Source organism: Rattus rattus, chromosome 11 (genome assembly GCF_011064425.1).
Source record: "Rattus rattus isolate New Zealand chromosome 11, Rrattus_CSIRO_v1, whole genome shotgun sequence".
Taxonomy (NCBI): Eukaryota; Metazoa; Chordata; class Mammalia; order Rodentia; family Muridae; genus Rattus; species Rattus rattus.
In genome coordinates this window covers 17,164,291-17,301,539 of record NC_046164.1, presented here as the reverse complement: position 1 = coordinate 17,301,539, position 137,249 = coordinate 17,164,291, and the positions used below count along the sequence as shown (strand labels likewise).

General features: G+C 44.9%; 3 protein-coding genes across 3 annotated transcripts; all 3 read right to left on the bottom strand.

Annotated features, from left to right (window-relative positions):
* Positions 1-20,425: 20,425 nt before the first annotated feature.
* Btbd8 (BTB domain containing 8) lies at positions 20,426-92,148 on the bottom strand. The gene is made up of 18 exons (XM_032916450.1): positions 91,954-92,148; positions 85,047-85,241; positions 79,041-79,237; positions 72,334-72,451; positions 58,451-58,540; positions 48,667-48,747; positions 47,959-48,055; positions 42,441-42,529; positions 41,009-41,111; positions 36,869-37,051; positions 35,871-36,008; positions 34,900-35,029; positions 32,769-32,830; positions 27,755-28,424; positions 27,148-27,238; positions 26,616-26,755; positions 22,265-24,505; positions 20,426-21,053 (listed from the first exon to the last, which is right to left on the bottom strand). The coding sequence occupies exons 1-18, from the start codon at positions 92,100-92,102 to the stop codon at positions 20,584-20,586; spliced, it is 5,244 nt and encodes a 1,747-aa protein (XP_032772341.1). The 5' UTR covers positions 92,103-92,148; the 3' UTR covers positions 20,426-20,583.
* A 4,362-nt stretch (positions 92,149-96,510) lies between these two features.
* On the bottom strand, positions 96,511-99,925 carry LOC116912434 (lysophosphatidylcholine acyltransferase 2B). The gene is made up of 2 exons (XM_032916502.1): positions 99,542-99,925; positions 96,511-98,273 (listed from the first exon to the last, which is right to left on the bottom strand). Exon 2 carries the CDS (start codon positions 98,163-98,165, stop codon positions 96,612-96,614), a length of 1,554 nt encoding a protein of 517 aa, XP_032772393.1. The 5' UTR covers positions 98,166-98,273; positions 99,542-99,925; the 3' UTR covers positions 96,511-96,611.
* Positions 99,926-101,343: 1,418 nt separating this feature from the next.
* On the bottom strand, positions 101,344-131,059 carry Ephx4 (epoxide hydrolase 4). Its single transcript, XM_032916551.1, has 7 exons — positions 130,579-131,059; positions 128,077-128,162; positions 119,353-119,510; positions 118,359-118,487; positions 111,385-111,488; positions 104,383-104,531; positions 101,344-101,720 (listed from the first exon to the last, which is right to left on the bottom strand). The coding sequence occupies exons 1-7, from the start codon at positions 130,969-130,971 to the stop codon at positions 101,492-101,494; spliced, it is 1,248 nt and encodes a 415-aa protein (XP_032772442.1). The 5' UTR covers positions 130,972-131,059; the 3' UTR covers positions 101,344-101,491.
* Between the last annotated feature and the right edge of the window lie 6,190 nt (positions 131,060-137,249).

The following is a 137,249-nucleotide window of genomic DNA, read 5'->3' as shown; positions in this document are numbered from 1 at the left end:
AAAGTGAGAGGCTGTTCCAGTCACACCTTGATTCCTCACCATGTGGGCAGAGGAAGCTTGGCATTACTAAAAGACCGTAGAAGGCGTCCTATACAACATAAGGCTTATGTCGGGGGAGGGGGCACCCTATATTAAGCAACAGAGCCTTAAGAGTTTGATAGGTTCCCTCTCCCGTAATATAATTCTTAATCTAGAGATTTAACGGGATTGAGAATAGAGTCTCCAATTCTGAGAGTGCAAAGCAGAGTATTCGGTAAGAAGGGTGCTTACCAGAATGAGGGAGAGAAAAAGATAATTTTATCGTGAACTTTGTACTAAACACTATGCCAGAGACTCCATACACACTATTTCATAACTTTTCTCCATAAATTCTGTGAGGTGTATGTTTCTCTGATTTTAAAATAAGAAAATTGAGATTTAGATTCAGTTATCTGGGTAAAGCAGAAGAGCTTGAGAACAAAGAGTTGAAATTCAAACCTAAGTGTGTCAGAGGTCTAGAATATGTCCTAATTCTACAAGCTCCTTCTCCTGCTGACAAAAAGGAGCCAACGTACTCTGCTGGTAAGGATGTAAACTATTCCAGCCATACTGGAAGCCAATGTGGACATTCCTCAGGACACTAAAATGGATCTACCATGTGACCCGGCTATGCCATTCCTGGATAATTACTGAAAGCATTGCAAGTCAACATATCATGGAGATGTTTGTGCATGACTGCTTCCCATTAAGTTACAGAATTAACCTAAGCATATGACCACAGAAGAGCAGATATAGGAAATATGGTGGATATGAATGTCTTAGGGTTTTACTGCTGTGAAGAGACATGACGACCAAGGCAACTCTCATAAAGGAAACCATTTAATTAGGGCTGGCTCACAGTTTCCGAGGTAGTTATGGTGAGAAACATGGTGGATTGCAGGCAGACATGGTGCTTGAGAAGGACTAAGAGTTCTACAGCTCTTAAAGCATTTTCTAATCCAAGACCCAAAATCCACATTTTGAAACAAGAACAGGGTCAGGCCTATCACAGCAATACTCTACTCCTGATAGCATCTTCTGTCTTAGTTAGGGTTTTATTGATGTGAGCAGACACCATGGCAAGGCAACTCTCATAAAGGAAAGCATTTAATTGTAGCTGGCTTACAGTTTCAAAGATTTAGTCCATTATCATCACAGAGAGAAGCATGACATGGAGAGGCAGACATGGTGCTGGAGTTCTACATCTTGATCCACAGCCAGCAGAAGGGGACTGTGCCATTGGACATAGCATAGGAGACCTCACTGCCCGCAGTGACACAGTTCCTCCAATAAGGCCACACCTGCTCCAAGGTCATACCTCCTCCCTATGGGCCAAGCATTCAAACACAGGTCTGTATGGGAGCCACTCCTATTCAAACCACCACATGTGCGTAATGAAAATTATTTTCAGCCATAAGAAGTAAGTTATGTCATTTTCAGGAAGAGGGATGCAGCTGAAGATGGTCATAGATGGTCCTGTCTGAAAGACACATGCTGAGTGCTCTCTCTCTCTCTGTCTCTCTCTCTGTCTCTGTCTCTCTCTCTCTCTCTCTCTCTCTCTCTCTCTCTCTCTCTCTCACTTATGGTTCCCAGACTTCACACAGATACATAAATCCACGTATGCAGACTTGAAAGAAGCAAAACAGCTCATCAGATCAAGAGAACTAACAGAATGGGAAGGGGAGGAAAAGAGAAAAGGAGTATGTATAGAGCATATAGTATATATATGCTCAAACTACATTATATGCTTCTGAAGAAGAGCTGCACATAGCAGTACTATGTACAATGAATGTACACTGATTGTTTTTTTAAGGTATGCTAGGGTGGCACAACAAGTATGTAGACTCTCTTGTGTACCCTATGAAAGCATCTCCTGTCAATAAAAATACCTATGGCCAATGAGCCGAGGCAGGAAACAGGAGGCAGGAGTTCCGGTGGGGCCCGGGGCGGGGCACTGTTCCTGGTAAAGATTCCCCCAGGACCCAGAGAGGAAGAAGGTCGCATGAAACAGAGGACCAGGAAACCAGCCTCGTGGCAGGGCTTAGACTAAAATAAGCAGGGTAATTAAGTTGTGAGCTAGTCGGGGAATAGGCTTATGGCCTAGGCATTTATTCATGAATAAGATGTCTCAGAATTGTTCTCTCAGGGCATAAAATCCAAATTTAGAAAGAACAAGGCTTAGAGGGGGAAGGCAGGAATAAGCATTCTCCAGAAACAGAGCAGGTTCCTAGACAGATGCAGAGACTCAAAGTCGAATGCATTTCATTGGCATGGCTTCTTTAGAGAGTTGTGGGGCATGAGTGCAAGCTGTACTGGGGCCTCACACTGAGGGCACAGTAGCTGCAGCTTCTCCCAAGCACAGCAGTTTCACAGCGAGGTTGAAAAGACCGCTAGAGAGTGCTAGTCAGCCCATGCTTAAACCACAGTCCATTCCAGGAAGGGTGAAAGTGGGGGGTCCACGGAAAAGCCTGCTAGAACTGTCCCTCGGGAGACGGAGTCAGGCACCAACTGTCTGTGCACAGCAGAGACACTGGTGCAGTCAAGTGGAAATGACTTCAGGCAACGGAAACCTGGCCCAGACTGAAAAGCCTGAATGTTTTGAACTGGCGAAGGATTAAAGTTTAAAACAGTTAAAGAGAAAAGAAACTGGGCATAAAGAAAATCATAAGAAGAAATACTTACAAAGAGAGTTAGACGTTAAAAAGAAAATATTCTTGTGTTAAAAATGGAGAGACACACAATGACACACGCTTCTGGGTCCGTTTTGCTTCTCAGCTTACAATTCCTTTTCCAGTAACAATTACAATTTTATATGGCCTCTTTAAAAGTGACCAGAATAAAGCAGACTTAAGAGAAGGAAAGGGCTGAAAAATGGATTACTAGATTGAAAGCCATAGAACAGATGCTATGAGATGCTTTAAATCAGAATAAAAAAACCTTCGGAAGAATTTGGAACCTACCATAGGAGCAAAGAGGTAGTTCCAGATGAGGAAGATCCACAAAGGCCTAAGGGGCTCCTAGAATGACAGCCCATGGAGTCGCTAGATAAACAAGCCTCAGCTATAAGCAACATGGACAGACTGGATATTATTGTTCATACTGTCCAGGATCAATTACTCGATGAAGGTCACCATGCTGAGTTAAAAATACAAATTCTGGGGGTTGGGGCTTTAGCTCAGTGGTAGAGTGCTTGCCTAGCAAGCGCAAGGCCCTGGGTTCGGTCCCCAGCTCCGAAAAAAAGAAGAGAAAAAAAAAAACAAAACAAATTCTGTTTAATGAAGTCAGCTTAGAGTGATGTCATACAATAGATTGCTTGCTTCGGTTTATAGAGTTTGGAGAGTTAAGGTGTGTACCCATGTTGGCTCATACGACTGATGCATATGCAGAAGATGGACTTCTGCCTTGAATCCTGAGAGGAATGCTGCTTCTGAGACTGCACATTTGTTGGGGATGGTGACTGTCTTGGGGGTGCCTTTGCAGATTGGGGCTGATGGATTCATTGGAATGCAACAGTTTTTTAGACATCACCACACAAAGCATGTGACAGATACAACTTACAGTCCAACAGGTCAGTTTCAAATGTTATCCCCTTTCCTGGTTTCCTGTCCATAACTCCAATATCCCATCCACCCTCCCCCTTCTTGTATGAGGATGTTCCCCCACCCCAGATACAACTTACAGTCCAACAGGTCAAGCAGTTATGGAACGATCTAATTGTACTTCAAAGGAAATGGCCATAGAGCAAAAGGGGATGTGGAATCTCCCAGATTTAATTTAAATGATGCTTTATTGACCCTAAAGTTCTTAAATGTCAGTGAGACCAGTAGCACAGCTGCTAAAGTATACTGGATTTTAGACAGGGCTGATGATTTAAAATCAGCCTTACATATATGATGACCTCAGAATGGAAGACCGGCAATATGTTGTGGATTACTTCCAAACCGAAAAACGATCTGACAGGAGGAGACCTCCTGAAGATCTTGGCTACAGACAGAAGGGAAGAGTTGTCGAAGATCAACAAAACAGGTGACTCGTATTGTTGGGCCCTCTACTTGGGAATGGCTCTGACACCGGCTGAGAAACGAAAATGTCTCCAGCCAGAACGTCAGCTCTGTGTAGCCAATAAACCTTGTTGCCTACAGAGTCCTCAGGACTTGCCACGCCATCCTTTCAAATGGCATAGATAGAAATTTATATTACATTTTGGTTATACAATCCAAACCAACTTATAAAGACAGATGACTTACCTGCTCGCACAGAGAGCAGAGAATCAATCCTCTTTAACCGAATCGTGCTCACTGCCCACCCCATACACATGCTACTTCAGAAACGCATGCTACCTGTGAGAGTTAGGTTTACAGACACCGATGAAGTCATTGCAGCCCTGACACGAAGTGACGCCCCATTCCCAAGAGGTGGGGTGGTTGGTTCTTAGTTGTTCAGTGGATATTGTTATCTGTCAATAAAAAAGTCTACGGCCAATGAGCTGAGGCAGGAAACAGGAGGCGGGACTTCCAGCAGGGGCCCAGCGTGGGGTGCTGTTTCTGGTAAAGATTCCCCCAGGACACAGAAAGGAAGAACTTCGCGTGAAATTGAGGACCCGGAAACCAGCCGCGTGTGGAAGGACTTAGAACAGAATAAATGGGACAATTAAGTTATGAGCCAGTCAGGGAACAGGCCAAGCTTGTGGTCTAAGCATTTACTCATGTATAAGAAGTCTCGGAGTCGTTATTTTTGGGAACAGGAGGATGGGTGTTAAAGCCCACAGTTATACAAGTAAGAGCAACTTGCCTCCAAACCTGACAACCTGAGCTGCATTCTGGGACACAGATGGTGGAAGGAAATAACTGACTCTCAGGGTTAGGTCAGGGTTATATGTGCCATGGCAACACACGTGCACACGCGCGCGCGCGCACACACACACGTGCACACACGTTCTAAATGATATTTTTTTTAAAAAAAAGAAACCCTAAAATAGAAATATGATACAAATAAAAATGCAACCAGAGAATTCAATCCACACCCACAATTTAAAGAGACTTGATTCTAGTAGATAAAATCAGTAATGAGGATTTGCACGAGAGACTCCACAGCAGAGAGAGAGAAGAGGCAGTAGAGATAAAGAAGACAGAAAAGATAACTGGTGCTCACAAATCAGAGAACCCAACAAAGGGATAAGAGCAAATACGAAATGTAAAGAACACTCTCTAGGTGAAAAAAAGCATCCGCTGACACACAAGGAAAGGAACAACCCCTAAGGAAACGTTATCCTGGACGTGGCCTGACAATGCTTTGAAATTGCAGGGTTCCGTGAGGTGACCTACAAAACACCTACAAAAGAGATAAATGGTGTTACCCAGAAAGAGCAAAAATATCACACTAGCCCCAAGCTTCTTTTGTTGCCCCACTAAATTACAGGAAAGGATTCTTTAAAGTCATTTTCCTGCCATTGGGATGCAGGGAGAACTGGCCATCCACACGCAGGTTAAATAAAGACACCACCTCCCTGTGCACTAAGGCAACGGCTCTACGACTTTGCTACATCCTCAGCCCAACACTTTAAAAGGACTTTGTTTGCGTGGGTGTATTTTTAATTGTTCACTAGATCTCTAAGCGTGAGCTTACCACTCCTTTAGGTCTCTTATTCGTTGCCAAAGGGTAACCCAGGGTCAGCATAGCTGTTGATATTTGCACTGTCTGAATTTGATGGCAATTTTACTAAACTCCAGCCAACCTCAGATTTTGTAATTTTATCTTTATTAATATCAATTAATATAATAAATATTAATTTATTAATATTCTTTGCTTTGTGTTTTTAGTAACTAGCACTTAAACTATTTTACTGCTCACTGTATTTTTTTTTTTTTACCATTTTTGTTTCTTGTTTTGATAACCTTTTTTTTCTTTGGTATTTTTTTAATTCAGCTGTTAGCATTCTTCTGATTGATATAGGAGGTATTTATAATATAAATACATGTCATGGCTCTTAAAATATCACTCTTCATTTTCTCTCCTAACTTTTCATATTATAAATTTTCATGTAAAATTTTTTCACATAAAATTTTAGTATTGCTGTGTCAAAGAATGTATATATAATTTTGACATTTTTCTTGGATTATTCAATCAAAGTGAATAAAAATGTAATCGTGGTGGCAATTAAAATGTAAAAAAAAGAATTACAACAATGAGATATTTTCAGACCAGTGACACATCACCCTCTTTTAAGCCAACTACATGTTAAGGACTCTAAAACCCCAACCTCTTGGGAATGACAGAGTCTCCTCGCTCCTGCTCAACCCAGGGTAAGGCTCAGAGGATGGTAGAGCCTTCCTAGGAGATCTGAGCATAAATGTTGGCAGTGTGTATAGAGAATGTCACCATAGCTCTCTCCCTGTAGACATTTATGACCTGAAGACAGCCCTCCCTACGTAGAGAGACAGCTCCTACAGAGATTAGCTAACCCTGCCTCCTTGTTTAATCTGTATATAATACCCTAGCTGTACCCTGCCTCTCTGCCAACTGTATATAATAAACACACTCAGCTTCCTGAATATGTTTTCTCCATCGCAAAGCCCAGATCCCCCTGAGCCCAGTGTGTGTGTGTGTGTGTGTGTGTGTGTGTGTGTGTGTGTGTGTTCGTCTTTTCTTCAATCCTTCAATCCTTCAGTGGCCCAATCAGATCCATCGCTGGAGCAGAGTCAAGGGACAATAACCAGTCACACTTTCTAAAATCTGCTTGGGAAATGCAATCGTTTTCCCCTAAAGACGCTTCCACACATAATGTTCCCCTTCAGCAGGAAGTATTACTACGTCTGGAACCCATTCATCTAATTATGTCTAAAAAGATGTCAGGACCACGTGGTCTTCAGATGTAACTTAAAGTAACCAGTGACCTTTTAAAAAGGCCACCTTGAGTGGAGATGGCGTTGAATCCTGGTGGCAGTAAGCCGCACAACCCTGGTGCACCGCAGAGGCCGTGTGGAAATGCATGCTGACTCAGGCATGTGGACCACAGGCAGCCCAATATGTCCTCATTTCCTGCTTAGCAATTTTTAGACTGACTTAGCTCACTGACTACAAAAAGCACAATTCTCCCACACACTGTGCTTGGGTTGGGTTTTAATGTAACATGCTCATAATTTTTAGCTTGATTTTAATGACGAGCGGAATTTCTTTCCAAAGCAAGGGTTATCTGACTCGAATGATAAACTCGTGGAGTACAATAATAACGCCAGAAGTTAGTTTTCCAGTGTAACCTAATTGGTTAAATGTGTGCTTACAGCACGTACACGTGGCCCGGAAGCTTCAGCGTTTTGTCTCTGCTCTGGGGTTACAGATGTAAGTCACCACCTTGCACCTCAGTCTTTGCTAAACAGAAAAATATTTCCCCCAGCTTACCTTCTGTCTTTTTTAGTTCTTTTTGTGATACCTTGAACATGTCTGTTGTCTACATTTAAAATGGCCAAGTTATTAATCTACATTTTATCAGCTTGGTGTCCTTGTAATGGTGAATCTTCGCTGTCCACCGGCCTGGGTCTGTAATCACCTAGAAGACACATCTGGGGGTCTGTCTGTAAGGGTGTTTCCAGGGAGCTTTTCACTGAGGAGGAGAGTCAGCCTCTGTGTGGGCAGAACCATCCACTGGCTGTGGTCCTCAACCGGGTACAAAGGAAAGAGGCAACCCAAGTGGCTTCCCGCTTTAATGGATTCGCCCCTTTATGCTTCTCACTGAGCATCGTGTCATGCGAGTGCTTTCTAACGGTTCTCTTTTGGTGTCACTGTTTCAAGTCAAATAGCGGGCGTCCACAGAGCTGACTGTTCTTACCTGACCCACTGCTGGACTGTATGAAGGCTTCCCAGGATGAGTCAGCTTTGCATTCATTAAACGATCATATATTGTGTTGATACATGACTGGATCATTTTTGGAGCTTCGCCACGACCGTGTAAGTGGCATTGTGGTGACCTTTGACTGCTTAGTCACCAGAGAGTGGCACTATTGGAGGAGTATACGGATTAGGAGGTGTGGCCTTGCTGGATGAAGTGTGTTACTGGGGGTAGGCGGCAAGGTTTCCAAAGGTCTTAGCTCTCCCTCTCCCTCCCCCTCTCCCACTTTCCAGCTACTGCTACTGCTCCTGTCTGCAGGCCACCATGCCCCCTGCCTTGAGGATAATGGACTAAGTCTCTGAAACCACAGACAAGCTCCCAGTTTGATGCTCTTCTTGTAGGAGTTGCCCTGGGCATGGCGTCCCTTCTCTGAGATAGAACTGAGGCAGGCCTTATTCCAAATGTTTTTGCTGTCTTCAGTCAGACTTTTAATGGCCTTATCATGTTAGCTTCTCAGGTTGTGTGTCATAGCATTTCTTCTGTTCCTGATCTGGGACAGGGCCTGTCTACGTTGTCTAGGCTGACAAACTCCATGTAACCTCCTGCCTCAGCACCTGAGTAGTTGGGACTAGGACTGCTGCAGGTCTGAAGGGTGCTCCTAAAACACTCCATCAGCTTCTTGCAAGCTTATCTACGTAGGTCCAAGTCGTCCGTGTAGATTTTCTGAATCCATTTGCTAAATTGTATTTCTTTAGATCATTCATGGCATCGAGGTTTCAGCTGTATTTGTAAGAGATTGTACAAAACCCTACCACAAACATTGTGTATTTATGCTTTGCCCGGCACGGAGACCATGGGGTAGGTAAGCTGTTTGGCTCTTTAGGAATCAGCTTTTAGATAATTTTAAGTTCTGCTTATTTTTTTAAAAACTGGTTGAAAGTTTGTTTGAATCTACATATTCCTAATGTGGGTGTGCTTATGTTTGTGGATGTGCATGCCACAGCCGGCTTTGGAGTTTAGAGGACAACTTGGGGGCGGGGGTGCTTCTCTTTCACCATGTGGGTCCTCGGAATGGAACTCAGAGAGTCAGCTTGGTTGAAAGTGCCTCTCTCTGCCGAGCCACCTTGCCTGTCCTTACAGACCGAGCACCGCTACTGCCTGCATTCATCCCTCCCAATTCACTCTGGTTTAATTTGATGATTTTTCTTGAATATGTGCCTTATGTAACTTACTCGGAATAAGATGCTACAAGAAGATGCTCTATTTCGACTTAAGATTTGTTAAAGGGGACATTTTTTGCTATTTTAAACTTACCAGGGAAGTTTGAGTTAAGAACAAATCTTGAGCTGGAAAGAACGTAGAACCAGAAAAGTTCCGGCTAGCTCAGTTCCGGAACAGTAGGCGTTATTTATAGAGGGGTGGAGGGAAGTACAGAAATAGGCTGATTGGTTCCTGCTCCACCCTTTGCCATGTTGGGACGTGGTCCAATCGGCAGGAAGCCTGAGATTGGCTGGCGCCTGGCTGTTTATGATTGGCCAAGGCTGGGCCGTTGTTACCCTTCCAAGTTAGGTTTGTTAGGCTGCAGCTCCTTACTGGGAACTCAAAGCAGGGCTCCAGCCTCCTGACAGTGGTGTCTGCTGTTTATTTCATGAGGTAGATTTTTTTTGTAGTCTGAGGGTCTTCGCCACTCTAGAAGCCTCTTTAGAAGGAAGCGTGTGATAGTTAAACGAAGGTGTATTTCGATTGCAGTTATTTTCTATGACGCTCTCTTGCCGGGGGTAGAAAAAGAGCTTGAAATAGAAAGACAACAGGCAAACCTCATTACAGTTTATATAAAGGAAAGTTGACTTGTGAGCACTAAAAGTAGTTTGTGCAATGACGGGCGTACAAGCCTCGTGGAGCTGTGTCAGATTCTAAGTGGTCTTGTTATCAGAATCCGCGATACAAAAACCAATACAAACGTCAGTAGGCTACTCGGTGAGAACTCCTTCAGTACACTGTGCCAAACTGTGTCAAAGTCCTCATCTAAGCCCTGCAGTCCAAAACGAGTATAGAATGGGCACACAGGAAGATCACGCTTTGTCAGAATTATTTATTTGTTCTTGAGATAGGGTCCTCCTCTGTGGTCCAAATTGATCTTGAACTCACAGTAATCCTGCCTCAGGCTTTCAAGGGCAGTGAGTCCCTGTGCCTTACCAAGGCATGCTCAACCGCATCTCAAACACGTCGTCGTCAAATTGCTGGTTCAAAAGCCCAGCAATAGCCAGCCTCCCGCTTTCCTGCTAGAAGCCGAAACTTCTTAATAAACCGTGTTACACAGGATGTGCTCGCTGTTTGAGAACCTTTTAAGAGTTTGCCCAGACAGCTGTGCTAGTCCTCCTGTGGGGTTCATCATAGTGTGGCTGCCGGCACTTTCCAGCGTTAGTGCCCCTGCTGGTCCATAGTTTGTTGGCGTTTCACTTAAAAAAATGAGGATTCCTGGGGGCTGAGGAGACTCAGTGTTGGGAGCTGGCCATGCGAACATGAGTGCTGCTAGTCTGGATTCCCAAGCCCAGCAAATGCCTGATGGCCGTATTAGTCCACCTCAGAAGGCAGAGGCTGAGTCCCAAGAAAAAGCCAGCCAGCCAGGAGCTGTATCTAAAGTTCTGGGTTTGACTGAGAGACCCTGCCTCAGCGACTGAGATGGAAAAGGGATTGTAGGTGATTCCCAACCTCGAGCTGGGGGCTCCAGATGGACACATATCACACCACACACCCTTACACAGGAAGTGGAGAAAGAAAACAACCTTTAGGGTCCTGGAAAAGCCTCCTCAGCACTGTTGGCCCTCACCTCCTCCTCCTGCTTATTTTGAGGCAATATTTTACCATGCTGTCCAGGAGGAAGAAGCAGGAGGAACACGAGTCCAAGGCCTGCCTGCGCTGCAGAGCAAACAGGCCACAAGGAGAGTAGTGAGGCCCAGACTCAAAAGGAAAAAAAGGGTGGGGGAATCAAAATTAGAAATCAGTCTTAGTGACGTAGACCTATAGTTCCAGTTACTAAAGATGCTGAGATAGAAGATCGGAAGTTCAGTGCTAACCTGAGCTGTATGGTGAGTTCAAGGTTAGCCTGAGCAACTTAGTGAGGCCCTGCCTCAGAACAGAAGGATGTCCGGATATTGCACAGTGGCAAAGATCTGGCTTGCATGGATAGGGCTCTAAATTCAATCCCAGCAATGAAAAAAATAAAAATTATAACTACCATAGGACCCAGCAATCCCACAGAATCTTCTGTGTATCTGCAGGTAAGGGACTCTGTATCTCTATGTCCCTACGTTTGCTACATTGTAATTCACAACAGCCAAGATACAGAGTCAACCCAAGTGTCTACTCCTCTGGGGAAATACTCTCTCCTGGAAGAAGCTCAGAAAGTTACAGGATCTGTGAGGCCCCTTCCTGCCTTACATGAGCAGGAACGACCGTTGTGGATGAGGCTGTAGGCAGCCAAGGCTGCTCGTACCGAGATGTGGAGGGAGCTCAGGACACAGCTTTTGTGAGTCAGCACTGGTGTGTGTGTGTGTGTGTGTGTGTGTGTGTGTGTGTGTGTGTGTAGAGGGGAATTGTTGGTAATGCAGCTGCACTTGGATGGAATAGTTTCTTTGGTTTGCCGTTGGGGCCTCTCTGGGTGAAGAGGTATTTGTTCAGGTCTCCTCAGGAAAAAACAAGAAATACAACTGGTCCCTGGACAGGGCCTGACGAAACTGAAGATGAGCTGGGGGAGGATTGACTTGGCTCCTATAATTCGTGATGAACAATGAACTTGAGGCTGTCCTGAGGGCGGAGTGTCTGTGGAGTAGTCCTGATACAGTTCTTTCCCCCTGTGGTACAGGATGGTTTGTCTCCTTGCTCTAGAAGTAGCTGTGTGCGTCCTACAATGTGTGATAGGACGTGTCACCAAAGCTGTGCTGTCTGACAGTGAGTCTTCTCTGGGGGTAATTTTGAGGTGGCTGTCTTCCTTAGGTAGTAAGCCTCCTTATGGAATGGGGTCCAGTTTACCACTATCTCCCAGACAGCTGACGGGTATCCCATATGGGACAGTGTTCTACATGGGCTGTGATGGCTGCTGTGTGGCCTTTGCTGTGGCCAGTAAGACACGTAGTAGAAGCAAAGCTGTTTGCTGGAAAGAAGCTGTGCATATAAAGAGAAATCACAAGAGGAGAACCATGCAGATGCTCTCCTCTGTGCTGGCCTCTGATTTGGTGGGGGAAGGGGATAAAGAGAATACGGGAAGCAAGTGCTAGCTTGCTATTTCATACAGCTGGCAGGATGCAGGGAAGACAGTACGAGCCAGATCTAAAGAGCACTTCCTGATCCAGAAACTTGGAACCCAGGGGAAGAATCAGACAGTGAAGAGGAGACAGAAGATATCCTCGAATCCAACCTTTAATAAAGAGGGAGGGAAAATACAGGATTCAAGCATGCAAACTGGGACCCTTAAGAATGGTTCAGGGTAGGAAGCCATGGTCACCAAGAAATGCTCTGCACTTAAACTCCCTTAACTGGGGAAGACTTCCGAATAATGAAAACCTTGCATAAGATTGCATATGGGAACAGACGGGGTCAGTGTGTAATGTAACTAACTACTCAGCCCTCCTTGAAAAAAAAAGACTACACAGCCCGAAGCAATGAGAGAAAGGGCTCAACTGAGCCACCAGGGACCCTGAATTGCCACTGGCCGAGGTCCCCATAACGATCAGGGGATACAAGTCAATATAGAGAGGGTAGACGGCAGTAAGGCGTCGAATCGGCACCAGAGAGAGATGTCTGTGTGCCACAGGTGTTCACAGGAGAGCTAAGAAAGAGGAAGTTGAGTTAGCAGAGACCTAGACTCTGATCCCTGTGGTGGGACACAGTCTTCACGAGGTAGGAGGCCTTGGTGGATCTAAATGATTCAGACTAGCACAGGACCTGTGTTTGCATGGCACATGGCCCTAAGCTCTCAGAACCGAAAGAAGTCTGTCCAGGTCACTGAAAGGCAAATGTGACATGTTTACTGTTGAGCTGGAGTTCCTACGACAAATGAACAGAACACCAGATGTAGGGCTAGTGAGCTTCTCTGAAGGCTTTAAAACCTAAACAATTTACAAATAGTGTGGAAAAAGCTAAGCTTACTGTAGGGGTGCCCCAGAGAATGCTGTAACGGTTCTCCTGTGCAAGAAAGTACAGAGAGGGTGAGGACTGTTTGCCCAGCTTGGGGCCCCTTCAGCAGTGAAAGGCAAAGGTCATGTGGCCGGGTGTAGTTAACGGAAAGGCAAGGTCACATGTGGCCCACAGCCTACAAGAACCAGGGAGCTGGCTCCAGCGACAGTCATGGCAGACTAAGCGACAGTTTTGCTTTCCCTGGGTCCTGAGCTGGGTCAAAGAGCACAAAGGACCAGCTGGGGTGGGAAATGCACATCGGCTCCATGGTGACAGCAGTACCTTAGGTTACAACGGCTAAGTGGTTCACTGTAAGCCACACAGAGGGACTGGATGGTTAAAAGCCCCCATCCACATACCCAACGTCACTCTTTTGACAAGACAACGGATCCAAGTGATGGGATTGTTTTATGTGCTGTTAGACCTGCTCCCACTGACTTGTAAATAATGCCTTGGCCATGTAAGACCAACTTTCACCAGATGACGGTGGCCTTCAGGTGAAGATCCTGGCCGCCTTGTGTAAAGAGGTTTCATTACACATCATTAACCTGGGCCTTTGAAATATTTAAAAAGAATAGCTGTCAGGACAGTGATTAGCAGCTGAGGAGTTGATTGGCAAGGTACCTGAGGGGAAAAGGGCACTCCTCGGAGGGAGCCATAAGGGGGTAAAGGGAAGACCTCAGTGTTAGGGGCAGTCTGATCTCCCTCTGAGTTGCAGGGGAGGCATCACAAACCATGAAGGACATCACTACGGTTTGTGGATTGCATACTGAAGACAGAACAGAACATCTCTGGTTGCCAGCTAGGGAGCTTCCTGTTCAGTCTGATTCCTGCCGAGAATAAATGACTGTTGCTATGGCACCCGTGGTTCACTTAACTGTGACTGGAAAGGAAGAAGTAATCGCACACCTATAGCTGCCTCTCCTAGGCTCAGCAGCTCTGTGCAGCAGGTGAAGAATTTGAGACTAAAGGAACAAACGGACTGTTGTATGCACCTTTTCTCTCCATTGACTTCTCGGTAGCAAGGACAGAAGCACCTGCCACTCTCAAGGCTCCTGAAGCTGTTGTGAGATTCGCAAGGCTCCTCCCACCTAAGTAGTTAGTGAGGACACTCTCTAGCAGGATGATCTGCCTGTAGCCATGTGGGGATCTCTGGGGATGCAGCTTCTCTGAATCCCCACCCAGGCCACGATGGGCTTTTCTGGGATGGAGTTGTGTACCCATCCCTGTAAGTAACCCCAGTAAACTCAGTGATCTACTAAGCTACCAGTTCTTTCCTATGTGCCCTTAGCACGGTGGACAAGCATTCATGCCTACCCAGAAAAGGCCATGCAACACCTGCAGATGGATAAGGAAAATAAAGGATTAAACAGACTTTGAAAAGAAGAAAGCCCTGCGATTTGTGGTATTAATGTATGGTCTCTGTAAGTGAAGTAAATCAGGTACAGTAGTCAGTACTATACCGCATAGTTGAAATCTTATAAGGGACTTGGTCTTAAATATGTTTATACACAAGCACACAAAGATAAAAGGGGCATATGTGGATTTAAACACAGACACATTGTTTTCCCTCCATAATCATCTTTCCCTGTTATTAAAGGGATTTTGTAAGCATTTTTGAGTATTGTGTGAGTTATACAAATACATTATTTAGCGACTTTTCTTAAAAAGTTATTTGTTTTTCTGGGTACGCCGTGTCAAGGTGTTCATGTGAAAACACAGGGCAACCAGCAGGAGTTCTCGCCTTCGGACATGCAGGTCTTAGGGATTGGACTCTAGGTCATCAGGCTTGGCAGCAAGCTCCTTCATTTGCTGAGCCCTCTCATCAGCCCTATTTAGCTATTAAAAAAATTCAGTGTCTAGCTCTATTGTAAACAGTTTTTGGACAAGCCTTTGAGATTATTTTATTTAGAGACAAGTATCTTGCTTCATAGATCAGGTTGGCTCTGAATTACGATCTTCCTGCCTCTTCTAAGTGTTGGAATTACAGGCGCACTACCACAATGGCTTTCAAATTCCTTACTCTTAGATGGATCCCAATGGGGGTGGGGGTAGGTTGGGTATGAAGCTATGAACACTTTGGTGTAGACTTGCTGGTAAGGTGAGCTGTACTCATAAAATGGCAGGAGGACCTCAACACCTGTTCTCTTGCCAATATTGCCTTGACAAGAGAAAAAGGCCACCAATGATCCTCATGGGCTGTGGGCTGGAGCAGTTGAAGTAGGACTGTGTACTCTGACAAACCCCTCAAACATCAGAGTATGTATCTTCACTTTTCTTCAGAGTGGCTTTCGACTTCTATTTTTGAGCATCCTTCTTTTAGGCTTCTCGGAATTTTCCTTTCTTGAATGTTCAACAGTATTTTTGTCCCCAGCTCTTTGAGTATCCCTTAGGAATCTCAGCCTCACTATGTCCCCAGTTGAACTCATCTTTTTCTCCTACAGTCATTTTAAATTTTGGTTGATGACATTATCAACCACCCTGGCCAATCTAGTTGGAAACCTAAATCTTGTAAGTTGATGTCTCATTTCTGTATTTAGTTACTAGTTTGTCCAGGTCTATCTCTTAGCTAATTCAAGTATTTCCTGTTTCTCCTTGTGGGTCTCGTTTTCATCAGAGGTCTTTGGCCATTGGCCTACAAGAGTGAGGGGAGCAGAGGTATGGGATGGTAGGGTTCAGACAGCTGTGAGTACAACAGCGTGACTTCTGGGTTCAGCTTCAGCTTTATTCAAGGTGAACAGGGGCTATAGGCTTTTTTGGGGGATTAGGTAGGGAGTGCCAGTGTGGGTGTACATCATGGCTGGGGCTGAGGTGCTGGGCATGGAATTCCAAGAACAGAATCCGTAATCTGTCCATGAACTATGTGACTTTCCTGAGGTTTTGGGGGTTGCAGGTGGGAAGGGCTGACTGGTTCCAACACAGTACCTACATGTCACATAGCAGAGAAGGCTGAGCAGGACTTAAGTGCTGAATCACACAGGTCTCACAGGAAGCTCTGTGCAGGGCCATCCTCTAGACAAGGTCAGGCAGAGAAGTGAAGTCCTGCTGAGAAAGGGAGTCCTCCATTTTGCACTGAGTTCAGAGAGCTATCCAGACATGGTGGACAGTGGCCTTAATAGCAGGGTCTTCCAACATCTCCTAAGCTACCCTGTTCAAGCTTTTATCATTGCAAACTACTTTCACCAGTGTCTCTGCCACTGTCATTCAACTCATAACCTTATGTACTGCTACCGAAGGTTTTTTTGGCTGTTGTTTTGTCTTGAGATTCTGCGTAGCACAAGCTGGCTGAGGAATTGTAAACACATGCACACACATAAACACAGGTCAAGAATTGAGGAAGGATTGGTTGGTAAGAAGGGGGTACAGTGAATGGGACCACAGTACATTATATATTTGCATGAAGTTGTTAGAATGTTCTAAACTTGAAGGTGATGATGGCTTCAGAATATCCTGCACTGGAAAGCATCGAGTTTAGAAATGGATGAACTGTATGTTATGCGAGTTGTTTACTAATAAAGATTTATTAAAAATGGCTTTGATAGAGTAGACATTGTGAGTTGTAGGTAGTTCATTCCACTAAACACAACCCTTGGCTGTCTGCTGAGAGTTAAGCCTGAATAACTGGACGTACAAGGCAAGCTTAGAAATTATAAGTTTGCAGACTGTATTCACAGATAACTTCGTGATCCAGCCCCGGCTTAGCTCGTCCTTTCTGTCTTCTACTATCTCTCCTAAATACCCATCCTGAACGCCAGTCCTCAGAGTGCTGCTGAGTCTCAACTCCTCCTGGATGCTCTAAGGAAGGGGATCAATGAGCTATACATCTTTCCCAGGCGTGTCCTCATTGATCCAGACAACCCGACTCAACATAAAAGCCTTGGAAGTTTAAAAGTAATAAGGGCATTTTCTTTTTCTTTTTCTTTTTTTTTTTCCGGAGCTGGGGACCGAACCCAGGGCCTTGCGCTTGCTAGGCAAGCGCTCTACCACTGAGCTAAATCCCCAACCCATAAGGGCATTTTCTTGACTAGAACTTTACAATCTCATGTAAACTAGGAATAAAAGCATCTTTAAAAAGTTTATATCCCTTCTGGTTTGCAACAAAGTAAAAACGACATACTTGATATGTGTGGCAGCGAGTCCCGCAGTCTGAGGTACACACTCAGACGTGAGCCTCAGCTCAGCTGGGTGCATCACTGACAAGTTCTGGTGCCCTCTAACCTCTTCCTGATGAGCTGTTTGTGCTTCTAACTCTGAATGTGCACAGCTGTGATTTTACCATATGATGATAATGCTATTTTCCTTTGGTTTCTCCCATTATGTCAGATGATCCGGAATAAAGAAAGAGCATACATACATACATACTTGCAACTATGTATTTGCGTACATGTATGTACAATTAAAGCATGTCTGGGACCAATGAGGTGACTCAACAGATGAAGGTACTTGTCACCAAGTCTGACGACCTAAACTCAGCCCGCAGAACCCACCTGGCGGAAGAGACCGGAGTCCTGCAAGTTCTCCTCTGACTGCCACACAGTGATGGGGACACTCTCACTCACAACAAATGGTTGTAAAATAAAAATAAAAATAAAATTGAAAAGTACGTTACCTTCAAAAAATGTGGTGAAAGACTGTAGGAGCCAGAGGGAGGGAATGACTATAGCTGGGTGTGTTCATGATACAACACGACACTTGCCCATATGAACCAACCATGGCTATGACTGCAGACTGGAAGACCTAACTTCCTCGAGCCAAGAGGAAGTCAGGAGGTTCGACCCCAAGGTGAGTCTCTTGGCAACTGAGTTCTCTTGTCAGAGGGAGTGACTTGGTCTCAGGCACTGGGCCCTTAAGAGGCTACCCATGCTCTGGTGAACAGCCCTGTACCCATGCACACACAGGCATGTAAGTGGACATTGAGTGTGCTCATGGGTAACAAGTACACATTCGCTTTCTCTGGTCTTAACTCTTATTTCAAGCATTTCCTATGGACTTAACGGCCTTCTGTGTTGGTGGAAAGCAGGGTGTGGGCCAATCCTTGTAAGAAACACTATGCACATATAAACTACATTTTTCATAGCTGTATTTGGCTTACAGTTTATACATTTGCACTGAGCAACTATGAGTGTGGGAAAATGCTCTTTCTGGATCGGACACAATGTGCATTCTGTGGGTCTAGGGGACAGGGGACAGACTGATCTCTCCTATGAATCTTCTCTGTGGAGCACCGTCACAGTCATATCCACTGGAAAAGGCAGGAGTCATGAGGCCAGCATGGCTGTTGGACACAGTTCCAGCAAAGAAAACTGGGCCAGACGCCACTATAGCTGTCATTCTGTCTCTCACATTTGGGTTTTTGTCTCTGTGCACTGCATTCTTGGGGACTTTCTGCATTATGATTCATTTTATGATTTTTCCCGAGAGAAGTCCTAAAATAAACATTACCTGACCCTTGAAACGACCTGCGTTTCCCGCGTGAAGATGTATTTCATAGGTCTGCTGCAGTATCTCAGTGTTGACGCACGTTTACCTCGCGTAATGCAGTCTCTAACATACAGTTAGTGGCAGCTAAACGTTAGCATCTCTGTATCTGGGTAGGGTTTCAGTCCATGAGGACGCCCTGCTACAGAGTCCTGCGGTGAACAGTGTACGTGACGCATACAAAGGACCTATGAAAATGCAGGAAGTGCTCCAATTCTCTAAGTGGTTACCACTCCGGTAAGATGCCTCTCCAGTGATCTGTCTGCAGAAGTGATACATAACTGAGTGCGTTTTAAGGCTTAATACTTTAAGGTAAAAGTCTTAAGACCCAAGGATGAGAAAGGAACGTAGTTTCAATTATAAACTTCTAGACCTTGGGGGGAGTTTATTAAGAGGAACATGCAAAACAACTTCACATTCAGAAGACAGACGCACAGATGTCTGGGGAACGAAGGTGCGCTTTAATTGCGATCGCATAAACGGTTTCACACTACAAACTACTTGTCAATGCTTGGTCACAGCTTCATGGGAAAATGAAGTGTTTTGTGTGGAAGAAACAACAGCAAGTTGGAATTAAGTTGTGTATTCTACCCCACAAGTTAACTGTAGAATCTTTTAATTCTTATGGTCACAAAAGCCTTCCTTTACCACTTAAAGATTTACCATTAAATCTTTACATTTCTACCCAGCGTTAACATCTGTGCTCCGATTTCAGTGTTTTCCTTACCTCCTCCTGCACTGCACTAGAAACTGAACTTCTTACTTACTCTACTCACCCTCACACTTGAGTGCAAAGTCCATTCAGTTATCCATTGGGCTCAGTAGGATAATTAGGCCTAAATGAGTGGTCCTGCAAGAGTGCCTAGCCTTTTAAAAAGGCATAGAACCAGGATCAGGGCAGGGCAGGGCAGGGGTGGCTCAGTGGGTAAAGGAACTTGGCACCAAGCCTGATGATCTGAGTTCAATCCCTCGGACTCCTGTGGTGGAAGGAAGGAGAGAACTGACTCTCACAGGTTGTCCACTGACTTCCATGTATGTGCTGTTACACACATGCACGCGCCTACCCACGTAAACACCCACCAAACAAATTAATATAAAAAATGTAAAACCTTTTTTAAAGTCATGAAAAGGTTTTATGGTATAATAGATTCGTACTTGAATGGAAACAGTAGTGCTGTTTTGGGATAAATAACTCTGTATTAACCTGGTTGTTACGTCCCCATCCCCTTAAAGGGATCCTCGTTAGCATCTAAGATCCTATCGCTTACTTTCGGAGCACCGATTATCTGTTTTCCTACAAAGCTACAGACTGAGAGAAGTCTGACAGAGGAAGGAAACAGAGAGGAAGCACATGCCCGCACTAGGACTCAGTCAGCTGCCTCATGCACTCATTTTGGTTAATGCTGTGATAGCTTGGAGCAGTGCAGTTCCAAAATATTCCGTCCATGGCATGCAAGAGGGAGTGACTGCTGGAGCCACACCGACAGGACAGTTTCCACACGCCTTCGAAGGATCAAATGCCTATCCTTACATACCTAGAAAAGCAAACTTCTCTTAGTTCATTAGCGTATGGCTGAAACCTGAAGTACGCTACCTCTCCATGTCCTAGTCCTGAAATGCTGGGAAATCTGGGGTCCCTCTGTCTCCCCAGCCGCATCACTCAGCCTGAGTCCAAATGTGAGCCACAGACTGATTCTGTATAGTGCACACTCACACAGTAAGTTTATTGGTAAATTATTATGGTACCGTATGCAGAGTCAAGAGGAAGGGGTTGATGTATTTGGATACTGACATGGAAATTCTTGAATAAATGAACAAATCATTAGGTAGGGAAGAAAACTGCAGCAAGGGCTTTCTTCAGTCTTCTAATCTAATGGATGTAGAAAACATGCTCATAAATTTAGAAAAACATTTTCAAAATATGAGACATAGTATTAATAAATAAGTTATATTTACCTCAATAAATTAAAAGACTCCATCAATTTTAAGGACAGTCTATATTTGGCTAACTAAATTATAATTTAAATATAAATAGGCATCAAAAAAACAGGGTGGCATAGTCTAAATCTCTCCCGACTGTGAGACTCCTAATGCTGGGTTTCCAGTTCCAGGATTGTCCACTCCCCTTGAGGCGAACAATCTGTGGAAGAAACACTAACCGTGGTGGCACTTGCTGTCGAATCGTCAAGTGGGGACGACAGTTCACTCCACCTGTTCCAAGTGTCAGCGTGTGCTGAACCCTGAGGTTTCGAACTATCTCGGGCTAAAAGGAGTGTCTGGTTGATTAAATACTGGGCTAGGCTCAGGTCTTCAGGCAGAGAGCTGGTCACATTTAAGTTTGCGTCTTGTTCAGAAAGCAGCTGCTTCAGCAGCGTCCAGTCCTGCTTTGCAAAGGGCTGCTCCTCCGCAGAGGCCCTGTCTGCAACATGGGTTCCTGACTCCTCTTTCTGCTCACACGCTGCTGTTAGAGACATCTCATGTATTGGAGAGAGGGTTTTTGAAGGCCGGTGGTCATACATGGTGGTTTGTGCCATTGTATCACAATCATCTATGTCTCCTGAAATAATTCACAACACTACACAATGTAAAAATTGCACATCGATACCCCTCAGAGTTTTGTAGAACAATATTAACACAATATAACAGTATTAGTTCCTCTCAGAAAAATACAAGATGGAAAAAATAACATTTTTACAAAATTGACAAAATTTTGGAGGCATTTATTTTTCTGTGTTAAAAAATTCAAGGGTAATGTTTAGCAGCAAAATCAATGTTGGTAACTAACAATAATTTTCCATATTTTAATTTGAAAACTTAGAATACAGAAAATAACAAATCATTTAAAACATAAACATAAAAGTACACACAAATCTAATTCACTACAATAGAAACTCAGAAAGAAAAAAAGGCAGCTATGTAAGGTCTCTATAAAGTGACTTGGTTTCCTGGGCGGGATGGACCCTGCGCCTAATGTCTTATTTATATAGTGCACATGCAAAGGAGGATGCAGACCAGGACAAACAAACAAAAGGTAGGAAGATCTCCTACCTTTATCATTTTACTGAATAGGGATTTCTGGTCAATATATTTTTAAATTATGATACATAATACTCAACCAGCTACTATTGCATATTTTAATGTCTGAATTATTGAAATAAGAAAGACATAAACACAGTTAGACAAGGGATTATCTTAGCCTATGAAATAAGCCGGGGTTTTGTCACATATTGTCACGGCCTCTAAGTATAACTGTGTAGGAAACTCATCTCTTCGCTTGAAAACCTCAGAATAGAATTATATTGATCCTAAGAAAGTTTTAGTCTCTGTAAAATGCATATAAATTATGATAATTAATCTAGTTAAAATAGTTTAGTGCTTCTTAGTAATATCACTATGGTTATTGCACAGCCCTCTTAGATCTATGCTAGCAAGTCCATAAATCATAGCCAACGTAACGTAAAACTTCCCATGGTCAAGAATGCTTCTATTAAAGCAGACGGGGTAACTGAAACGACACCAAACTAAGTCCTTGTCTTCTCCAGGTAAGATCTACATGTTATCTGTGTGTAATAAACAAGGGTTTCCACTACACATTAATTACTCACTAAGATCGTAAGCAAACAATAGATAATGAATAGCTAGCTCATTTTCATATTACTAATAAATTTAAGTTCTCATTTAAAAGTTGAAACTGTAGCTTAAATATTCTAACTAAAATATAACATCCCAGGCTACAGACAACTTTAAATGTCTATTTCTGTACATTACCTGAAAACACAGCATTATTAGCTCTCTTGGGAGGTGTGGGATGGCTGTCTGTCACTTGACCGTCCTGAGGCAGCACCTGGCTGGGACAGGAGTCGAGAGATCTCGCTGAGCTGATCTTTGGTATGGTGGAGCTGGGTTCTCTCTGGTGGAGTTCCAAATGACATGGCCGTTCTTGAGACCTGGTGTCCCCATCCGTGAGCGTGCCGTGCTGCTGCAAGCCGTGAGCCACCTCACGTTTACTAGTCACGTCTTTACTTTCTGGAAAAGGCTGTTGGCTCGCTTTGGGCGGGACATCTAACCTGGTCTTCTCACCTGTTGAGACGCACTGCTTATCTTGTCTTGGGAAGTCTTTGCTCCTAGGGCTCAGGAGAAAGCCTTCACTTTTATGCCCATCGTTGCCTCTACTGTATTTGTGCTCTGCAGTAGTTGCTTCATTTTCTTTGAAAAACCTGGAGTAGCCTGTCCTTCCATGATGCTCATAGGAAACACCATCAAAAACATCAGAAGGTGAAAGAGAATCTAGGGAGGGCTGGAGGGGGGTGTGGCCTTCGCCTTCGTCAGACCCCACTTCTTCACACTCATCTACCGAGAGCAACACTGACCTTCTAAACTTCTTAGTCGCAGAAAACTCACGACTTTCATGTTCAGTTCCATCTTCAAAAGCTAGGTTAATTATCCCCTGAACGTGCTGAGTACCTGAGTTGGACGGAGAGGAGTGTTCCCCAGCGTTTTCTGCTTCAGATCTTTCATCTTCTGTCTCATCTGCTGAAGAAGAAACCTGGTCTACTTCCTGAGCAGATGGGACACTGGCCCGTGGAGCACTTCCCCTCTCCCTGGGGTGGACTATCGTAGATCGAGACCAGGGATCTGGCCTCTTCCTAGGGGTCTCATCATCACTTGCCGAGTGGAGCGGGAGGTCCCCCCCACCCGGCTTTCTCACTCTGACTTCGGTTCTGAGGTCACCTTCATGCACCTTCAGCTCCTCAGGGGTGCTGGTGTCGCTGCTGCTTCTCCCAAGGAAGTCATGGCACAGCGCCGTGCTGCACTTGGAGACGCCTCTGTCGTGGGAGCCCTCGTCATCCTGAGACCCCCCAGCGTCATAGTCTTCGGAGCGGGGCTTTATGTCGTCTGAGGATGTGGTAGCGCTGCCAGTGTCGGATTCTGGACTCTCTCTCTGATGTGTGGCGCTGGTGTTCAAATCCCAGGGACCCGTGAATGGAGCGTCCGGAGCTTCATGGCTCTCTGGGGTTCCTGATGCTTCCATATTTTTATAACCTTTTTCAGATGGTTGTCCCAAGAGACATCTGGAGGAGACAGCTGAGGTGGGTGTAGCACATTTACTGTCCTCTGTGGCACAGTCGTGAGGTAAGTGGCCTCGAGCTGGCAGTTCTTCTCCATGAAATGGGAGTCTTCTGTCGTCCTGAGCAGACTTTAGGGCACTACTCGTCCCTGCAGGAACACTCGGTAAAGCTTCGTTCCTGGCCGCACAGTTCACACTTGGTTCACGGTCTGTGCCTTTTCTCCCTGTTTGTCTCTCTCTGTCTGATACATAGACTTGGTCTGTATTTGCTGTGTTGGAGTTGATCGCGTTTTCATTTGGATTTGAAGTCACGGGTTTCAGAGAAGCGATGCTCCCACAGTTTGGGTTTGCATTGCACTGACTCGAGACTTTGTAAGTGGGTGTGTGGCTTTGCTCTATGCTGGTCAGTTCTGACCTCAGCTCACATTTTACTGAGTCACCCAGGGTTGGCCTATCTTGGTGTTCTCGCTCCTGTCTCGTTTTCTCCTGATTGCCTAATGGACTTTGTGGTTGAGGTCTGCAGGGTGACTGGGATGCTTCAGGACCATTGGTGTCACTAGCAAGGTTAACCAGGGACTCAGGAGGCCTCTGTTTAAAGACCTGGCTCCTGTTGTCATGCACACCACGAAGCACGCTTCTCTGTGTGGTGGCTGCTTCGGGGTTGGAAGGCCGTTGAGAAGCCTGACTTTGCAGCGTAACTTGTCCAGGAAGCATTTTTTGTTTTGAGTCTTTACTGGTCACGGTTCCACCTTTCGTGGACTGACTTGGGTTTTTAGGAGTTGGCTTTGCATTAACCTTCTGCGAAGTTGCGTGTCCTTGCTTGACAACTTTTCTCTTAGGCATCTGCTTGTCCGTTCCGTGCCTCAACCTTGTTAGGCTTTCATCAGACTGCCTTGAAGATATGGAGGATTTTACTGAGTGTGGCGACTCTCCTTGCGATCCTAAGAAAGTTCAGAAAAGCAAAGTACTCTCAGATTCTGAGGTGAAATTATTTTTTTTAATTTTCAAGTCACTTTAGAGAAAATAAAATCAATAAAAACCAAAGGGAAACATCTAATATTGACAGTCAAGAAATAATAAATAATGATAAAGTGGAAAAGCCCCAATATTTTAAATACAGAGGGACAATTTTATGATCTTACTAAAAACCTTTGAACAGAATCTCTTTTTACCAAGAGCCTTCATTGTTGTGCCAAAATGGATTTACATAAATATGCAGTAGCAGAAAATCTGATTTTCTTCTATCAAAGCAACAAGAAAGGTCTTCTCTTTGAAGTGTTCTTTTGGGGTGGGGGGAGTAAAGAAAACAACACAGCTGAAAAGAAGAACTAACCTAAAAACAAACGGACATTTGTTGACATTGTTAGTTTCTCTTCAAACTGGAATAAACGTATACTGGGTGAATATAGCTACAGCTTATTAGGGCTGGCAACCCAGATCTGCAGTGAGAACCAGATCATTGGCTACAGGAGATTCAGAACTAAAATTCCATTTATGTGTTCTGGTTAAAGTCTTAGAAATGAAATTTGGGTCACTCAAATCTGTCAACCCCAATTACCAACTTTTTGTTCTGTGTGTGGTGTATTTGGGGGTGTGGGGGACTCTAGAGACTGAAACCAGGGACCTGTGAAAGACAAGCACATACTCTGCCACTGAGATACACCAGTCCTAAGACCATTTACACCTCGTTTCTGTTACTAGAATATGAGTAATTTCATCTGCTTTGATTTTTTAATTGACTTTCAGTGTTAATTCATCATGCAAATCAACATTTTTTTTGGTTTTATAAACTGTTCTTACACATGAGTGTTTAATGCATAAAAAAAATGTGTGTGTACTTGTGGTGTGTGACTGTGTACATACATGCACATGTGGGCATGCCAGAAGTCAATCTCAGTGTGTGTGTGTGTGTGTGTGTGTGTGTGTGTGTGTGTGCATGCTTGTGTGTGACTATGTATGCACAGGTATACGTGGCCATGTGAGAGGTCAATCTCAGTGTGTGTGTGTGTGTGTGTGTGTGTGTGTGTGTGTGCGTGCATGCCTGTGTGTGACTATGTATGCACAGGCATATGTGGCCATGTGAGAGGTCAATCTCAGTGTGTGTGTGTGTGTGTGTGTGTGTGTGTGTGTGTGTGTGTGTGTGCGCACACACGCATGCTTATGTGTGATGACGAATGCACATGCACATGTATTCGTGACAGAGGTCAGTCTCACTAGTTTCTCCTCAGGAGTCACACTGCTCTTTAGAAGCTCTTACCAGGACGTGGGTCTCACTGCTGAGGCTAGGCTGCTGTTGCTGACTGAGCCTCAAGGACCCTGCCGTCCGCCTCTGCCTCCCTAGTGCTGAGGTTCTGAGTGTGCTCCACTCACCACCCTCGGCTTTTCTCCCCTAACCCTCATGTACAAAGTCATCCCTCAGCCCCTTCCGTCCCTCCCTTCTCTGCTTTCTTATTTATTGGAGATAGTGTTTCACGCAGCCAGTGTTTCACGGACTCACTCTACAGATCAGAGATGACTTCGCCTTTATCTCCCCAGTGGAAGGACTACAGGCATGTGCCACTAAGCCCAGGAAGAAAGTAATGTTAAAACTGGCCGTTATGTGCAAATTATATAATGTAATCAGTCTCCTTTTTTCCTGGAACCCCGAGGAACAGCAGCATGGGGACTGGTTCTGGAGAACCTCCCTCTCCTCACAGCTGCTGAAGTCCTGCTGTTTTGTAGCAACCCTTCAGTGCTGGTCTCACGCCCATAGCTTCTCCAGTCACCAAGGAGACTTTCAGGAACCTAGGCGTGCTCCACAAGAGGACCAGAAGTGGAGACCAGTCAACCGCTCCCTTAAATGTCACAGAGGACAGGGCAACCCAAATCAACCCCTACCACCAGAATCTCTCTCTACAGACCATGGAGCTTCACCTCAGGAGTCTGAGGCACCTGCACTGGTAATGAGTAATGAGTAAGGTCCTATCTTGCTCATGTGCAGTGGCAGCCTGGCTGGAGCTTGGCTTGTCCAGCTGACACTGGCCTCGAGCCTTCAGGCTATTGCAGCTTTACCTTGGGTCTGAGCCAGGGTGGGAGGGGCGCTCTTTGTCCGAGGCTGAGCTGCTGTATATCCATTGCTGCTCCCTCTTTTCTTGGCCGCTGTCTGTGGTGCTGAATCGTTAAGTCCTTTGCTGCTCCCTTTCTTTATTACACTGAGAAGAATGATTGCACTTAGTAGTATAGTGACATTCCAAAAACGTGAGCTTACACACCTGTCTATGAGCACAACCATCTATGATCACATATTTTGTCAAGAAATAGAAACATATCTCTTCTGAAAATAGAGAAACCTATGTTCACACACCAAGTTTTGAAAGAGAAGACCACATATGATAAGTCATAAGTTCACATGCCATTAAGTATAGCTAAGAAACTCTTACTACATTGCTTCATTTTATATAAATAGGAAATAAAGTTTAAAATATAACTTCATAAATATATTATTTAAACAAAGAAAAATCTTTTAGAACATTTAGCTAAAAATTCTTATATAAATAGCTCGCAGAGACAGACGGGTAAAACGCTGAGCTGAACAGAGTCCCACCTGCTAGTCACAGAAGGGCCTTGCTCATGAATAAAGCTTTTCTTGCTGGATGTTCCATTGGTCACTCTTGAAACTGGTCGAGACTTCACTGCTGTGACAGATTGGGTAAATACACAGGTTAGACAGTGCTGACACGGGAGAGGCCGCTCTCTCTCAGTGCTGACACGGGAGAGGCCACTCTCTCTCAGTGCTGACACGGGAGAGGCCGCTCTCTCTCAGCTTGCACCAATCCATATAAAACACACTTTAGCATTTAAAAGTCATGCCAGGACCATCTAGGAACTTTGAAGTATTAGGAGTTACTAAAGATGAAGGCCTCAGGAGTGGGGGTGCGGCTTATTTAGTAGCGTGCTTGCCTGGCTTCATCTCGAGCGTTACATAAACCCCACATGATGGGGTACAACTGATGTCTTAGCACCTGGGAGGCAGGGATAGAGGATGAGAAGTTCAAGAGTGTCCTTAGGGACGAAGTGGGTCTGAGGCTAGCATGGGCTGGTGGAAAGGTCTCAAACAAGCTTCTGTAGTGCTGAGGGGGTGGTGGAGATTGCCTGTCGAGCATGTGTAGAGCATACCCCCACGTTAACAAAGTAAGAGTGCTAAAACCCACCTACAGTTGACGTTACTCCATTATATACCATCTGTCCCGGGGAAGCACCAACGTATGGCTTCTTGTCACAAGACTTGTCTTCTGCTGATCCGTTTTCTTTTGTCTCATCCACAGAGCCCATGGAAGCCAAAAGTTCTGTGCTGGAACTTGCAGATCTACTGGAGGGCCCCACAGTGGCGGGGCACCCATTATCTTTCCCTTTCGCTGTTTGCAAAGGCTTGGCTCTGGCTTGCGTGTTCAGGTTTGCAGTGAGAACCTTGGGCCTGGCCCCTGTGGTCTCCCCTTCTTGGTTCTGGATCCCTTTTCCATGCGTCAGGTCCTTCCGTCCAGTCGCTGCCACTCTTGCTGGCCTTCCCACAACTGTGGACGACATACTGTCTAACTTCGTGTGAGCATTGTTTTCTGTTTGGGGCTTTATTGTAGTTTTAGGCTTGCCAGGGACATGTGTTCCCCCGGTTTTCACCTCTGTGGTCACCTTGGACACTTTGGTGCCCTCGCCATGCTTGGACACTTTGTTCACACTGTTTCTGTGAGGGCCTGATGCATGCCCTGACGCTCCTAGTCCATCAGATCTCATCTTCTCATTAGTAGAGGGAGACGCCCGACACGGTTTTTTGTTATTTCCCGTCCAAGGTTTTATTTTTATAACATCAGAGCCTTGTCTCCTTTGCTAGGAAAGAAAGAAAGAAAATCTATAAATCAACAAGTCTTTGACACAGAATGTTTTATGTTTTAAGAACATTTTGGTTTGGCCTTTTGTTTGTGATAGGGTTTCACTCTGTAGCTTCGGCTGGCCTGGAGCTCACTGTGCACAGCACAGCAGACTGGAGCTCACTGTGTACAGCAGACTGGAGCTCACTGTGTACAGCAGACTGGAGCTCACTGTGTACAGCAGACTGGAGCTCACTGTGCACAGCAGACTGGAGCTCACTGTGTACAGCAGACTGGAGCTCACTGTGTACAGCACAGCAGACTGGAGCTCACTGTGTACAGCAGACTGGAGCTCACTGTGTACAGCACAGCAGACTGGAGCTCACTGTGTACAGCAGACTGGAGCTCACTGTGTACAGCAGACTGGAGCTCACTGTGTACAGCAGACTGGAGCTCACTGTGTACAGCAGACTGGAGCTCACTGTGTACAGCAGACTGGAGCTCACTGTGCACAGCAGACTGGAGCTCACTAGGTACACCACACGGGACTGAAGGCACGCACCATGATACTGGCTTTGGTGAAGTGTTTAGAAGCAACAGTTCAGCAAAGCTCGCATTATGCTAGGCCGGTGCTCTCCCATGGGCGACATAGCCCAGCTTGTAATTTCTTGTTATGATTTAGGATCACCCAAAACTTGAGTACCTCTTATCATTTTCATAAAAGCTTTGGTTACCGCCATCATTTCTGAAATACAGCATTAAATGCTTATTTAATTTGTGGTATTACAGTAGAAATTAACCCAGGAATATTCAGGCTACCTTGAGTTACAACACTGGAGGGTCTCTGAAGCCCTTCCTTCCTCAGGGCCATCATTCGTCACCCTTACAACACAACCCTTTGAAATGGCTCCTGCAGCTGTCTTCACTTGTTACATAAGAAACTGGGTCTTAAAGCTCACGATGGCTTATCCAAGATCACATGCCTGGAAAGGACAGAACTGAGACTTGAGCTCATGATGTAGTCATCCAAATTGTAATCTGAGGGATATTATAAAAATTCTCACCAAAAAATCTTCAACTCTGTGAATCCTTATTAAAATGAAATGACAAAAGCTTCTAGAAACACAGCGTGTACACTTGAACAACTTAGGTTTAAAAGAATCCTAGGTGTCAGGAGAGCACTGGTCATCCGAGGTTACGAGGCTATGGAGGAGAGACATCCTAACAAGAGCTGAGATGGGGAAAGGGGGAGGTAACACCAGGGCACAGAGCAGGCAGCACCTCCCTGGGAGGGAGAACAGCTTCAAAGCTGCTGGGAATCTTAGAACACACGTAAATCCCCCACTTTGGCAAAGCTGCATGGGGCTGTAAGGCAGAACTTGTTATAACATACTGGGGGTCCAACAAAACGTAGTTACATAGTTCAAGGCTTAGTTTATAAATATGGAAGGCTTCCAATATATTAAAAAATCGACTCAGCTAACACACATGTGTATAAGACAATAAATAAAGGCTAAATTTATGCAATAGCAAGGTATAGTAATAATGGAATTAATAGTGTTGTCCTAGCTTTGGCTTAATGGGGCTGGGATCGTGTGGAATTTTAATCATATTTTGGCTTTAGATTATGTAAGTTTGTAGAGTGGAGAATATTTTTCTTCAGAATGTGTTCAGAATTCTACATGATGTAAATATCAAATGGCCCTTTTCACTGGTTTTTATTTTCTTGACTTGAAACATAACCCCCTACCCTGTCCCCTGTCCCCTTTGGCTTTTGAGACAGGGTTTCTCCGTGTAGCCTTGGCTGTCCTAGAACTCACTGTGTAGATCAGGCTGGCCTCAGTATCACAGAGATCCATCTGCCTCTGCCTCCCAAGTGCTGGGATTGAATGTTACACCACCAATACCTGGAATATTTCTCTATTTTAAACACAACTTAGCAAGCTTCTCTGTAAGGCCTCTTCCTGTGCTTAAAACTGACCTCACTTAGCTTATTGTATCCTTGCATACTTTGAACTATTATGTGGTGGATAAAATTTATGTACTACGTGAGATAAATATATGCTTTCGAATTCCACATTGGTGTCGAGCAGCCTGATAATGGTTTGGTGCACATGCATTTCTAGGCGGCCCTGGACTTTATCTGCAGAGTTTGTACACATTTGTTAAAAAGTCACAGCCGACTGTGTGAGTGTGAGTGTGTGAGTGTATGTGAGTGTGTGAGTGTGTGTGAGTGAGTGTGAGTGTGTGAGTGTATGTGAGTGTATGTGTCTGTGTGTGAGTGTGAGTATGTGAGTGTGTGAGTGTATGTGAGTGTGAGTATGTGAGTGTATGTGTCTGCGTGTGTAAGTGTATGTGTCTGTGTGTGTGTGAGTATGTGTGTCTGTGTGTGTGTGAGTGTGAGTATGTGTGTGTCTGTGTGTGAGTGTGAGTATGTGTGTGAGTGCGAGGGTATGTGAGTGTGAGTATGTATGTGTCTGTGTGTGAGTGCATGTGAGTGTCTGTGTGTGTGATTGTATGTGAGTGTGTGTGTGAGTGTGAGTGAGTGTGAGTGTGTGTGGGGTGGGTGGCACCACAGTCTGTTGATAAAAATGAGAAAAGAGGACCAAGCCTCTAAAAGGAAACTAACTTGTTAGAAACCTTCCCTCTGTTTTAGTGGGTTCTTCATGCTATGTAGTACAGTTGGCCGTGAGCTCACAATCCTCCTGTCTCCCTAGTGTTGGGATTACTGATGTCCCCTACCACGGTGAACTTATATATGCAATCAGAAGCCAGGACAGTATAATGAGTCACAGGGTCGCATTGCTCAGAATTAACAGTTACCAGCTCAGGGCCAGTTTCGTCTTGTTTGCACCCACTCCCCACTTTATTTTGAAACAAGCAACAATGAATCTGTTCTATTTTGCTGTACAGAAAAAAAAGTAGGTCTGGCTTGTGGCTCAGCAGAGGGACAATGCCCAGCCCAGCATGGGGTGGACACACGCATGCACGCACACACACACACACACACACACACACACACACACAAGCAGGTTGTGAGGAATTATAGATCACACTGAGCAGGGCTGGGAGGAGTCTAGTGGTTTCCATATTCATATAGCTGAAAATTTTGGCTTGTGAAGAGTTCACACGTGTTTTTTGCTTGTTTTTATTTTTGTTTTTGTTTTAAGGAGGGTTTCCTTAGCCAAGACTGGCTTGGACCTGCAGGTTACACTAGCAAACCAGGCAGTGAGTCCTTCAGACCAGTGATTCTCAGCCAATGTAAGCTGTACTCTCAGCTTCCAAGGAAGGGGCTGTGTGGTGTGTGACTCTCAGTTTGCTGATGCTAGGTGGTGTAAGGGCTCAGGACATGATGCACAAGAGGACTGTGAAACCTCCAGAAATAGATCCTAAGAGGTTTGCTGACAAAATCCTCCACTGTCCGGGTTTCTAATCAGAGATATGGAGGGCCTGATGCTTCCTGCTTTAAGCCAAGAGAGATATGTCCTGGCTGCAGAAGTAGCAGTTCCTACCTAGGGGGTGATAAGGAGGAACAGAACAGGATTCCCTGCCAAACTATCAAGGGCAATGAGTTCTTTACATTCTAAATCAGAACACTGAATGGTTAGGTCCACAGTATCACTGGAATATGCATAGATTATTGTAATTTTGTACTTACATATCTTACTGATTACATGAATAGCCATATAATAACATTTGGAAGGAAAAAATACATCTCAAGCTATAATAAAGTCATCAAATAATTTTTAAAAAGGAAAAATAGCAGAAAAACATCTTAATGTTTTAGGAGTGGAGTGCAGTCAAATTGCTATACGGCTTTATTACACAGTGGATCTCTAGAACCCTAGAAGCTTGATACTCACCGGAAGGCGGTCTTTTTATGTATCTGACGCCATACCCTCAGGCCCAGGGCACGGCTGCTGTATGTACCAATTACAAGTACTTGACTACTTTTGACACTGTGGATGCCTACCAAATGAATTTAAAGACACAGCACACTGTGCTCTTAATACCACTTGCTTCTTTTCACCCTACACAGAGAAACCTGAACAATGAGCCTTCTCTCGTGACAAGGTTGGCAAACTAAAAGCAGGCCCGAGCTGAGTCCTAGACGTCTTAACAATTCTTCGTGTATTGGAACAGCGCCAATATGCTATCTGCCAAAAAGAGTTTCAAGGAAATGAAAAAGGCATATATTTCCTTTGTCAAATGAATATGGGACATTCACATCATTTAAAATGTATATATTAAACGCCCAGTTGTTACTCCCTCTTAAAATTAGCTTTAATTAATAAAAACTTAACTTGGAAATGTAAAACAACAAGTTTGCATGGCTCTCACTGGAGCTGTCCGCTGGACATACCTGGGAGCTGGAGAGCACGGGCTTCCTGCCAAGCCTGCGGTCATCACCCTTGTCAAGTGCGGCTGTAAACACACAACAAACGCCTGACTGCAGAGCAGCACCAAGTTCTTACATCACACTTTAGAATGAAGATCCTCCAACCTTACTCTCAGGCTAAGAAGAGCTCATGTTCTCAAGGCTTATAATGAAAATGCAAAACCACACACGTCCATTCAAAAATCCAGAATTTTCAATAACAAGTTTAACTTAGTTTCTAAATGTCAAAACAATTAATATTTCATACATAAACTTAATATGAAAAATATCTAATTACTCTAAGCATACTCTGCTGAAATTAAGAATTTTTTCTGGTTTTACAGATTTATTATAGGATTGTGGAATGAGAAGAGAAACAGATATTGTTCTCCCTTAAAATAAGGCAGGAAGCAGTCCTGCAAGTCATCTCACTCTTACTGGAGCTAAATAAACATCCACTGTGTAAGTTACGTTTTTTCGGGAATTATTGAGAGACTCGTGCTTATCCTTTTAATACAAGAACTAGAATGACACCAGAAAAGTATGTGAAATAAAGTCATTCAGGGTAAAGTCCAGTCCAGACTGTCCAAGTTTACAGGATTTAAAGCTTTCAAAGTTTTACTTTGAAGAAGGAATTTAGTTGCAAGTGTAAGTTCTCAAATGTGTGTACACACACACACACACACACACACACACACACACACACACACACTACACAGCTATCAAACACCTACAACCTCCGTCCCATAAGATGCATACTGTACGGCAGAGCAAGAAACCCTGAGATGGCAAGGATCGATTGCAGCAATCGAACGACACAGAGAAATTAATAAAGATTCTCAAGTCAGCACCTCAGTAAGAACCTCAGGATGTTAGAACAAAGGTGACCCAAGGAAATCATTACACACAAGTCAGGATTCCTTACAGTTCAACCCGTTTGCACTCTGAGAACTGCCCTGATGCAGCCTAACCGCACGAGAAGCTCGCACAATGCCCGCAGCACACTGACAGCCTGTCCAGGTGTTTAAGCACGGGTAAATATGCAGATTTCTAATGGCTACTGTGAGAGATCACAGAACATGGGACTCTAACTTTGTTGTGCATTCCTGTAAAAAGGAGAAAAACAAACTTTGCTGCCAATCAGAAGCACGGTCAAAGGACGCCTGCCGAAGGTGCTGACCTTTGCTTCTCCACCGTCACAGACTTTGAAAGAAAAGCCGGAGTCTAAAACCAGTACAGAAAAGTCACAGGGAGGTGTTCAATTTCTAAAGATTCCATGATTTTTATTTCACAAAAAAGGAGTACCTTTGAAAACTGTGCTCTAATCACATCTAGGGGCTTTATTAAGCAGGTCTAACGGCTTAAGAATTTAACAGAGCTGAGGTGTGAGTTACGGCTTCCATGTGTTAGAGCACTAAACGCCGTCTCTTAGTTTATAAGGAAAAGCAGAGCTGCAGCTAACACGGCAGTCATTTCTGAGGCACCTGCTTTAACCTAAAAATAGCCACGAAGCCATTTTAGTTCCACCCTCAGAATTCTATCCCCATGTGTTAAAGCACGCGCACTTTCTGACAAGACATACATCTTTCATTTAATGCTAACGTTTGAAACGGCTCCTAGGAGATGTCAGAGATGGCTGTTAGGCTCCTGAGGGACCCTCCGCAGTAGCACACACCGCAGCCCTGAGCCAATCAACTGTGAAATAAAGCGCAAGGAGAGAGAGGTTCTTGTGAGGAGGACGGGAAGGAAGCTTTAGTAAAATACACCTTCAGGGAGAGCGTGTGCTTGGTGGTCTGCCTGCACTGTCTGTCCTTTCACTTCAGCTCCTACCCAGATGCCTGTATTCGTGTTTTAGGCAACTATGGCTGGAACACTGTAGCTAGTATGCAGGAGGATTAGAAACTGATAATTACATACAAAGGAAATAAGTTTCATTTTCTAAGAACAGCACACGAAACATGGTTTCTCCAAGCTGCCTAAAACCTCGCTAGTTTTGGGTAGCACTCCATTGCTGAGCAGAAGCTCAAATGCTAATCACCAGCCTCCAGCATGCCTTCCAACTACCTGCTCTCACAAAGATCACCGTCGGAGGACACAGACCCGAGGAGCAACGTACCTGCTTGGATTTTCTGCTGATCATCTATGTGCATCAGCTTCCAGCTCTCTGTGTGACGGACAGCATAGAACGACTGAACCAGGAAGGTCCACAGCTTATCACGTACGGCTTGGATCCTGCACGTAAAGCCCTGTGTTCCAGCAACAAATCAGCAGCTGGTGAGCCACATCGCCATAGCAACCAGTCATTATTCCTTCCCGAATCTACTTACTCCTAAGCTACATCAATGATGTCATCAGCTACATTTCTAAGATCATTGAGTACATGCTATTTATGAAGGCTTACTCATTAACAGAATTTTATAGTGAACACGAAGCTGAATGCTACTCTTTAAACTACATCTTATTTTAAAACACCAGTGGGTTTTTTATGAACACCTTCCTCTGCCTTTTCAGATCAGCTATGACATTACAAGGTCAAATACTCTAAGTAATAATAATAAATTTAATGAAACATGCTATCATTCTTATAGAATAAAATGCTAATAATTCATAATTATTGTCACTGGTTAATTGCATTTAAAAATAAATGATATTTACATTTTTATTTTTCCTACTCAATCTAATTTAAAAATAAGATTTATTTTGAAGAAAAAGAAATTACCAATAAAAGTCATTAATGATTAAAGACACTAAAATATATACTTTACACATACATGTTACTGTAATTATCAGAGAAAAATGCCAAAGTTATATTGTGTTAGATAATATTGCTAAGTCCCAAGCTGGCTTAGAATTAAGGAGCCAAACTGCTGAATTCTAAACTTCTATAAAATGCTAATTTGAAGGCAAACATAACTGAAAAAATATATTAGTAAATATACCAAACATACATGAGAAGCTGTATGAAGCCCAAGGTGTCCAGTACCTAACTTCAGTGACCCGTGCAGTATTGAAACTGCATGTGCAACTTAACAGCTTAAACCATTCCCAATACTGCAGTATCCTAATGAGTTTCGCTGCATTCAGTACCATTTCCTCTGCACTGTCAGACTTCAGTAATGTGTCCAGAGCCATGAGGAGAGAGCAGCTATTCTCAGCGGTGATACTGTCTTCAATTGCTTTAAAAATTTTGTCCAACAGATGAGCTGTGCTGCTCATTGCTTGTGACTACAAAACACAGAATTTGACATTTAATGGAATACATGTAAAACACACAAGAAATGTTAGAGTCTAGTGTGACAATAGCACAGTCATCATGGCGGCTACACCACCTGAAACTGTAGCCACTCTTCCTTATCCGCTTGAAAAACTGCATGGGCACAATCACTCCCCGCTCCACACACACACACACACACACACACACACACACACACACACACACCTGTGCACACATGTACACATATACACATGCAAGCACATATGTGTGAACATGTACATGCACACACACACGCACACACACACACGCACACACACATGTACACAGATGCACACACACATATGCATACACACATGCACCCAGAGGGCCACCACACACATATGTGTGCACAGGGTTTTCAAAAGCTAATACAACTGTAATAATAGAGCCAAGAAATAAAGACAGCAGCTTTATTTAGTGACTAATTTTAGAGAAAGTTGGCTCCATATGAAAATGGGGTTTTTCAAGAACCATTATCTTTACAACTTGGGCCTCTAAAGTGTAGCCATGGTGACTGAGGGTTAGAGTTGGCCCAAGTACAGTGTGCCTTGCCAGGACACTCAGCCTGTCCGTCCCTCCTGCCAAAGCATCCTGTCCACCACTGCTCCAAATCTGTTGCCATCTGCTGTGGGGTTTACTCAACCCAGAACAACTACATCAGAGGCAACCTGACTTTAAAAGTGCTTATGCAATTCAAGCCAAAACATAAAGCTGGGACCAGCCACAGCACAGCACAGCACAGCACAGTCCAGCACAGCACAGTCCAGCACAGCACAGTCGAGACACAGCCCAGCCCAGCCCAGCCCAGCCCAGCACAGTCGAGACACAGCACCTGCAAGAGAAGAGTGAAGCTCGCACTCTCAATGATCTGGGAGAAGTTTTGTACAATGAATGTCACACACTCTCCTTGGAGCTGAGATGCCATCGACAGGGCTGCTTCTGTCCACTTCACCCTGGGCAGACCCGTGATTAGCTTGTCACTTTCCATCAGAAGCAAGGCAGCATTCCCATAGTTCTAGAATGTTAGAAATACTTGGAAAAATTAGCTGGAATTACTACTCATAAAGCAACTTTCTAAGCAAACCAAATCCTTTTGATTTCTTGGGATGCTTCCTATGAAAAACAAAAGTGTGGGTAACTATTACCCTTGTCATCTGACAGGCAAGGCCTACGTGGAGTGAGCCCAGCAGCAGCTCAGCCGCCAGCTCCTGATTCTTAGAGGGTATCAGCTCGGCAATGGATGGAAGGCTGAGTACTCAGCATGTCACTCTGGAGTACTGAGAACTTAACCACAGTACTGTCTTGCCTGATTCTTACAGACACCACATTCTCTCTGAACCAATCCCTCTCTTCTATGCTTTTTTTAAAGTATAGAATAGAGTTTATTCAGGGCATGGGGAGGGGAGTTGAGAGAAAGGTGGGGGGGGGGAAGATAGGCCAGCCATGAGCACGTGGGGAGGGGTATTGGGGGGGGATGGAGAGAGAGGGGAGTAGATAGAGCAAGAGGATAGAGCAAGAACAAGAAAGCAAGAGCTCCTTTATGCTCTTAACGCAAACAAAATTATTCAAATATGAACATAACGCATGTGTGCTCAGTGTTTGCTTCTGTTCGCCCTGTTCTGTAGGGCCTACTACAGAACTGGGTCAATACGAAACTCTATGATTACTGGATTTCTACTATGACCAGACACTTAGGTTATATAATAGAGTTTTATGACATTTTATATTTAACCCTTAAATATTAAACCTTAAAATTTTTATTCCTTTTAACAGTAATTTAATTCATTAAAATGCATAATGTTTCAATTGTCTTAGCAGAATAAGCAGACTCTGCTAGGCTGGAAAGAAGATCCAGTGGCTAAGGGCACTTGTTCCTCTTCAAAGGGCCTGGTTCAGCACCCACATGGTGGTTCATGAATATCTACAACTCCAGTTCCAAAGGCTCTGGCACCATCTTCTGGTCATCAAAGGCAACACGCACGCACACACATGTACTCAGACATGCATAGATGCCCACAACACATGTGTGTCTCATACATACTCACACCTACACGCACATGTTTTTTTCGTATTTTTTATTTTATGTGTATGGCTATTTTGCCTACATGTATGACTCTCCATCACAACATGTAGTGTCCTTGAAGACCAGAAGGGGGCATCAGAACCCCTGGAACTGGAGCAACAGATGGCTGTGAACTGTCATGTGCTGGGAACTGAACCTGGGTCCTCTGGAAAAAGAGCTGGTGCCTGGACCATCCTAGCTCTCGTTTTGTTTAAGGTCCACTTAGCATTTCCTCCTGTGCTGACTTGACTTCCTGAGCAGCTGCACTCCCTGAGGCTGAGGTAATAACCTGATGACTCTACTGCAGGCATCACAGTGGAGCCCGCTACACGCAGGTGAGCAGGTAAGCCTAGCAGATAGCGCCCGACTGCTCACTGTAGATACACTGTGGTGCTCCATGGCAATACAACTGAGTATAGCAGATAGCTTAGCTTGGAATCTATTGGGAAACTAAAATATGGACACGCTAAAGTGATAACAGATGGTACAGACTCCTTCCATACTGATCTGAATATATGATGAACACTAATGTTAAATACCCTCACGTACATAGTAAAAATCTAACACTTCTAGACCCAACACAAAATTTCAATTCAGGTTAATACGATTCAAAATCCAAAGTGAATATAAGGTATTATGAGGAGAAGTCGCCCTGGTTAGTCACCCTGGTTAGTCACCCTGGTTAGCTGTCCTTTGTTGTTGTTGTTCTGCTTTTGTTTTTGTCAGCCTGACAGAAGCTAGAGTCACCTGGAAAGAAGAAAACCCAAGTGAGCAAATGTCTCCACGGACTGGCCTGTGGCCATTTTCCTACCTAATGCCTGACTGGGAAGCCCACCTTACTTCAGGCAGCGCCACCGGGCAGATGTTGCTAGATACAAATAAAGCTGACATCACCCTAAACACCAATAGCTTTAGAATGGCAGCAATGTATTTTAAACCTGCTTGACTTTGTCATTTACATCCAGCCTGTTCTTCTCTCGTCTGAAATAGACACAGTACCTGTCTTATACTAAATTTCACAAAAATAACAAGTGATGTCTGAATAGTACATGTCTGATACAAACACCCAAAGACTCATGGGTACCACTAGTATAATAAACAATGCTTCTACTGAACCAAATTACAGCAAGAGTAACTCCTGCCATAAACAGGGTGACTACTCAATAATGAGGAGAGCTAGTACCAAACAGTAGGTGACGAAGCCCTTGGCTGGCTGACACATGGCATTTAGACGACAGGAGTGGCCCTCATGTCGTTTCCCAGCTACACTTATAGTTGCCTTCTGTGTAGCAATCTCATGCTGCTACCCATGGTTTAGTCAGAGAGACAGGGCTGACTAGGAGCACATGAGAGAAAAGAGAAGGGGGAGAGACAGAAAGGTGGGGGAGAAGTGGGGAGGAGAGAGACAGAGAGAGAGAGAGAAAGAAAGAGAGAGAGAGAGAGAGAGAGAGAGAGAGAGAGAGAGAGAGAGAGAGAGAGAGAGAGAAGGTTTGGTCGTTCTTCGTGGTGCTGTAAGAAAGCAGGCTGGGCAAGTCATGGGTAGCAAGGCAGTAAGCAGTTCTCCTCTGTGACCTCTGCATCAGCTCCTGCCTTGGGTTCCTGCCCTGACTTCCCTTGGGGATGGAGAGATGTCTGGAAGGGTCCTCCCTAAGTTGGTTTCGGTCCTACCCTGATTGTGTTGTAATTCTACCTGGAAATAGACACAGAAGGAAATTCAAGAAGTAAACTTTGTCAAAGTCAAGCAGCAAACATGTTAGGATGCTGTACGATCAATACCCTCCCCTGCCAACATGGCCCTGAATGTAACTGCACTGTGCTTTATTCCCGAGTAAAAAGAGTGAGTCATGTTGCTTCCTAAAATGACATGCATCACTATACAACATGCTAACCCTTTCCTTCAAAGAAAAAAACAAATGTCAAGCTCTGTGTTTCTCACACTGTGCTAAGATCACTACATCAGCTGAGTCCAAAGGTGCCCTGAAGGGAGGCAAACTTTTGCTAATCAGTCACCAGGAGCAATTCTATGTGGGGCCATTCCCAGTTACCCATCTTCATTTCTGGATACAGAAATTTCAACTACAAGAAAAACAGCACCTTAAATCCAAGGCTGATCTAGGTAGATACTGATCTTAGAAGACACTGCCTCAGCCTGGGAAGGCTGCCACCTAGCTGGCACTGTACTGCACCTTCTGAAGGTTCTGCTGTGTTCTATCAGACCAGTAGTTTCAGGACAATAGGGAAAGTCATGAATTCAATGAGTTACAGAAACACGAGCCTGCTGCTGTTTTTAATTTCTGTGAGTGAATTTTTTAGTCATTGTTGTACTGTGCAGAATACCAAGATGATAAAGTACACATTCATGGACAACAGTTTTAGCAGAAACAGTTAGGGAGGCAAATCCATGTCCAGAGTGAATTCCTATTCCAATAAATACAAATGTATCTCTTCCATGAAGGAAGTGGCCTAATGTAACCACCTTGGGAATTGGTGCCATGGAGACGGCCCAGTGTGGTGTTCTCAATCACCCGGGTGATTGTTTGCCTGGACTGCTGAACCGATCGATGCACAATCTCCATTTCTGGAGCTCTTATGTCATGAACTCTACCTCATAGGAGGTCGGCCTGTCTGACTGAACCCCAGACTAGTGAGGTAAGCACTGAGAGTGGCTTCAGAAGAACAAGTGCTTAGGGTGGGGATCTCCAATTAGGTCCTGAGTTACTGTGACTGTCATCTTGCTTTACAGAAACATTAACATTCAACTTCTGCATTCAGATCACTGTGAGTACTGCAGACTGAGTAACCTTTCTGATCGCACATAAGCACAGCATTCATAAACGTTCTGATGCACATAAGCATAGCATTCTAATATTTCTGATGAGCACATTAGCACAGCATTCAGACCATACTCACTAAGGACTGAATCTGCATACTGAGACACGTTTTCTGAATCTCAGGAGGAACATTTGCAAAGCTTCTTTCCGACCAAAACCTTGCAAAATGGCTTATAATGCAGCTGTTAAAATAAAATAATCCAAGTTAGAGAAATTAAAAATTTTAAAGTCAGTATCTTTGCTTTCAATCATATAAACAGTACTACATATTGTGGCTGATCCTCAGTTAGTTTTATGGGCTCTAAGACAGACTTAATTATATTCCTTTTCAGAAATGTAGAGGGCATGAGGTCACCATGCTCACAGGTAAACATTGGAGAAACTAGGAATGTTAATCATGCAGGGGTATCTCCTCAATGGAAGAAATAAAATGTTTCCACCCAGAAATCTGGGAGTGAATGTTATTAATGACCTGGTGCCCTTTGCTATATCTAGAGCCAGACCTCACCCAAATCACAGACACTCTCCTTCCTCCTTCCCTAGCTCCCAGGTAATAGAGCCCATCCTTAGGGGGGTATCACATATACTTTATGAAGGAGTTTCTAAGTAGCCACACCTTAAACTTTAGTGTGCACCAAGAACTGGAGTTTCCCCACAGTACTGTGTTTATGACAGCAAACCACCTGCGGCCAGATCCCACAGTTTGATGCAGTCAGGCCTAACTGAGTTTTCATTCTCACCTTCTCAAGATTTGCTTCCTTGCTGGCCATGATGCCTACAAGGATCCCACCGCACCCACACCCGCACCAGCACCCACACCAGCACCCGCACCAGCACCAGGACCCACACCCGCACCCGCACCAGCACCCGCACCAGCACCCGCACCAACACCCGCACCCGCACCCACCCACACCTGCACCCACACCAGCACCCACACCCACACCAGCACCCGCACCAGCACCCGCACCAGCACCCGCACCCACACCAGCACCCACACCCACACCAGCACCCACACCAGCACCCACACCCACACCAGCACCCGCACCAGCACCCGCACCAGCACCTGCACCAGCACCCGCACCCACACCAGCACCCACACCCACACCAGCACCCACACCCACACCAGCACCCGCACCCACACCCACACCAGCACCAGCACCCGCACCCACACCCGCACACACCCGCACCCGCACCAGCACCCGCACCCACACCCACACCAACACCCACACTCACACCTGCACGCACACCTGCACACACACCTGCACGCACTGCTCATCCACAGAAACAGGCACTTAAAGCTGCACTGCTGAGACTGACCCCACATATTTTAAGTGACATCTAGATCCACACACCTTCTCAATTGGTACAACTAGTTAAGAACTAACACCCTGAACTTCACATAGCAAGGTTAAAATTGCCCACAAATGTTGGAGGGTAAGAGTATACATTATATAAATGTGTGCACTATGTATAAAGGACACACACTAATAGCAGTACAGAAGGTGACTTACTTCATGCAGTCAGCAAAAAGGCTTTCCACTCCGACCGAATGAGCAATGACTAAGCATTCTAGAATAGATGCCCACGTTCTGGGAACAGGCTAAAATTGATAGAAAATATCATATTTAATCTTTTTAATTTATAGAGGCTGGAAGTATTTGGTTCATAAAGAAAAGCTGATTTATATACCTAAACTATAAAACAAATCCATACAATTCAAAATTTAATGAACCTGAAATTTTACTTTTTGGAGATCATGACGTAAAATTAAACAAACCAGATTCAGAAAAATAAGTATTAGTGCTTCCTCTCACATGTAGATACAACTTAGATAAGTACTATGCTTCCTCTCACACATAGATACAACTTAGATAAGTACTATGCTTCCTCTCACACGTAGATACAACTTAGATAAGTACTATGCTTCCTCTCACACGTAGATACAACTTAAAGCTCACATACACCTGTGTGTGCACGTGAGCTTCTGTAGGACACCACAGAAAGGGGGCTATAAAGAAAAGATGAAGGGGTCCGGGGGAGGGCAGCAAGGGACAAGAAACAACACAGTGGGATATGCACAGCATAGAAGCTGACAGGGATAGTGTGTGTGGAGAAGAGGACCACGGTGAGGGAAAAGGTGGGAGCAGTGGGCAGAAGGAAGATGGGTTTAATTTGTTAATTAATTACTTTTATTTATTTACATCACAGAGTTGCCCCCTCATGCTCCCCCTCCCCTTGGCCTCTGAGGGTGTTCCGCCCCCACATCCCCCACCCTGGGGCATCAAGTCTCTGCAGGATCAGGCACACCTCTCCAGTGGCGGTCAGCCCAGGCAGCCTTCTGCTGCGTATGTGCCAGGCCTCAGTCCCGCCCTGTGTGCTCTGTGGTGGGCGGCCGCTCCCAGGCTGTTGTTAGGTTGTTTGCCTTTTTAAATCAAGATAAACACTACTGCTAGTTTATACGACACATTTTGAAATATCTACTTCCTACACTTAATTCTCTGTCTGGAATTAACTAGTTCCAGAAATATACTTGCAGCCATTTTCTAGTTAGTGTCTAATTTTTTTCTTAAAAAAAATAAAACAAACAAAACTTTCCATGCAAAAACCTGTGCATCGGTGTTTAAAGAGGCTTTAGTCACACTTTGGGGACAACAGTAAGTGAACTAACTGTAGCACTTCCATGCAATGAATGTCACATTCAGCACTGAAAACTGGACAGAGGAACCCTGCACATAATCACTGAGTGATTATCTCAGAACAAAGCAACCGTGTAAGGCCTGATTCCAACCACCAAACTCCAAACCCCAAACTGCATGCCCTAACTGTGCCCCAAACTGACGGTCTGGGCTCAGCACGGGCTGTACTCTGGCAGGGTTAACAGAAGGACTGCTGCACACAGACCAACGTGTCCACTCAGCATTCCTCAGAAACCCTGAACCAGGAGAACCTCTTCCTGTACCCCTTACCTTGGCAAATGGGGCATCTAGCTTGTTAGGAGTACACTAACTGTGACACGTCAAACCGCAATTACCTCAAGGGTCCCTAAGTCCCTATTAATACAACCACCTCCTGTAGCTCATTGGAGGGAGGGGGACATCAACCCACCCACAAAGCCTTCAGCCCCAATCTGTTGCTCACAAGGTGAGCAGGGATAAAGATGGAGCAGACTGAGGGAACAGCCAACCATGACTGCCCAACTGAGCCCCATCCCCTGGGAGAGCCAACCCTGACGCTATTATTGATACTGCTATGCTTGCAGACAGGAGCCCAGCATGACTGTCTCCTGAGAGGTCTCATTCAGCAACAGGTGGAAACAGAGCAGAGACCACAGCCAATCAGGTGGAGCTCAGGGAGTCTGGTGGAAGGTGAGGGAGAGAACTGAGTGAGCCAGAGGTCAAGGATACTACAGGAAACCTAGAGTCAACTAACCTGGGCCCACGGGGGCTCAGAGAGACTGAACCCCCAACCAAAGAGCGCAATGAGGCTGGACCTAGGCCCCTAACATCTGAGGGAGACGTGCAGCTGGGTCCTCATGTGGGTTCCCTAACAAGTGGAGTCAGGGCTGTCTCTGACTCTGTTGCTGCAACTGGATCCCCTTCCCTACCTGGACTGCCTGGTTGGGCCTCAGTGGGAGAGGAGGTGCTTAGTCCTGCTGGGACTAGATGTCCCAGGGTAGGGTGGTATGCAAGCTAGCGGGTGGCTCTGACTTCTCTGAGGAGAAAGGGAATGGATAAGGGATTTGTAAGGGTGGGACTAGGAAGAGAGGAGGGAGGGGTATGTGGTTGCGATGTTATATAAAATTATGGAAGAAAAACACACTCAGACACACAGGCACACACAGACACACACAGAGACATACAACATATACACACATAGACACACAGATACACAAACAGACACACACAGAGACACATATAGACATACACATATAGACACACAAGATATGTGCACACAGACATGCACACATACAGACACACAGACACAGACACACATATACACACAGACATACACACAGACACATGCACACACACACATAAAGACACAGATACACACAGACATGTGCACACTGACACACACAGACATACACACAAAGACATGTGCACACTGACACACACAGACACATGTACACACACATAGAGACACAGACATACACACACAGACACATGTACACACACATAGAGACACAGACATACACACACAGACACATGTACACACACATAGAGACACAGACATACACACAAAGACATGTGAATACTGACACACAGACACATGTACACACACATATAGACACACACACACACACACACACACACACACACACACACACACACACACACACACACACCCCAAAGCCACCAGGCTCCTCTGGCCTGCACACCCTGCCCCACCACCATGGCTCTTCTGGGCTCTTCCAGGCTAAGCCCCCTCTGCACCACAGCTGCCTGCTCTTCATGACAGGTGGTACTCCCCTGGTCCTTTGCTGCCCCGTCCCAGACAGGCAGCCATGGCAGCACTGTGGACTCCGCTTGCTGACTGCCCCTGTCCCAGACAGGCAGCCATGACAGCACCGTGGACTCCCCTCACTGAGAGACAGCAGTTTGGCACTTCTGTACTTCCAATAATTTGTTCAAGGAGAGACAGAGTTAGGTGGTTCACTGTGCCCTCTCTTATGCCTAACAACCCGAGAAACCAGCACTCATCTGCTAGTTGCAGCTGCGAGTTTATAGATATTAAAGATGATCAGTGATCTATCACCGAAGTCTACTTTTAAATACTCTCTGCTCTAAGAGCAGATCGAAACTTTTTAAAATGTTTCCTTCTAATCAGGTCAGCAATTTCAAACTTTAAAATTAAGAACTACTGCTAACTTGTTCGTTCAATTGTTAAGAAGGTAGTATTATTACCTATCATTACCGTTAGTATTTAAGACCCTAACGTAGGGCTGGGGCGTAGCTCAGCTGGTAGGAAGGTAGCATTATTACTATCATTACCGTTAGTATTTAAGACCCTAACGTAGGGCTGGGGCGTAGCTCGGCTGGTAGATGCTTGTGTAAAATGCACAAGGCTGGGGTTCGAGCCTCGCGCTGTATGAGACGGGCATGCTGGTGAACGCCATGACTCCAGCACTGAGGCGAGAACAGGAGGTTCCTCAGCTTCATAGTGAGCTTGAGGCCAGCCCAGGATACATGAGACCCTGTCTCAAAAACTAATAAAATAAACAACTGAATGCACATATTTTGCTTTGCTTATTAATGCTTTTCTTTTTAAACATTATTTACTTATTTATTTATTTTCAAGACAGGGTTTCCCTGTATTGCACTGGCTATCCTGGAACTCACTTTGTAGGTTACACTGGCTTTGAACCCACATATCCGCCTGCCTCTGCCTCCTGATTGCTGGGATTAAAGTCATGGCACTACCACTGCCTGGGCTTATTCATTTGTGTGTGTATGTGTGTGCATGTGCACGTGTGTGTATGTGTATGTGTATGTGTTTTGCCTGTAAAGGCCAGTCACTGTGATGAATAAATGAAGACTAAAACTTTTTTTTACTTATGGTACAATATTCCAAGCTTCATTTATGAAAATTTAAAGTCTACAAAGCAGTAATGTTTGAGAATCAGCTCAACAGGATCAGGAATCATCTCAAATACTCACTATCACAACAATCCGGTGTACAGCAAATGTAGTAAGCATGTCCCACAGAAGACATGCCAAACACGGAGGTGTTTCCAGTGTCTTAATAGAAATACTGCCCCCCCCACACACACACTAGAACTGGGAAGTGCTGTGCGGCTCTCAGTGGGCCGGCTGGGACCTCCCATCATGTGCAGGCTGTGCAGCCATCAAACCCATTCAAGCGTTGGCAAATGATCTGCCCAATAACCAAACACCGAGTGGGTCACTGATCATGCAATACAAGGAGCAGCATTCAACTCAACATGCATGACACATTAAAAGTAGGGGCACGTGTATGTGAGGATAACTCATAGAAGAGACTTACAATGTAGACAGGTGGTAGTCAGTTTCTTAAAGAATCTCAGCTGAGACTGGATACCAACACAAAACATTTTTCCCAACTATTACTTTTAACCACATCTGTCAAATCTTTTTTCCTAGTAGAGTGCTGCTTTAATACTTCTGAAATATCTGACCCAAGCCTTTCCCTCCTCTCAGGCTAAGCCTGTGGCCAGGAAACCTAGAATGGAGTAAAGCATGGCCCAATCTCCACTCTTCTGTTCTCTGGGTCTGATTCCTGTGGAAGGGGCCTGCATGGCTATGAGCTCCTTATATGCTTAAGTGGGGACTGAGAGAGTAGGGAGCTGTCCTTACGTTACTCTAATTCAGAGACAGAGAAGGTCCTACCCAATGTAAAGACACGTAAACGTTATCCAAATGGCCACATTACACGTCAGACAGTGGGTAACATTGCATCAAGAACCTAATAACAAACACAGTATAAGCAATTCTTTTAGGGGTGTTTGCTCATTGCTAAGTAAATATGTGCTCAGTGAACTATAGAAAATCTGCAGAATAAGAAAAGCATAAATACGTGAATTAACTTACATTCAAAGTGTATTAAAGAATGGCAAATCAAGGCTAATGCACAAAGGCTCGTTCTTTAGATAGTGAATTTGTGCAAATCAAAACATGCTCAAACTCCATCAGACAGGGGCTGTGCTCAGACACGGCAGAGGGAAGGGGAGGAGCCAACAAATCCTTTGTGGGCCTTGGAGAAATGGAGTTGCTAACAGGTTTCCTTTCTCCTGCTGCCAAATTCAACAGGAGGCCTAGCTGTGTACTCTATCTTTGAATTATACAAGATTTTTATATACTGTCAACAAGTCCCCATATCAATTTGACTTTTCTTAAAATCATTACTTTTATTTTCTGGTTTTATAGGCATTTCTTGTGTTATTTTTTAGCGAGAGTCCTTATTAGCTAAATTGTGACATTTTTAAACATGACTGCATTAAAAGTTCAAAATCTAACACATATTAACTGGTCATTTGTTAGAATTAACAATTACCTTCTGAAAGAAATTACAGTAATCTCTTCTTAAAACATAGATTGCTACTTCTCTTAATCCTTCCAGTCCATACATATCAGCCACGTTCAGTATCTGACTAAAATAAACAGATATTAACTGATAATTCTCAAATGTAAAATCAGAGAATAATACACCATAATTTCTTGATAATATGTCCAGAAAAGAAGAATCTGAGTTATTACTCTAACTTGCTCTACATTCTCAGGTCACAGCCATCAGCACTGACACAGCATCTGCTCTGTGGTGAGGAGGGCGGGCGGGAGGGCAGGAGGGCGGGTGTGGAGCTGCCTCTCCCCCAGTCTCAGCGCTTACAGAACAAAGGACAGGGCTGTAAGGGCTGTGCTCTCTTTAGAGTTTACGGTTTGTGAGGAGTGTTTGTGCACCACATGCATGCAATGCCCTTGGAGGTCAGAGGGGGCACCTCTCGGAACTGGGGGTACAGATGAGCTTCCGTGTGTGTGCTGAGAACTGACCTAGAGTCCTGTGCACGAGCAGCAAGTCCTCGTGACCACAGCCATTTCTGCTGCCTCATACGTACTGTCCTATACATTCCCCAAATACAATCAAAATACAGCAAAACAGACAGTGAAAGTGAAGTTTCTACCTCATTGACTCTTGGCAAAATCGTTTAATAAAGCAGAACACACACAATTTTTATGTTTAAACTTACCCAAAAGTAATACATACCCAACATTAGCCTTTTCTGGAAAATCCAAAGTCCCTCCATATATAAAGTGCATCATAACACTCATTTCCACATGGGTTATACTGCAAGAAGGAAGTAACTTTCAGATCACACAGAGACAGTTCAGGTTTAATTAGCATCAATGGCACATTCTCTTTCCCCACCAACTTGAAGTGCTAACCTCTAGTCTTCAAATAACATGTAAGTATATCACGAACTTAAAATACCAGCTAGACTGGGTATGGTAGTGCACACCCTTAAACACAGCATTTGGAAAGAAGGGGCGGGAGGATCTCTTGAGTTCAAAAGCTTTGTCTATGAGGCAAATTTCTAATCAGCCAGGGCTATAGAGTGAAACGCTGAGTCAAAAAAAAAAAAAAAAAAAAAAAAAAAGAGAAGGGCTGAGAGGTGGCTCAATGGTTGTGTGTGTGTGTGTGTGTGTGTGTGTGTGTGTGTGTGTGTGTAATGAAATCTAGAAAATTAAAAACAACAAAAATATCCGTAGAACCTATGGATTTTATATAAGTTTAGAATGTTTTGTGTTTGAATTTTTTCTCACTCTGTGAGAATTTTGTATATTTTTATTTTTATCATATTCTGTCCCATCCCCCAGGGCATCCCAGATCTTCCCCAATTTTATGTTCTTTTTCTCTTAAAACAACAAAAATCACAAAAGGAAAAGGCCACTAAAACCCTGGAGTATCGGTGTTGTCCAACTGTCCCTGAGCGTGCACCGGCCCTGGAGTGCGGTTAACACACTGTCTCTCCACTGGAGAAAACTGGTTACACTTTCTCCAGCAGTTGTCCCCTGTGAACAGCTTCTTGGGCAGGGGTGTCTTGTGCATGGTGCTACAGTCTCTGTGAGCCTGTGTGTGGGTCCAGTCTGTGGTGTGTGGAGACGGAGGTCTCCTCAAGGTCACGCACGGCTCTGCCCTTACAGTCTTTCCGCCTCCTACGCAGCATAGACCTCTGCGCCTTGAGGGTGAGGTGGGATGAAGGTGTCCCATCAGCACTGAGCACCCCAAAGTCCCACTTTCTGCATGTTTTCCAGTTGTGGCTCTCTCTCTGGTGAGGGCCGAGCAGTGCACCGATACACGGGCATCGCAGTAGGCCACAGGAGCCATTTCACTGCTGGGTCAGTTTTGTCTTTTCGGCCCCATAACCTACTAGTCTCAGGTTCACTGACAACACCAGTACCTGTTCCACCTCACGGAGTGGACCTCAAACTTTAAAGTGGTTGGCTACTCACTAACATTCACCCCACCAACGCACTGTGGATGTCTTTCGGGCAGGTCACTATTATAGCTGTGAGGGTGGGTAAGTGGCTGTGCCTGGAGATTAACGTCTCCTTTAGTTGTAGGCACAGCATCTTCTACTCTCTGGAAGCTAGGCTGTGGAGATGAAGCTCCAGTTGAGTACGAGCTACGCTTGGCCATGGTGTGCACTGTAAGTATGAAGTGTCCTCAGCAGTAGGCCTTCCTGTCAGGTTTTGGAGGGAAACCAGTAATACTGATAATACCCTTTAGTGTCTAGGGAAGGCCTAAGGGATTCCTTTTGGAAAAGACTCAGAAACATGTGACCCATTCACAGTACTGGGACTTTTGCTTGGCATCATATGGCATTTAGCTGGGATACCATTGTCTTCCTCATCGTATGCCAAAGTCTTTTAAAGATCCGTGTGTGTGTGTGTGTGTGTGTGTGTGTGTGTGTGTGTGTGTGTGTGTGTGCAATAGTATGTTTTCATTTGGCTTTTTAAAAAGCCTTTGGTAGGGCTGGAGAGATGGCTCAGGGGTTAAGAGCACTGACAGTTCTTCCAGACGTCCTGAGTTCAATTCCCAGCAACCACATGGTGGCTCACAACCATCTGTAATGGGATCTGATGTCCTCTTCTGGTGTGTCTGAAGACAGCTACAGTGTACTCATATACAATAAATAAACCTTTTTTAAAAAAGCCTTTGGTATTAGCTACCCCTCCCCATATTCTGCACGCACCTGTCTTCCTATCCCTGACCCTTTTACCCACCTGTCCATTCTATCGTCTATTTATAACCCCACATTCTATGCCCTCTCCACCCCTCTATTCCACCTGGTCCCCTGGTCCCCACCTAACTTCTGTGGGAACTCTAAGTGAAGCAGCACACACATCTAAAGCATAAATGCTAACATCCACATATGAGAGAAAACATACAATGTTTGTCTTTCTGGGTCTGTGTTCCATCACTCAAGATGATTGTTTCTAGCTCTGCCCATCTACCATCGAACTTCATTTGACCAGCTGAGTCCAATCCCATTGTGTGCTGTGTTTCGTTATCTACTCATTAGCTGACGGACCCAGGCTGTCTCAGTTTCTGGCAATTATGAGTAGAGCAACAGTGAGCATGGATGAGCCCCTGTCTCTGTTGTAAGATGCAGACTTTCGGGAGATGCCCAAGAGCTGTTCAGCTGGATCCTCCGGTGGGCTTATTTTCAGCTTTCTGAGGAAACACCACACTGATTCCCATACTGGTTGACAAGTTTGCGCTCCCACCAGCAATGGGTAAGTGTTCCCTTTACCCCGAACCCTTACCAGCATGAGCTGTCATGAGCTGTTAACCTTGGCCATCCTGAGTGAGGTGAAATGAAATCTCAGTGTGGTTTTAGTTTGTTTCCCTGGTGGGTAAGGATGTTCAACATTTTAAAAGTATTTCACCATTTGTGGGAAAGAGCTCTCTTTAGCTTTATACTCCATTTTAAAATTGGGTTGTTTTCTTGGTATTCAGGTTTTGGGGTTTTTTCTTTGTATATTCTATATACTTTGTCAGATGTGTAACTGGTAAAGGTCCCTTCCCAGCTGTAAGGTTGCCTCCTGCGGTCTCAGTGCCTGTGCTCTGTCTGGGATCGTGTTCAGACAGCCCTTTCCTGGGCTGAGGTCAAGCCTGCTCCCTCCTCTCTTCTGTGAGATTCAGGGCATCTGGTCTGATCCATTTGGAGTCGGCTCTAAACAGGATAAATACGGATCTCCTCGCATTCTTAAATAGGATAAATACGGATCTCCTCGCATTCTTAAATAGGATAAATACGGATCTCCTCGCATTCTTAAATAGGATAAATACGGATCTCCTCGCATTCTTTCACAAGCAGCCATCCAGTCATCAGCGCTATTTGTTAAAGATGCTGTCTTTTCTCCAGTGTGCTATGAGGCCCAGGCCTTCTATTCTAATCACACTGATCAATATGGTATTTGATACCAATACTGTGCTATTTTTATTAGTACAGTTCTATAGGACAACTTAAAGTTGGGGATTGTGAAACTTCAGAGGTGCTTTTATTTCTCAGAATTATTCCAGATAACCTGTGTGTGTGAGTGTTTCTATATAAAGTTAATTATCTTCTCAATATCTGTGAAGAATTGTGCTGGGACTTTTATGGAGACTGTCGAATCTATAGGTTGCTTTTAATAGCATGGATTTTCTTTTTAAAACTGAATTAATCCTAGCAATGCACGAAGATCCATAGTTTAGTATTTTCTTTAAGTGTTTTCTTCAGTGCCTTAAACTTTGTATGATACATGTCTTTCACTTGCTTGGTTAGAGTTAACATGCGATTTTTTTTAGGCTATTGTAAAAATTATTGTTTCCCCGGATTCTTTCTCAGACTGTCACGTGTATGTAGGAAGGCTACTGATTTTAGTGAGACATTCCAGTGCACTGCTGAAAGTATTCGTCAGCTGTAGAAGTTCCTCATGGAGTCTTTAGAGTCATTTATGTAAAATATCACATTGTCTGAAAATAAGATACTTTCGCTTCTCCACTTTTATCCTTTCATCTCCTCCAGCTGTCTCCTTGTTCTCGCTAAGACTTCAAGCATTACACTGAACATGAAACTCTTGTATCCGTAGTCTATCCAGGACTTATCATAAAAGGATGTTTGATTTTTTCTTTTTTCCAGAGCTGGGGACGGAACCCAGGGCCTTGTGCTTGCTAGGCAAGTGCTCTACCACTGAGCTAAATCCCCAACCCCAGATGTTTGATTTTTGTCAAAGGATTTTTCTGCATCTTCGTCTAGACTTCTTGAGTTAGAGGGGACTTGAGAGGTGGCTGTCACACGCTCAATCTCACCTCAGCATTTCTGATAAATAGCCTTTGGTTTTACTTAAAATGGATACCTTTGCTAAGTAGAAGGGCCTTTGCCATGGAAATCTCTCAATCTCAACTTAGCAGAGGCTCTAGCTTGGTTGGCGTCCTGACATAGGTGAAGGAACAGGATTTACATTTGTATTAAGTACATGATTTGCTGGTTCTGAAGTGATGACTTCTGCTATGGTTTGAATACAGTTTCTTCACTCTAAAAGTCATTCCCTGCCAATAAAGCCTCTCACTGCTATTCATCTAGATCCCAAATTGAGGCCTGCAGTGAACAGAAAGAGAATGGCCCTTAGGCTCAGGTATTTGAATGTTTGGTTCCCAGCTGGTGGAGTGTTTAGGGAAAATTAGGAGGTATGGTTTTGTTGGAGAAATATTACTTTGTGTGGGCTTTGAGATTTCACATGCCTAGGCCCAGCCTTCTCTCTCCTCTCTCTTTCTCCCCATGCTTCCTGCTTGTGGATCAAGCTATTGCTCCAGCACCGTGCCTTCCTGCCACCATGTTCCCCACCACAACAGTCATAGATTCACCCTCTACAACTGTAACCAAGACCTTGTTTGTAGTGTCTCTTCATAGAAAAATACAAGTAATTGAGACGGACCTTGAGGGTGATCTTAACCCTTTCCCACACTACATCCTGCCGTTGGCAACTTGCAGAATTTCTCAATTCTGACACATGTATTCCCCTCAACGCCCTGTTTAGTTTTTTACTTTCTCCCACACACAGAATGAGTGTCTTTTTATCCCATTTCCTGCCTGAAGTCCACTTGCATTCCATTTCCTACACTGAAATTACAAGGATTTTTCAAAACATAGCAAATCTTTTATAGTGTCCCACACACAGAGTTCCAAAAGCCTACAGAGTACAGATTCCTTGGCTTTTTATACAGTTCTTTATCACACACCTCCAGCTCTCTTCAAAGCTGTTCCAACATAAATGAACTTCCTTATTTTCTAAACCTGTCAGTGCTGTGAGTGTGCACTGAGGGCTATGTCTCCTGTGTCCCTCACACAGCAGTGCTGTATGCACTGAGGGCTGTGTCTCCTGCACCCCTCACACAGCAGCGCTGTATGTACTGAGGGCTGTGTCTCCTGTGTCCCTCACACAGCAGTGCTCTATACACTGAGGGCTGTGTCTCCTGCACCCCTCACACAGCAGTGCTGTGAGTGTGTACTGCAGGCTGTGTCTCCTGTGTCCTCACACAGCAGTGCTGTATGCACTGAGGGCTGTGTCTCCTGCACCCCTCACACAGCAGTGCTGTATGCACTGAGGGCTGTGTCTCCTGCACCCCTCACACAGCAGTGCTGTGAGTGTGCACTGCAGGCTGTGTCTCCTGTGTCCTCACACAGCAGTGCTGTATGCACTGAGGGCTGTGTCTCCTGTGTCCCTCACACAGCAGTGTTGTATGCACTGAGGGCTGTGTCTCCTGCACCCCTCACACAGCAGTGCTGTGAGTGTGCACTGCAGGCTGTGTCTCCTGTGTCCTCACACAGCAGTCTGATGCACTGAGGGCTGTGTCTCCTGCACCCCTCACACAGCAGTGTTGTATGCACTGAGGGCTGTGTCTCCTGCACCCCTCACACAGCAGTGCTGTGAGTGTGCACTGCAGGCTGTGTCTCCTGTGTCCTCACACAGCAGTGCTGTATGCACTGAGGGCTGTGTCTCCTGCATCCCTCACACAGCAGTGCTGTGAGTGTGCACTGAGGGCTGTGTCTCCTGTGTCCCTCACACAGCAGTGTTGTATGCACTGAGGGCTGTGTCTCCTGCACCCCTCACACAGCAGTGCTGTATGCACTGAGGGCTGTCTCCTGTATCCCTCACACAGCAGTGCTGTGAGTGTGCACTGCAGGCTGTGTCTCCTGTATCCCTCACACAGCAATGCTGTATGCACTGAGGGCTGTGTCTCCTGTGTACCTCACACAGCAGTGTTGTATGCACTGAGGGCTGTGTCTCCTGTATCCCTCACACAGCAGTGCTGTGAGTGTGCACTGCAGGCTGTGTCTCCTGTATCCCTCACACAGCAGTGCTGTGAGTGTGCACTGAGGGTTGTGTCTCCTGTATCCCTCACACAGCAGTGCTGTGAGTGTGCACTGAGGGTTGTGTCTCCTGTATCCCTCACACAGCAATGCTGTATGCACTGAGGGCTGTGTCTCCTGCATCCCTCACACAGCAGTGCTGTATGCACTGAGGGCTGTGTCTCCTGTATCCCTCACACAGCAGTGCTGTGAGTGTGCACTGAGGGCTGTGTCTCCTTGTCCACTACTATTGATTCCACCTAGAAAACAACAAGTTAGAAAAATAGCCCAGCTTAAGTGAGCAGATTTAAAGCACTATTTATTCCAGCTAAAATGTAACCAGATAAACACTTGTAGAACACGAGAATATTAGTGTACTCAGTTAAAAGGAAAGGTCTAAGGTCAGACTAACCACACCCTACCATATGAACTCTGCTTTTTAAAGTTTCAAGTTCCTGTGCATGGGTGATAGGAAGAGAGGGCTTCATTCTCCCATCTATGTGTTCATTTGTCTGTCAATTCATTAATAAGCAGGCCTGATCCTAGACTTAGAGGCTTATAGTCTAAGGCAGTGGGTCTCAACCTTCAAAATGCTGCAACCCTTTCAATATAGTTCCTCATGTTGCAGTGACCAACATCATGAATTTATTTTTGATGCTACTTTATAACTTTGTTAAAATTTTGCTATTTAGCATAATTTTGTTAGTTGTAAACTATGATGTAAATACCTGTATTTTCTGATGGTATTTTTTATTTTTTTTAATTTTTTATAAGATTTATTTATTTATTATATATAAGTTAACAGATGGTTGCAAGCCATCATGTGGTTGCTGGGATTTGAACTCGGGACCTTTGGAAGAACAGTCAGTGTTCTTAACCACAGAGCCATCTCTCCAGCACCTCTGATGGTATTTTTGAGGTATGCTGTGACCCACAGGTTAAGAATTGCTGGTCTAAGAGAAGGGCTGGAGAGATAGTTAAGAACAGTCAAGGGCACTGGTTGCTCTTCCAGAGGACCAGGCTTCAGTCTCAGTGCCTGCTTGGCCGCTGACAACCTTCTGTGATTCCAGCCTGGGGGAGCCAATGCCCTCTGACCTCTTTGGACACTGCACGCTTGTGGTGCAAAGACAGACAGGCAGTGAAGCATCCATACACATAAAAATAAACTGAATACACACACACACACACACACACACACACACACACACACACACAGAGAGAGAGAGAGAGAGAGAGAGAGAGAGAGAGAGAGAGAGAGACAGAGACAGAGACAGAGACAGAGACAGAGAGACAGGAGGGAGGAAAGGAAAGACACAGGGAGACCAAGAGAGACAGACAGAAGGGTAGGGGTGGGGGAGAGAAAGAGAGGGGGAGGGAGAGACAGACACAGACAGGCAGAGACAGAGACAGAGACAGAGACAGGGAGGGAGAGAGACAGGGGAGACAGAGAGAGACAGACAAGCAGGCAGGGGGAGGCGGACACTGTGCCTAACTTGGTCTCACCGTCAGTGACGTCTCCCCAAGGCCACACCTCTTAATCTAACAGTGTCAGAGTCCTGCTCCCTGGTGGCTAAGCGTTCAGCTGTGAGCCTATGAGGGCCGTTCTCACTTCGGCCATCACTGGGGCGTGAGTGAGTCTAGGCTCTCCGGTAGTCAAGGCGGGTGTGCAAGTGGGATGGGGTCTCCAGAGCTTTGATCCTCCTTTGTGATTTTTCTGTACAGTAATTTTTATAGCCATTTTTGTCTGGTATTGCTTTGTTTGGGCATTTTTTGTCCTAATATTCTTGTGTTTGTATCTATAGCTTCTGTTTTTGTGTTTTTAGAGGTCTTGTGTTTGTGTGTGGGTTGCTTCAGTTTTATTTGGGGTTTTTGTTTATTTTCTAAAGAGAAAGGAAAAAAGAGGGCATGAAGTTGGGTGAGTAGGGAAGTGTGGGACCTGGGGAAAACTGGGGGAAGAGAACTCCAGAACATGGCATGTACATGTGTGTGTGTGTGTGTGTGTGTGTGTGTGTGTGTGTGTGTGTGTGTGTGTGTATACACCTGTTTAAATGAAAGAACATTTTAAAAAAATCAATGAGATTCATATTTGATATAATTGTATAAACCTGAGAAGACATTTAACTTCTCTGACCTTATTTTAATCATTTCGACATGTGAATCTTCCTTCCCTACCTCAAGGAAAGGAAGGAGTATAAATTGCTGAGGACAGAGAAACAAAGATACACTTGATAAGATCTATCTAGTTGATGCTGTCTGTCACCAGCCTACATGAAATTTTAAGGTGTGTTATAGGAAAAATTAGATATGCACTCACTACTTTCCTTTGCTGAGGAAACCCTTTATCAATATGCTTTTGTTGACCTGAGGCAACAGAAAACCATGCCACTTTAAATGTATGCCAAAAAAGTTGGCCCATTGGTAAAGCCCTTGCCATGCAAGGCTCATGACCTCAGTCCAATCCCTTGAACCCATCAGGGGAGGAGAGAATGCACTCCTAAAAGTGTGCTTTAACCACCACACACACACACACACACACACACACACACACACACACACACACACACACACACATCTACAGATAAGGCTTTAAGGCCGGCTTACGGCGTCAGCTTTGCCACCTTGAAGTAAGAGCACCTAAGGCATATGACACAGGCCCTAAGACAGTTTCCAAAGCTAACACAGGGCAGCTACTCTTGAAGAGATGCGGCTTCTGCCGGTTCAACCTGTTCTGTTCTCAGAGGACATCTTAAGTTCACCTCAAAGGAAACATCTCATAGTCTGGCAGATGGATCTTTCAAGTTTTTTTTTGTTTTGTTTTGTTTTGTTTTGTTTTTAAGATTTTAAAATTTTTATTTATGTGTCTATGTGTGCTGGTGCCCATGAGGTCCAAAACAGGCCATCAGATCCCCACAGCTGGAGTTGTAGGCATCTGTGAGTTGTCCAACATGGGTACTAGGAACTGCCATGACATCCTCTGGGGAGCAGGAAGGTCTCTAACCTCTGAGCAATCTCCCTAGGCCCCTCAAGCTGTATTTCAACAGTGATAACAAAATGTCACTACTAGGTATGCCTTTAAATATCCTATAATCTGAATGTGCCCCTATGACCTGACTGTGTCATCCCAATCAGATGCTGAACCTTGATCCTCCAGCCTCCAACCTTCAGCATGCAGAGAGGAGGCCGCTGGGAAGAGAGGAGCTTAAACTAAACAGAAGCTGGAGCCTGGGTAGGACGGATTAGTGTTCAGAGCAACGTCACGAAATCCTTTCACAATACAAATGCAAATGCCACAGGAGACACAGGGAACACCTGTGAGCTAAGGAAGCCCTGCCTGACCCCTGAACCTTCGCGTTGTGAGAACTGGTTTGTGGTGCTTCAGTCCCTCAAGTCTGTTTCGGGGCCTGAGCAGAGTCATATGCGACCTCGGTTACTAAGTGATCTCCTCTGCCTTTGGATCAGAAAGTTCTACCATCTAGGCTGTGTCTCACGGAACACACAGGGAGGACGCTGTGTGTCTCACGGAACACACAGGGAGGACACTGTGTGTCTCACGGAACACACAGGGAGGACGCTGTGTGTCTCACGGAACACACAGGGAGAACACTGTGTAAGTGTCATCTGCCATCGTGTACAGTCGCGCCGACTTACCCTTGAAGAGTAACACACTCTTGGGAGCTTTCAGCCCAGCAGCCACTCAGCATTGCAGCAAAGTAACTCGACCTGGCACTTAAAATGGCCCTAGAGAGAGGACGGGAAACGTGAGCATTTACACACTGTGCAAACGGAGGTCTCAAGAATCTTCATTTCCACCTCTGTAAGCATAACCTTCTTTGTCTTGTTTGTAACAAAAGTTATAAACATAGTTATATCTACACATTTTGTCTATTTAAAACATTAATTCAAAAGCCAGGCTTGACAGCATATACCTGTCATCCTACACTTGGAAAGCTGAGGCAGGAAGATCCAAGCTACCTTAGCTGCCACAGGAGACCCTGTCTCAAAACACAGAGCCAGGAAACAAGTTGAGTTCCATAAAACACCACTTACAGTACTATAAAATAAAAACAGGTTTTATAAAAAGGGAAAGAGGTAGAAATCCCTGTAAATGAATTTTTTTAAGGTAGACTTTCCAATAGAGGTTCTGAGCTCTAAGTTAGAATTTACTGCAGTTGCATTTGGCTGTATTCTAGGCCTGAGGGAATGCAAAAGAGATTTTCTTTTGAATTTTCATGTCTTTTCAAATAAAGTATTAATCAACTATTTCTTCCCAAATTCCTTTATCTGTATTGGAGTCCAACATACAGAACAGTGTTGCACTCTGGTGGAGCATGGGCAGGACTGATGGAGGAGAGGGCAGAGGGGAGGGCACACTGTCGATGGCTTAATCATACATCTACACACACACACACACGTATGTGCATTACTAGAATATAAGCATGAGTGGCAGTGGCAGGCATATACCCAGAAGCACTACACCATCTCACAAAGACACTTGCTCAGCCATGTTCACAGCATTGGTAGCGCCCCAGTGAATCTTGAAGTCTTTTAAGATTGCAGGGAGACAAAGCCTGGAGTCCTCACTTCAGGCCTCTCCTCATGAAGAGAGCACCCGAGAGCAGGATCCGGGTTTTGAAATCTTCTTTCTTTCCTTTTGCCCTTTGTTCCTTACGCAGTTCTACTGCCTTCCTTCTGTGCTCTGAAGCCGGAGTGCACACAGCAGCTGGGTCCAGCTGGCCGAATATGACTGACAAAGCTAGGTGACAAAATGAGACCCGCTACAGGAGAAGTGTAAAGTGTGGCCGTGGAAGGGAAAGGCCAAGCCTTCCAAGAGTGACCATGAACTCATAACAGGTCTTCCACTGTCTGTCTTGCAAACACAGGGGAGACTGGCAAGGAAGTCTCGGCCTATTCCTGGCTGCCAGGGAACCTTGCCTGGCTGCCTGAGCTTCACTGCTTCTTGCAGATGGGTATTAGCTCAGCTGGGTAGGTGTTGGTTTTGTTGTTGTTGTTTTTTCAGTTGCTGCTGCTGCATGAACAGCTACGGCAGCTGCCATGAGGGCTGAGCATTCGAGCTGCCTATCGGCAGGCTTCAGAAAGCTCCATGATGCTGGTTTACCTACTCCTAAAGGCCTAATGAGAACAAGTAGGAAAGAGTGGTCTTTCTATAAAAGCTGTGTCTACTGGGGAAAAGAAAAGAAGCAAGAGTCAAAGGACAGCTTTGACCCCACAAGGGAAACTGAGTCAGGAGGCAAGGTTTGGCATCAGTGATTGAGGTGAGCGCTCGCAGCAGCTGACTGACTGACGGGGTCAGCACTGGGAGGGCTGATGGGGTCAGCTCAGAGAGCAGCTGATGGCAGCCAGCAGCTAGAAAATAGGAATGGGGGAAATCAGGCATGAGCACGCACGTGCACCCCCCCACACACACACACACACAGTGGTTAAAGCAAAAGAAGACTCCAGCCCTTTATTTTTTTCTCTTAACTCTTTCTATACTCCCTAAGAGAAAGTTTTTCCATGTAAAAACAAGATTACCTCATAGCCACGAGTTACACATTTTCCAAAAACAATCACCACAAAAACAAACCCCCCAAAATTGATTAAAATCATTACACAATGATTTGATTATGTGTTCTTCCTTTGAAGTTTTTATCTAACTAGACATTTACCTTTCTCTCCACATGCTCATTGTAAGCCCAAGCAATAATTCTCATGCCACAGATTAACGAAGTTTAAGCAGGCCAATCTGTACTGGCAAGTTTCTGCCTATGCTCGGCACCATCTGTACTTACTAAGAACAGGGCATCTGTCTTACGTCTTATTATTGAAGTTCTGATCAGCTAAACTGGTTAATTTATCCGTTCTTATCATAGAATTGTTTATTCTTTACTCATAACCTTTCTATTTCATGGTGCACATCAGAAACCTATGACCACATCCCTTGATCAAGAACCCAGGCCCACCTGAAATGAATGTGTCCAGGAAGCTCACTCGCCTATGGCAGCTCTTCCTGCATGGCGCCCACCAGAGAGGCATCAGAATATGACCACTGTTGTTAGACGCGTTATCAGAGAACGGCAGCAGAGGACATGGAGCCTCAGGCATGTGAAACTCCCCCCCAGGGAGACTGCCAAACTGAGCAAGAATCAGGAGGACGGCAGCTTCCTGCAGTCTCCAAGGCTTGAGGGACACTATTACAACTGGGCACACTAAAAAGGAGATTTGGTAGACAACCCAGGATTCAAGCTCTAAGATAAAGAATGTTTATGGAACAGACGTGTCCTTATAATGACAGCTTTGAATCAGCCAATCCCCATCAGACAGAGGGAGGGAGGGAGTGGGGGGAGGAAAGTGGGGGAAGGAGGGAGATTCTTCTCATCAGTGGTGTTAGGAAAAGACAGCTTTACTGATGTTTGTGAAAAAATGAACCTTAATACTCCACACCATTTACAATTCAAAACAGAACCACCACTAAATATACAAGTTAATATTATAAAATCTCTGAGGAAAGAGACACACGTGAAAAATCTTTTAACTTTGCGATAGGCCAAGTTTTTTTTTTTTATCTTTATTTTACGTGTATGAGTGTTTTGTCTACATGTATGTCTGTGTATCATGTACATGTTGTGCCTGAGAAGGGGACATCAGATTCCCAGGGACTGAAGTCACAGGTGGTTGTGCCTCCATTGAGCCATCTGTGGAGCCCATGGATAGAGACTTTTGAGAGGACAAAAGCACAGTGCACTGCATTTTCACTAAGACAGACATTCTGTGCTATCAGAAGAGTCTTTATATTTAACTCAACTGACTGTTCTATGACTGCAATGGAACTGACTAGAAACCAATAGTGGGGATACAGTGAAAAATTCCCTAATGTGTGGCACTAAACACAGTTCACTGGTAAAGAAAAACTTTAAAAAATTAGGAAATACAGGTTTAAGTTAAAAAAAAATACAATGTACCATCAGATCCAGTGGTACACACAGTGGTCCCATCACTCAAGAAAAAGAAAGACTCACAGGATCCAGCCACTGATCTGAGAATTCTGCTTTAATACAGGAGCCAGGCGTGGGCGCACGACTGTAACACAAGCATTGGGAAGGCAGAGACAGGGAAGAGACAAGGTTGAGGCCAGTCTCCATAGAGAACTCAGATCAGCCAGCCAGGACTACAGAGCAGGACTTTATCTCAAGCACAGGGGAAACGCGTAAGATAGGACAAAGGGAGCGTCTGTAAAGTAAGACTGAGTCTTCAGGGCAGATCACAAACATCACAGTCTGTGATTCCTCCCAGAGCGAGGGAGTGAAAAGCATGAGGTCTATAGGCGCCCTCTGCTCAGCTGTACACATGAGGTCTATAGGAGCCCTCTGCTCAACTGTACACATGAGGTCTATAGGAGCCCTCTGCTCAGCTGTACAAATGAGGTCTATAGGAGCCCTCTGCTCAACTGTACACATGAGGTCTATAGGAGCCCTCTGCTCAGCTGTACAAATGAGGTCTATAGGAGCCCTCTGCTCAGAGGTCTGTACAAATGAGGTCTATAGGCGCTCTCTGCTCAACTGTACAAATGAGGTCTATAGGAGCCCTCTGCTCAGCTGTACACATGAGGTCTATAGGAGCCCTCTGCTCAGCTGTACAAATGAGGTCTATAGGAGCCCTCTGCTCAGCTGTACAAATGAGGTCTATAGGAGCCCTCTGCTCAACTGTACAAATGAGGTCTATAGGAGCCCTCTGCTCAACTGTACACATGAGGTCTATAGGAGCCCTCTGCTCAACTGTATACATGAGGTCTATAGGAGCCCTCTGCTCAACTGTACACATGAGGTCTATAGGAGCCCTCTGCTCAGCTGTACACATGAGGTCTATAGGAGCCCTCTGCTCAACTGTACACATGAGGTCTATAGGAGCCCTCTGCTCAGCTGTACAAATGAGGTCTATAGGAGCCATCTGCTCAGCTGTACAAATGAGGTCTATAGGAGCCCTCTGCTCAACTGTACAAATGAGGTCTATAGGAGCCCTCTGCTCAACTGTACAAATGAGGTCTATAGGCGCTCTCTGCTCAACTGTACAAATGAGGTCTATAGGCGCTCTCTGCTCAACTGTACAAATGAGGTCTATAGGAGCCCTCTGCTCAACTGTACAAATGAGGTCTATAGGAGCCCTCTGCTCAACTGTACAAATGAGGTCTATAGGAGCCCTCTGCTCAACTGTACACATGAGGTCTATAGGAGCCCTCTGCTCAACTGTACACATGAGGTCTATAGGAGCCCTCTGCTCAACTGTACACATGAGGTCTATAGGAGCCCTCTGCTCAGCTGTATAAATGAGGTCTATAGGAGCCCTCTGCTCAGCTGTACACATGAGGTCTATAGGAGCCCTCTGCTCAGCTGTACACATGAGGTCTATAGGAGCCCTCTGCTCAGCTGTACAAATGAGGTCTATAGGAGCCCTCTACTCAGCTGTACAAATGAGGTCTATAGGAGCCCTCTGCTCAACTGTACAAATGAGGTCTATAGGAGCCCTCTGCTCAACTGTACAAATGAGGTCTATAGGAGCCCTCTGCTCAACTGTACAAATGAGGTCTATAGGAGCTCTCTGCTCAACTGTACAAATGATCTATAGTCTATGTACAAATGAGGTCTATAGGAGCCCTCTGCTCAACTGTACAAATGAGGTCTATAGGAGCCCTCTGCTCAGCTGTACAAATGAGGTCTATAGGAGCCCTCTGCTCAGCTGTACAAATGAGGTCTATAGGCGCTCTCTGCTCAACTGTACAAATGAGGTCTATAGGAGCCCTCTGCTCAACTGTACAAATGAGGTCTATAGGAGCCCTCTGCTCAACTGTACAAATGAGGTCTATAGGCGCTCTCTGCTCAACTGTACAAATGAGGTCTATAGGAGCCCTCTGCTCAACTGTACAAATGAGGTCTATAGGAGCCCTCTGCTCAACTGTACAAATGAGGTCTATAGGAGCCCTCTGCTCAACTGTACAAATGAGGTCTATAGGCGCTCTCTGCTCAACTGTACAAATGAGGTCTATAGGCGCTCTCTGCTCAACTGTATACATGAGGTCTATAGGAGCCCTCTGCTCAACTGTACACATGAGGTCTATAGGAGCCCTCTGCTCAGCTGTACAAATGAGGTCTATAGGAGCCATCTACTCAGCTGTACAAATGAGGTCTATAGGAGCCCTCTACTCAACTGTACAAATGAGGTCTATAGGAGCCCTCTACTCAACTGTACAAATGAGGTCTATAGGCGCTCTCTGCTCAACTGTACAAATGAGTTCTATAGGAGCCCTCTACTTAGCTGTACAAATGAGGTCTGTAGGAGCCCTCTGCTCAACTGTACAAATGAGGTCTATAGGAGCCCTCTGCTCAACTGTACAAATGAGGTCTATAGGAGCTCTCTGCTCAACTGTACAAATGAGGTCTATAGGCGCTCTCTGCTCAACTGTATACATGAGGTCTATAGGAGCCCTCTGCTCAACTGTACAAATGAGGTCTATAGGAGCCCTCTGCTCAGACTGTACAAATGAGGTCTATAGGAGCCCTCTGCTCAGCTGTACAAATGAGGTCTATAGGAGCTCTGTAACTGTACAATGAGGTCTATAGGCGCTCTCTGCTCAACTGTACAAATGAGGTCTATAGGCGCTCTCTGCTCAACTGTACAAATGAGGTCTATAGGCGCTCTCTGCTCAGCTGTACAAATGAGGTCTATAGGAGCCCTCTGCTCAACTGTACAAATGAGGTCTATAGGAGCTCTCTGCTCAACTGTACAAATGAGGTCTATAGGAGCCCTCTGCTCAGCTGTACAAATGAGGTCTATAGGAGCCCTCTGCTCAGCTGTACAAATGAGGTCTATAGGCGCTCTCTGCTCAACTGTACAAATGAGGTCTATAGGAGCCCTCTACTCAACTGTACAAATGAGGTCTATAGGAGCCCTCTACTCAACTGTACAAATGAGGTCTATAGGCGCTCTCTGCTCAACTGTACAAATGAGGTCTATAGGAGCCCTCTGCTCAACTGTACAAATGAGGTCTATAGGAGCCCTCTGCTCAACTGTACAAATGAGGTCTATAGGAGCCCTCTGCTCAACTGTACAAATGAGGTCTATAGGCGCTCTCTGCTCTGTACAAATGAGGTCTATAGGCGCTCTCTGCTCAACTGTATACATGAGGTCTATAGGAGCCCTCTGCTCAACTGTACACATGAGGTCTATAGGAGCCCTCTGCTCAGCTGTACAAATGAGGTCTATAGGAGCCCTCTACTCAGCTGTACAAATGAGGTCTATAGGAGCCCTCTACTCAACTGTACAAATGAGGTCTATAGGAGCCCTCTACTCAACTGTACAAATGAGGTCTATAGGCGCTCTCTGCTCAACTGTACAAATGAGGTCTATAGGCGCTCTCTGCTCAACTGTATACATGAGGTCTATAGGAGCCCTCTGCTCAACTGTACAAATGAGGTCTATAGGAGCCCTCTGCTCAACTGTACAAATGAGGTCTATAGGAGCCCTCTGCTCAACTGTACAAATGAGGTCTATAGGCGCTCTCTGCTCAACTGTACACATGAGGTCTATAGGCGCTCTCTGCTCAACTGTATACATGAGGTCTATAGGAGCCCTCTGCTCAACTGTACACATGAGGTCTATAGGAGCCCTCTGCTCAGCTGTACAAATGAGGTCTATAGGAGCCATCTACTCAGCTGTACAAATGAGGTCTATAGGAGCCCTCTGCTCAGCTGTACAAATGAGGTCTATAGGAGCCCTCTGCTCAACTGTACAAATGAGGTCTATAGGCGCTCTCTGCTCAACTGTACAAATGAGGTCTATAGGCGCTCTCTGCTCAGCTGTACAAATGAGGTCTATAGGAGCCCTCTGCTCAACTGTACAAATGAGGTCTATAGGCGCTCTCTGCTCAACTGTACAAATAAGGTCTATAGGAGCCATCTACTCAGCTGTACAAATGAGGTCTATAGGAGCCCTCTGCTCAGCTGTACAAATGAGGTCTATAGGCGCTCTCTGCTCAACTGTACAAATGAGGTCTATAGGAGCCCTCTACTCAACTGTACAAATGAGGTCTATAGGAGCCATCTACTCAGCTGTATAAATGAGGTCTATAGGAGCCCTCTACTCAACTGTACAAATGAGGTCTGTAGGAGCCCTCTACTCAACTGTACAAATGAGGTCTATAGGCGCTCTCTGCTCAACTGTACAAATGAGGTCTATAGGAGCCCTCTGCTCAACTGTACAAATGAGGTCTATAGGCGCTCTCTGCTCAACTGTACACATGAGGTCTATAGGCGCTCTCTGCTCAACTGTATACATGAGGTCTATAGGAGCCCTCTGCTCAACTGTACAAATGAGGTCTATAGGCGCTCTCTGCTCAGCTGTACAAATGAGGTCTATAGGAGCCCTCTGCTCAACTGTACAAATGAGGTCTATAGGAGCCATCTACTCAGCTGTACAAATGAGGTCTATAGGCGCTCTCTGCTCAACTGTACAAATGAGGTCTATAGGCGCTCTCTGCTCAACTGTATAAATGAGGTCTATAGGTGCCCTCTACTTAACTGTACAAATGAGGTCTTAAGCTCCTGGCTTGCCCCTTTTTATTTCAATCCTAGTCTACAGAGATGGCCAAGGTTAGCAGTGCCCCAGCAGACTATTCTCCTACAGCAATCTCACTGTACCACATATGTGTGCATCGTTTTACCCCGTGTGTATCACGCTTATCCCTCATGGATCTCTGTCTCAGCAGCACACACAGTCTGAGTGTGCACTGAATGACGGTTACAGAATAGTTTTTGAGACAGGTTTGACTAAGTGTCTTAGGTTTATCTTGAACCGGCTGGTTGGGATGGGATACAAACACCTGGTCTGACTCTCCTGCCTCAGCCACCTGATGGCTGCAATTAGATAAATACCACCAAGCCCAATCCATCAAAAAGCCTTAATGAACAATACCATTAGAGTTCTAACATTCTATCGACACTGTTTCTCTGGCTGTGCCCAACAGTAAAGTTACACAAATACACAGCATGTCATGACTTTCCTGGGGGCAGTCATGAGAATGCCTCTGGCCACTGACTTGTGTAACAGCACTCTGAAGTCCATCTCAGGCACACTGGTCCCAAGGTCACCTCCTCATGTGGCACTCTTGCCATAACTGAGCAGAGGAGGAGAAAGGTGCTTCTAAACCTCTGGAATGGGCTTTTCTGATGGGTGACCGCTTTGACATTTCCCAAGAGCCTTGTGGGGATGTCCCCAGACACTGCACACAGGCCTTCCTTCTTCCAAGGTCAGATCAGCACTGGAGTCCACAGCCCCAGGCTTCCCTGGCTCCCCTCAAGCTCTCTCATACTTACTGTGCGCACCTCCTACAATCTAATCTAGCCCTGCGTCTGCATCACAAGAGTTGAATGCTCACAGTGTGCTAGCTCTCTCCAGAGAAAGCATTAAAAGCGTCTGAGGCTTAAGTGATTACTCTGACCTTAAAATAGAAATGTAGAAAAGACTCCTTTTTAATTAGGACATCTGCCTCCGGTTAACCAGTGCCATAGATGGCATGGTGTATTAGGAATCTTTGAAACAGCCTTTTTAGTTTCCAACATGTCAAGAACTATTTTCTTCTTTTGACTAAATCTGATCTCCACTGACAGCGCTGCTTCTGGCTGTATCCAGATGCCCTCATTTCCTGCGTGCTGCTGCCTCACTACAATGCTCGCCAGCCCACACGTCCTAATTTAGCCGAAATGGATTCCCTATTCCATGCAGAACAATGGCCTGGATTGCTCAAAAAGGACTCTCGAGGAGATGACTTTTAAGCACCCCTGCTTTAAGGAAAAGGGGTGGGGGTAGATCTTGCTTTATTTCGCCCCACACAACTCATTAAGGTTCAAACCCAGAAGAGTGTAGAAACTTTCTGAAGACATCACCATTATGCACTCTACGTTGTGACAAATGTTTTAGAGGATATCTTTTGACTGCAGCTTCCTTGGAAAGCCTTTTGACGTTGAATTGTATAGTATAATAAATGCCCTATCTACTGATACGATATGACCAAATCCACAGTTGATTAATCAAAACTAGCCAAGCGGTGGTAGCACACCTCTTTAATCCCAGCACTGGGAAAGCAGAGGCAGGCAGATCTCTGTGAGTTCAAGGCTAGCCTGCTCTATAGAGCAAATTCCAAAACAGCCTGGGCTACACAGAAAAACCATGTCTCAAAAAGGAGGAGGAGGAGGAGGAGGAGGAGGAGGAAGAAGAAGGAGAAGAAGAAGAAGAAGAAGAAGAAGAAGAAGAAGAAGAAGAAGAAGAAGAAGAAGAAGAAGAAGTAGAAGTAGAAGAAGAAGAAGAAGAAGAAGAAGACGACGACGATGACGACAACGACTAATCAACTATCAGATTTTAAAACAAGCTGTATACACTGCAGACATCACAGACAATCACTGAAAATGAATGTGCAGAGTGGAGAAGGTAGCTCAGGGGTAGAGCTCTGGGCTCCATCCACAGCACCTCACAAAAAGTGTCCTCACACATTTTGTCTTTCACTATAAAGCCAATCTTCCTTTAAAAACGATTCACTAATCAGGGTTCTTCTTTCCTGCAAGAATGATGCATGTACTCATCATGATTTCCAGCTCAAATATCTCTAAAGTGAGAAGGGGGTTCAAACCTTGGTGAGTCCATCTACAGAGTGTGGTGCTGGCCACACCTCAGCACCTCTCATTGCACTCTATACTGTTAGCTGAACTCAGCGCAGGTTTACGTGCCCCTTCCCTAATCCTCTTCCAAAGCACCCACTCAGACGCCACTGGACTTTCTATATTCTACACGTTGTTGGATTGCACAGTATTCATCAAATTATGTCCTCCAATGACAGTCCAAACGGGGCGAGCATATGGAATATATCCTAGTAAGCTTTGGAAGGTACAAACTTAAGACAGAGGTAAGGCTCAGGAGGAAACAGTCAGCTGGATGTCACCCAGAGGGCACCGAGAGCCTGAAGAGGAGCTCAGCAGTCCCTGGTCTGCACACCTCCTTGTTCAGACACTGAGTGGCACCGAGGATCCCACCTTTGCTTCTATTGCTTGCACATCTTAGCATTATGTTAAGCCTCTCGTGTTGACAAACCACCATTAATAAAAGTAATACCAAGATGTTAACAACCCTCTTTTGTATAGTAATGTGAAATTAGTTCATGAGTATATATAAATATATCATTAAGAATAAATCCTGTAAAGACAGGGAATAACAAGTTTATTCTGTGAAGAATCAGATAAATATCTTAGGCTTATCGCCACCTTGCACCTTTGTCTTGTCTCACAGCAGTAGTCTGCTGTAGTGAGAGAGGTGTCCCAGACAACGCTGTCCTTCTCCAGACTCCGCAGTGTGGATGCAGAGCAACTGCCATTTGGTCCAAAGCATTACCCTAGGCTGGCCACACGAGGTGTTTTTGTGACCACCTGATTCCATCCGCACAGCCTCTGACTCTAGACTTATTACTATTATTTTTACTTTACAAATGAAGAAATTGAGACTCAAGAGATTAAAGAACTTCCCACTATTAATAAATGCTGAACTCAGAATACAAATTCAGAAATACCAACTCACTGAAGCCTACTTCTTCTGAAAGGCTTTCAGCTAATGTGCCCAAAGATGCATGGACAGTGGCCTGGCACAGAGTAACACACCACACTTCTGATAGTGTGATTTATTAACTGTAAGGAAGGGCTGAACATTACAATTCCACAATGAAATGTCTAGTAATATAATACCAAACACTGATAAGGAGAAAATATCAGTTCTGAGTGTCACGAGGCTAAAATTAGGAAGCACTACTTCACCTTTTCAATAATGCAATATAATAGAATCTTAATAATGTGACTCAGAAAATAAATTACCTCCAAAATGTAGCATTCAATTTGCCTTACTAAACATTAAAATACATGACACTTCAAAGTGGGAGGTCAGCAAGAGTGGCTGTTGGGGTGCAGCCTGGAGGTGCCAGGAGGAAATCGGAGCAGTCAGAAATGCTCAATAGGACAGGGATTCACCAGGTAATCAATGGAGTGGAGGCAGGAGACTGACACAGCTGCACCCCACATTAAGCAGCAGCAGCTGCTTAGCCCTGAGAACAGCGTCAGAAAGAACCTGAGTAAGGAGCGAGGCCTCGAGGCCACAGGACTTCTCTGCCACCTCCCACCCTGAGGCAAAGCTCCCTTCCCTTCTGATGGGGCAGAAGGACTGCGGATAAAGAAGGACAGAGGTAAAAATATGGCCTGCACACAAATGTGTTTCCTGAGCTCTTTGTCTCAATGCTTTGAACTTAACAGAATTACTATGAACTAAACGTTCAGATTTCAGCCAGAAAGAGAACATGATGCAGAATTTACTATCATAATATGGAAAACAAGGTAGCAAAGTAGGTCATACTATAAACATCTCCTCAGGAAATTGCTTTGGTATTAATCCAGATTTCCTTTGTACCACAAGGTGGAATGAAAAGCAGATCTAGAGCTCTAGGGCAGTGGCTCTCGATCTGGGGCTCATGACCCCTTCCGCAAACCTTTATCTCCAAAAATATTTACATTATGATTCCTAACAGTGGCCAAATTACAGAAGTAGCACAAAATAATTTTATGGTTGGGGTAACTGCAACATGAAAAACTGCATTAAAGGGTCGCTGAGTTAGCAGGAAAAGAAGCTCCACGGGCTGGAGAGAGCTCGATGCTTAGAAGCCCTTGTTGCTCTTCCAGAGGACCCAAGTTCAGCTCCTAGTGCCCACTTGGTGACTCAACTCTAATATTCTTGTTCCGCTCCTGAAATTGCTCTTAGTCCATTCATTCAGTGCAGTCTAAGGCACATGTAAGCACTGAGGACAAACTGCAAATGCTCACGGCCGTGGCGTTCTGCCTTTCCCCTGTGACAGGGGTAGCTTTAGGGTTCCACAGGCGGAACTTCAGTACCCAAATGGCCTCAAGAAAAAACTGGGTACAAAATGAAGTAAAAATTTAAAATGGTGTTGGCAAAATACAGACAGGTAGACAGACAGACAGACACACACCTCACAGTCCGACATGTAAAACATACTGCCTAATCTCTCCTAAGTTCTGTATTTTGGTATAATAATGAGAATTTGATAAGAATTGGGCAAGTGCTAAGTATAGTTGTATGTGTGTGTGAGGCCAGCACTCAGAGGAGGTTGAGATAGAGAATTATGCATTTGAGGCCAGCCAGGGCTGTGTAGCGACGACGACGACGACGACGACGACGACGAGAGCTATAACAGGAAAACATTTATATGACCGCACCTATATCACCACGTTCTGAGCGGTAAACAGTCTCATGGTGCACTGATGTCGGTTAACTGTGAAGTGCACGGGATTTTTGAGTTTGAGAGGTTTTCCTGTATTCTCACACCACTGCTATGGAGCCTTCAGCATTACTTCCTGGGCAGAGAACATATTCTTGTATCTGCTTAGTGGATACAGTGCTTGCCATACGAGGATAAGGTCTGAAGTCTGTGATTCCCCAGAGCCCATATAAAAGCCAGCTGCCATGGCTTCTGTTTCTAATGCTGGCACTTCTGAGGAGAGGTAGGTAAACCCTAGGGACTAGATTGGCAAATTTTGGGTTCAGGCAAAACCCCTGCCTCAGAATGGAAAGTGATCAAGGATGATATCTGAACTCAGAGTGGGCCTTCGCACACATGTGCAGAGTACCCACATATACATATGCACCTTAACACAGACACACACACACACACACACACCACTGCAAAGCCTGCTCCATCCTCTGTAGGTGCACACAGAGGAACTTCCTATCAAGCTCCCTATCTGAAGTGCAGGGAGAACTGTCTGGCCCCTCCGACTTCTGGCTGGTTCTCATCCACAGTTGGACCTACCTATGTTTCTTTCCCTCTAGTTCCAACAAATAATTTGTATTTCTTGATAATTTTTTTCTTCTTTTAAGCAGATTTTAGGTACTTGACAACCAAAAGAGCATGACCAAAACAAGAGTAGACTTTAATTTGAAATCTAAGAAGCCTGAGCTATCTCTAACCAGTTAAGTCTAAAGCACAAACTTTTTTAAAAGTACAATGTAGCATCAGACTTCCTAGTCAATACTGTTCATAAACATCCTCTATTTGGAATCACAGAACTTGAGCAACAGTGCATTCAATACAATACATGCTATTCATGTAGAAATTATCTTATTACATTTTTATTATTAATACACGTTACTATAATACCCATAGAACTAAAAGTGCACTTAGCTACATTTTCCGTCACCATGAGGTTTAAAGGAATTCAGGCAGAGCACTCCCAGGTTCGCGTGGATCTGAGCAGATTTGCTCGGACTGACTGTGCATTGTGAGCCTGCAGGCAGGAAGCCCTGTCCAGGGCCAGCTTCTCCTCTGCCAGATTCTGACCCTGGGCAGCCGCTGCGGAGCCCTGTGTCTGCAGAACTAGGGCTCGAGAACTGCCCACCCTCCTCTGAACCCAGGTCACAACACAAATCAGTCTCCCTACCTGTGAGCTTTGAAGCTTTTCCCATCAACACAAATGTCAATGTCGTGATAATCCTGACTCAGGTAAAGCTTCAGCAAATCTGCTCCTAATTCAGACGCCAGTTCCAGGTCACAATCATCTTTAAAAGAAAAGACAAAAGGCAGCTCCTTTAATGCTAGACATCCCCAAATTTCATTTTCTAATGCTTGCAAGAGGTTTTCTTCATAATTTTCTCAATTAGCTAGAATACTTAAGCAGCAAATTCAAAATAAAGTAAAAACTTTTAAATCACTAATATTTCCTATGTTGAAATATATTAATTAAATATGCCTTGAAATATAGCTATATTTAAATATGTCAATACTATTTATCGAGAACGAACTTCATGACTAACTGAATAGCAAGAGATGGTTCCTCTCTAACACTCCGCTCCTTGCCTCTGAAGCCCTAGCTTGACCACTGCCTGGCCTCCAGAGTCCGTCTGTAAAGGGCCTAGAGACACTGTGGCCGCTGACAGGGTGGGAACGAGTGGGAGGTGCATTCACCACTTGAACTGTGGGACCCTGCCTCAAACCCCTACATAAATATATACATACATATATACGTACATATAAAAACACATTCACTCATGACTCTCCTGCTCCTAACTTCCCGTCTGCTAGGACTACAGGACTGTGTCACCAGGTCTGGTCTAGGTGGCACTAGACTTCTTGCATGCATCCCTCTGCCAACTCATCAGCACCTCCGCCTTCCTCCTCTTCTGCTCCTGCCAGGAGGTGAGCAGTTTGTTCTGCCCAGTGTGCTCTTCTAGTCAGTCCACTGTGTGTGCCAGAGGCACAGAGGAAAGGTGAAGACCTCCATACCAGGAGCCTAAGCGAATCTGTGTGCGTGTGCGTGTGCGTGTGCATGTGTGTGCGTGCATGTGTGTGTGCGTGTGTGTGCGTGTGCGTGTGCGTGTGCATGTGTGTGCGTGCGTGCATGTGTGTGTGCATGTGTGTGTATAGTGTGTGTGTAGTGTGTGTGTGTGTGTGCATGTGTGTGTGCGTGTGTGTGTGTGTGTAGTGTGTGTGCGTGTCTATGTGTAGTGTGTGTAGTGTGTGTGTGTGTATAGTGTGTGTGTGCGTGCGCGAGTGCGTGTATCGGGGGTCATCGGGATCGGGAGCTGCTGGTGGTTGTGAACCACAAGGTGTGGGTGCTGGAAAATGATTCTGCTCCCTCTGCATCAGGTATTCTTGGCCACTGGGCCATTTCTCTAGCACCATTCTCCCATCTTGTCTCATAATAAACTGATCATCTCGGACATTTTCCTGTGACCCCATCAAGAACCTACAGCTAGCATGACGTGTAGGCGAATAGAAACTCAACAGAAATCAACAGGAAAATGTGAAAGCATTTACTGTGACAGCACTACAATACCAAGAAGATGTACAGAGAAATAAGTATTTGTAAAACTTCTTCCAAAGATTCACCATTCAGGTAAAAGTAAAATATAATAATAAATTAAAATATATATAATAAAAATAACTAATGAGAGTAAAATAAATTTTATATCATACGTCACAGATCTGATATCTGTCACTGGTGTATCATAGTGTGTGTGTTACCCTGTACTAAATCAAGAGTGACCCAAGTCTACTTCCATACTTCCAGGTCCCACACCACAAACTGCCACCTCCCGTGGCAAGTAAAACCTAACTTAGAAGTGTGTATGTTTGGTAATGGAGCCAAATCTAACCCAACCACAAGCAGCCAACCGACCAGACTAGATCCAAAGAAGGTGTAGCTGTAGCCAGTTGTGCTATTTCTGTTCTTGATCTCCATGTTAGGTCATGGGTCTATCCCTGCAGCTCTTTCCCTGGGTAAGAAACCGAGAAGCCTGGTGTGCTGCGCTCTACCTAGTACCCTGCTGTTGTGGTTTGAGTATGAAATGCGTGTGTCACATTCCTCTACCCCTCACAGCCCCATGCATTTGAACACCTGGTCCCAGTTGGTGTGCTGAGAATGTCATGGAACCTTTAGGAGGGGGCCTTGCGGGAAGAAGTACATCAGGCAGCAGGCTCCGAGGTTCCATAGCCTGGCCTCACGTCCTGTGTGCAGAGGAGATGTCTCCCTCTGCTGCCTAAGAGGCTGGCATTAGGTCCTCTGCCTTGTCTCCCCACATGAGGGGTTGTATGCCACGTAAATCTGAAATAAACTATTCGCCAGGCTATTATACCACAGCAACTGAAGACTAACTGACACAGTGGCTGACAGCCCAATCCATGGTGCCTGGTTCCTCTGTCTTTTGTCACATTAGGCTATGACACCCCAAAATACACAGCTCCCACCGGCCCCTAAAAACTCACGAAGTCTGATATTTCCTTTGTTCATGATGTCTCTCTGAAAGCTGTCTTCTCTGCCCCTGGCCTGTCACAGTGCCTCTTTCACTCCTGCTTGACACTATTCCTTTCATGAAACCCTCTCGGGCTTTAGAGAGAAGCCTCTTTGTTTTGGGCCTGTTTATGTTGCTTCTGGTTTTGATGCTTTCCTGCCTCAAGGCCTGACAGTGACAGCCATGCTCAGCACCTTCTCCTAAGAAAGACTTCTGAAGGCAACTTTGTGTCAGCTGCTCTCAGGCTAGCTTGTGTTAGCTGCTCTCAGGCTAGCTTGTGTTAGCTGCTCTCAGGCTAGCTTGTGTTAGCTGCTCTCAGGCTAGCTTGTGTTAGCTGCTCTCAGGCTAGCTTGTGTTAGCTGCTCTCAGGCTAGCTTGACGGGCCCCCCTTTCTCATCTCTGAGAACTTTATCTCTGAGAACTGTCCAGTTTGCTTCTGAGTGCTGTCTGATTCACCAATTGTTCCTTGTTCAACTAAACTCAGCTAAGTTTACTTGTTCTTAAAATTATCTTTTAACAAACCATATCTGAGGAAGGCTAGTTACTTGACAGATTTCTACTAATCAATCCACTCAGTACAAACTACAGTGAAAGAATTGTGGGAACCTCTCTGAAGGACCTGTCATCCAGCCACACTCAGCACATCAGCTGCTCCATCAGAATCCAATTTGATCCCCACTGCCAACTTTCAACAGATCATCCACAGCACAATCTAGTCAGTTCAACCCCACAAGGGCAGAAGAGACTGCTAAATGGCCAAGAGCACTTGCTGCTCTCCTAGGGCCCGGGTTCAGATCCCATCACGTCCTTCCCAGATGCTCTCTCATTTAGGTGACATCTCCACCTCTTTCCCATGCTAGCTTCGATCCTGCCCCACCATGAGTTCTGTGACCAGGGACCAGGAGCCAGTGATGCATTTCAGCCAGACCTAGAACAGCGCCTCAGCATCTCCTAAGTAGTCACTGAACAATGCACTAAGTAGTCACCGACTAATGCACTAAGTAGTCACTGAACAATGCACTAAGTAGTCACTAAACAATGCACTAAGTAGTCACTGACTAATGAACTAAGTAGTCACTGAACAATGCACTAAGTAGTCACTGAATAATGCACTAAGTGCTGCATGTTATCTGAAGCGCTAGGCATCAGGTGATGGAAGAGGCAGGCCACCTCTACAATTCCTTCAAAAAATTTAAACCACATAATACAATAGGAAATATGAAAAAAATACTTGACACAAATGAAAAAAATCTAGAAACATATCAAAAGAAAGCGAGTTAACTTGATGGGTTACTCTATCACGACGTTCACCCGTGTGCTCCAATGGGACTGAACATGAACATACTGCAGCAGTGGGTAATGAAAACATACACACTGTCCCAGTCTCCCTGGGTCCTGGCAGAGCTGCTAAAACTCAGGATTTCCCCAGCAAAGTATCTTTGTTGTTCATAAATGAGTCCTTAAGGACGACGCCTACTTTAGGCTAACAGGCATATTAGGGTGCTGCCCCTGATAACCTCGAGACCGTAATTTCCAGAAAGACTAACTTACCCCAGCCTCTGGGCAGTGCAGGGCACAGCTCAACAGCAGCACCCCTGCCTACACAAGCAAGGTCCCCACTCGTTCCCTGGCACCACACAGACATAAACATAAAACTCACAGAGAAGAAAGGTCCTGGGCTCACTCTCTAGTACCACCATCACCAAAACAAACAAACATACACATCTCCCAAAGAAAGTAAAAAGGAAGAAAACAAAGCAATTTAAAAATACTTGCAGAGGGGAGCACTGGTGGCTTCTCCAGAAGACCAGGGCTCAGCTCCCAGCACCATGCCAGGCAGTTCACAACCTCTTCTAACCCAGTGGATCTGACACCCTCTTCTGGCTTCTTCTGCACACATGCACACATGCGAACACATACACAGGAACAAACAAATACCAGAACCCAGAAACGTTTCAACAGGAACACTTGGAAGTGTGAAATAAGCAGTGCCCTGATCCCCTGCAAACAAAGCCTCAAGCCATTCCACAGATCTTCAATGTCTCTGCACTCATCCACACACTCACATTAGCCTGCTCTACAGTTGAGGTCAGCACGGTAACATGGGAGCTAAACAAGCGCTCTTGTCAAACTCCCTCGACAGCCCAGTGTAAGAACTACTTACACTATGTTAGGTACTCTCAGTGGCCTAGAGATATAAACATGCAGGAGATGTGGAAACCGTACATAAACCTATGCTCTTCATGTAGGCTTTGGTGTCCTGGGTGAGAGAAGGCCCTGGAACCAGTCCTCCGTGAATAACGAGATATAAATACATTTCCAGCAGGCCTTTCACTCTCTGGAAACTCCTCTGCTTTGGACAAACAGTTACCCTTTCTGTATGACTCTCACAAGCTCAGCCTCTAGTTGCATCCTGCTTGTACCCTAACCCTACCTGTTCCCATTATAAATAAATAAGCCCACGTCCCACTTTCCCCTGCTTCCAGGCAGGCAGTCCTGGATTTGCCTGGACTGTCCTTCCCTTAGGTGGTTTTGCTGCACTGATTTGTTTTTCTTTGGGATTCAAACAAAGTGTATTCCGGCAGAGCCTGGTGGTGCCGGCTTGCATAGGCTAGTAATTCCTGCTAAGGCAGGAAGACGGCAAGCATAAGGCTTGCATGGGCTTCAGGGTGAGTTCAAGGCCAGGCAACCTGGTGAACAGGACGGGATACACTCAGTGTTAGACTACTTAACAGTGTAAACTAAAATAAAACAAAACAACAGCAAAAGAAGTTGCCCGCACCGTGCAGCTTCCTCTAGGAGAGTAGGTTCAGGTTGTGTGTGCTCTATCTGTATTCTCTGAACAGCCTGTACACACCCACCTGACTATCCCAGCTATCTCAGGGCAGGGCCACTGTCTCCTTTAAATGGGACACAAATAGGTCCTCAATGAAAAGCTGTGAAAAATGGCTGGAATGGCATCTCAGGAGTAAGGAGCTGGTACAGAAGACACAGTAGCAGAGCACACGTCTTTGGGGAAAACATCAAGTAATTAACAGGACTGTAACTCAGTGTAGGGGATTATGGGGTTTTCCTGACACAATGGAGAAAGCGGGTGAGCAGTAAATGAGCCTTCTCCACGGAGGTTCACTGGCTGCGGTAAAGCACTTCTGTGCAGCCTTGGCAGAGCTCTCTTTCAGCAGGACAACTAGCTATCAGCCTAACTTGTCCACTCTTCTGTGTGGCTTTTGTCCCGGGTGTAAAACAACAAGTTCAGTTGTAACTGCTTCTTCCAGTTTTGAACGTCTAAGTGAGATTACACACATGAGCAGGCCCCCTTCAAAATCAAGACTGACTACTCACGTACTCATAGGCAGGTATTACAAAATAATAAGAACAAATTTTTTTTTTTTTTTTTTTTTTTTTTTTTTTTTTCGAGCTGGGGACCGAACCTTAGGGGCCTTTGCTTGCTAGGCAAGCGCTCTACCACTGAGCTAAATCCCCAGCCCCAATAAGAACAAATTCTAACTGAGATTCAACCAGTCTGGCTGCTACTCCTCATGAAACCTTGGTAATAAGATATCACACAATCATGTCCTGGGCATAAATTCTCAGCACTTCTAAATTTGGTGGGGGTATTGCTGTTTTTTTCAGTGGTGCAACTTCACTGCACAGGCAGGGTAGCAGGAGGCCTCACTACAGTGTCTCATGGATTTAAAGGCAATTAAATGGCACCAAGGTGGTCCATGAATAATATAAGGTCTACTCTCTGATCCAAAGGCCTCGGGTTCCTGTTGGGATGTCTGCATATCTAATTAACCTTTGTTTCCTTCTATTAATAATTAACTTTCAATCTGCAAGCATTCTGACACCTATCTCCACATGAAAACAGTCATTTTCAAGATGCAATACCACACACACTGTAGTGTGTACGTACAATGAACATTATGAACAATTTATTAACCAGTAAGACTGATTATCATTTTTAGAAGGTTATAGTCTTTTTTAAATGCCTCAAGACAAAGTTTTCATGCTATGGCAACTTTTGTGTTTCCTGAGTTTCCTGGTGGTTTAAGGAGTATATGTGCTCCTTATAGAACCAGCTCTCTGCTAAAACTTCTCTTCTTATTGGAACAGATTAAATGGAAGCAGCGATACTGAGGCTGAAGTAGTTGGAAAGACAAAGGATTACATGTAAATCTATTTGCGATAATTACTCAGGGAAACAGGAAGGCGACCGCAGAAGTGCTTTCCTTTCTCCAGGCTCCTTTAAACAAGCATGGCCTGGCAGAGCCGTCCACAGCATGCTCTTCTCTATCACAGAATATATCTAAGATTATGGCTATACAGTTGTATGGAAGTCCAATAGACGTCTCACCCTTGGAAATAAAACTGTCACCTCCACCGGTAACATCCCCTGGGATTTCGTGTTTCCCAAGAAAGCAGTCAGATGAAGTTCTACACTGCAGGAAGCTGACGTCCAGCCCCCTTTCTGGCATTACGTTTCCCATTTGCATTTTCTGAAGAATTTCCTCTTCATAGTTTTTTATGCTTTTGTTTGATGAATACACAATCCTAAAAGACAAAATATAAAATATTAAATAAAATAAAGGTGGTTTTTTTTTTTTTGGTATCTATTACACATTTATTCTTGTATATAGCGACCATACAGTGGTAGCACAGAGCAAACTGGTATTTTCAGATTGAAAACAAAACAACAAAACAAGACAGAAACAACTCCCCCAGTCAAACTTTAAAATACTAATTTGCATGTTGAATCATTTGAAAGTCTTAGGTTAAAGCCACTTAGGTTTGGAACTTTCCCATCCCCTCACTCTTCTGAGGGATAAGGAGGTAAGACAGATGACAGCTAGATGTGAACTGTATGGAGCCTTAACATTATTGATTAAGACTGGATGACTCTACCAAGCTACTTGTTTGATTATTGCAAGATTATTTGTTTGTTTGTTTGTTTTTAAAGATTTATTTATTTTATATATGTGAGCACACCGTTGCTGTCTTCAGATGCACCAGAAGAGGGCATCCCATTACAGATGGTTGTGAGTCACCATTAGTTGCTGGGAATTGAACTCAGGACTTCTGGGAGCAGTCAGTGCTCTTAACCCCTGAGCCATCTCTCCAGTCCCTTATTGCCACATCTTTGCAATTCAGACATTTTGCATTTCCTTTAAAGCCCCCATGACAGAGGACTGACTATTCCTCATGTTTTTCTGTGGGCAAGATTAGCCCTCCCATTGTTTTTAGGAAATCTGGATGGAGGAACAGGCTGTTGAGTAACAGGGAACAAGCATTTAGCCCTGGAGGGCTATGTCTAAAGTCTGGGGAGAAAGAGAAGAAAAGAAAAAGCCATTGATTCCTCAATAGCCACAGCTTAACTTGTGGCAGGATGTTTAAGGATTCCATGGGGCTGAGTCATCTAAAATAAAGGTGTTTTTTTAAATTTGTCTTTTACTGAGTCAGGTTCTTCTGTATCCCACGCTGGTTTTGAACTTGCTACGCTACAGTGACTTTTGAACTTCCGCTCTTCTTGCCTCCCTCTCTCACATGCTGGGTTACGGCTGTGTAACACCACATCCAGGGTTTGCAGTGTTGGGGATGTAGCACTTAATTAACATGCACAGGGCCCTGCAAGCAAAACAAAAACAAACAAACAAAAAACCAGGACTAGGGGTTGGGGATTTAGCTCAGTGGTAGAGCGCTTGCCTAGGAAGCGCAAGGCCCTGGGTTCGGTCCCCAGCTCCGAAAAAAAGAACAAAAAAAAAAAAGAAAGAAAGAAAGACTCCAGTCCTTGAGACCCTACTCTTACTAAAAAACCAGGACTAGATGGCTTCATTAGTGACTCTTACTATTCTTAGAGAATTAAATCTCCCACATTTTTTATTCCAAGACGTAGAAGAGGAATATGTCCCAGCTCATTCTCACACCCAGTGTTCTGGGTAAAAGCAGACACAGGTACCGTAAGACAGGAAAAAACAAGCCACTGCTCATGGTTGGTACAAGGAAACATCCTCAGCTGGGCACAGCATGCCTTCCCATCTCTGGGGAGGATCTCTGTCTACATAGCCTGGTCTACACAGCAAGCTCCAGTGCAGCCAGGACTGCAGAGAGACACTCTGTCTCAAAGGAAAGAAGGAAAGAAAACGGAAAGGAAGGAAAAGAAGGAAAACACCTCCACAAAGGATAGAAAACTGAGCCCAGCAACGTATAAACAGGATTATACAACACAACCAGTGAAGATTTACTTCAGGAAATTGAGAGTGGCTAGACAAGAGAAAGTCAGTATTATCCACTGTGCAGACAGAATGAAGGACAGCTTATGAGGCTGACGCTTAGCACTGGGTGCCTCCTTGATGGCCATGGATTTAGAGTGGGTCTTGTTGGCATGGCTATAATTTGTAAGTGAGACTGAGTGCAGAACTTAAAGGATTTAAGAGTAGAGGGGCTGGGGAACTGGCTCAGTGGGTCAGAGCACTTTCTGCACAAGCACGAGGATCTGAGTTCAGATTCCCAGAACGCACGTAAAAAGCTGGCATGGGTACACCCTCCTATAACCTACTGGGGGATGGAGACAGTCACATCCTGGGAGTTTGCTCGGGAGCCAGCCTAGCCTGACTGGCAAGCTTCTGACTGAGTTAGGAACTTTGTCCCAAAAGACGAGGTGGCAAGCTAGTGGGAAACACGTGCTGCTCCTCTGTCCCTCCAGGCCCAGGCCCAGGTACACACACACACACACACACACACACACACACACACACACTCACTCTCTCTCTCTCTCTCTCTCTCTCTCTCTCTCTCTCTCTCTCTCTCTCTCTCTCTCTCTCTCTCACGTGCATGCCACACAGGGCCATCTGGGAAAGCCAGAGTTGGCCAGGAGGGAGGAAGATGAGAAAGCACAAACAAAAGCCTTGCTCGTGGTTTCTGTGGGAGGAGTGAGCGGGATGAGGTAGCACCTGAGCAGGATTAGGAATCCGTGTGGGCGGGCAGATGAGTAAGGGCTGATCTCCTGCCATCTGCTACCTGGCCTGCTGTGTAGCGAGAACGTCAGAACCTAAGAACCAGATGGAAAATGGAGGTTTGTTGCTGTGTACACGGACTCCGGACGGGCTGGTTTGCAAAGCAATGAGGTGCTCACAGGCAAGTCAGAGGCTGCATCTAGGAATCAGGTAGCCCTGGAAGGGGCAGTGTCTCCTCTGACACAGTAAGAACTCAGTGAGACTCCAGACACCAAAGCACCAAGAATACGTGGCTAAATGTTGCAATGATGATCTCAGAAATATTTTTCTAGGGATACATGGCTATAGCTGAGTGGCATCTGTGTAACCTCAGGCAAGAGGACTACCTGAGCCCAAGAGCTCATTGACAGACTAGGCAACTTAGCAGCATCGCCTCTCTATAAGTAAATTAACTCTTTAAAAATCGAATATTACTTTACAATCTTAAGGTAAACTTTAATCTTGAGGGGATGCACAAGCCCAGTTTTCAAACAACGGGCTAGTCATGTAGAGAACTCTGTTTTATACGTGAGTGCACGCCACACCACTGACTACAAAGTCTAGAGCATGGAAGAGAGTTTTAGGAGCTTCATAGGTAAGTAAAGCAACTTACAGATGATTGGATTTCATGTCACAAAACTTCAAAATGCTATTTTATCAAATTTCTTCTTTAAAAAGTCTAAATCAGACTAGCTGTGGTAGTGCATGTCTTTAAATCAGTACTTGGGAGTCAGAGACAGACGGATCTCTGTGAGTTTGAGTCCAACCTGATCTACATGATAAGTTCCAGGCCAGCCATGGCTACACGGTGACTCTCTGCCTCAGAATAAAATAAATATAAATGAGAAGAAAAAAAATCTAAGTCAATGTTTTCTATTATAAATGCCCTTTAAGCTTTATGTTAAGGAAAAATTCCAATGTAACCTACTAAAAGCCGAACAGAGGCAGCAGGGCATAAACACGTTCTATACGAGAGCAGCAGCAGAAGCTCATGAAGCTCACAGCACCGGGCAGCCCTAGTCCAAGGGGCTTGCATGACCCAGGCCCATGACGACATCCACTGACACAGTGTGGTTAGGGGATAAAGCACAAAGCCAGCTGCTCTGACTTCCTTATCCCAGCTGAGAAAACTGAAGCTGAGAGCAGTCACACAGCAGGACCATGCACAGTGGAAGGCAGACGTCTCCCTCCATCCCCCTCCCCAAGTGCAGAGCTTCCCACACACACACACACACACACACACACACACACACACACACACACACACACACACACAGAGTCATCCTAGAACTCATTCTGCAGACCAGACTGGCCTGGAACTCACAACGACCTACCTGCCTCTGCCTCTGCCCCACAGTCCTGGGATTACAGGTGTGCCACCACAGCCTGCCTGTTCTCTATCCCTTTAAAAGTCTATTCAGCTACGTTCTTTTGTGTGTATGAAGTTTTGTCGTATACCATGTGGGTGCCTGGTGCTTATGGAAGTCAGAAGAGGGTGCTGATCCCCTGGAGCCAGTTAGGATCCCCTGTGAGCCACCATGTGTATGCTTAGACTTGAACCCACTTCCTCTGCATGAGTAACAAGTGCTCTAAACACTAAGCCACCTCCAGCTCCCTTCCCTGCCACTTTTAATGATGGTAAATAAAAGTTAATATTAATGTAATTTCTCTGTTTCCCTACTGTGTAAGCTCCGCTACCCTCAGGCCTTTCCCTTCTTCGTCCTTCCTTGTAAATGTCACCTTTATCTCTGTGATTCAGTGTCTCAGACGATGGGGTAAGAGCTGTACCTTGCACAGCTTGGGCTGAGCCCAGAGTGTTTCTTTCCAGTCTAGGCCTGGAAGCTTAGAGCCCCTGGACAACCCAACCTTCCAAGACGACTAAGTAAATGCAGCTTCTCTTCCTCTCCTGAACCGTTCTGCCTGGCCTCATGCTAACTGTGGCAGTCTGCTCTGGTCCTCTGTCTCCTTCTCATTCCCTGGCTCATTCTGTCTTCGCCTGTGTCTAGCTTGCTCTCTCTGCAGCCTCTGTACAACTGCCCTGGTAAAACTGCTATACACACACACCATTCTCTCTGTCCGTCTCTCTCTGTTTCTTTGTCCGCCCCTCCTCTGTTTGCCCCCACTCCCACCCCCAGTCTCTCTCTAGTAGCCTCTCTTACCCATGCTACTCCTGTGTGAGCTGAGCACATCCTCTCTCTGACTCATTCTGTCAAATCTTTCTCTGATTCATCATTTTATCTGTCCCTCAGTTAGACATCACTTTCAAACATGTCTGCTTCCTTCTCCAAACTAACCTTACTTCCATTGTTAGAGATTAAGGTATGCACTAAGGGCATGACTATATTCCAGACAGGTAACACTGTAATCCAGGAGGTGTCTGAATTCTGGCCAGATAATATAGACCTAAAAGGTCTCTGGATATAATCCCTTCCCAGAGCACCAAGTTCCTGGATTAAAATTAAAGTAGTCAGTACAAGTTCAGAGTTAAAAATGGTAACTTTGGTTACTATTTTTTGGTAATGCCTGTCCTCACCACAACTCTGCTGCACTAGGGCAAAGGCATGCATTTTAAAATTGATATTAGAACTCAATAATAAGTTAGCCAAAAATAAATAACTAAATAAATTTACTAAATTATAGTTACAATGTATCTAAAGTACAGGTGCTTCACATTAGAAACAAACAAACCAACAAAAACTCTAGCAATTGTTAGAGCTTAAAATGAAGGGCCAGCAGCCACATGGCCCGGGGGACAAGGTGCCCACCATCAAGCCCGAGAACCTGACTGGCATCTGGAAGCCACATGGTAGAAGGAGAGAACCACAGCAAAGCTGGTCCTTGGTGAGTGCAGGAGAGCTGGGGGGAGGGGAGAGAGAAGGGGAGGAGGAGGAGGGGAAGGGAGGAGAAGGAGAGGGAGAGGGCAGGGGGAGAGAAAAGGAAACCCAGGAGATTCACTTCTCCCTCAGGACTGGCTCTCCTTTCCCCTTTGCTTTCTGGTACTGAAGCCCAAAGCCTGGCTGTGCTTCGCATGCCTTTGAGCACTGAGCTGTAGCTCTACCAGGGTCAACTCTTCTTACTCACTTGTTCATTCATCTGAGACAGGGCCGGGGGAATGAATGAATGAACGAATGACTGAATGACAGAGTCTTTGTATGCAATCCAGACTGGCCTCAAACTTGTGATCCTCCTGCCTCAGCCTTCTGATGCTGAATCACAGGCAAATAAGCCACAGCTGGATGTGGCTAATTTAACAAAACCATTTAAATGTTTAGATTTTATCAGTTATGTGCATAATGAGAATATGCACAGGCATTTAAAAGTCAACTGTCTGTCATATTCGGATGTAAGAGGAATCCAGATGAGGCACTTACTGTAAAAACGCTTTAAATTCCGAAGCTTCAACACTGTCCACAGGAACGAGCTCATCTGTTAGGTCCCTTGACGTGTGTCCAGTGATGTGGGAGTGAAAGCCAGGGGCTCTGGCTAACAAGACTGCCCTGTGCACTTTGAACAGTGAGCCACTGACAGAAAGAACCATGTCTGTGTGGATCTCTTCCCTTAAAAGCCTGTTAGGGAAAAGGGTTACAGTTGGATTAGTGATGCTAAAAGTAGGTAACAGGTTTAAAACAACTTACAGACTTAGAAGTGCAATCAAAACAAAGAACATTTCATGAAAAAAGTAAAAACATTCAAATTATTTTCTTAATTCTAGTAATAAAACTTATTTTCTGCACTGTCCTGGATAGTTTGATGTCAGCTTGACACACACTAGAGTCATCTCAATTGAGACGATGACTCCTTAAGATTGACAGGGGAGGGCCCAGCCCACTGTGGGTGGAGCCATCTCTGGGCTGTGGTCCTGGGCTCTGTTAGAGAGCAAGCTGAACAAGCCATGGGGTGTAAGCCAGTAAGTAACACCCTCCATGGCCTCTGCATCAGCTCCTGCCTTCAGGTTCCTGCCCTGTTTGAGTTCCTGTCCTGGTTTCCTTCAGTGATGAACTACAATGTGGAAGTTTGAGCCAAATAAACCCTTTCCTCCCCAGCTTGCTTTTTGGTCATGGTGTTCCACTGCAGCAATAGAAATCTTACCTAAGACAGCTACACACATTGATTTTTCTTTAAAATGTAACTTCTTGAGTTCTATTAATGAACTGATTGTTCAAAAATCATACTAAAATTGAACCAAAACTATAAAACGTCAACACCAGCAAACCAGACACAAAAGGGAGTATCTTTGTTTTGTTAATGGCCAAGTCTAAAATGCAGACTTGGATGTCAAGATGTGATAAAAAAAAAAAAATTGGCCCTTTCCCATTCCCACCCAATAGAATTAATTATGTTCTAATCTATTATTCAAAGCGACAGACTCAGGAGTCTGTCCCTAGTGTATATACATAGTTATGGCAAAGCCCACTGATTACATGTTTATATACACTGGAAAATAGAAAATGACAGAAAAGTTCATAATCTATTCACTCGCTTCTTCATACTATGTGTTTCTGCTCTCTACCTACTTAAAACACTTTATTTCACTACGCCAAATCACCAGTATCATCACAGTGTGGATTCTCAGAGGATTTCTGTATTGCTGGATATAATCGGCAATCATATACCAGAAGGATCATGTACCGGTAAAGTCGTCCGTCACAGTGAAAGCTTGGCAAGCTACCGGTGGCGCCCAGACTCCCTCAGGGCAGGCTAATGGCTCCTCGAATCACATCACACGAGGTCTGCGCCTCTATTCCCGGATGTCTGTCATTGCCTCATTACTGTTTCTATGCATCTCTCCCCACTAGACAATGAACTCCCAAAGGACAGAGGCAATGTGCCATTAGTACCAGAGTATCTGCCTGTCCAGGGATCCATTTGATGCTGAGGAAAACAAATGCTTCGGAGAGCACAAGCTTTTGAAGCCTTACAAACACATTTTGGCTTGGCCAGTTGTTTGTTTGTTTGTTTGTTTGTTTGTTTGTTTGGATTGTTTTGGAAGGTAACGATATTAAAGTTGTAGGTAACTTACTTAGAGTTACAGAGTTATGCTGAGCCCCACTACTCACCATGTGGACACAGACTTCCTACTCTAGAGGTTCACACTGAGGTCAGTCTTTTTGTCTTGTTGTTTTATTGAGATTTCTCTGTGTAGCCCTGGCTGTCCTGGAACTCTGTAGACTCTGTAGATGAAGCTGGCCTGGAACTCACAGATCCAGCCACCTCTGCCTCCTTAGTGCTGGGATCAAAGGTGTGCACCACCAATGCCCAGCTCAAGGCCTGAATCTTCTAATGTGGCAAGTTCCCAGGAGAAGAAAAATCTGACATTTAGGTAACTTTATAGAAGAAACTTCTTCTCCGCATAAATATGTTACAAGTCTACTCCATAACAGACAGCGTGAAACCTGGCTACTTTCTCCTGACATACATACCTGCCATACATTTCTAATTATACATTAGGCACATTATCTACCATAAAATAGAATGCATATAATAATATACTATATCAAACTTACTCAAAACTTAACAAAAGTGTGTTGTTTTCTCAAAATTTTGCTGAAAACTCAATTATATACCCTATTTGTCCTCTCTTCCACCCAGCTTCTCTGCTGACCCCACTACCGTTTCTAAAGTGAGTAAAGAAACATTTGGACTGAATGCCAGCTGTGGGTACCAGTCTGCATATCAGAGGCCCTGGGTTTGAACCCTACACGCCTGGAATTCCAGATACACCAGAGACTGAAGATGGAGAATCAGGACTTGGAGCTTATGCTAGGCCCACCTGATTTACATTAGACTGCTTCAAAACAGCAGAAGTAGATCTAGGAGTAGCCGAACAGCAATCCTGTGCATGCGTTCGTGTGTGTGTGTGTGTGTGTGTGTGTGTGTGTGTGTGTGTGTGTGTGTGCGTGCGTGCGTGCGTGCGAGAGAGAGAGAGAGAGAGAGAGAGAGAGAGAGAGAGAGAGAGAGATTTGATTTTATAAAACCACTTGTATCAGGTACAAGTGTATCTTGCATTTTCTTTAAGTTAAAAATCTTAAACATTAAGGAATGTTTACTGGCTCACCCAATAGTAAAAGCTAGAGAAAAAGCAGACTGGAGCAAAGGCCTGGTGTTGCAAAATGCTAAAACATAATGCTTGCCCCCCAAGAGTTTTAAGCACAGTAGAGGAAAGACAGGTTTGAAAATTAAAAGGCATGATACATTCAACAGCAAATACAGTCCCTGACCCTGACCTCCAACTACCCCAAACAGACACCACACAAGACTATAAGCTATGTTGGGTGACCAGACAGGAGCAAGCTGTCCTCTGAGAGGCTCTACCCAGCAGCTGACTCAGACAGACTCAGACACCCATCGCCAAAGAGTTCATGGAGCTTAGGGACTCTTAAGGAAGGATAGGAAGGAGAATTGTGGGCCCCAAAAGGGACAGAAACTCCACAGGAAGACCAAGAGTCAACTAACCTGGATCTTGGGGCTCTCAGAATCTGAACCACCAACCAAATAGCATACATGAGCTGGACCTAGGCCGCCGCATGTATGTAACAGATGTTCAGGCTTGGTCTTCATGTGGGCCCTGAACAACTGGAGCAGGGGCTACCCCCAAAGCTGTTGCCTACACACGGGATATGTTCTACTAGCTGGGCTGCCTTGTCTGGCCTTAGTGGGACTGGAAGCACCTAGCCTTGCAGAGACTTGAAGTGCCAGTGTGGGCCAGTGCAGAAGGTCCCCATCAGCTCAGAGAAGGGTGGCAGATGGGGGAAGGATTGTGGGAGGGGGTGACCGGGAAGAGGGTCAGTGAGTGGGATGTAAAGTGAGTAAGTAAAAATAAATAAATAGGGGTTGGGGATTTAGCTCAGTGGTAGAGCGCTTGCCTAGGAAGCACAAGGCCCTGGGTTCGGTCCCCAGCTCCGAAAAAAAGAACCAATAAATAAATAAATAAATAAATAAATAAATAAATAAATAAATGAAAGATATATTTACTAAATGTAATCTTTAAAGACAGCTTAGCATTGGTTAGAAAAACAAAGAGAAGGGGGGGGGTGGTACCAGTTTGCTCCTCACAACAAAGTACCAACTGACCCACGGGGGCTTCGGGTGTGATACAGAGCAAGGGTCTTTAAAGGCAAATGCCACATCCTGGTACCTGACTCTGCTGTTGCAGACAAGAAGGTGAATGAGAGGTAAAGAACTTACGCAGATCCTATAAGAGGAGGGTCAACAAACTGAGACCCCGGCATGTTGGTCTTTTAGCTATCGGCCATTGGCTGGGTAGAGTGAGAGAGTGGGACCTGAGGTGAGAAGGACAAACACCTTACAGTACAAACAGATTATGCCAGAGCCTGAGCCTGGTGGGGTCAGTGGGGACAGAGGAGGAAATGGAAACACATGTAGGTGGTAAGTGGAGCTGGTGGATGTGGGAGGTGAGGTGAACGATCTTCGGTCTGGATGGGACCTGGGTGCTGGCAATGCCTTCTGTTCTTACTCATCCGAGCTCCCTTCAGCTCATCCTTCAGATGTGAGTCCAGTTGTCTTCAGGACACGGCCTCCCACACAGTCATTATGTATTTCCTTTCAACTGTCCTAAGATTTGGAGCCATTTCCTGTTCTTCCCTGTCTCAGCTGGCCCACATATATTCACTCGACCACGCTCTAACTTTTCCATTTCCGCTGTCAGCATGTAGCCCTCAGCTGCCATAAATCTCTTACCTGACTTTGTTTCTGATTTCTCTTCTCCCAAAATCAAGATCTAGATGTTAATTCTACTGTTTTTTAGAGAGAGAATGCCTTATTAAAATCTACAGTTTTAACCTATCCACCCTCACATTCTGTCATTCTGTCTGCCATAACCACAAATATCTTCCAGATAAAACAACTGTCAGGACTACTATTGCTGTGATGAAACGCTATGACCAAAGCAACTTGGGGGTTAAAGGGAGTTTATTTCACTCAGTTCCATGAATTAAAAAGCAGTGAGCACAGAAACTCAATCAGGACAGGAACCTACAGGCAGGAGCTGAAGCAGAGGCCATGGAGGGAAGCTGCTTGCTGGCTTGCTTAGCCTTTCTTATGGAGACCACCAGCCCGGGGTGGCACCACCCATAATGGGCTGGGCCCTCCCCCATCACTCACTAATTAAGAAAATGTTTATGGTTGGATCTTTGGGAGGCATTTTCTCAATTGAGTCTCTATGATTCTAGCTTGCGCTGGGTTGACATAAAACTAACCAGGACAGAGTCAAATCTATTTATTATGACCTTGGCTTTTTTTCTTTAACCAAATATCCCAATACTTTAATCTCATCTGAGCTGGCTTGTATTCCAAGCCGAAGTTGACTTCATGTGCTAGTTAAGCAAGGTAACTTCTACAGAGAAAGTGTATGATAATCCAGATAGCAAGTGGTGCCTCGAAGAGTGCACACCCCGAGAAGGGATATTAATGAGATAATATACTTTCCCTCCCCAGAAGCCCATCCTTCAGTGCAGCCACTTGCAGGGTGATGCATGAGGACACTGTGACAGAGCAAGACAGTGCAGAGGCTCCTCCATCTCGTATTCTTGCTGAGGCCATCTCAGGTTTAACTAGAGTTTGGTCTCCTTGACAGAGAATCCCAAGAAAAACTATCCTACTCTATCGTAGGAATCCAAGGTCCAGAGATTCCAGCCACTTTAGCTTTTTTTGTTAAACTGCCTACTGTGCAAAACTCCCCCTGAGGATGCACAATACACGGGAAGTAACTTTAAAAGCCCCTTACTCTAAATACTTGGGGCTACACTTAGGTCCCAGCCAACAGGAATAAATACTTTCAATTGGTTATGAACTGTGTTTGAGAAGTCATCCCTGGCAAGTGGGCTCCTCTAACAGCAGAAACCCGCCTGCTTTTCTGAGTTCTAACTCGAAGAATAAGTTTTTCTTTTCCTTTTTTTCTATCCTCTTCTTTTAGACACTGGCCCACACACTCTGGACTTTCTCACTGTTCTTTGGAAATACCTCACGTGTCACGCAGCACCTGTCCTCTCCTGGGGAGCCTACCAGTTTTCTCAGGCCCTGATATAAAGGCATAGCTTTCTCTTCCCCACGCTTCCAGGTAGCTGCCAAGATATGTAGCTTGCCTATTGAGTCTGCTTTTAAATTATTTTATTAACCAGACTCTGAAGACTATGAAGAAGAGAACCTCAGTTTTTCCAATAAACTCATGAGCCCAATGTGAAGATTCCCAAATTTCCATAGTTGTTCACAGTAAGATTTATAGAATAAAGCCAAGTGTGGTGGTGTATGCCCCTAATGACTAGCAGAGGCAGGCTGACCTGTGATCCTAGTCTACAGAGTGAGTTCCAGGACAGCCAGGGCTACATTGAGAAAAGACAAAAAACAAAACAAAACAAAAAAAAAAAAACCCAAAACAACAAAACCCAAATAAGCAAAAGAAAGTTTTGTACAATAAGAGAGTCAGAGAAATGATTTGGGGGTTAGCAGCAGATACTGCTCTTGCAGAGGACCTGAGTTTGGTTCTTTTCACCTACACTATTATAGAAATAATATGCATTCCCAGTAAGAAATCACTCCCACACTTATCACGAGTCTGGGTATGGCTAATTAATGCCTAAGGAAGCGCTGGCCATGAATATATTTTTACTAACTTATACACACCTTAGGAGATGCATTTTCATATACGCTACCATCCTTAAATCGATTTCCAGCCCCAGTCTACACTTTGAACAATTTAAACAGAGACAGGAGCCTCCAAGTCTGACCACTCGGGTGGATGGGGTGTTTGCACGGCAGAGATATGCCAGATTTATTTTCACTACACCAGTATGGTTTTCCCTCACTAGTTGGTGGCCGGGTTCATCTTGCCCACCTGTCAGAATTATGCTTTCCCTGCTAAGAGCATAGGGGACTTAATGGCAGACCAGGACTTAACGGTAGCTGTGACCCTGAGCTGACTCCTTAGAGGCACAGTGTTCTGTTCTTCATTTCAAGTAAACGCTCGTTTTCCTAATTGAATCATTTTTCTTATAACTTTTTAAAGGCATGGTATGCGCTTCAGGGTCTGGACGCAGCCGGAACTCAGCAACAGCCACTGCCAGTGTGTGAGTCTTAGAAAAACTGGTTGCTATGTATTGTGTAGGTCTAATTGCTGTCTTCCTTCTGAGTGCGGTGAAACTGGTTCCTTGGGTCCCGCAGAGCCTCCTTGCGAGGGAGGCGCCCAGCGAGCACTCTCAGGCGCCTGCCTCAGAACCAGAGCGAGGCGGGGAGGGAGTGAGCAGAGCTGCTCCCGCCTCCTACCTGAGCACGTCGCGGCTGAGCTGCTCCGACACCACCGCCTTCAGCCGGCGCCGCTCCCCGGACCCCTTCCTGGGCAGCCCCTTCCTGCCAAGCCCCGGGGACCTCGGGAGGCCCGCCGGGGCCAGGCCGCCTGCTCCACAGTGGGCCATGTCAGGCTCAAGAGCCCGGGTGCCAGGCCGCGCGGTACCCGGACGGGGGCGTTCCCGAACCCAGCAGCGGGCCTCAGAGTCCTCCCCGGAAGGAAAGTTCCCGTCCCACCTAGTTTGCAGCCGGTCCTTAAATGCAGCGGACCGGGAACCCGGTGCCTAGGAATAAAAAGTCCACAGCCACGTGACCGGCGCTGCGGCGCAGGCGCACTCGCTCTGTTTACATCGGTTTCCTGCCGCCCTCCTAATCTCCCTAAAGGGAAGATCCCAGAGCTTTAATCTGTTCTTTCTTCTTACTGGTTGGGGTTAGTCAACCGTTTAATGAGTGTTATGGAGGAGTGACTTGAAATCAATGCGAGTAGCGTTTGTATGTGTTCTTCCTGGAGTGTCTGCATCCCCTGCCCTCTTTATCTATGAAAGATTAGGGGAGGGGAGGTGTCACCAGAGTTTTCCAGTAGTGAGCATTAATGTCGTGAGCAAGGACGTAAATAGGCTTAGTTGATATAGCACAAGTTATATTTTAGTATGCTGAGGGAGGGTCATCACACAAGATTCACACTCTTAAATTCCTATGGTCCTAAGGCCATCTCCCCAAGGCTGCTTAATTAGGTGATGTATCTTAGCTGAAGGTTGTGTGAGGGTCCATGATTCGCTGAAGAATGATACCCAGGACTCAAATCGTATGTAAACACAAAGAGTCTTTTATTCTGTAGAAATTCAGCACTCTGGGGTCTCCCATTACCAAGACAGACAATCAAGTAAACTTGCAGGCCTGATTTAAAACACATCCAGGGACTCTGGGGTAGGTGACCTTCATCTTCCTCCATCTCTAAGGACATTCTGTTACCAGGGAATGGGGAGTGGAAACTGTTGCTGACCCCATTACCCTTGCTTCAGGTCAGGTGGTGAAGGGCCCTAGGGGTTTTCGCCAGCCTTACACCCACCAGCCTCGGGCAAGGATAGACCAGGTTCCAGCTTCCCACTTTGAGTCTAGGCTAGGCCAGGTTCCATTCTCCACTCACAGGAATATTCTTAAGTAGAAAATTCTTATAATGTACTGACTGTTGATTGCTAGCCAATAGATTTAAAGGTCAGTATGCTTAGCCAGTAAGTTTGAACTGTAACCTTGCTGATATAACCTGTGCCCTTAAAAAGTATAAAAACTGCTTGTAATAGCCATTCCTGTTGCTTTCTAGTCACTCGCCTTAAGCGACTAATTAAAGGTCAACCCTGACACACAGGAAAAGAAACCTTGGTTTTGCATCTATCTGAGTCTCCGTGTCTTACTCCGGGGTGGAGGTGGGGGGGAGCAGGGGTGGGGGGCGGGGAGTGGGGGCGGGGTGGGGGTGTCTCGAAGCAAGTACCGCTGACCAAGGGTCCAGGGCTTACAGTGGCTGGTCAGCTTCTGAGGACAGGGCAGTTTCTGACTAGCTGCCTGAAGCCTGGGGTTTTTCTAGTAACTGACTTGCCTTGCCCAGTTCTTAGGCCTAGTCTCCTGGACTGGTAATTTGAAGCCTGTCATGGAGTCGATTACTTGAACAGTAGTCTTTGATTTGAGGGTGAGGGTCCTGGGAGAGACTTTCCAGCCACAAGGCAGATCAAAGTGACGTCTCTCCAGAAATGCAGAGCAGAGCGTTGTTCTCAGTCTCTGTTTATACACTGTCTACTGGCGTCATGGGATTCTAGGCCTGTGTCTGATTAAGTGATGCCGCTGGGTTCTGGTTATCAGGTGCAGCCTTGCGTGTAGTGGAATCCCTGGCTAAGCTATCTTTACAAATCCAAAGCTCATTTCCTCTTACCCTAGAGCTTAGCTTGAGGAATAAACGATTTTGAGTATGAAAACCTGAGGGTTAACGCTCTCACTGTTCACAGCTCCCTGCTTTCATGCCTGCTTAACTCCCCTGCCCCATCTGGTTTCATATCACAACTACTATTAAGTTATCTGCCTTTTTTTTTTTTTGAGGACTTCCTCACCCCAATAGTCCTTCTTCAGTTGTAAGGCTTTTATAGGCATTCTGAGTCGAATATGTGACTCTAAAGACTCCAAGCTGGGATCTGTTTTTATTAATGCAAATTGTGCAGTGTGTCGGGTCCAAACGAGATTCCATCTCTCCAAATTCTGATGGCTAGACGAAAATGCAGCATTCCTCAGGAACTTGTGAAGCCAATTCCCTTCCACCAAAGGAGCGATCTGTGATATGGGTTAGCGTACTAAAGTTCATGCAGGCCTCCAGGCTCCCTCATTATCACAAGTATCACAAGTATTTCAGAGTTCGTGTTAGCATGCTGCCCTTCTTACCTCCTCTACAACAGTAAATGTCTCCAGCTCACAGACTTACCTCATTCTCCTCATAACCCTGCTATTTCAGCTATGCTCTCTCCCCTCCTTCCCTCACTCCCTTCTTTCCTTCCTTCCCTCCCTCTGCTCTCCTGCTATTATCTATCTATCTATCTATCTATCTATCTATCTATCTATCTATCTATCTATCTATCTATCTATCTATCATGCCTATCTATCTATCTATCTACCTTTCTATCTATCTATCTATCTATCTATCTATCTATCTATCTATCTATCTATCTATCTATCTATCTATCCATCATGCCTATCTATCTATCTATCTATCTATCTATCTTTCTTTTCTATCTATCTATCTACCTTTCTTTTTATCTATGTATCTATCTATGTATCTATCTATCTATCTATCCATCTATCTATCTATCTATCTATCTATCTATCTATCTATCTATCTTTCTATCTATCTATGCTCTGTCCCTGCCTCTCTCAAGGCCAGTTCCAGCCTGTTGCTCATGCTCAGTCTACCACTTCCTCTCTCTGTTCTAGACTCTTCCAGATGCCGCTGGCTGCTCTCTCCCACGTTTCTGCAATAAAAAAATCTTTCCCTTAACCATGCCATGCGATCAATTTATAAAGTGTTCTTATTTCTGCACCTGAGTTGCCTCTGTATGCATTTTTCCCAATTCCACACACGTACACGCAAATTACATTATTTCATTTTTTTTCCTTTACAGCTAAATAAATTTCCATTATGTATTGTCAGGTCCGAAGGGTACCCTAAAGCACCCTAAAAGGGCAGGCCCCTCAGTTGGTCCAAAATTGAGTCTCAGCTCAGCTCAAGCTGGTCTGTAGAAATATTTCTCTCACTTAGATTAAATATTTCTCAGGAAGTTGTGAATCAGATTTCTTGTTTGCCAAAAAAGGAGTCATTTCCTTTGTCTCTGGTAGAAGTGACACATAGTGACATCCAGCGTGTCAAAAGCCATGCTTGCTTCTAGGCTCCTACAGTTCCCTATCCACAGGTACCTGGTATAAATTTCAGTGTCTATATGAGCCTCTGGGCCCTACTCATCCCTGCATAACCTCTCTTCCTCCACTGGGCTGGCTTCCAGCTCACAGGCTTCCCCCTTCCGGGATACCCATCCATTCTCTATAAAAAGCATGGTTTCCCCTCTGCCCCCACTTCTCCCGGTGTCTCTGCTTGTTCTCTCTCCCCTAACCACAATAAAAAACGTTCCCCCTGGCCATGGAGTGGACGAGTCAGAGGTTTCTTAGCCATGCCCGTTTACATGTATATGCAACACATTTCCACTATCCATTCGTCCGACGATGGACGTATAAGGCTCAGTCCACTTCCTAGCTACTGTGAATAGAGCAGCGCCAACCATGGTTGAGCAGACATCTCTATAGTGCAGTATAGAATCATTTGATGCCTTCTAAACATGTTTTTCTCTCAATTAAAGAATTAAAAAGCAAGGAAGGAATGCTGCCAGGAATCCTAGGGAGTCCCAGTAGAGAGCCGTTAAATGATACCTGGGAAATCAGGGTCCCCTCATTGGAGTATAGTTTATTAATTGATAAATTAAAGCCACAAACCTTTTTAAGTCTGAGTCTGTTTGCTGGGTTGAAGGCCATGTTTGTGCTTCTTATTCTCTGGGTGGATGGGGCCACAGGTATATGCCATTGTGCCCAATGAACATTACCTTAAGGAAGGGAAAGGTATCATAATTCCTCAAGCATATTTTAAATATAGTATCTCTGTTGGTCAGTGTCTGTCCACATGACACGAACTAGGTAGGGCCATTTGAGAAGAGAGGACCACAACTGAAGAATTATCTCCATCAGACCAGCCTGTGGACCAGTCTGTGGTACCTTTTCTTGAATATTCATTGCCCACTGTGAATGGTGCCTTCCCTGGGCAAGGGGTCCTGGGTTGTATAAGAAAATATGCTGAGTTAGCCATGGGGAGCAAGCCAGCAAGCGGCACCCCTCCATGGTTCCTATCTCTGCTTCTGCTTGAGTGCTCCACCTGGCTTTCCTCAAGCCCCTTTCCTCCCCAAGCTGCTTTTTCCAAGACGGTATCCATACTACTTAGAGTAAAAACCACTGAGCTTTTCCTCAAAGAATAATCTTTATTTAGTTCGTCATTTCCACCTAAAAGTTCTTTCCCTGTTTCCAAGGACTCCTCGAACACCTCGATATTAGGGAAACATTTATACCTCTCCTGGTAATGAGTATATATAGGCCGCCTGGAGGTCTATGTATGAGTGAAATAGCTTGGCGTATGCTGGGTGCTTCAGGGCAAACCTCCTAAAAGTCCTGTAGGAAACCTGAGCTGAATCCTTGCCAGCCATCTGCTGGAAGAGTGTGGAGACATCTAGGTCTGGCACTCCGAAAGCTGCCCGGAGCATGGTTGTCAGCTCCTGTTCTGTTATATAACCATCCTCGTCGAGATCAAAAAGCTTAAATGACATTTGCAGAATCTTCTCTGTGTTGGCTGGGTTGCACAGGACGGTTAGACCTATCACATACTCTCGGAAGTCTATAGTGCCGTCCTGATTCCTATCAAAGAGGGAGAAAAGCTGTTGCAGGGGCTCTGAAATGGGGAGTTTTAAGTAGCTTGAGAACTCTTCGATCCCAATCTTGCCTCCTTTGGAGGAGACTGCAACCGAAGCGTACTTGTCCAAGTGATTGTGGATGTTGTCCCAATCTAATTTCAATTTCTGACTGATCTTTGTGAATTCCACCAGGCCAGCTTCCATGGGTAGCCGAAGGGCACCAGCAGAGATCATCAGTTTGCAATCTTCGAAACTGTGATCCGTTACCGGCAGCTTCAAAGTATTTGCCATGTTGATTCGGACTGTGTTGGCAAAAAGGATGGGGTCTTTCTTTTCGTCTTCATTTGGGATGTAAACAGGCATGAACTCAACCTCCATTCTAGTGAAGGGCTGACTCAGGGTGAGCATACATACCTGGAAGCCCGAGAACCCATGCCAAGTCCAGGTCACGGTGTCCAGGGTGTTGGGGTACCTAAGCAGTACGGGTTGCACAGGGACACCTGGGGAGAAGGCTCCTAGTTTAAAAGTGACAAGACAGGAGCGGTTGGTGCACAATCCTTCTGGAAAAATCAGAATCTGTGGCCACTTCATTTTAGATTTCACTCGCGAGAGGATCTCATTCCGGGTAGTCTTTCTAGAATTCGGGTCTTCTCGTCGCACAAGCACAGGCTGAGATAAAAGGATGCATTGCCCAACCAATGGGATGCTCAAGTGCTGGGTATCAGAGACCACTGAAGGGAGCCCCGCCACAATAACGGCGATGGCATCAAAGAAGGTGGAGTGTGGTGCGACGACGAAGATGGGGGCCTCCTCTCTGGTGGCCTTTTCCCCTTTGACCTTAATTAGGAACCCGGCACAAAAGAACACCAAACGGAGCAAGAATAGGAAGACCGGCTTTATCAAATGTTTCCTCCAACTCTTCACGGGTTCGGTAGGTTGAATAGGCAAGTTAATGGTGGAGAGTACGGCCACTGGCCAGAGGAGGAGGAAGAGGAAGACAATGCAGGACACCCGCACGGGTACCAGCACAGTCCCCAGGACGATGCTGCAGGCCAACTGCCAAGCACTCAGCTGCTTGTGGTGACTGAAGGGGTTGGTCACTGCGGGCGGATATAAAGACTTATTCACCTCCTGTGCAGTCCTGCTGTCCCACACCTCCACCTCGGTCATGGTGTCTGCGGTATCTCTGCGCTGGGTTTGATGAGCCATGAAGTCTGTTTCTCAGCGTCTGTCTCTTCCTTTCTCCGCAGCTATTTCATTTGCATGTAATTAGCACACTTACAGCGAATTGTTGGTTAATAGGAAATGATGCACTACCTTTAAAATTGGGGGGGGGGGAATCCACAGGAGAATTAGAATCTCATCGAGACCAATCCTGGTGTGCTGTTGTTTTTGGTCATATATGGTTAGCAAATTTTCACATAGCAATTTATGGTATTATATTACTCATGTGTACTTACTAAGGAGATGCGAATTTGAATGGTTTAATATCAATTGCAACTTTCAAACTTAAGTGACAATGCCAGTAAGGTTTGCTGTGGACTGCTGTGAGAGCTAACGAGTGAGGTTTGTCCACTGTCATACGGATTGCTGATTTCATTCTCTTTATGCCAAGAAGTGTAAGGAAGGACACCTTAAGAGTCTGTTTTATGAGCACTTTTTTTGTACGTAGAAATTTATGGAGGAATAGATTTTGAGAGAGGAAGAGGTGGGGAAGAGAGGGTTATAGGCTCTTGTTGTGGAGTGCCCTGAAGTTATCTGTATTTTGATGCTAATTCCACTGCCCGCAGGACAGCTGCCTAGTTACAGGAATCAGGTGACTTCATCAGAACCTTCTCCCCATTGAATTTGTAAAGTACAGGTGAGGGGCAGGTACAGGAGAGAAGGAGGCCTGTCATTGGAGGAGAAGGAAGGATGGGCGGGAGAGAAGTTTGAAGGAAGAGAAGGAGACTGGAACAGAGAGGAGAGACAGGAGAGGAGAGGGTGAGAAGCCGTGGCAGGTGATGTTAAGATTCTGCTCTGTGTATTTACAGGTTGTTATCAATGTTCCTAAGGGATGGATGGTACCAGGCTTTGTATGTTTAAGTGGGCAATTATATCTTATCAATTGGATCTAAGATTATTGTGTTGTGTGTTCTTTTATGTGAGGGTTTGAGTGTAGGAAAGTGTGCGGCTGGGATGTGTTTCTGCTAAGATATCTAGCAGATATCTTGGGGCACCGCGGTGCGGACCCAGCAAGGTAAAAGACTATCTTTTTTTTTTTTTTTTTTTTTAATATTTTTACAACAACAGGCTCTGACTGGAGAGGAGAAGAAGTTTGTAGGGAAGGGCGGGAGAGAGCAGCTGAGGAGGAGGAGGAAGAATGAGAAGAGAGCACGTCTTTGTGTGAGACGCCATAATGAAATCCACCCCTCACAAAATCAATCATTTAAAAAGAAAAAATTAGGGCACATTAATTCTAATAGGGCAGAGTTGACTATGGCAGGTGGGGTTTATATCGTTAAGATTAGTCTACATGAACATGTCAACACTCTAAAAAAAAAAAAAAACTTAAAAAAAAACGACTAAAATAAGATCTACTTTACTGTGTCATCATGGTCTCCAGGATGAGTCCCTTCTTAGCTGCTGTCCTTGGGAAGTCGCAGAGCCCAGTTATAGTGTGAACTAGGCTGTCTTCAAGATCTGGAAGCATTCGTAATCTGGATCATGCTGCATCAAGGATTCCTGCCGTGTTTGTGTTTACTAATTGAATCCCTTTCCCCAGAATGAAAGTGACTGTTTTGGTCCCCAAGTTCACATCTATTGACTTGTATCAAGTTAGCCTTCCAGGAAGCACTATGGTTACCAAAGCTTGATAAGCAAGGTGTGGTCTCAGTGGAAGGTCACTTCCAGGTGCCGACATTATGAAAGGGGGAATCGGCAGAAGTTACAGGTTAAAACTTGCTCTCACATCCTTAGTTTGGTACTCTCCTTTTGTTATGGTTTGTAAACAATTGAGCTTGTATTGCATTTAGAGGTTTCTATGGCACAGGAGAATTCTGAGGCCCCTCCACATTCTTCTGTCACTGTGAGGACTGTCTGCGATGAAGAAGACGTCACTAAGGTGCTGTGACTTGCCAGTCAATTGTCTCTTTTGCCAGAGAGGATATCCCAAGACAGTGGGCAGCAGTGACTGGAGCAGCACTGTTACCCTTCTGCGACTTGTTAATTATACAAGGCACGTTTCTACTCCTTCCTTTCCTTAATGGCGTCCTGTAGATGCTTAAGAAACAGTTCTCACGCCATCGCCACCTTTCTTTTTTATACTCCGTGTGTCCGATAGGGCGTCATATTTACTTGACTGTCACACGGTATTGCAGTCGTCAGTCCCTGACCCTCATCCATGGTCTTAGCTACTTGTGGCCCACCAGGGTTTAAAAATATGAATTGAAAAAAAAAATCATGTGTTTTAAGTTGTACGGCAGTCTGAGCAGTGTGATTAAAATCTCCCTCTGTTCAGCTTCAGGCCAGGCAAATCATCTCCGTCCAGGAGAGCAGGGCTGCTATCCATTCGGCCTTCAGATTGACCGTCCTAATGTGCTTCACTTGTTCGAAAGAAAATCCATGCATTGCTCAATGTTATTTAATCTCAGCCACTAATGGCCCCAAAATTTCAAAGAGAAACCATAAGGGCTGCTTTTAATTAAAAAGGTAGATATTTCCCATGAGGAGTGAAAAAAAAAAGTCTTCTGTGAAAACAAAGTTTCATGCTAATTTGATCATCACACCTCTCACTGAAAGAGTCACAGCCACAGTACACGGCAAGAACTTAGTTTAAGATGGGGAAAGCGTCTATCATATAGGGTTTGGGTCATCTGCAGTTCTGGATCTGCTAAGGGTCTTGGGACAGCATTTTTCATAAGAAATTGTCTGTATGCCTATAGCGTGGCAGGCCATTGTTGTAGACAGTGTGCATCAGCTTTAAAAAATTAAATCTTGCCCTGTAAAACTTGGATTCTAGTGTTCAAGGGAATTATAGTATTAACGTCTTACTGCACCGAAGGGGTAAAAAGATGTTCACCTGCTTGGTTGATGTAGCACATGCCAGTTTCAAATAGAGTTTAGGTCGTTCATCATAAATAGAACTTAAGATCCATTTCTAGGAAGACTCATCTAGCCTAGTTATTCAGATTATAATCTATAATTGTTTTAACTGTGAAATTAAAATGTCCGCCATCGAAGATCCGCCTTTTATACTCTGACCCAGCTCATATCACAACTGTCTGTAAGGGTACCATGAAGGAAACAGCCAAATATGAGCCATTTTCCCCAGGTACCTTTTGTACAACTGTGCTTTTTAAGGCAGCTGTTTTTTTGGGGTGAATTCGACGGAAAATAATTACACAGATTTTTTTTTTCAGTACCAGGTGTCACTATATTTATTTACAATCAAGCATATTAAAATGGGCATTTTTTTCCTAATAAAACATAAGTTGATGAACGAGTTTTTAAGAGGTTTGGGAGACTCTGTGAAAGACTCCCCGTAGGAGATAAAGTCAGTCTCTCCTTGTCTCTTCCCTCAGGAATGCCCATATCAGCCCGTTCACTATGTCAGGCTGGTCTTGCTGAAGCCAGTGGCTACCTTCTGACAGAATGGTGAGTCTGAAGTAGTTTTTAACATAAATCTTTGTGACCTCGGCCATCTCCACCTCCATAAACGCATCTTCCTCTCCCCACAGAAGCAGCGTCGGCGTTGTCACCATGTGATGCTTGAGAGGCAGGCAGCTATAAAACCAGAACACATTGGCTTGAGAACCGCAGGGAAGCTGAGTAACCGGTAACACTAATCTCTTCCTAAAGGGCTGAAGATTGGTTCTTGGGAGGGTAGAAGAATCTTACCCTGAGGCAGCATGAATTTGCAGGAAATGTTTAAAAGCCCCCTTGGGAGATGGTAATGGGGAATTATTGTGAAGCACTGCATTGGGTGCTAAGACTGTTCTGACATGAGGAGTGTGTTAGTGAACGTAATGGCAGTACTCAAGAGGCAAAGGCAGACCACTGCTGCAAGTTCAAGGCTAGCCTGGGCTACACTGAGTTTCAGGACAGCATGGGCCAAAGTTTGAGACCCTATCGGAAAACAAATGAATACCCTCTAAAGAAGGAAAATGAAAAAGGAATCTAATAGTTCCAATCTAACAAGACCCAAGTCAGCTCTTCACCGAATACAGCACTTCCCAGTCATTTTCAATAAAGAACCAACTTGGATCTCTAGCACCAAGTGAAAAGTAGAGGGGGTAGCCTGTACTACAGTCTGCCGAACCGGGGCAGGAAGGCCTGGTGTAATCGTCAAGCCCCGGCTTCCTGGTAAGAAATCATCTCAATAAGCAAGGTGAATGGCTGCTGGGTGGTGGCACCCTGGGTAGTCCTCAACACACACTCACACATGCACACACACCTACACACGCACACCCACAAAACCAATCGAATTGAGCTTTTACTGAATTTTGTCCAAGGCCAACCAAGGCTACACAGGAAAAACACTTCTAAAGAGGAAAACAAAAGAACCACAACACAACCCAAACAAAGTCATGAGTTTGCCATTCACGGGCTGTGTATCTCTGGGAGTTCACAGTGCTTCCTCCTGGTGGTGCAAGCATTCCCAGTGAACAATTATAGTAAAAAACGAACAAGCAAAAAAACTTCGGAAAGGGCAGAAAGATAGGATTGCTTTTCCTCCTACAGCCACTTAAAACACACTTTTCTGGGGGTGGGGTGAAGGTGGGGGTCTTCGATCCTTGACTTTCTGGTCATGATTTTAATCTCCATAACCTGGGACTGTGAGTTAAGACAAACCCTTTCCCCTTAAATGGCATGCACCAGAATGTTCTATCGTGCAACCAAAAAGAAACCAAGACACTGACTTACTGATTTTTTTTTTTTTGTTCATTTAGGTAGGATGTTACTGTGGAGCCCAGGCTGGCCTTGAACTTATGATCCTCGTACCTCGGCCTGTCCAATGCTTGGCATTGCCATGCCTGGCTGCTGCCGTTGTCTTGGTTATCTTAGTTCATGTCGGTTTCTTTGTCTTTCCCCAACTCTTTTTGAATTGGTAGTTTTTAATTGTATCCCCCATACTGGTTTAAAGATATTAAAAATATTCCACGCTTATTTCCCTGGCACCACACTCTTCTTGTCCTTCCAGCCCTGAACTTCTGCCTCTTCAGCCCTACCTGTGCTTCACGAAGTCTCGCCCCATCTTCCCACACAGCTCTAGCCCCCACCGTCTCCCTTTCCAGTTCTCTCTCCTTGGCCTTGTGTTTCTCCCAAAGCCTTTCTGTGTGTTTGTAGCCATGGACTCATGGCTGTGGTTATTTACTTAATGTCTGTTTCCTCTGCCAAATGTTGTAAGATCAGGATCCTTGTCTTGTTTTGCTCAACACTGTACCTCGAGTGCCAGCAGCCCAGGACAGGTCATGTTCTTAAGCATGCTTCTTGAGTGAGTTAATATAGGATCATTACAATATAGTAAAAATTAGTCTACTCAAAAGGAAAGACTAAGAGGCTGGAATTATGGATAAAGCAATGGCCACGTGGGAACTTTTTATTCTCTACTGTTCCACGGTTTAAATTTTCTGTGAAAGAAACTTATTAATATTGGATCTGGGGCTAGGGAGATGGCTCAGTGCTGTCTACACAACTATGAGGACCCGAGCTCAAGTCTACAGAACTCATGCAAAGGCAAACAAGGAGTGTAAACATCTATAATCTCAGCCCTATGGAGAGATAGGAGGCAGAAACAGGAGAGCCCCTGGAAGCTTGCTGGTCAGTTAGCCTGGGGTATGTAGCAGAAAAACAAAAGAGACTTTTCTTCAAACAAAGTGCTAGAAGGTGAAGGCTGACACCAAGTTGACACTGTGTAGTATGAGCATATCACCATCACACACACACACACACACACACACACACGCACACACACGCACATGTGTGTGCACACACAGACACAGAGACAGACACATGTACATATACATAGACACACACAGAGACACACACATGCACATACACACAGACACACATGCACACCAAGACACACATGCACACAGATACGCACACACAGAGACATCCACAGAGATATAAATGCACATGCATATGCACACATAGATATACACAAACACAAACACATATGCACATACATGCACAGACACACATGCACACATGCATATGCAAAAACACATATAGAAACATGCATACACACAAATGCATATGCCCACACAGAGACACACATACACACAGGCATATGCATGTGCACACACACATATACAGAATATGATGTGTTTGGGGGAAAAGTGTGTGTGACATTCTAAATAAATGATAAACTTAATTTAAAATAATAAAGTGTTACCTCTTTAGATTGGAGTGTTTTACTTAACCTAAAAGAAACTATACTGACCTGAAAATGTTTCGATAATGGTTAATTGGACCACTTAGTGCTCCAGGCTGAGAGAAAACATAAACATAAGCTTCTAGATCTTCTGTTGTCAGCTGACGTCCTTTTCTTCCGATGCCAGTGCTCTGACTGGTAAACAGGTGTTTCAAAGCCTAATTAAGCAAAAGAGGATAATTTAAAACTGTCAGTTACCTGTTAGTAAACTCTTACCTCAAAGGGAGCTGGAGGCTGACATTGTAGTTCAATTGGTAGAGTACTTGACTAGCCTGCATGGGTGCTAATACTGCTTAAACTGAGCAGGGTAGCACATGCCTGTCATCCCAGCACTTTAGAAGTAGAGTCAAGAGGATCAGAAGCCAAGATCGTCTTTTCTACATACCAGTTCAGTCAGGGCCATGCTGGCTTTCTTGAGCCTTGTCTCAAAAAATGGGGGAAATAGTATGACTGTTGATGTTGGGGGATATAGTAGCTGATGTGGGGAATATAGTAGCTGATGTGGAGAATATAGTAGCTAATTTGGGGGTACGGTAGCTGATAGGCAATGATAACTTATAGATGCAATTCACATTTCTGCTTTCCTAACTTTTTTTTCTTCCTTTTCGATCCTGTTACGTATTTCACCCCACTGAAAGCATCTGATCTTGGTGCCCATTTGTATTCTACAAGACCCTGTCAGGTAGCTCTCTGGCCAAATCCTTCCTTCATGTTTCAACTACTGTTTGGTGACCAGAAAGATCCGTCTTTCAAAGTCATTCAAACCATAGTAGTAATCGCTTTACTTCACAGCCCAGTTCATACCCCAGTTCCCAGCAGTTTCCTAAGTGAAGTGGGAGTTTGAGGAGATGGCCGTTAGTGTCCTTACCACCGCTGCTGGTGTTTTCCAGTCAGTTTTGTCCCTTGGCTTTTTTTTTTCCTCCATCTTTATTAAGTTGGGTATTTCTTATTTACATTTCAATTGTTATTACTTTTCCCGGTTTCCAGGCAAACATCCCCCTAACCCCTCCACCTCCCCTTCTATATGGGTGTTCCCCTCCTCATCCTCCTCCCATTACCGCCTTCCCCCCAACAATCCCATTCACTAGGGGTTCAGTCTTGGCAGGACCAAGGGCTTCCCCTTCCACTGGTGCCCTTACTAGGCAATTGGAGCCCAGGAATCCCAACTACAAGTTTTAAAATGGCCTCAGGGCTCTGCCCTTGTTTTGTGGAGCCTGCTGTATGCCATTATTTCCCAAGGCGCAGACAACCTGTTCAGAGCCATTGTTGTATTTGTTTAAAATGTGAGTCCTAGAGGCTCCTGAGATAGTCCAGTGGTAAAGACACTTGCCGCCAAACCCAAGGACCTGGGTTCAAGTCCCAGGGCGCATGCAGTATAAGAAGAGAACTGCCCAATGGAAATTCTTCTTTCACTTTCACACCACCACACACACAAGTAATAAAAATGGAATGGCTTTTCACACGTCAGTCCTCCACAAAAATACACGTGCAAAAATGGTGAAATGGCATAAACATGAGGTGATCATATTGTTTGTAATTGAAAATGACCAGAAGAAACTCAGTGCCCACCAGTTGAGTGCTTGCTGAGTAAATTCTAGTTCAATCACACTCTGGTGTACGAAGTGCTCTTAATACCACATGTAAAGATAGAGACTATTTCTATATGTTTAACCTGAAGTGATCGTTAGGCTACACTACTGAGTAATAGAAAAAGAACAAAATAGACAGAGCACTAGGGTAGATACTAGTGTGTACTGTCCACTGTCCATACGGGTAAATAAAGAATCACTTTATAATAATAAACTCAAAAATAAAAGTCTCATCTGCTAAATTAAGGTAACCATTATAACAAGCACTTGCTCAGTCTCAAACTATATATTTCGGTGAACTTCTACACAGTTAGAATGGACATTCTAAAGCCCTGGAGCTTCTATTAAGGTTTTAGATGCCCAGTATCAGTTGAATTTTTATGTACTTTTCCAATTCCAACACATAGACATGGGGGGGAGAAGGAAAGGGAGAAAGAGGGGGAGGGGAAGGGGAGGGGAAAGGGGAGGAGGAGGGGAAGAGGAAGAGGGAGGGGAAGGGAAGGGAAAGAGGAGGGGGAGGGGAAGGGGAGGGAAAAGGGGAAGGGGAGTGGGGAGGAGGAGAGGTAACCCAGATCTTGAAAAACAAATGTCTCATGTTCTCTTATTGGCGGCTCCTAGCTCCAGATCAGATGTGAGTGTATATCCTGTAGTAGCTATAGAAACAAGGAAAGGAAAACAGGGGCCATTGCCAAGATGGGGGATTGCTGAGCAACAGAGAAGGGATTGGCAGGGTACATGCGCTCTGATTGGGAAATGAGAAAGAAGCTGTTCTTTAGGGGAAGAAGGGAGGTCATCGATACAGAAGAAGGGGGTGGATAAAATAGCAACAAGGATGTTTGGAGAAGATGCCAAAAATACTGTTAACTATTTATCTAAAAACCCCACGATACATATAATCCTATGTGTAAAAACACATATACCTGATTTGAATTGACAGCGCTCCCTCTAAGAGCCAAAGACCACCTCACAAAAAACCCAGCGCCAGACACGAGAAGCCCACTTTCGAGTTGCTCCCCAAGGTTCTCTAAGTGACCCCCAAATCACTCAGGCTATTGCTCTTGGTTGCCCCAAAGGGTGAAAGGCAAATCTTTAGTGCAGAAGACACCAGGCACTTCAGAAACAGGATTCAGAGATCCCTAGGCTGGAACCTGGCCTGAGTACCCTTTCCTGAGGACCAGAAGGCACCATGCAAGCTTCCAAAGGAGGGAAGCCACCAACAGTTCCACCCAACGATGATACCTATGAACCACATCAAGGGTCATGGTGACAAGCTAACACTAAGTAAGGGTGCAATAATGTCACTCCACCCTGATGGTAACCAACTGCTCTCTAAGTGGACCTAAGACCTGTTCAACAAGAGGGATACCATGACTAGTACTGGAAACGTAGCTAATTCAGTGTTAGCGAAGTCATGGCTGTTAGAGGAGAATCTACAACTTCTACTTTACTAAACCAGCATAACCCCTAATGACAGTCTATAAATATTTGTGCTTACGCTCGCAGATAAGTCTTCATGCCTCATCAAGGAAGCTTCTCTTTGCAACCGACAGAAATCACTACAGAAAACCACAACCAATCAAAATGCAGAATTATGAAGCCCAGTGCCAGTGGACACATCTACAAAATATTTCCACATCCAAGGCTCAGTGAACATTTTGGAAGAGGGGCAGAAAGATTTTTAAGGGCCAGAGGATCAGTGAGTTTATTGTGAGATGTGTCTCCTAGTAATGTCGGAAGCTGCACCCATAAGTCTCACCAACATGACTGCCATAACATGAGCTGAACCAGGCTGATACCGATGGGCACACCACAGCAGACGGAGAAAAACCCACAGGGCCTCAACTCTACAAAAGAACTCTAGGCAACAGAGGAAAGGTAGGAACAGGGAGGTGGCTGTCCCCAAGGAAAAGCACATGAATTGGTTGTCCAGTGCCAATAGTCAGCCCTGAAAACATACATACAAAAATATTACATGTACTGAATAAGTTATGTATAGGAATATATATGTATATACATGCATGGTAGTGGAATAGGTTATGAATAGGAATATATATATATATATATATATATATATATATATATATATACACACATGGTAGTGAAAAAGGAGGACAAGGATTTCAAGGAGAGTAGGGAGAGTTATACAGGAAGATTTTTCTGTGAGGAGAGGGAAGGGAGAAATAATATTATCATTTCAAAAAAAAAAAAAAACCCATGGCTTGGTTGAAACTAGAGAAACAATTAACTTTCTATCCCGTTTATGAGAGCTGTGTCCTTTCCCTGTATTTCACTTTTCCTCACCATCTTGCCCTTTCTTGATCTCCTCTCGAAATGCTATATCACATGCAGGTTTACAACTGTTTACACAGATACATGTATACATTACAGGCTATTTTATGTTTTACAAAAAAATAGAGATAAACGCCATTAAGTAAAATGGTCTCCTATGAGAGGGGGGAACAGGGTGGACAGACGACAGACCAGACAGGTTGCTCTCTGAATATGCTTTGTTTAAGCTCAGGTATGGAATGTTTCTAATGCTTTATGTGATATCAAAGAGTTTAATCCTATCAAGTTTGTTTTGGGAATACAAGTTAAGATTTCATGATTCATTTATTCTTTCTAAAAACTATACACAGATTTTGTGTGATGGAAACATCTAGAAACCCCATAACCATGATCACCTTGACATCTGCACTGTGGTCTCTAAATTCCATTTCTCACTAAAATAAATGATAGATCCTTGAATAAATGAGTTCTTCCAGAGTGGGACAGGAAGTAACAAATTCCCAAGTAAAACATTAAATATTATCACTTTAAGGGGTTACACAACAGCAAAACAGAAGCCAAGCTGCAGGGGCTCCCACTTGGCTGGTATGGAATAATGTGGGCCTCAAAAATAATAATGACTAGTATTTATTGTCATATCAAATATATACACATTACATAAAGCATTTATACTGTCATTTTGTACTTAAAAACCACCAAACAGAAGATATGCAAAACAAAATCCCAGTTGATCAAAAGCAGAAAGAATGATGGAGTTAGAAAACAATTACCATTTTGCTGACTGTATTGAAATAATAAACCTTGTAGCAACATAAACCTGGCACAGTGCCAGGAAGCCATAGCTGGGTTAACAGCTCAGGAGCCTAAAGTAACTAAAACAGAGACAGCCAGACACAACCAGTTTCACTGAGAGGACACGTGAGGAAATGCATAGTATCCCCTTTTGAAAAATCCTTGTCAAGTTAAAACCCAATTAAGCCTTAGACCAGCATCTGTAACACAGGGAAAGCCGGTACCACATTGAAGCAGCCAGGGAGGGAGTGTGTCCTCCCTCGGGAGAGGCAACCTAATTACTTCAACTCTATTTGCTTGTTTGTTTAAGACAGCATCTGGCTGGTCTGGCCTCACTGCGTAGGCCAGGCTAGACTCAAGTTTGTGGCAATCTTTCTGCCTCTGCCTCCTGAGAGCTGGGATTACAGGTGTCTGCCACTGTGCTCTTTTAAAAGAAAAGCAAAGAAACAAGGGATTTGAATCAATTTTTTTTTTCCGGAGCTGGGGACCGAACCCAAGGCCTTGCGTTTGCCAGGCAAGCGCTCTACCACTGAGCTAAATCCCCAACCCCTTTGAATCAATTTTTTAAAGTCCTAATAATCCGGTGCGTTGGTATGACTCCCTAGTCCTAGCTAGTCAGGAGGATGAGGCAGAAGGGTTTCTTGACTCTGGAAATTTAAAACAGCCTGGAAAATTAAACTTAAATTTAAAAAATTAAGTTTAGGGGTTGGGGATTTAGCTCAGTGGTAGAGCGCTTGCCTAGCAAGCGCAAGGCCCTGGGTTCGGTCCCCAGCTCCGAAAAAAAGAAAAAAGAAAAAAAAATTAAGTTTAAATTAAGGGCTTTTTCTCCTGCCCTGCTGATGGGCCTGATCAACATGTTTACACAATAAACTTCCAAGACAGCCACCTGCTTCTTACCTTCCTGACCTGATTCAAAAGCCTAGCAGCTTAAAACAACAGATATGGGCCAATCAGACATTCTGTCTTTCTTCAAACTGATCTACTTTAAATTAGGTACGGGAGACCTTTCAGAGACATAAATAACCCCAGCATTCCAGAAGAGATGGGGCTTTGGGTTTCCCAAACTGTCTTTTTCTCTGAATTCCTGCTGCATATCTGTGTTTCCTCATTCCCATTAAATACCTTCAACTGCTAATTTTGTTTGCTCTTGATTGCTGTGTTTAAGATGTCTCTGTTGATGCCTGGTTTGTTAAAAGTTTTTTTTTTTTCTGCTTTTTAATTCTTTAGCTGAAGAAGAAAATTGCTAGATTCAAATTCTAGACAGTAACAATAAGGTACAAAGCTAAACAGCCAGGCTTTCAAGCACACACACACACACACACACACACACACACACACACACACACACACACACACTTATACTTACAGGTAAGTAAGACCGGCAGAATGTATTTTAAACCTACTGTGTGGTTTGAATGAGAATGGCATCTACAGGCACATATGTTTGAATGCTTGGTCCCAGTTGGTGGAACTGTTTGGGAAGGATTAGGAGGTGTGGCCTTATTGGAGTAGGTGCCACTGTGTGGTGGACTTTAGAGTTTCAAAAGCCCACCCCAGCCCCCACCCCACTGCCTGTAACTTATGGATTAGATATGAGCTCTCAGCTATTGCTCCAGTGCCATGCCTGCCTGCCTGCCTGCCTGCTGCCATACTCCCCACTGTGATGATAATGGACTGAGCCTCTGAAACTGTAAGAGTCCCAATTCAATGCTGCCTTTTATACATTTTTTTTTTAAAAACAAAATCTCGACTGTTCAACGTTGCTAATAAAGACTTGGGAGTCATATGCTGGGGTAAAAGCTACCTCAGAGAGGCAGAGAGAGCACCCAGCTGACCTTTCTCTACAGCTGACATCCCTAAAAGTATAAACCACCTTCCTCACAATGGACAAACCCTTCAAACCGAATGTCCCTCCCTTCTACTTCCTGTGTGTCTCTCTATCCATCCTCCTGACTTCCTCTTATTCTCTATGGCTTTTTTCCCCTATGATCACTCCCTGTCAACTTGGTGCTTGCTCCACCTCTGACCTATGGTTGACTTTAATTCTGCTTACAATAAACAGGAAGGTCTTGGATTAAAGGCGTGTGCTAGGGCTGAGCCATAGCACAAGTAAAAACAGGTTTTTCCGGTTAATAACACAATTTCATGGTTCACAGTATAATCAAATATCCTTCAGCAATAAGTCGCCTTGGTCATGGTGTCTCCTCACAACAATAGAACAGTAACTGAACCTAATTAAGTCTTACTATTTTATTTCATTTTTTCATTCTTGAAGATGGCCTTTCATTAAAATATCTGTCATAAACGATAATGATAATAATAAAGCGTTTGTTTGGCTTACCTTGAAATCATTGATTGAGAACATAAATTCTGGGAACCGTGGAATTTGGAAGAAGTAATAAAAGCTGGATCTGAACAGCTGGGCAGGGTGCCGCAGTATATACTCTGAAATTAAATGTTAGACATCATCCAAGAGCTGTAAATTAGTTACTATTGAGAGAGCTTCGTCTACCCATTTCCCCTTTAGACAATCCCATTAAAGAATCCACAAGCAAGGCTTCCGTATGCCCTTTTTCTTTCCTTTTGATCGGTTATTTCCAGTGTCTAGAAAATGCATAGCGTTTCAAGTGAAAAGCAAGTTCTCCTCTGCGAAGATCTCACTCCCTGGGGAGCAGGAAGCCTGGATCACCTCAATATCCCAGACCTGACGATCGCCTTAGGGATTTATGGTGATGTAGTATCCTGTTGATTAAAAGGGTTTGCTTATAGACAGATTCAAATTCAAGGCCTGATCATGGACCCTCAGACGGAGCTGGATGTTTCCTATGTATTTATTCATGTATCTAGAAAACTATTCATTCGTTGACAGTCTTTGAATCCACTGTGAGACAGGGAGGGTTAGCAATGGACAAACGAGAAGCTCTCAAGAGATTATCTTTCACCTTGTCTCAGAGGTCACTCCAATGTCAACGATACAGCTTAGTGGCATGAGGGCCCCTGAACAGTAGGACTTTGGCTGGGTAAACAGAAGCCTTAAGGCTGCTGTTTGCTTATGAGAAACCTCCCTTGTTCCCTTCCCAAAGGTGAAGTACCATGAGCAAGGACATCTCGTTCCTGGTCAATCCAAACAGCCAGTATCATCTCAAAGACCCCACCACCACCCTGCTGACTGTCATATACAGCCAGCTCCCTTTTCCGTCAATTTTCTTCTCTTGCCCACTCCCATCCCCCACCCCAGAGATAGCCGTGGCAGTCTCCCAATAGGTTATTGATCCCCAATAAAACCTTTCTTTCTACCCATGGAGTGGCCCGGCTTGGTGGTTTCATTGCACACTTGTGTGTAAGTGGTAGGTACTTAGTCTAATGCACGAGGCTCTGGGTTCAATCTCCAGCAGCACATATCATATGGAACACAGAACAAGGCAGTCTTACTGAGAGTGACAGTGGGGACGGAGATGGCCAGAGAAGCCTTCTGGATGTGGCACCTGACAGGGGAGGGCTTAGTTTTGAATGGTGAGAGGGAGCCCGATATGCAAAAACCAAGCAAGGGCATCCAGGAACTGCCGAAGAAGTGTTGGGGTTGAGATAGACAAGCAGCAGGGAGAAAGCCAGTGTTCAGGGCACCATGAGGTGAGGCAGGAGGAGGAGCCTGCCTGTGTAGGCGTGGTACGGTAAGTATTTTAATTACTTGGCAAGACACTGCAGACAAAGCAGGAGAACTCTGATCACACACATGGCCCGACTGGTACTGTGCTCTCTTCTGCTTGCTGTGGACACTTGGGTTTTACTTTTCATTGGAGGTTTTCCATTTGTCTGGAGGTTTTAGGAATACCGACCATTGCTACGCTAGACGTTTTGTGAATTCATCGTTGAAGCTTTTTTCACTGTTGAATTAAGAGAAATCAATTCAACCAAAGGAAAACGAATCCAGGCAAAACATCTGAAAATGCTTGGTAGGGTTATAAGAAACATCAAATAGGAGTCTTCCCCATTAAGTACTAAAATATTGTGTTTAGATCAAGTAACCTGCATTTCTGTCCACACCTACAGCCTACACAAATGTTTTACTTGCTCACCCCCAAGTTAAACTTTTATTTTCGCAAAGGTCTACTGGATATTCCAGGAATTTGATGGCCCCGATAGGGATCCTGTTTTCCTTGGAGCAGTGATCTCTATCCCCTTCCTTCATATCCTGTGTGTCAATTCTTTTCAAATTAGCCAATTAAGACTCTGAGATCAGATTCCAGCCGATGGGGAAAAGATACAGGCGACACCTGAGTTAGAATAAGAACCTAGTGGACAGGCTTCCTGCCTTGGTTTGTTTGCTCTTTCAAGCACACCCTCTTGACCAAGAGTAAAATTTGCATGACCAGGTGCTTTAGTTGGATGGGACGTCCCTTTCTTCCCAATCCCAAACTGATCTCTAACAGGGTTAAAGCTGTCACGGATAACATGTGCTATAATTATTCCAAGTACCTTCCTTAGAAGCCAAGAATTACAGTTTATCATACATCACCACCAACAAATAGCATCCACTTCTGGGTCCTGATGACTCACCAGGCATGCCGTTGGACTTCTGTTACTTAGTTTAACTGAGAAAGGTGTAACATTTCTTAGGGCATTTCAGTACCAAACACCCTTCCTGCCCTGCCTCAACAGAGATCAGTTGGTGGAAGAATATCTAAAATTCAACCCCATACTGAAAATACGCAGTATCTGTGTAGTCACTGGGACCCAGTTTTCCTCAATGATTTAATTTTGAGGAGAAATGGAAAAGTAGGGTTCTGAACCTCAAAAACGTTATTTACTATGTGTGTGCCTTTGTGTGCACGTGCCTTAATGTGCTTATGGGGATCAGAGAACAACCAGTGGGAGCCAGTTCTCGTCTTCCACAGTGTGGGTTACAGGGATGGGATTCCGCTCATTAAGGTTGGTAGCGAGAGCCTTTACCAGCTGAGTCACCTCCTCAGCTCCAAGTTCTGAACCTTTTGGTTTCCTAAATGGTTGATGTGCATCTTAGTAGTACCTGAACTTCAGAAAACCCAACAGGAGTAACTGAACTGGACAAAACTATAATTTTGCCAAAGCCAAACATAAACATTGTTGATAGGGTGTTAATCACTACTAAACACTTGAGAGTTCCCTTCAAAACTTCAAAGGAAACTTCCTGAGCGTCCTTGTGGGGTCCCAAGATCCTTTGTGGTATCCAAGCGATGGTTGGTCTGTTTTATAACAAAACTAAGGCATTATTTGCTTGTTTTAGCCACGTTGAAATCTACACTGATGGTGCAAAAGCAATAATATAGAAACACTTCTGTTTGAAACACGGGTCAACATAGAGACCCTAGCAATACAAACAGCCACTTAGTCTTCACCACTGCACAGTCTTGGTAAATAAATCAGCCAATCGATCCAATTAAAAGCCAGTTTCATTTACTGATGAAATAACAAAACCTTAATTTTATTAATTCCTGCCTTGGAGCATATCGTTTTTATCGACCACATGACCAGAAGTAGAGGACATAATAATCCTGCTACTCGCCTGAATATAAGGGTGATCTCGAGAGAAGCGCTTGTCACCAGGTGGCTCACACCTTCAATCCCAGCACTGGGGAGGCAGAGGCAGGGGGATCTCTGTGAATTTGAGAACGGCTTGGTCTGCAGTGTGAGTCTAGCTAGTTTATTCTACATAATGAGCTCCAGGCCAGCCAAGGCTACACAGTGGGGCCCTGTCTCAAAACAAGAAGTAAAGAAACGCGCAAAAGTGCAGCTGAATCAATGAGAGGACACTTTGTTTTTATGAACATCACTTTTACTGGAAAGATGTATGAACTATCCCTAGCCAGCATGGGTCACTATGTAGCCCTATAACTCTATATAAGCCAGGCTAGCCTCGAGTTCACAGAACTCGTCCTGCTTCCGCCTCCTAAATGCTGATGTCAGGGGTGTCAGCCACAGTCCCAACCAATCATCTGAAAATGATTGCAATGAGCAACTTAAAAGAAAACAACCCTCGATGACTGTCATCGTTGATACAATTCAGACTTTCAACTGAAAATAAGAGTTTTTGAAACATCTTAACCTGCTGCTGGGAGCTAGAGAAAGTTTCAATGTTGAAGACTTTTCTGTTGCACTAGTTAATGTGATTTTAAAAACACATCAGGTGTTGAAGGTCCGCATGACTTTGCAAGGCAACGATGTTTCAATGCATGGTTCAAATAATTTAGTAAGAGCCACTCAAAGTGCTATAGACGAGCCCCAGATCTCTACATCTTTACTACATCCTTGTTAACCTTTATTAAGTGATTACTCTTTTAGCTTGGCAAAGTATTAGGAAAACCCTCGATTATTTGAAAGGTTATTAAAGCACTCTAGCTTGTCTAACCAAATCCACATGGCTAGTGAGGTTATGGATCTTAGAGGGGAAACTACTGCTGCCACTTTCCCAGACGAGCTTAATTCCTGACTGCATTCTTTATACCCACAGATAAGCACAGCACTCTTCTCTTACCTTATCAAAGAAGCTTCCTTCTGCAGCAGGTGGAGACCATTACAAAAGACCTCAACTAGTCAAAGTGCATAGAACAACTGACGCTCACCCCAAGTGATACATCTGCAGTACAGTTCCTGCACCTAAGGCTCGAGAGATATTAGGGAAGGCAGAGTGGTGGGTAGGAAGATTTTTGAGAGCCACAATGAAGATCAGGACATCTGCTGTGACATTGTACCGTCAAGCTATGACAGGGAAGCCACGCCCATGAGATCTCAACAACACAGGTTCCTGTCTAAACAAGATCTGAACAATTCCAACGCCAGTTGCCATCCCAGTAGAGTTAGGAGAAATCTCATGGGGTCCCACCCCTCGATGAAGAGCTGTGACTACTCAGAGAATTAGCCTTCTCTAGGAACCAGTCCTCTGATTGGTTATCTAACACCAAGTAGTCAGCCCTAGAAACACAGGCATGGCAACAGACTAACAGACTCAGTGCTTGTTTTATACGTTTATTCATTCCCATGTATGTGTAACAACCACTGCTAAGGAGTAATTAGTCGTGAACTTTGGAGTGGGTGTGGTCATGGGCTGGGTAGAAGGAGAAGATGGGTGTGTAAATACTCGTGCCTTTTCCTAAGACACATTTGTGTGAGGCCAGATCTCTTCTCATACTTCTGTTCTAGGAACATGTTGCGACAGATTGAAGGCAGAAGCAGAGAGAAGCGCCCAGCTGTCTTCTGCTATGCCAGAATTAAAGAGATCTGTAAAACGTGAAATATTCTTTTCACTAAAACTGATTTACTGTAGTTAGCACTTTTGTTTATTCTACTTAGTTTTCATCAAAATGCAGTGCATGTAATTGGTTTTAAAAATGAATGGATATATAAATATATTTTAAATATCCTAATTTTAATTTCCTAAGTAGTGACTACTTATAGATATAACCTAGATAAACAAGTCTCCTCAGGGTCTTTAATAATTTTAAGAGCATAAAGAATCTCTGAGTTCAGTTGAAGATTACCGTTCTAAAGATCTCTTTTGTGTTCAGTCGCTAAAGGACTCAGAAAAAAGGAGAATTAGTTCCTGCCAGGATTTATGATTTTCAAAGCACTGCCACCAGATTTCCTTCCTTATCCCTCTCCAAGTTAAGTGAAATATTGTTCAAAACGAGTAAAATTATATAAGCAAATAGGGAGCTAAATTTTCTTAGATTTTTTTTTTCCAGGAGGTTTAAAATGAAAGTGTTAAGCTGACAGTGTGGCTCAGTGATAAGTGCCTCACTAGCAATTGTAGAGAACAGGGCTTAGTTCACAACACACACACACACACACACATACACAAACACTCATGCACACACACGTATGCATGCATGCACATACATGCACACACACACACATGCACACACATGCACATACACACATGCACATATACATTCATGCACACACACATGCATGCATACACACACATGAACACACCTGCATGCATGCACACATATGCACAGACACACACATGCACACACATATGCACATATACACACTCGTGCACACACATGCATGCACACATATGCACACACACATGAACACCCACACACACATGCATGAGTGCATACACATGTACATACACACACTCAACACACACATGCACATATAAACACACACTCATGCATGCACACACACACACACATTCTAAGAGCTGGGTTAGGTGGAAAATGCCTGTAAACACACACACACACACACACACACACACACACACATTCTAAGAGCTGGGCTAGGTGGAAAATGCCTGTAATCCCAGCACTTGGTGGGTTCAGGTCAGCCTGGGCTACAATGTAAGACACTGTCTGAAAAACAAACCAACAAATTAAGCTAAGATCATGTATCATGTGCCATCTTTGTTTACTTGGTCACATTTATTATTATTATTATTATTATTATTATTATTATTATTATTATTATTATTATCTATCCATCCTTGAGTCCCAGTCTCAGTGTATATCTCAGGCCGGCCTTGAACTGCCCGCCCTCCTGTCTTACCTCCCAAGTGCTCAGATTACAGATACGACCACCTACCATACCCAGACTTCATTTAACCTTTAAAAGATTATGCTAGGGGTTGGGGATTTAGCTCAGCGGTAGAGCGCTTGCCTAGCGAGCGCAAGGCCCTGGGTTCGGTCCCCAGCTCCGAAAAAAAACCCAAAAACAAACAAACAAACAAACAAAAAAAGATTGTGCTAACCAAATTTTGCTGTTTTGAATCCAAAGTGTCAGTGGCGATGGTGAATTTCAAGGGCCCAACTTAACATTACAAACTCCATTTTGCTTTTGGACTCCATTTTATGATTAACTTGCCCTTAGAATGAACTCAGCTACTGGAGAAATTCCAACGTGTTCAGGAACCATCTCACTCTGGCAACAACCACAATTCCCCTAAACAAACAGCCACTCTACCCCTAGCAACAACTAATCAGTTCTTAGGGGAAAGTACCCAATGTCTCAAAATAGTTTGATTAAGCTAGCAACCATTGTTCATTCTAAGCTGAAATCATTACTAACCAGTGGAAAGGCACCAAGCAAATGCCAATCAAAAGTCCCTTACCCTGCTGCAACCACGATAAAAAGGCCAGGCTTGTACCAGCTCAGTACTTTCAACACCCATGCGTGATTCACTGTGTTGGAGAGGTTGGAGGGTCCGAGCTTGAGCTCAAATAAAGACTCTTTGCTTTTGCATACGAGGTGGATTACCAGTGATTTCTGGTGGTCTGTGGGGACCCTGTGATCTGGGGATCACATTGGCAGAAGTGGCTTAATAAAGTTTAAACTCACCTGTAAACACACTTGGATGTGGGAAGTTAATAACAATCAGCTTCATTATCATTTCAGGGTAGCAGACAGCAATCAACCAGGCAATCATGCCTCCCCAGTCATGCCCAATCAGGACACATTTGTTATACCCTGTGCCGGAGAAAAACACGTTGACGTCATTGTAGAGAATCAGGAGAAGACATTATCTCACATAAAACAGTTACATTTCTGAAACTATTTACCACCATCCTACCAGGTATAAAAATATTTATTGAACAGGGCTCGGATTCATAATCGCAGTACTTGGATGGCAGAAGTCAGAATCCAAGGCCAGCCTGGCTTACATAAAATACTGTCTCAAGAAAAAAAAAAAAAAAAACAAAAAAAACAGCTACTGAGTCCGTTATTTCTTTTTTTTTTTTTTTTCCCGGAGCTGGGGACCGAACCTAGGGCCTTGCGCATGCTAGGCAAGCGCTCTACCACTGAGCTAAATCCCCAACCCCGAGTCCGTTATTTCTTGTTTGTACTTTAGATACTGTCCCAAGCGCTGAGAACAGGTGGCTGTTGAGTGCTTGCCCCTAAATGGGACTTTTATGCTAATCCCTCTCCTCCTCCCAAGGCTCAGGAAATATCAAAGACGAGGAGCTGAAAGAATATGAATGCCGCAGGAGGAGAGCTGCCCGGTGGAATGCTGTCTTCTAGACATGGCACAGCACCTGCACTCATGAACACTGCAGCTGAGGGTACCCGCGCACAGTCCACCCAACGAATGTACTTTGGATGTTGTGGCTCATGCGGCTGTACCCATTCTGAAGAGCTACTAGCAACCAGTGCTGGGGCAGGGCTGGCTGGTGGGGCGGGGCTGGCTGGTGGGGCGTAGCTAGATGCTGGGGCGTGGCTGATATTGGGGCGTGGCTGGCCGCTGGGGAGGGGCTGGCCGCTGGGAGAATCCAATGCTTCAGAGTCCAGAGTCTTCTGGACACACACACACAATTTTTTTAAAAGGCAAACCTACCTAAGGAGTCCAAAACATCCTTTATGTCTGCAATTAGACAGTCCAGCTTGTAACTCTCTTGATGAATAGGTGCATCGGACTCTCCGTAACCCCTCAAATCCAGTGCAACGACTCTGTATTCACTTTTAAATTCTCTCAGTTGGTGACGCCAAGAATACCTGAAGGGAAAAGGAAACATTAAGAACATTGGTGTAGGGAGACAGCTCAGTGGTTGAAACGGCTTCTCAGCTGCAAGCCTGACTACCCAAGCTTGATCTCAAGAATATTATGTGGCAAGAGGAGAAACCCATTCCCACATTTTCTCTCTCCCCTCCACGCACGTCACACACGTGCACACACACAAACATAAGTAAATGTTGACTAATTTCAAGAATAGCATTAGAGAGGCACTGTACTCCTAATTACCTTGGACACTGACAGGAACTAGCTTACCCAGAGACCTGAGGCCATTCTGATTGGTCAACATAGTGACATGCCACCTCAAAACCAACCAACAAACCAGAAAAGCTAAGGCTTCCCAAGTGAAAAACTACCAGAAAATGCTCTTTTAAAAACTAGGTAGGGGCTGGAGAGATGGCTCGGTGGTTAAAAGCATAGGCTGCTCTTCCAGAGGACCTGGGTGCTGTTCTCAGTACCCACATGGTGGCTCTTAACTCTTGTTCCAGGGATCTAGCACTCCTTTCTCGTCTCTATGGACATCGGGCGCTCATGTGGTACACAGATCTACATGCAGGCAAAACAGCCATATAGACAAAATTAATTAATTTTATATTAATTAACTGCCGGTAACTGCAGGTCCAGGAAGTCTGACCTCCTCTTCTGGCTTCGGCGGACACTGCAAACATATTTCACCAATATATACCTATACACATAAAATTAAATAAATAAAATATTTTTAAAAAGAAGCCCATGGTCATCCTCAGCTACATAGTGAGCTCTGGTTACCTGGGTCCCTGTCTCAAAAATAGCAACAACAATGAAAAATCTCTTATTAGAAAAAAGCTATATGTGTGTGCTATGGCTGGAAAAAGAGCCCTGTGACGTCGCCATTAGGAGCTCATCTCCCTGTCCTGTCTCCAGAAATTCCTAACATGGGGCCAGTCAAACAGAGCTCAGCATTTTGTTTTTAGTAATTTTGACAGTTGAAATTCTGGTTTGGAAGAGTCCGCAGACTGAAACTAAGTCTCAAAGAATCCAACGGAATAATGACGTAGGGCAAAAGAGTCCGCAGACTGAAACTAAGTCTCAAAGAATCCAACAGAGTAACGAGGTAAGGCAAACATGTGTGAGGGCTGGCGCTCTTGTGTTTGAGAGCATCTGCTGCTCTTGCAGAGGACCTGTTTGGTTCCCAGCACCCACACTGGGCAGCTGGCGGCTGTCTATAACTCTAGCTCTGGGGGTCATGATATCCCTGCTGGCCAGCCAGCCCTCACACTTCATGAGAAGGCCACGGAACTAACTAATTAAAAACACAGAGACTTAGGGCATTTTCTTCCTCAAATAAGCAAACCTATTTTGGGTATAACAAAGAAAGATACCAAATTTTGGGGGTGACTGACTCCTATTGTAGGGCTCCAAAAAGCATCTGCAGGCACCGTGACATTACTCCATTGAGAAACTATCACCCGAAAATACGTTTGGGGTGCGGTAGTGGAGCACACACAGGAGTGTCAGATCGTCACTCGGCAGAGGAAGGACACGCCAATGTGGATTGACAATGCAGTAGGACAGAGGATAGAAACATTGCCAGGAACGGTGTCAGATGCAGACCTAATTATGACTGGCAGACTGCCTCTGTTCCACCCTCCACCCAAATCACTACTGATCAATAAGTTTCCTGTTTCATCTTAGATAAATAGTGTCTTTGGCCGGGTCATGATATCCTCATGCAAATGTGTGTGAATATGTAGAGGTCCGAGGACAACCTTGGACTTCAGCCTCATAGCCTGTCAGGTCGTTTTCCTTGTTTGTGTATCGCACACACCAATACAGCTCCCCCCTTGAATGTCCAGGGATTCTCCTGTCTCCGTTTCCCATCTCCTCCTGCGGGGAGGGTGCAGTGATCACAGACACGCTATGTGTTCAGCCTTTTGTGCTGGGGATTTGAACTCAGTTGTTCTGCTCACAGAGCCTGTACTTTTCACCCACTGAGACATCTCCAAGCCACGGTTATCTTGTCTGTGCACTGTACTGAATGAAGTAGTTTCCTTAAGGGTTCTCCTCTGCCAGCTTTACAAATCTTTCGTGTTTTTTTTTTCTTTAAAGTTTATTCAATACAACATAATCTTCAACTTCACTGAGGCGGCTGACCATGTTCCATGACCAACCAAAGCCGCTTCTAAACTGGAATTTGGTGGCTGAGCCAGCCTCAGCCTCACTTTGTCAGCTCCAGGGGGCACAGAAGTAGTTCTGTCTGCCTCCCCTCTTGTGAATCTTACAGGTCGCTCACCCTCAGGCCCTTTGAGCTGAGCCTGCCACTCTCAGGACGGCCTTGGTGCAGGGTGGCAAGAACGATCTCTGGAGGCAGGTGCGGGTAATCTTAGAGATATTGGATGCCCTATGGTACCAGTAGAAATGTCTCCAAGCAAACTGCCCCTTCATGTAGCCTCAAAACCTGAGAGACTGCATGGCCTTCATGACAAGAAGGTTGGGCACATTCTTGTCTGCCAGCTCAGGTGTTTAGGCATGTGGACATCTTTTTTAGCAACCATCACGCCTTCCTTAAAAAGGATTTCATAGATGGCAATCCAATTCTTCTTAAGCATCGACATTATGGCGGCTGCAGGGTCTGAGGCAGAGGCTCCTGGGAAGGAAGGGGCATGTGCAGCGCGGCGTCTCTTTTGACTTTACAATTTTTAGTGGGCATTTCTTGTATTTGTATCTGAAGTCCAAATCACCCCTCTTCATCATTCATTATGCCCAATAATCAATAAAGCTCTGCCTCTTGGGTATTTGAATAATCATGAATCCTGCTTATTCTGAGATGCCTATTCCAGGAAATATCAACCCTCCCTTTGTTTAAAAAACTTGATGTGATCACCTTGTCATGATTACATTGCTACGACTGCCTTGCCCCATGTCTTTGTTTCAGGAGGTTGTTATGACCAACTTAATATGTTTATATTCTGCTCCTGTAATGCCACCCATTTGCCTGCCAAATCTCGATTCGGAAACTCTACTTCTGAGCTATACAACCCCTTATCTTCTTCATGCCCAGTGCTGATCTCTTGAACTTCATGTTAGGGGGAGACAGACCATGTACACAAATAAAAGTAAAAGTTTGCTTTAATTTGGCCATGATTGGTGTTGGTAGTCTTTCACCTCCCATCTGTGGAATTAACATTTGGAGGCCTCCAGCGAGATCAATTCCCCAACCTAAATTTGGAAGTTGGACCCTTCCCTCTGAACTTCTGGGAATGGAGCCTCTCCCTAAAGTGGCTTGGCACATTCCAGGACCCTGGAACATGCAAGCATGCTTTCAGTGTGGCAGACTGCCTAAGCCCATGGCTGAATCAGTAACATCTGACAGACGTGTGTGTGTGTGTGTGTGTGTGTGTGTGTGTGTGTTATGTATATATCATATGGTGTATAGCAGTGTGGAATTCAGTAGAGAATTTGTTGCTAAGGATCCTTTCTCTTTTGCTGAGAAGTCTCACCTTTCAATGGCTAGGTGAGACGGAGGATTGGAGCAATTAACTTTTATTGAAGTAGGAAAAGAAAGTGTCACACTCACTCAAAGAAGGAAAATGTTGACACAAGCAAGTACGCATAGATACAGATACGCTCATACACTCATTTACATTTTCATTCTCATTCTCATTTACACATTAACACATTCACATTTTTGTTGGGCCCAATCACTTTTTTATCCATCCCACAAGTATTCATGCATACTTGCATATATTTACATATATGTGTAAGTATATATATGTATATATAAGTATATATATACATACATATGTATACATGTGTATACACACAGCTTAAAGATTTACTTTTAATTGAGTGTGTGTATGTGTGTGAGTGTGTATGCGTGTGTGAGTGCCTCTGTGTGTGTGTGTGTGTGTGTGTGTGTGTGTGTGTGTAGGGGCATGTGCATGTGAGCTCAGGTGTCTATGGAGTCCAGAAAAGGATTTCAGATCCCTTAGAGCTGGAGTTACAGGTGGTTATGAGCTCTCTGACATGGGTGCTGGGAACTGAACTCAGGTCCTCTGTAAGAGCAGCAGGTGCTCTGAACTGCTGAGCCATCTCCGCAGCCCCTAGCTTGGTTTGTTTGTTTGCAGACAGGGTCTCCCCCTAGCCCACTAGCTAGGCTGGATGGCCATTGAACCCATGACCTGTGTGTGTGCCTCTGCACGCCTGGGGTTCTAAGTGTACTGCCTGGCTCTTTTTCATGGGTCCTGGGGCTTGAAGTTAGGTTTCATGATCACCAAGAAAGCACCCACTCAGCGCCTCCCAGACTGTAAGGAATAATTTTAAATATCCTTATTCTGGAATTCAGACATAGTGACACATTTGGCTCATAGTCCAGCCATAAACTAAAGCAGAAATGGCTGCCGTAACAAAAGAAACCTTGCCCCTGTCACACATCACAGAAACAACCCTTAATACACAGAAACAAGACTATTTTTATACTATGGTGGTTTTCATTTTTTTGTTTTGTTTTTGTGTCTTTTCTTTTCTCTTTCTTTTCTTTTCTTTCCCTTTTCCTTTCCCTTTTCTCCTTTCTTTCTTTCTTTCTTTCTTTCTTTCTTTCTTTCTTTCTTTCTTTCTTTCTTTCTTTCTTTCTTTAACAGTGGTTTTATTGTTTTCCTGAAATGGGATCCTCATGTTAGCAGCCCAGGTAGGGTACGCCTAGCCTGTCTCAAATTCCTTTGTCTTGGCCTCCTCATGCTGGGATCACGGGCATATACCATCATGCCTGTCTTTCTGACAGTTTCAGGCAATAGCTGAGATCACGCAGGAAAACAAAGAACAAGACAACCTCTTCCCTTATTATGTCTGTTAAAATACCCCAGGATCCTGGTTTCCCAGGCAGGACACTTCCAGGTGCGGAGCATCCTGTCTGTCCTCTTCTGGAAGGGTGACACTGTTGTGGCCTCTGTGCTGAGCTCAGGATGTGGACGCCCTGCCTGTGAGTGTTGACGCAAACATTCCAGGCAGCTGGAGATGGAGGCGGACTCCCAGAAATTGCCTGGGTCAGCTTGAAATATTTTTAAAAGAGATGCAAATTGAGGTAGAGGGAGAGAAAAAAAATAAAGACCATCCTTTGACAAACAGCCGTATTTTGGGCTGATTTAGCTAAAGTTCCCACAGATGGCGTTATCTTCTCTAAGGCTTCCTTTGGATTCAAGGCGGCAGATGCAGATTTTACTGCTTTGGTGCCCTGCGGGATAGTACAGGTTAACCATTGACGCTTCCCAGCGGTCTGGGCGAACAGTGGTAAATCTAGACAACACACTACACTATATGGTGCTTCCGGGTCTTAAAATTACTGTAAAGTGCTCATTTCTTTTTCTTTTCTTTACTTTCGTGTCTGTGTGGTTGTCTGCAATGAATGTGTGGGAGCCTGCAGAGACCAGAGAGAGGTTGGATTCGCTGGCCCTCACCCCTGAGCAGCGGCTGCTTTACCCACTGAGACATCGTCCCAGGCCCCTAAGGGACAGATTTTGAGTATTTGCTGGTGCCCTACGAAGGGACTTTGGTTCTATTCTCACAACGTCTCTGAGGCAGGAATATTGTGAGTGATACATAGGGTCCTTGTTCTGTTTGGCTTTTCTTTCATTGTAATACAACATTTGGACCATAGTGACTTGGGAAGGAAATGGTTTATTTCATCTTAGGGTTCCAGTCTACCACCGAGGGAAATCAGGGCAGGAACTGAAGCAGAAACCTTGGAGCAAGACTCATTCCCTCTCATATAGTCGGCTGGCTTTCTTATCTAGTCTAGGCCCATCTGCCTAGGGATGGTACCGCCCACGGTGGGCTGGGACCTCCGACCTATCTCAATTAGCAGTCAAGAAAATGCCTCGCAGATGTGTGAGGATAATTGGATCTGAACAATTCTTGAGTTGAGGCTCCCTCTTTTTTTTGAGTTGACAACAATAGCAACGAGGACGTTCTTTCAGTCACAGGTAGACTCGTTGCCTTTGCTACTCTGGGCAAATGTGATTAATGCTTTGGAATAACATATAATAGTAAGTGCCCGTGCCATGCAGTCTACGAGGTGAGTCTCTCTGCATGGTGCAAACTGCACTGGGAGCTTTTCCTCCTTAATTAGGTTGTCTCTAGATGGAAGAACAGATGACGATGTTTATCCAGGCAGCTAAATCCAGAGCACGGTGGGAATCCTTAAGTAAGAAAGTCTTCTCAGGAAGAGACACCTATAGGCTTCTTGCCCTACCGAAATCAGGTAATGAATAGCACTTTGCCATCATGCGTTCTTCCACACCGACCTATCGAGGACATTAACATTCTCAAGGCGTTTGTCCACAGAGTTACTTTCATTCATAAAATAATGACTAAATTGTGTAAAAATAATATTCCTGTATTCTTCACAGGGCTAGGGGCATTTGAGGTAGTGAGAGCAATCTGGCTGGGACACGCATCACCTCTTTTGTCACCAGCATCGATGTGGCTGGACTGCTTGGCTGGGGGGCATCTATCTGCTTCCTCCTGAAGCTTCATGCTGGGTAGAAGAGACAAACCTCTCCCAACGGAGGAGGGCTTTTCCTCGGTCAGTGGTATGTGGGAAGCTGTGCATCCTTACTAGAACCTCCAAACAAGCTCTCAAAGCTACCTGCACCTTAAAATCAGGACTTTGGGTGACGCGAAGTCTTTAAGGCTCCAAAGAAGGTGAAGAATTTGTAATAGTAGAAACTCTAGATTCAAACGTTAAGCCAATAGTCTACTTTTGAATCACCCCAGAGAATGTCCTTTTTCATCTACTCCCTAACATAATCTGCCATTAAAAAAGAATTCCTTTTCACCCCAGCATCTTCTATCGCTTTCCAGCATGCTACATTTTCTTAAGAGTTGGACGTTAATTCCATCTGTTTTTACTTGGGTCCCTTGGGAGCGACAGAAAACCAGCGCTGTTTCCCTCCATTACTGCCGTCGCCTGGGTAAATACCCTTTCGTTCATGCACGGAAGCAATTTGCCAAAATGATCGTATTAGGACTAAGGCTTTAAAGAGTGTCATGACATCAGGGCTCTTATATGTGATATTAACAACACAGCCCAGCAAAGCACTCACGGGAGTTAACCAATCTCCTCTCCCCCTTTTCCTTCTGTCACACGAGGATATGTTAGTCCTCTGAAGGACAAAGCAACCAGACAGCATTTTGAAAACAGGGCCTAGGCCCTTACAGACACCGAATCTCTCCAAGGGCTTAATCTTGAGCATCTTGGCCTCTAGAACTGTGAGAAGGAAATTTCTGTCCCGGTATTTTATTCTAACCACACAAATAGGCTCACATGGTAACCGCTGTGAATTTTTGGCTATAGGCTTTCTTTTTTACTTGTTAAAACACTTATGCCTTCAACAGAGCCTACATTCACATGCACTCCCTCTCTCTGCTCCACGAGTGACAAAGCCCCCTGCTGCGTACTCCAAGGTTGCCTTTGTTCCGACTCTCTCACCCAGGGCTGTCTTTTATCCACAACACTCTACAGGGAATGCTTTATAACTCAAAGTTTCAGAAAATTGAAACATTAAAAGACTCTTTTAATCCTCACAGGAAAAAGCAGAGTTAGGGGTGGTGGTGAACACCAGTAACCCTAGCACTTGGGAGGCCGAGGGAATGGGGTACGAGTTCGAGGCCAGTGTGGTGCTTTGGATAGTCTGGCCCTAAAGGCTCTAGTGTTTGAATGCTTGGCCATAGGGAGTGGCACTATTAGGAGGTGAGGCCTGGAGGACGTATGTCACTATGGAGGTGGGCTTTGGGCCTAAGCCCAGTGGGACACACAGTCTTTTCCTGTGGTCTGCAGCTCCTCCAAAACCATGTCTGCCTGGACTCTGTCACGCTTCTACCTTGATGATAATGGACTAAACCTCTGAAACTGTAAGCCAGCCCCAATTAAATGTCCTTTATAAGAGTTGCCTTGGTCATGGTGTCTCTTCACAGCAACAAAGCCCAAACTGAGACAGCCAGCCTGGGCTACACAGCAACAGCCAGCCTGGGCTACACAGCAACATCCAGCTCTGAGAAGTTAGGATGGTCATCTAAGTATGAATGCTTTTAGATTAGGAGAGAAACTATTGCTGCAAACAGAAGCATTCAGGAGTTATCGCCCTGGGAAATGATCTACCGTTTTGAGAAAGGGATTCTATGGAAAGCTATACGCTTAGAATGTTTGCCCCTGTAAAACTATGACATTTAACTGCGGTTATAATAGTGTTAGGTCATGAGCGATCTGACCTCATGGGATGAACCTCGAATTTACCCTCTGTTGCCTTTCTTGCCTTGATATACCCTCTCCATATGATGATCCAACATGGCAGCCCACGCCTGATCTTGATCTTGGACATCCCAGCCTCTGGAACTAAGCAAAACAAACCAAAACCAACCAACCAACCAACAAACAACAACAAAAACACCACCACCACCACCAACAACAACAACAACAAACAAACAATCCTATTTCTTTACAACAGCATCACATGAACCAAGCCAGAATGTTAAGTGTTAATGCAAAAGAAACAAGTTAGTTGGTAATTTTACCAGAATTCTGGAAATCCGTGAAGCAGCAGCATGAGGGGTTTGCCCCTCTCTCCAGCAGCAACATAGTGAAATCTTAACCCCGAGTCCTGAAATTGGAAGGATATGGAGTATGTGATCATGGGCATCATTAGACTAAGACATTTAGTATTTCCCTGTCACTAAAAGCATTCTCACTTGAATTACTTTAACATCGAGAAATAAATATTAACTGAACAACATATCATCGATAGAATAAACAGACCAATTCACCTTGGGCACTCCCTTTAGAATACCCCTCTTACTTGCTCTGCTACAAGGTCTGTGTATATAGTTTTGAGCTTCTGAAGCAATGTTACAATGTAGCTTTCGTCTTAGTAAGGTGTCACGTTTCATCCCCTGCAGGATACATAAATAATTCCAATCTGAATTTCAATGTTGCTAAGTCTACCTCACATTTTTTTTTTCTCAGTTGCCCGCCCGTCAAGAGCTGCGGCATCACTTATGTAATTCACACCCCCTTCTCTTATTTTTAGGCATCTCCTTCCCACTCTGTGATCTCAAGTGTTTCATATATACTCTCCTTTGCTGCCTGTTCCCTCTGTCACATCTGTGTTTCTAACAGTGGAGTGGACAAGTGCCCAAGAGTTCACCCCCAGGAAAGGACCAGGAGCAAGGGAGGAGTCCTGCGGACACCAAGGATATGGGAGCATAGTCAAGGAAGGAAAAGAGAAAAGCAAAATTCCTGGAACTATGAAAGACAGAGCCTGGACTTTGTTTCCAGCCTTTAGATGTGAGCGTCTGGCGTGTCATTTCCCTCAACTCTATCACCTTAGTTTAGAAAATGGGGCCTGAGGGCTGAGGCTCAGAGCAGCGGCAGGGTGCTTGCCTTTCAAGCATGAGATCCTAACTTCAATCCCCAGCACTGCCATCCCTTCCCCTAAATGATGCCCAAGGCATGAAGGTCATTGGGAGGGCTAAGGATGTAACTCAGTGGTAGAGCATTTGCCTGACTCAGCCAATAGGACGACCTCCAGCATCACTAAACAAACAGATGTTAAGAAGAATGAAGTAAAAGGAAAAAAGAAGAATGAAGTATCTAGGTGACTAGAGTCACCACTGTGTCGACTTCTTCGTTCTGCTTCTGGGGAAAAGAAAGGCATTCTGAGGATCTTAGGAAGAGTCATAGGCTGTGTTTCATCCTTACAGACTTAACAAATGTGACTTTGCTGTTACCTTTAAAAAATTATTTTAGTGGTAGCGAGTCTTGGGAGAATGAAAAGCTATGGCCACCAGACTGGGTTTAATAAAGATTTTACCGCACTGGGTATATGCCAGGTTGATAATTAGTATGAATTACACTAAATTATAAGTCCGTTGGCTTATGTTTTCTTTTCCTTTGTGGTTTCTCCTCCTCTTCTTCTTCTCTTCTTCTTCTTCTCCTTCTTCTTCTTCTTCTTCTTCTTCTTCTTCTTCTTCTTCTTCTTCTTCTTCTTCTTCTTCTTCTTCTTCTTCTTCTTCTTCTTCTTCTTCTTCTTCTTCTTCTTCTTCTTCTTCTTCTTCTTCTTCCTCTCCTTTTTCTCCTTCTCTCCCCCCCTCCTCCTCCCCTAATTCTAATTCTTCTAATTCTTGTAATTCTTCTCGAAACATGAACGAACGTGCTTAACTCTTACATCAGTTTCAGGCTCCTCTTGCCTTTCCGAATCCCAGTTGCTGGGGAGTTTAGCTGCTTATAAAACGTCAGGACTCAGTAACACAAATATCTCCTCTTATGCCGCTTTGAAAGGCTTGTGAGTCAGACTGCAGGTCGTATCACAAACACTGTATCACTCCACCACCTGGCATCAGGAAATAGAAGTCTGTGGGCTGTGACAGAAGTTGGGACGAGCACGGACAATGAAAATCTGTTGGCACGGTTGGCACTTTTATTTAAGCGCAGCAAATGAAGCTTTGTTAAGAAGTGGTCGCCTACTTTGTATTCCATTCTGTTTTATTCCTGACTTCTTGCACCTGCTTCCTTCCTCACACACACAAACCATTTCTTATCGTTTAGGGCTGCCTAGGTCATCTGAGATTAGAAATGACTTTCCAAAGAACTGTCCACTCGCTCCATCTCAAAATCTGGACAGCAGGGCATCGCCAGAAGCGTCATTCTGCAGCTGATCTGAGCCCTAAAAGGCAAAAAAGGTGACAGGAGACAGCTTCTCCTTGCAGTAGGAAAGGGAGCAGAATTATTCTGAGTTGCTTCAGCAGGAGGAGGATCCGGTTAGAGAAATTCCACATTCTGAAATACGCCCCCCCCACCCCCACCAACACGAAGGTTAAGGAGGGAACGAAAGCCAGAATACTGACCCGCGCGCGGAACAGCCCCCCGGCCCAGTCCCTCCTGCCTCCCCTGGGGTTCTCCGGGTGCCCGCAGCTATCAGGGGACGAATAATCAGCCCGGAGCCCTAGGCACCGCGGCTCCCGCGGCTCCCACCCGCGTCCCTCTCCCTCCCCCGTCTCCAGGCCCGCGCCGGCCTTCACCTTGATGCGCACGTAGCAGTGGGTCCCCAAGGAGGGGTCGTTCAGGCAAGCGGGAGGGTTGGCCCGAGCCGCCCGGCGGAAGGTCTGCGCCGGCGCCCTACCGATGCTCCACAAAAGTTTGAGCAGGTGGACCGAGGCGCACAGCCCGCAGTAGCCGTACACCAGGGACCAGTAGAGCAGGGCGCGCAGCGCGGGCAGCAGGCGGGGCGGGCGCGGCGGGGCCATGGGCGCCTGCGGGAGCCGAGCTGCGGCGTCCCTCCCGCGCCCGCCCGCTCGCCCCTGCACACGCCGCGCGCCTGGGCCCTCGGGGACCGCGCAGGGCGAGGCCGGGCTGTCCTCTTCCCGTGCCGCGTCGCTACAGCCGAGCGACATGAAGGCGACGCCGAACGCCATCCCCGAGTCCCGCCGAAGAGCCTGGCTCTGAACAGGTCCCAGCGCTCGGGGTCCCAGAAGCCGCAGACCTTTTCCCGGATGCGAGAGCCGCGGAGGGAGGAGGGAGGGACTTTTGTACTGGAGCTGTGGTGAATATTTCTTCAGGTGGGCACCCCTGACATTCTCTCTCACAGGTTTTAACTGCTCTTAACTGGGTTCAAAGTTACCAAACAGCCCAGCCAGAAGAAGCAAAGGGGCACTTTAGACCATGGCACAAGCAATCAATTGCCCCCACCCTTATCAAGGACTCCTCCCTCACCCCTCTTTCTTTTTAATGTTTCCTCTTTCCTCCCTCCTCCTGCCTCCGTTGGCATAGACTGCACAATAGTTTTATCACCCCCCCCGTTAAGAAACATTCATTCTGGGGTTGGGGATTTAGCTCAGTGGTAGAGTGCTTGCCTAGGAAGCTCAAGGCCGTGGGTTCAGTCCCCAGCTCCGAAAAAAAAAAGAACCAGAAAAAAAAAAAAAAAAAAAAAAAAAAAAACATTCATTCTTTCTTAATCTTCCCTCCCTTCTTCTTCCCCTTCGTGTTTCCCCCTCTTTCTCTTCCTCCCCTCTCTCTCTCTCTCTCTCTCTCTCTCTCTCTCTCTCTCTCTCTCCTTCTGGAGTGTGTGTGTGTGTGTGTGTGTCCTTCTGGGGATGCAGTTACAGGCGACTGTAAGCCTGTGTGCCCCTCACCCCCGGAACTGAACTCTGGTCCTCAAAAAAAGCAGCCAGTACCCTTAACTGGTGAGCCATCCCTGCTTGTTCCTTCCATCGGAATAGCTTAGGGCTGTTAGTGTATGTATGGAAAATGCTTCTCTGTGAACGTTTTTCTCTCTCACCTACAAATGAGATGGTGGGATGAAGCGGGTAAGTGTACCTTTGGCTTCCCGTGACAGAATGAAACTGGTTTCCAGAATGGCTGCTCAGTGTTAGAAGTGTTGCTTAGGGCCTGCAAACCAGAATTCTTAAGGCTCTGGATTCAATTCCTACTCCAAAAAAAAAAAAAAAAGGCAGCCATACAATTTTGGAATCCCTACCACTCAGAGAGTTCTTGCTGGGTCGCATTCTTGAAGGCACTGTGCGCTGAACTCTTCCTGATTCCAACTTGTTTCAGAGGTACAGAGTGAACACTTGATTCTCAAGAGGAAGCACTGTCTTCTGGAAGGAAGGGGACTGGAGGAGTGGATATTTTAGAATAACGTTTAACGACACATTCGCCTGAATATGACACAAAACGCTACCGCGTATGCTAACTCAAATAATGAATGAAAAAGAGTAAAGCGTAATGTGCATTTATTTCCTAATGGCGAACGGTACCAGGCGTGGTCTGTGTGATGGCACGTCACTCAGATATACTCTCCTTTGACAAAGAATCTATACAAATCTTCTGCATGGTGTTGATCCCTCCGACCATGGAAGCAGGGGTGGCAGGCCTGCATGCCTTAGCACGGGCTATACCCACAAATGCTTTTATTTTTGTTTTTAAAGTTAGACGTTCCCACAGCTGAGTTTGAGAGGTCCTCTTAGTTTGGTACAAACCTTTCTTATACATAACGCAATGTCGTTCTCCTTAGTTTGTATTTGTCTTTTTGGGGAAAGGAGCTTTAATCTCGGTGAGGTCAAATTTGTTAATTTTCCCATCCTGTTTTTTTAATGACAGGTCTAAAAATTCTTAGCCCAGCTGATGAGACTAACGATCTTTAAGTTTTCTTTGTGTTTGTGATGGTTTTCGTATAAGATGTACGGTTCCATTTGACATACGCGTATTTGGGATTCTTCGGTGACAGTTTGAGAAACCCAGCCTAGCTCTGATGAGTATTGGATTGCATCGGGCCATCCCATTGGATTGCATCGGCCCGTCCCATTGGTCTATAGTACTGGAGTTGTGTATTGTCTTCCCCCCTCTCCCTCTCCTTTTATGATCCATGCTTGTATTACTTTTTACGTTCTTGTACATGTCTCCTAGTCTGTAGTGGTTTCTTTGGGGCATATGCTTAGCAGGAACAGCTGCGAACCTAACTGAGTTTAACATACAACTATTTGATTTTATGAAAGAGGATATTTTACGATGTGCATTTAGTCTGGCCTGGGGGGTGTGTAACTTCTCACTAATCCTTCCCAACATGTGCTGATAGAAATATCTTAGCTAACTTAATGAATTAAGATCACCACCGCACAGGGCTTCAGTTTCATTTCCTTCAGTGCCAAAGAAGCTGGACACCTCCCAATGTTCATTATCCATACGAATCTCCTGCAGCCTACACCTGGCCCAGAACTAGCAGTGCCTGTGAATTGTTCTCAACTCTCCAGGCTTCCAGTCAGGTGTAGCCAAGAGATTGGGTTGTGGTTAGTGGATCGTGAGTGCAAGAGGCCTTTTTCAAGTCTGGCGATTAAAAACCTTTCCATGAGAGATATAACGGTTTAAGTGAAAACGGCCCCCACAGGATCATGTTTGAATGCTTTGTTCTCAGTTGGTGCACCTGTTTGGGAAGGGTTAGGAGGCGTGGCCTTATTGGAGGTGTGTCACTGGGGGTAGGATTTGAGGTTTCAAAATCTCACATCATTCCTAGGTCTCTCTGCCTCATGCTTGTGGATCAAGACGTAAGCTCTCAGCTACTGCTCTAGCCCCATGCCCATCTGTCCCTGAAACTGTAAGCCCCCCCACCCCCGAAACTCTTTCTTCTATAACCACAGAAATTGAAAAGCAACTAAGACAAGGAGATTCCTCTCTTGGAGCTACTCCCACTTTTCTTTCTTATTTTATTATTGTTGTCGGTTTTTTTGTTTTTTTTTTTGTAGTTGTTTTGGCTTTTTGAGATAGGGTTTCTCTGTGTAGCCCTGGCTATTTGGGAATTTGAGTTATAGACCAGGTCAGATTGGAATTCAAGAGACCCACCTGCTTCTGCCTCCTGAGTGCTGGGATTAAAGGGATATGCCATAATGCTTGGCCTCTCACTTACCTTCAAAGAATAAAAGTTAAAAATCTATGTTCACTCTGCTAAAACACAAAACAGAACAAAAAACTTCTGTTTGATCGTCTAATGCACTGCGGTGTACATCTTGAGAGGAGATTCCATCACAGAGTGGGGCCTGCATTCTGCTGTTTTGATGCTATTATGGCATTCACAATCCCAAGCTGACACACACTTCCGTTTCTCAGCATAGACCTGTCACCCTTACTATATACGCAGAGAACTATGATTTATAGCATGGGAGAAACCGGAAGTCAGCAGTGAGCTGCACACAGCCTTTCCTTCCCTCATGCAAAAACTAAAACCTCTCACTAGGCCCTCATCAGTGCATCATCTCATCCTGTTACAAACAGGTCGGAACAGGGCAGAAAGAAACCACAGCACGCAGCACCAACTGTCAGTCAGAGGTGGCGGCAGCCATGGTGAGCACACCTAACTGATAACTGGAGGTACCCTAAGGACACTGTCTGAAGGGTGAGGTACACTCAGGTAAACAATGAGAAAAAGTACCAGAGGAGCACATGCTTTGGTGCTGGGAAAATGACACCTCTCAAAATCCTCCACGGTTCAAGCTAACTGGCTCTTTTTTCCTCCCAGAACTTTGAAGTGTGAATTCCTCTGTTCTAGTGCTGTTGCTGATAACTCATTTCTACTTGCTGAAATTAAAAGATACTCTCTCTTAAAAAGCCATTTTCCAAAATTTTGTTTATGGAATTGTGATGGCCACTGAAAAATGTCTTAGATGCGTGTTTATGGCTCATAGTTCTTGGAATGTTATAACAACATCGGAATGTTAAAATAAAAAGGCTCAACCAGGCATGGTCGCTCAGACCTCCAATCCCAGCACTCTGAGCTGGAGGTGGGACCACTGGGTTGACTCACGAGGGACAAGAGAGAATGCACAACACACATCTCTACCCTCCAGACACACATACACATGCACACATACACACCACACACCAAACACGTACACCACACACACAACCCATACTACCTCACACACATATACACTACACACACACACCATACACATACACACATACACCATACATACACACACCCCATACTACCTCATACACATATACACTACACACACACACCATACACATACACACCACACACACACACACACCTGCACGCACAAAGCACAAACAACATATCATGCACATGCAAATAGATGTCTATAAGAATTCGTTTTCTCAATGTTAAGAAAATCAAAATTGCTGTTTGTTCACAAAATGACTTTTATTATTCTTGATTGGTTTCAGGGTTTCTCATTAAGTGTTAGGTCTTTTGATTTTGTCCTTTAGATCAGTGGCTGGCAAATTTTCTAACATTCTAACACAGTAAGAGGTGGAATAGTAAACATTTTGGTTTTTTAAAAGGTTACATAGGGTGTATGTGGCATATGTGAGGATGTCAGAGAACAAACTTGAGAGAGTCTGTTTTCTCCTTCCACAATCTTGATTCTGGGGATCAAACTCAGTCAGTCAGTCTAGGTAGCTTTTCCTACTGTGAATAGGAGTAGGTTTGAATAAGAATGCTCCCCTCTCCCCCATGCTCCCCATCCCCCACCCTACCCCAGACTCATGGGTTTGAACGCTTGACCCACACGGAGTGGCATTAGTAGGAAGTATGGCATTATTGGAGGAAGTGTGTCACTGTGGGGTGGGCTTTGAAGTCTCCTATACTCAAGCTATGCCCAGTGTGGCACACAGTCTCCTTTTGCTTCCTGTGGATCGAGATGTAGAACTCTCGGCTCTTCCGGCACCATGTCTGCCTGAATGCCGCCATGTTTCCCCACCCTCTATAGTTTCCCTCCGAAACAGTAAGCCAGCCAGAATTAAATGTCCTCTGTAAGAGTTGCCACGGTCATGGCGTCTCTTCACAGCAATGAACCCTAGGTAAAAAGACACCTATTGAGCCAACTTCATTATTAAACACAAAAGCAACCATAGCGCGTAAATAAGTGCATGAAGCTATGCTCCAATAAACTGTCTTTACCTAATCCTCCCCTGGCAGACCCCACGCAGGAGGAGCTTCCTGAGCCGGGCTGCCCACGGTCTGCATGGCTGCGGTGGGTGAACCCTGGAGAGACAAAGCCCCAGGGGCTTCATCCCGGGATTGCTTCTCTGCTGCTCTGCCTGCTCATGTTTGTCATTGCCGCATTCTTCATTTTTCTGACATAGTGTGACTGGCTAAAGAAAGACCCTTTCTGCCTAGTTTCATGGTTAATTCCTGGGCATCAGCCCCCTCTGTTGGGCAGACTCCCTGAGATCAACGTGAAGATGAACTTTCATGAAATATCGCTGTTTAGACGAATTAATGACTTCATAGAATTCCCGATCTGATACAAACACTTTGAAGAAGTTAGAGTAATCAATGGAAAGTTTAAGGAGATGGTTTTAGTTGCTTTGCCAAATAGAGTCAGTTTTAAAAGTCTATTTTCTGGTAGTTTCCTTCCCCACATCCCAAACTGTCAATTTCCCGCCAAAAAGGTCTTATTCTTTTAAACATTTCACACATCAATGTTTTACTAATGTACTGGGGAAGGGAGGGGGAAGGGGAAAGGGTTGGGGTAAGGGATAGGGTCGGGATAGGGGGCACGTGTTATGCTTTTCCCCCACTCTTTATAGCTTTATGTTTGTTTTTTTTTTTAAGTTGTCATTCATTGGCAGTGGTAGAAAGTTCTGGAACTTAATCAGTGGTGACCATGCTTCAGCCTCTGGAAGACCTGGACTCCAAGCACCTGATTTTATGAAAAGCTGTCTAGGAGGTAGGCCCTGGCCTCCTCCAGTGTGGCTGTGGTGACCCTCCCTGCAGCTGTGATCCCCCCACTTGCAGCTGAGTTGTTCCCCCTGCAGCTGTGGTCCTCCCTGTAACTGTGATCGCCCCTGCAGCTGTGGTCCTCCCCTGAAGCTGTGATGTTCCTCCTGCAGCTGTGATCCCCCCACCCTGCAGCTGTGATCCCCCGTACCCTGCAGCTGAGTTGTTCCCCTGCAGCTGTGGTCCTCTCCCTGAAGCTCTCCCAAGGCGACTCTGGCTATCTCAGTACAGCAGCAGGAAGAAATGGCACAGAGTTGCTGTGGTGGTGGGCGTTGTGTCGTTCCCCTGAAGGGAGGGGAGGTGTGAAGTACAGCTGACTGGGGACGATGAACAAATCATGAAAACTCAGACTTGTGGCCACATCACAGCTCATCTGAGTGTAAAGTCAGAAATATAACGGGACTGCAATTATAGTGTTGCTGATTTTTATTTAGTCGTGTTCAGTGTTGTGGGTGC

Excerpts from the sequence above, each read along its gene's own strand:
- LOC116912434 (XM_032916502.1), bottom strand. The coding sequence starts at position 98,165 with ATGGCTCATCAAACCCAGCGCAGAGATACCGCAGACACCATGACCGAG.
- Btbd8 (XM_032916450.1), bottom strand. The coding sequence starts at position 92,102 with ATGGCCCACTGTGGAGCAGGCGGCCTGGCCCCGGCGGGCCTCCCGAGG. Across the intron at positions 32,831-34,899 it reads TCAGCAGAAAATCCAAGCAG|CCGCACTTGACAAGGGTGAT; the intron begins GTACGTTGCTCC and ends GTGTGTTTACAG. Across the intron at positions 24,506-26,615 it reads CACCCTGGCTCAGACCCAAG|GATCGCAAGGAGAGTCGCCA; the intron begins GTAAAGCTGCAA and ends GAACTTTCTTAG.
- Ephx4 (XM_032916551.1), bottom strand. The coding sequence starts at position 130,971 with ATGGCGTTCGGCGTCGCCTTCATGTCGCTCGGCTGTAGCGACGCGGCA. Across the intron at positions 119,511-128,076 it reads CACGGATTTCCAGAATTCTG|GTATTCTTGGCGTCACCAAC; the intron begins GTAAAATTACCA and ends TTTTCCCTTCAG. Across the intron at positions 101,721-104,382 it reads CATTATCGAAACATTTTCAG|CTGCCTGCCTCTCAAGCATC; the intron begins GTCAGTATAGTT and ends CTGGTTTTATAG.